This window comes from Corvus cornix, chromosome 1A, assembly GCF_000738735.6.
Source record: "Corvus cornix cornix isolate S_Up_H32 chromosome 1A, ASM73873v5, whole genome shotgun sequence".
Classification (NCBI taxonomy): Eukaryota; Metazoa; Chordata; class Aves; order Passeriformes; family Corvidae; genus Corvus; species Corvus cornix.
In genome coordinates, this window is record NC_047057.1 from 68419084 (window position 1) to 68536566 (window position 117483).

The 117483-nt window shown below is 43.8% G+C and overlaps 5 protein-coding genes across 14 annotated transcripts; 2 read left to right on the forward strand and 3 right to left on the reverse strand.

The window, feature by feature from the left end:
- Window positions 1–6895: 6895 nt before the first annotated feature.
- Window positions 6896–21107, reverse strand: GOLT1B (golgi transport 1B). 2 transcript variants are annotated; one of them, XM_039571295.1, is made up of 6 exons: window positions 20980–21107; window positions 15965–16056; window positions 14103–14281; window positions 10876–10957; window positions 9875–9908; window positions 6896–9518 (listed from the first exon to the last, which is right to left on the reverse strand). In XM_039571295.1, the coding sequence occupies exons 1-5, from the start codon at window positions 21002–21004 to the stop codon at window positions 9900–9902; spliced, it is 387 nt and encodes a 128-aa protein (XP_039427229.1). In that variant the 5' UTR covers window positions 21005–21107; the 3' UTR covers window positions 6896–9518; window positions 9875–9899. The 2 variants fall into 2 exon arrangements, with proteins under 2 accessions (XP_039427229.1, XP_039427228.1); XM_039571294.1 differs by lacking the exon at window positions 9875–9908 and having other exon boundaries at window positions 20980–21106.
- A 158-nt stretch (window positions 21108–21265) lies between these two features.
- Window positions 21266–42061, forward strand: RECQL (RecQ like helicase). 9 transcript variants are annotated; one of them, XM_010404219.4, is made up of 16 exons: window positions 21337–21734; window positions 22272–22377; window positions 22694–22766; window positions 23880–24077; window positions 25951–26130; window positions 26660–26766; window positions 27698–27896; window positions 29350–29516; window positions 29905–29986; window positions 31044–31192; window positions 31285–31402; window positions 32051–32189; window positions 32886–32977; window positions 34736–34955; window positions 36026–36155; window positions 36345–37663. In XM_010404219.4, exons 3-16 carry the CDS (start codon window positions 22751–22753, stop codon window positions 36531–36533), a joined length of 1986 nt encoding a protein of 661 aa, XP_010402521.1. In that variant the 5' UTR covers window positions 21337–21734; window positions 22272–22377; window positions 22694–22750; the 3' UTR covers window positions 36534–37663. The 9 variants fall into 9 exon arrangements, 8 of the variants coding, with proteins under 8 accessions (XP_039426713.1, XP_010402521.1, XP_020440449.1 ...); XM_020584860.2 differs by having other exon boundaries at window positions 21337–21556; XR_005604460.1 differs by lacking the exon at window positions 21337–21734 and adding an exon at window positions 41530–42061 and having other exon boundaries at window positions 36345–36593.
- On the reverse strand, window positions 37491–49505 carry PYROXD1 (pyridine nucleotide-disulphide oxidoreductase domain 1). The gene is made up of 12 exons (XM_039570781.1): window positions 49422–49505; window positions 47761–47841; window positions 46221–46340; window positions 44976–45104; window positions 44062–44135; window positions 43282–43442; window positions 42535–42635; window positions 41595–41724; window positions 40637–40749; window positions 39374–39496; window positions 38993–39130; window positions 37491–38648 (listed from the first exon to the last, which is right to left on the reverse strand). Exons 1-12 carry the CDS (start codon window positions 49503–49505, stop codon window positions 38400–38402), a joined length of 1503 nt encoding a protein of 500 aa, XP_039426715.1. The 3' UTR covers window positions 37491–38399.
- A 53-nt stretch (window positions 49506–49558) lies between these two features.
- Window positions 49559–61330, forward strand: LOC104692300 (NHP2-like protein 1). The gene is made up of 4 exons (XM_039570782.1): window positions 49559–49635; window positions 52313–52368; window positions 60117–60237; window positions 60815–61330. Exons 2-4 carry the CDS (start codon window positions 52330–52332, stop codon window positions 61075–61077), a joined length of 423 nt encoding a protein of 140 aa, XP_039426716.1. The 5' UTR covers window positions 49559–49635; window positions 52313–52329; the 3' UTR covers window positions 61078–61330.
- Window positions 61331–69349: 8019 nt separating this feature from the next.
- Window positions 69350–83985, reverse strand: LOC109145238. Its single transcript, XM_039571179.1, has 3 exons — window positions 81647–83985; window positions 79737–79850; window positions 69350–70791 (listed from the first exon to the last, which is right to left on the reverse strand). The coding sequence occupies exon 1, from the start codon at window positions 83980–83982 to the stop codon at window positions 83020–83022; it is 963 nt and encodes a 320-aa protein (XP_039427113.1). The 5' UTR covers window positions 83983–83985; the 3' UTR covers window positions 69350–70791; window positions 79737–79850; window positions 81647–83019.
- Between the last annotated feature and the right edge of the window lie 33498 nt (window positions 83986–117483).

The window sequence follows — 117483 nt, forward strand, 5'->3', positions numbered from 1 at the left end:
CCTCTGTCAGCCATCTCCTTTCTCCAGATGAGGAGTTCTAATCTTTTTTGTTTACTATAAAACAATTCAATAACCTTGATCATCCTTGATTTAGGATGGGGACATGAACTACACAACACTCTCAAAAAGCAGGTCACCATATTTACTTTTAATTTGCCTTTTTTCTGCTCCTCTATTTGTTTTCATTATAGTCCTTTTTCCTGTTTTGACTTAGTTCATGAGCACTAAAATGAACCGATTTGTGAACTACTTAATCCTAAGATTTCTCTGCTGAAAGGCAACATTTCATTCATAACCCTCTCATTTTATAAATTGAGATCTCTTTTTTTTGGCTATGTGCATAATTTTATACTCACAGACATTATTGTATGTTATTTTTACAACTGTATCTGTATATTCAGTTTCATAAGGTCCTGCTGCCGATAGCCCTAGTTTGGCTGAATTAACATCCTTACCCTGAAAACTTTACAACTCATCAGCAAACTTTGTCCTTTCTCTGTTTGCCTCAGTTTCCCCTTCTCTCAGTTACAGACTCTCTCTTCTGTTTCTTATCTCTTACCCAATTAAAGAGAGCAACCAAAAAAGCACCTTTCTTTTCGATGAGCCTTTGCTAAGAGACTTTGTCAAATGCTTTGGAAATCGAATTAGATGGTATCCATTGGACCTCTACTTCCTTTGAAGAAGTTTATAGATAGACAGGTCAGGATTTCCTTTCAGAAAAATCGTGCTGACTCTGCCTCTCAATGGCATATTTATCCCTATATCTTTTTGCATTTCTTGTTACAGGTTGTACATTTTCTCCAGACTCACTTCAGTATCCTGAATCCCTCTACCAAAAAAAAACAAACAAAAAAATCTGTTTGAGCGCAATTTTACTGTTTCCAGAGCTCAGTTTACCAGTCTGAACAATCAGCCCTTTTTAAAACTTCTCTGGAACATGCTCCACCCATACAGGCGCATTTCAAGTTATCCTTAAACTGCTGCCAACTACTGAGGTACAGAGCAGAATCCATGGCCTGGGCAAAACTAAGAAATAGGAGAAGGAAAGGAAAAGAAGAAATATTATCTGAACTACGGAGGAATTGTGGAAAGCCAAACCACTATTTATTATATATCTAGGATATGTAATAAAAAGAGATCTTTGTATTGATCTTTTGCTTTTATTCAGGGCCAAGCTGGCCCTGAACCTGCAAATAAAAGTCAGGAAAAGGAGACCAAAACTCAGAAAAGCTGCACAACTTACTTTAAAAGTTGCATCTTGCTAAAAAATCCCAAAACTTGAAGTTGCCATTAGTAAATGTGCCATACAGATGTATTTTTGCAGGGATAGCTTGCATTACCTCAGTCTAGTTACAGACCTTTATGTAACGCTGCAGAAGTTACAAGGCAAGAGACACTAGATCTTTAGTGATTCACTCAGTTGCATTGATCCTTCAGTAAGAAATTACATTTTCTACAGTCTAAATATTTAATTTTCATAAAACATTATTCATTTTAACGCTAGTTTTTCTATTAACGCCAAGAATTCTGTGAATGCTTGACAGCACTGTTAAACTTTAGAAGTTTTAATAAGTAAATTTTTCACACATATGAGAGAATAAGGTAGTTTATATGCTCTGAGTCCAAAGTGTTTCCACAAGTTCTAGGGATTCATGAGGTGAAGAATTTGAGTCACACACATTTTCCAAACCAGACCTGAATAAGCTCACCTTTAAGCCACTGAAATATGAGAAACTACTGCTGTGGAAATGAAAAGGCTGTACAATACAAAGCCAAATGGGAAGTATTGAAAGAGGAAGCTTGTAGTTCTATAATTCTATAATAATAAAGAGCAGAATCCCTTCTTGATACACTTTCCAAGGTTTCCTCTACAACCCTGGTTGTATCCTCTGAAGAGGACAGGGAGAAGGTGGGTAGAAACCAGGTTTTCCATGTAAGAGAAAGCTAGGATTCTGAGATTTTCTTCTTTCTTCTGAAATGGCATGGAAACTTCCTGTAGAATAATGTGGAGAAACAAAATTTGATTAAATCAAAAGGTATCACTTAGACAAAGACTGTGCTTCAGTTTGATCCTGATCTTTCAAAGCTCTTTGTAATATAAGCCCTGTCGAAATGTGTTCCAAAGCTATTTAAAAAAATAATTGTATCTCTTCCAGAAATACCAGAATGTTATGTTTTGATCTTTGTGAAATACTTTACTTCTACTTTAGCTTTTTTACTAAAACTTAATCTTCCATAGTTTCTATGACTGCATGTAAGTGCATTGGCACAAATATTTAAAATAAGGAAACATCAACTTTCATCTACAATATTTTTGAGGGATAACTTGTGTCTGATTTCAGCCACAAAACTAAAACTCATAAGAACTATTAAGAAAGTAATTTCTGGACATGATGTCCATATAGCTGCCTTGCAGAACTGGGAATACAGTTGTGGAAAGCTTTTAAAGTGAGGGGAAGACAAATCTTTAGTTAAGAATCAGGTTGGTACTGTAGAAATCTCTAAAAAGAAAATAAAAAGTATTATGTAATTATTATACATATATGTGAAGTATTGTGTAATTATATACATATATGTGTTCAGATATGTACAAAATAGTAGGGTGGGGTGTTTTTAAAATGTTTTTATTTTGGGGAAGGAGAGGTCCTTTAAAGACTGGTCGTTTGGGACTACAACAATGATGGGCGAAGCGGATGGTTGCAATTACTAGTCTTCCTTTTGGAAAAGGAGAAGAAAGTTAGGATTGTTTGCAGAGACAGAAAGAGGAAAGCACCATGGGCTGTCTCCTTCTGGAAGGGCTCGAGTGGGATGCAAGGTTTCAGGGGATGTGATTTGCAGATCAGCGAGATCTTTTTGCGGCAGCACCTTCTCCCAGTACTCATTTCCTCACTTCCATCCTCTCGCTGTTTCCCCACCTCCTTGGCCATGCCAGCCCCGCTGTGTGCGGGCTCTGCTGTAAAACCCATTAGCAGAGTGATCTGGGTGTAAAAAGCCCAGATAAAAAGCCCGGGAGTAGGAAGCGATTGTCGGAGATGCTGAAGGGAGGAAAGCGCCTCCGCTGGCGCCCTCACAAAGAGCACGGGCTGCACGATTACCCTCACAAGAAAGAAACATTAAAAACCAAGAGCCGGGAGAGAAGATAAAAGGGAAAGCAGCCACACAACATCTGACAACCAGGGAAATGCTGAGAAAAAGACTGAAAGGAAAAGGCCTGCATGCGTGAGAGTAATTGGAACCAAATAAACACATCTCCCCCCTTTCATTCCCACCCTCTGAGGGAAAGAGCATTTTACGCATTCCTCCTAAACAAGCACTTTGTGAATGTGTCGCTTACTTCTGCCCGGAGAGGCAAGAAAAACATCGCGCTCCGGGAATTAACCAAGAACAGAGTTTGTTTTCAACATTTCTTCCAGCCTTCTGTTTTCCAGCTACTCACCTCACCTCTGCCTCCTCAGGGGCTCTTCCAGAAGGTTCTGGGTGGCTGCACCTGCCTCACCCCAGTGTTGCCGGCCCCCAGCCCTGTTGGAATGGGACAGGCTTCCTACAGGTCACATCTTCATCAGAGCAAAGCCTTCAAAAGGCTTTTAAAGGAGTTTAGGTGTTCCAGAGCTAGGAGCAGAGGAGACATAGGGTGAGCAGCAGGGGCCAAGCCCACCCCAGCTGGCTCTATTTGAGGCTTTAGCACCGGGGTCATGTGAACCCTGAGCTCATCAAAATCAACCCCCTCATTCACCTTTTAAAGGGAGTACCAGGATTCTTTGCTCATCTGTTTTCCCCATCCAATGTTGCTCCCAAAGTTGTTTCTGTCTCCCACTCAGCCCTGCTTAAAAGCTGGTAGAAAAGTGAGAGGGGAAACACTTGATGTTTTGTGCAGTTGAGGGTTTTTTTTGAGGGGGGAAGAAGCAAGTGGAGGACAATTCTCCACACAAGTTCATAGAACGATAGAACTATTTAGGTGGGAAAAGACTTTTAAGATCACTGAGTCCAATCATTACCCAACACTTTAAAGCCCACCACTAAACTATGTCCCTGAGTACCACATCCACACTTGTTTTAAATATCTCCAGGGATGGTGACTCCACCACCTCCCTTGGCAGCCCATTCCAATGTCTAATCACTCTTTCTGTGAAGAAATTTTGCCTAATGTTGAACTTAAACTGCTCTGGGGCAGCTTGAGGCCATTTCCTCTTGTCCTGTTGCTGGTTGCCTGAGAGCAGACCCCGACCCCCATCTGGCTATATCCTCCTGTTGGGGAGTTGTAGAGAGTGATAAGGTCTCCCCCAAGCCTCCTTTTTTCCTCAGGTTCCTCAGCTGCTCCTCACAGGACTTGTGCTCCAGACCCTTCACCAGCTTTGTTACCCTTCTTTGGATCACAAAGTTTGACAGTTAATGATAAAAGCCACTCAGCTGGAGCATCTGGAAGATTCACTGTAGAACTGCTTGGTTTCATTACAAAAACAAAATCAATATTCAAAGACTGACCTAATGGGTGTGTGGGTTTGGTGGAGTAAAACATCTGGATCCAAAAAAGCCTTGTATTTCAAAGCAGTAGAATTAACTTGTAGAAATCAATGTGAAATCTTGATTTCTCTAATGTTACTGGAAGAGCTTTGGAGTGCCTGGAGAAAAGGAGGCAGCGAGGCAGCTAGGCTGTGCCAAAGTGGAAAGCCTGCTTTCCAGACGTCCCAAGTACAACCCGGCTGCTTCAGATCCTGCCAGCCCAGAGAGGGGCTGACGTGCAACATTTCAGCTCTGACGGTGCTCTATAAAAAGCTCAACATCCTCTTTTGTGCTCTAAAGCCACGCTGTGGTTCCCCAGCCTAAATTAAATCAAGCCTAAAAAGACTTCAGAAAGAAGTGCACAAAAAAACCCGTCAGGAAATTTCAAGCTGTTTTCCAGGTCCCGCTTACCAGCAATAGGACTCGGAGCTGTTAGCGTGCGCTGGGGCTGATTGAAAAGAAGACAAGAAAAGGTACGTTTTGCCCTTGAGCACATCATCACTTGACCTCCTGCCCAGGTTTTGCAGGGACAGGGGCTCCATGCTGGTGCTCCCAGGGAGCCGGTGATCCCCCAAGCCCCCAGGCTCCTCCTGCCGTCCTTGACCCCGGGGCCTGTGAATTTCGCTTCCTCGTGGCTCCTCCTGGTGGCCGCGGGGGAACCCCTGACCGCGGGACCACCATGTCCTGTGATGCTCAGCTATGAGCTCAGTGCTTCTGTGAGCAGTAAGATACCCCAAACATATATTTTTAGAGGAGATCCACCACACTCCCCGGAAAAGCAGTACTCAATGTTAAATGGTGTCTGCTAGAAAGCATACAGCAGCACAGATGCTTTTTGGCAAGCACATTTCTGGGTATGCACTACCTCAGCAGGTAAACTGTTAATTAAACTACCATTAATGACTGGTAACCAACACATAAATGCATTCCTATAAATAGATATTGCTCCATATATCAAGTTATCAGTCATAATACTTCGTCTGAGATAATGAATTCCACACCAAATTACCCCACAGTAGCCATGTCATTTTTCTGTAAATTGTTATATGTTTGAGGAAGATGCTATAGCATATAATTGTGGTGAAATTAGGCTTGGTGATGGATTACAGCAGCTGCAGAATCTCTTTGTTGGGCTGAACATGAGATCCAAGTCTTCTAAGAGATGCTTTAATGTGCCAAGATCAATACTAGAGGGGCAGAGCTTAGAACAAATGGGCCACAAGGGCCAAGTTCTGCTGGTAAATCAGTCTGGTAATGACATGCCAGTGATGTCACAGCTGGTACTGAAGGGTAGAACAGCCAAAGCGAGCCAGGATGTGGCAGCCAGAGAAGCAGAGATGGGAGTCCAAGGGCTAGCAGTGACCTCTGAAGAGACAGCTGGGAGATAGATGTTTGGTTTAGGGATGTGGACTCTACTCTCCAGCCTGACTGATAATCAATGATCCAGAAAGGCAACAAGGAGATGAATCTGTGCCTTGAAATCTGGTGAGTAAACAATTTAAAGTAATCCCATAAAACGTTGATTTTGACATCTGCCACAGGGACAGGATTCCTTTCTTTACACTGCTTTTGACAGACTCTAAACTGCATATGGTACCACATTGTGAGCAGTAACAAAGCCAAAGTATTCCTGGTTAATGAATGGCAACTAGTCACTGAAAGTAACTGGCCAGGAGCTAGATACAGATTTAAAATTATACCTCTTATAGTTTAACAAATGGAACCAGACATTGCTGTGGGGTTTTTTCCTCTTGAATTAGGAAGTGCCAGTTCTTTGGAATCCTTACTATACAAGCAACTTTGGTCAAAGTTAGTTGAGAGGCTGGAACTTTGGTCAAATTAAGTTTTTAGGGTACTAACTGGTACATAGCACCAACACCAACACCTCAACAACCAGTTAAAAGCTTTGCTTTGCTGCTCTACTCCCTCTGTGAAAATCCTCAACAATGGGCTACAAGCTTGCAGAGCACCACTGAATGGTAAACCTGCTTATCAGGCCACTCTCTAGGACACAGGGAACTCATGGTCATATACTTGAACTAGACTAAAAACCTGCTCCAAGATCTAGACACATGCTCTTTCTCTCCTGAAGTTTCACAGTTATTTCCTCAGAAAAAAAAAAGGAGGTAGTTTCCCAAGTAACTGAAATTTCATGTTTTGTTGTGCTGTGCTCAAAACTGGAACTTGAAAAACTAGGGGGATGCTTATGTAAAAGATTTGTTGTAAAAAAGGGAGGAAACCTTTCCATTTAACATTAATCCAAGCCCCTACTTAGTGTAAAAGCCACAACAGTGTAAGACAGCCAAGCAGTAACAGCTTGTACTCCCGACCCTCTGGAAAGGAAAACTTGTCAATAGACTTTCTTAAAATGTGCAGACAAAGACACAAAGACAAATTATAAAAAAGGTACCCATTTATTCAAGGTATGACAAGGATATTTACAGTATTCATTTTCTCAGAGTAAGATCCATCCTTACGAGTTTTAAAGCAGCAATTATAAATTACATTTAAAAGGGGAAACATTCCAAGCATGTTTCTGTTAGAGATATTTTTACAAGGACAGAAACACTTTAAGGCTAAGTTGTTTTGACCTTTGCTGCCACCCACATTTATCTTGGCAAAACCATCTCAAAGACAAGATTACCTTGAGGGGTAGACTATGCTAAATTCAACATACAATTCTGTTCCCTCTGATGCTTTTCACAACAGTTCACATGTGACAAAAAATTGACTTTTGATTAAAAACAATGAATTAAATATAAATGAGATGACCTGCCTATACCCCAACTTTTCAGAGGCAAAAGATCATCCACAGCAATACATTAACCACCTCCAAAAGACATCATCAGCTTTCTTGTTGATGAAGGTACTTCAGCTTACCAAGTAAGTTGCTGCAGCCAGAAATCACAGTCATGTGGTACAATCCACCTTTCCTATCGCATTATTTTTCAAGAGAGAAGAATGAAAACCTTCAGGTAGCTGATTTCTAAGGTAAGTGATGAACACTGTCTACTTTAGACAGCACTTGGTTCCCACAGCACAGACTAGTGCCCTACCACAGAAAACAGGACGAGTTGGCTAAGCTGCTGTAGTGTTATTCTCTAGTCACTGTAACACTCAACAGAGCTATAGGAGCAGTTAAAATTGGGTTATCTAAAATGGTTTATCTCTTGAGGTAGAGCCCACAAGTCATATTTACTCCTGTCTGTAAACTGTAATGCACATACCATCAAGCAAATATAGCCATTTTTGGTCATTTTTATAATAAACCCACTTATTTTTCAGATGTTATTAATTATAAAATAACAGCTTTTTTTTCTGAATAATTTTGTGCCTCTTGTAGAAGAAAGCAAATTAAGTATTTATGATAGCAGATTGTGGCTTACATTTGCAATGAAAAAACTCCATGTTTTATACAAATAAACTTCAAAGCAACTTTCAAAAGGGTTGATACATAAGGATTCTTTTAACTTAAACTTATTTTGAAAAATTCCAATTTTAACTGCATAATAAGGAAAAAAACAAAACGAAACAACCCACCCCCCCCAGTCATTAGACCTTTAGGCTGGATAGCTACTTTTAATACTACATTGGGTAATTGGTTCAGGATTACATGAAAGGGAAAAGAAAGTGAAATACAACAGAACCACCCTCCCCCCCCCGGCCTGCACAAACACAATTCACTGAATGAGCCCGGTTTGTTAGGTGAGGACACTGTAACTAGGACTATTGAAAGTGCACAATGTTTAACATTCCATGAGAAGCAGAAACGTGACCCATGCTTTAGGGGGGGACATTTATTCCAGGTTAGCCAAGAATCCTCTGTAACAACAAAGCTGTTTCTGTAACCAAGAAAAATTGTTTGAAGATAACCAGATAACCCAGCAACAAGTTACAAACACATGGAGATTGGCACTTGATCTTTAGTCAGCTCCAGACACTCAGTTTTCTCCCCAGAGACTCACGTACACAGAACTTTAAGTTTCCATTTTATTACCGTAAAAAATAAAAGTCAATTTGTAGTTCCAGAGTAAACAAAGAAAGCTTAGTTTCAAACTGTTTAAAAACAAAGCTCAAAATTCTGATAAGTTACATTTCACAGGGTTCACATCAGCACCTCAACCTAATGCATTTTTTTGTGAACTAAGCATATTTCACAAAGTTTTCATGTTAGTGACAAGGGGCTACATTCTCATCTGGATGCACATGTAACATGGCTCAAGGAGAACAACCTGGAAGGACTGCCAGTCAGCTTCCAGAGTTCCCCATTGAGCTCTACATGTTCAGAACCAACATTTAAGACCAAAGTTATTAAAGATTGACCTTTTGCATATTCCAAAATGGAAGGCAAATACAATCAACTAACATTTGGCTTTGAAACACTAAGATAACAATGCTGTATTTCAGCCAGATATTTACAAAAATGTTTACAACAGAACTGTGTAGGGTTTCCTTTTTATTGACACTTATAGATGAATAGTCATCTTAACCTTCATGCAAAGATGCATCTCTTGTTACACAAGAAGTTTCCTGTTTGATTTTTTGCACTCTGAGGATAGCAAGCAGAGGATTGGGTAAATTTGGGTCACCCTTAAAAATGTAGGCCTGTTCGCTCTACTGCACCTTCAAAATAAGGAGGTAAAGGACAGGCACTGTTAATTCCACAAGGGTTCATTGCCTCTAGCATGTTTTCCAAAACCAACAAAAATAGTCTTGAACAGTTGTAACATGGGTTATTCCATGACTTTCCCCTCTTCAGTTTGCTTCCTGAACTCTGGAGTTACTTTCCTAGAAGCATACTTGCCGAGCTTCTTTTCTAATGTATATTGTTGACTATACATTTTAAATTAAACTGTTATGTAAAGAATGCAACAAGCTTTTTCCTTTGTACACAACTTAATCTTTGTGCTGAGTATTCTTCAAAGGGATTTTATAAATAATACAGTAAAAGTTTAGATCAGTCTTCCACCCTCTCATCATTATACCATGTTGTTGCTTTCTCCAACTTTATCTACAAGCTGTGGAAAAGGAGACAAAAAGGTTTTAAGCTGATGATATTTATATACAGTGAAGCTACTCTCAAATACTGCTTGCTACTTACACAGTTAGTATGTGACTGGAAATGAGAGTCAAGTAGTACTCACCAAGGTCTCATGGTTTAGGTTTGTGAAAACCAAAATTCTTACAATTGCAATTGTGTTTCTGCATGACATGTTTTTCTCATATAGACATTAACAGTGCAACATGAAGATGCAACAGAATGAGAAAGGAAATAGAAGAATGCAGATAACACTGCCAGCTTAATGGTTAAAACAAAACAATACGATCTCAGCCACACATGCATTAGTAGACCAAGGAAGATATTTCAACTGACCATTACTGTGGATTCTCTTCTGAGCCTACGTAGGCTTTGAACAAAACATTAACAATTATCTTTTAAAAATAAGATTTAACCCCATTATGATCAAACTAAATATGATTAAGATCAATTGACAAATGAAACATTCAATTGATCATGAATTATGAGCCACAACTTGGCCTAACTGTGAGATTGGAAGAGATGATCTGGAACACTCATTTTTAAAAAACAGCCTGTATGTATCTAAGTTATTCACACTATTAATTTTTAGTAGTAGCTATTTAAACTGTTACTTTCAAAACGAGTATTACAAATGCTTGTGTTAAAAATACATACCAAAATTAGCACAGTAAAAGTAGTTGACTGAAACACCCTGGATTAGCATGTTACTGGTACCTGTTAATTGTCTTCAAATCCCTGGCCATTTGGTTAAAAAAATTGAAGACTCCATTTGAAAAAATACAAATCTTAGTAATAAAAAGATGTACCCTGGTGCAGTGGACCTTAATAAATATGTCTGATGAATGACTATGCATCATGAGAGTTTCTGGGTTCACCATACAAGCTGCAACTTAATATTGAATTCCACTGTTTGCTTTTACAGGCCACTTTTCATAAGTCCACCCAAATACTGCACCACGAATGGCATCCTCCTCATTGTACAGACAGGAGAAGAGGCCCAGGGCAGTGGCAGAATTTACCTATCTGGTCACCCAGGGCCAACAGCGAAGCAGGAAGAAACCCAGCATTTCCAGTCACAATGCAGGGCTCTTCCCACTTCACTACCCGTGAGCAGGGGCAGCTTCTGCAAACGTGTCCTTTTGTTCCTTTTACACCTACAAGTCTCTCCCTGGGAATGAATGTGATGTGTATGGTGCAAGAACTGTACAGGAATGCGCTTGAAGTCATTGCTCCAAAGTAATATTTGCTTTATTTTTGATGCATTTCAACTAGTGCTAATCAGTGGAATAAAAACCAGAACAAGCTTCAATTGTTGCATGAAATACCAAACTTACCGAGCTTATACCAGGTAAATTCAAGAGATATCCAAGAACTGGAACTCTTCTAATAAAGCCAACCACCACAGGAAAGAACCCCCTTTAGGTAAGATATCAGAAGATTGCATTAGTTTTTATAATTAATTTTTTCTCATATTGCCATAGCATGAAAAAAATAGCAGGTAATTTTTAAACCAAGATTACATAAAATCTTGCAACTTGTTAGCAGCACTCTTGTTTACCAAATATATCAACACACATTCAGCAGAGAAAGGAAAAAACCAGGAAAGAAATGATGTATTTTTAAATGGATTTAATTTTCTTTGTAGCTGGCAACTCTCAGTCAGCTCATCAAAAAGTAACTCAGGTGAGAATACCCAACTTAGTCAGCAAAACTGATTTCTCAAAACTAGCATATATATTTTGAGATAATTATATTATAGAAAATATATTCAAGACCCACTGTAGAAACAGGTGAAGTTAGTTCTGAGTAATTAAAACCATGTATGGTACTCTTTACATTAACTAAAGAAAATGGAGCATGACAGAATTGTGTATTCATTTATTTCCCAAATTTAAGTCAGCAGTTTTGATGCCTTTTCCTGGTCTTAAAATCAAGAGTCAAACACGGTTAGAAGGGGAAAAGGGATTTTACCTTGGTATTTATTTTAAGGATCCTTAGGTGCACACATCCAGGTCGAATGCACTGAAATGCACCCCGCAAAATGCCCACCCCAAAAGATCGGGTATAACATTATAGGTCTTACTAATTAGCAGATCTATCAAAGATTGCCCAATGAGAGGCTCGAGTGAGCTCCCCTCCCCAAGGAACCTTCTCCTGGATGGTTCTATCTTAGTTTACAAAATGTGTTCTGGAGAGGACCTTGGGGTCTGGGGCACACTGATCCCTAACTACGAAGCTTCTAAAACGTTTAGTCTCTCAGCTTGACAAACAAGCCCAAGAATGTAGGCCAAAAACCACCAAGAATACAGAAGTTGCAAAGAGGTATAAAAGGGGTATAAAAGAAAAGGCAAAAAATCATCATGGCATCAGTTTGAATCATGACCCTAGGGATGTTGCCTGGCATAGCTGCTATGGTATAGACCTTGCACTGCCCACTTAATCTCTGCAGCAGAAAAACAAATTTTCTGTGGCAGTATCTCAGCTGTTTGCAGCCAGTTGGTGGCATTCCCAGCGATCTCGTGTTGAACATTCCCTGCATGGAATAAGGATTAACATTCAATGAGGCCTCAGCCACAGCGAAACAGTGAAGTTTCACAAGTTATCATCCTCTTCACCACACTGCTAAGAACTATTTGCTGGGTAATATCCATACCAATAAGGGTTTTTTTTGAGATTTCTTTTTTCAGAAACCGGATCATTTCAGTAGTCCAGTAAATTGTGATGCAGGGCAAACCACTTGTAACAGATTAAAACAACTGCTGTATGCAAGAATAAAGAACAGTTAGTACAGCAGGGATAATATCGTCAGCCATAACTCTGCACACCTATAATCTGAACAAGGCTCCAAAAGCACCTTAGATTACAACAACTGTCCCACAAGAGCCAGGTCAGTTTTCTGCTATGCAACCAAGCAGAAGATCCTGAGGAACAGTATAAAATGATGCTTGAGGAAAGACTTCATTTCTAACTTCTGCAGAAAAGAGCAAGTTGCTGACAACACGATGATGGTTGAAGTCGACAAGACTGAAGCAAAACAAAAAGCTTTGCTTGAAGTAGTCACTAGCCAACCTTGAAGCAAGGGATTTAGATTCTATCAACTATTAAGCACTGGAAAAGATGGTCACAGAATCACGGAATCATCAAGGATGGAAAAGACATTTAAGATCATTCAGTCCAAACCACTGGTCTCCAGATGCTTTAAATTAAAACAGATCATCAGATGGAATTATCTGTCCCTTGTTGATACCCTTCAGGCTAAGGGATTGTCCTAGGGGTAACTATTGATCTTTTATAAACCTCTCAACATTATTTTACCTTGCTAGCACCACTAGATAATCCATAAGCATACCTGCTTAGACATTATAACTCTTCTGAGATCTTTTAAAAGGAGAGTGTTTTGTTGGAAACACATTCTACTTGCTCTGTACTGGCTGATTAAACCAAGCACTACATCCAAGAAGTGACAATGTATTCAGTGAAATACTGTGATTATCAAAGCACTTGCAGTGACAGAATTCAAAGTAACACAGAGTAGAACAATAAGAAATACATTAAACCCACAAAATACATTTTCTGAAATTTCACTGTCTTCAGCAGGAGCCAAGTTCAGATTTGTTTTTAAAAATAAACATTTTATCTGAACTAAATACCAGATTAACATATGATTTTACTGAGTACAAAAAGAGCTCCAGGAGAACAGTGGTTTCACTTTGATTAACAGGACAGTATTATTTAGCCATTCGCTGAACACTTCAGGGTCTGAAATTTGATCAATAAGCATTAGTGAAACAGTCTGCATGGGGACAGAAGTCCAAGAACAACTAGAAGCCTCCCTTTCTACTTTTGTGCGTACTTTTTGCTTTTTTCTGTAGGGAAGCATGGAAACTTCAACCATGGAAATAAAGATAAAAATACAGATATCTGTGCAGGTTGTAACAAGTCAAATTCTTTCACTATTACAGTTGCATTTATAAAGAACTTAAGTGACACACTGTGAGAGTTATACATGTTTCAAGATGGCTGTTAAAAAAGTTAGAATTTCCATTTTTCTTTAACTCAGTCAAGATACTGCTAACCCAAACAAGCAGTTCTGACTCTAAGGCACAATTGTAACGAAACATGACAGAAAACATCTTTTCCCTGGGCTGCCATAATGATGAAATGGTAAGGTTACAAACCTAGGATGGTTAGGATGGTAGTAACTAAATATTTTGCCCTGTTTGTTAAAGAAAGGAACAAACTCCCCACCAAAAAAAGTACCAAGTATCCCTTTTCTGTGAGGAAATATTTAAACTTCACACTGCTAACAATTTGGGCTCCCACATATTTTGAAGCTTTACAATTCTTTGGTTAGACATCAATATTATCAAAGTCACTTTGGTAAATGCCTCACAAACATTAGCAGATTTGAGTCTTGGAAAAATACTTACCAACTTGTAAATAAACAATTTCACAAAAAATCTAAGGATGCTGCTTTGTCAACTCTAACACAGAAACACTACATGAACACATTTATTCCTAGATACACCAACACAGAAAGTTATTTTCAAACAAGACTTACCTGAACAATAGGAAGAACCCATAAATTTCAAGGATCATTCCTATTAAAGGCCAACCAATGAGAACTATGAGCACACCACCCAGGAAGAAGCCCGTTGCTTTCATTTTGTGTTTTTGAAAGAAGAATCTGAATGTTCTTTCTAAACCAATAACAAAAGACAAGCCAGCCACAAATAAAACCTAGAAAAGACAAAAACAAACCAAAGAAAGAAAATAGGTAATTATGTTCCCAAGTACAGCATGTAAACATATACATATATATTTTAAAAAATTAGACTGCTTTTCTTGCACAACTTCTAATACCAAAAGACAGATGGTGAGAATGAATTTACTATTGATTTTCTTTTGTAAGGTCCATCTTAAAGCAGTTGTAGCTCTCAACTGCTTGAAAGTAAAGAGTCTATCCTTTGTGGTCACTGCCAAACACACTCAAGACAAAAGACCTGCTGACAACAGTTGTATCTGCCTTGTCACATACATACAGTCTTAACCACAAGTGGTGCTGAAGCTTCGTACTACTGACAGCAAAGGTTCCTGAAAACTAAGAGCACACATAAAAGCACCTGTTCTGTGCCACTGACATCTTCAACAGCTTGTACTGATCTACTCATAGTGCAAAACCAGAGAAGGAAAACAGCTGAACAGTTGTTTTTTACTGTGTAGAGCCTTTTTACTGTTTAATTGTTCCAGTATAGATTGAAAGCTATCACACTAGTCTCAACTAGTTACAACTACTTCTAGTGTCCTGCAGCAACAGTACTCATACTTATTTCAGCTTGTAAGCACAGAAAGCGATGGCATCTCAGATTTTACTCAAGATTATTTTACTCAAGTTTAAGTTTGTACAGTATTTAATTAATCACTGTCTTAGAACCTCCTGCCCTTTCTAATAAAACTATTTTTAATAAAAACAACTCTCTGCAAGGATACAGTACCTTTTCTTGCATTATCTTTGGTTACCACATAGCCTGTCATTGTCTCTTCCTACCTATGTTTTCATCATTTTCCCTAAACAGGGGCTCATATTTCCACCTTACATTAGGAAAAGAAAAAATAAGCATTATTTAATTTTTCCCTCTTCCACTGCACACTTGATTTGATGGTTCATAACAATGCTTCAACTAATGCACCCAAATTCAGATACACTATTTTGTATTTTTCTTCAGTGAATCTCAGTATTTGAAAATGAAACTGATCTGTTTTGACCGCAAACTTTTAGGCATCAGCATGAGGGGGTGAACCTCTACCAACCAGGCTGTGCTTTGGCTGGCTGGCAAAGCTGAGAACAGCAGAGACACAGAGATTATCACATGCAGAAAACACCCTGTCATTTTATATTTGGATTGGAAATTTCGTGTACCAGGACGAGGATTTATTTTCTGTGCTGCTTTGACCAACAACTTCGATTTGGTAAAAGCTGAAGATACTGAATCTCTCCTTATGAAGGGGGTCTGGCTCTTCTAAAGCCAGAACTGTCAGCAATTCATACTTCTTTCTTTCCTCATGCAGCACTGCAAAGCTACATTCGCTAGCAATCCAAATATATACTTAAATTGACAGTTATCTTAGAGGATCACAAAAAATCACATTTGCAGCAGCACAACAACTGTGGAACAAGCTGCTTCTTGTCTACCAACATCCCACAGGCCTGACCCAAGGTGATATTCACATCAGTGTGAGCTGTTCTAACCTCAGTCAGGAAAAATGAATCACTCCTATCACTGAGCACAACTCCTCCTTTATACCAAATCACCACAGTAATCTTTGTCATGCAGCTTCAAACTGACAACATACTCTTCTATTTTTAGTTTATCTTTAATAGATCACATACTTGATTCTAAGCAGTGCAGAAAAGGCACTTACATTTCCAATAGCCAAAAGAGCTTTGTCAAAGAAGAGTATCATTCCAAAGAAGAGGAAAAACACTCCAAAGCCTGTTAGTCCCATTCCAATCTCTGGAAAAAAAGCAAATTTAGGCATGTAACAAAACATGGTACCAAGATAAAGTCATACATAAAAATCGGGAAAAAAATTAGAACATCCAATCTAAAGACATTTTAAATTTAGAAACTTCCCTGAGTGTACCAATATTGTAAATCTTGTAGATACCAATTACTTCAACAGACAGATCTTTGGAAGCTGTTTATCAAAAAAGTCCGTATTTGGAACTAGACACTGAAATTGAATGCAACCAAAAGCAATGCATACATACGGCAAAGACATACGTCCCTTTTGATTAATTGCTAGTATGGAGAAAAGGATTGTTTTGTAAAGAGAAAATCAAACTTTGTTTTCCAGATTAGATCAGTTGGTCAGTACACGGTGCAAATAACACCAAGGTCATGGGTTTGATTCCCGTATGGGTCATTCACAGAAGAACTGGACTCAATGATCTTTGTGATCCTTCCCTTTCAACTCAGAATATTCTGGAACTTGCAGATCTTATCCCATTATCTTTAGCACAGTAATGTAAGTACCCTGGTTCTCTCCATCCTCCTGAGACCCCATGTTCAATTGCCCAAAACCTTGCATAGCAGTCCAACTCTCCCCAGTTTCCAGATGGAACACAACTTGAATGAATCCTGAAAGAGTTTTCCAAGTTACACATGTGCTGACAGCTATCAGACACTAGCCTGGGTCTCCAGACAACTGCCGGTTTTCACAAAACTATTAGATAGTAAATATTGAGGGATTAATGTTCAATTATATTTTTCATGCTTAATATTTCATTTTTCATAATTAAATGATAGATTTACATTACACAGATACAATATCTCTAGACTGCCAGTGTTGTATAGCAGTTTCATTTTATGAAATTTTTCATTTTATGATCTTAATTTGTAGATTTTTTTAAAAATATCTTTTGTACTTTATATATTTGCTTATATTGTAGACTGGGTAGTGCTGGGTTAACAGTTGGACTCAATGCTCTTAAAGGTTTTTCTCCAATCTAAGTAATTCTATAAACTTCGAGTTCTGCAAAGGATGCTCAAGAAATACTGGGAAGCCAAGAGTAGGATGGAAGGTTTGTATGAGAAACCGGGCTAAAAATGTCAAGCTATGATTAAAACTACCATTTGATAACAGCCTCTAAAGTATCTTGAAGACTGCTCTTAGAAATAATACATCCAGCTTTTAATTTTAAATCTCTAAAGCCTTCCTTTGACTCTCACACAGACTGAATGAGAGAGAAAAACCAGGAACAGCAGCAACACGTCTGCAAAAACACAGGCATTTATTATTGCTTTCCCTGTGACCAGACAATTTAGAAACCTATAGAACACAAAAACAGCTTAGCAAAACCAGCCCTAATACTACAGACAGGCTGGCAGCCCAGTATGTGCCCATATATATGTGTATTTTGAAATTCCAAATAGTTTTGCATAGCCTGTCCTGAAACAAACAAAAAACCACACCCACAATCACAGCTTTCAGTGCTACTGTTGGCAGATCTACCTCAATATATTTTAATTGCACTTAGTAGGTGTAGTTGGTCATTTGTTGTCACTTGATGAGCTTGGGAGTAAAGGAGGATAACTACGCCTGTTTCAGGCCTGTTTCCAAGTAGTTATTGGAAATAAATTTCAAAACGGCTCAAAGAGATTTGTTCCAGCAACATGCCACTCCCCAAACTTCTGTAAGGGCTTGGCTTTCAGCATGGCTGCAGAGTACATGCTGTTAGAGCTGTAGTTCTGTAGTATTGCCTGCCACTTTAAACTGTTACTATGAGCATTTTAACACCCCACAATTAAAACCACTAAGTAACTCAGTACAATCAATTTACTACAGGCACTCTCTGTACTTGCTCACAATGAAAAATGGAACTGCAAATTGTATTCTCAATCGATCTGCTGACTGAAGGCAATATACCAATTGCAACTGCCCTTTTCTCTAGTACTCTTTACTTCAGAAGAGCAGAAACAATCTGTATTCTAGAGGGAAAAAACTTGGGAGGCAGGACTCCAGAGGAATTACCAGCTGCCAGCAAGATAAATATGCAGTCATGGGAAGTGAGTATTCACTCCTCCCGCAGACACAGCACAAGGTATGGATCTGGCAAGGAGGCAGAGGCCAACTCCCAACAGCTGCTGCAATCACCACTCTGACACTTCTCTAATCACCCGAAACGTGTTTGTAATCACTTCTGCCACAATGGATTCTGATTCACTTCAGAAGTCACCCATATTCTCTGGTTAGTGGAGGGAAAGGGAAAAAAGAGAAAGGAACATTATTCTCATTATCCCAAAATAACTGCTGGAAGAAGATGAATGGTCCACGACTATTATCCTCTGGTGCTGATATCTCAGCAGAGGGTGTTACTGACTTGATTTATATCAGAATTTGGAAATATATTTAACTACTGTTCTTAGAGGAAGGAAAAGAAAAAGTGCTGGCATTTTGTATAAAATCTTTTCAACAACAAACTATGAATATTTATAGAGGGAGCAGACTATTTTTAAATGCTTTCTCCTTTGCCAGAAGAGCTTTCCCACATTAGTCAAATACAACATATCAATGCCTAGAAATGCAGAAACACACACTAGCCAGCTTGCATTTATTCTGATTATGATTTCCTGAGACAAGGGATCAAACCTTGATCAATGTTTCTCCAGAAATTCCATAAGCTGTGCACGAGTGCTGCAGCACTGTGTCAAAACATCTTAGTAGGTATTAAGATTAAAAATTAAGATACATTGCTTGTGAAAGATTAGGGCAGACAATGCACATCCCCAGTCTTTTATAGTGCACTATATAGTGCAACATAAAAAGGAATTGTGTGCTATAGGCTCCCAGAAGACAAAAACTAATACAGTTTATATTCAATGTATAACTATTATTTTGCTAGCAGTATTTTTCAGTATTGAAAATTTAATTTGGGAAAAGCCAAGTGCATTCTTTTGCAATTACTGGTGGTTTATAACACCATTCAATGCACCACTTAAAACTATTTTCTAGACTACAGATGCAAAATTAACTTTCCAAACATCAACCAATGCAGTGGTTCTCTCCAGGTATTTATCACACTACTCCACCAGTGACTCTCTGGCTAACTCTGTATTTTTCCAGACAGCCGTGAGTTTTAAAATATCTGATGAACTATCTTCAGAATTTCAGAAAAACTGAAAAAAACCCCAAATCCTTAAAATCCCTAAATGTCACAGTATTTCATTTACTACTCTTGTCTCTGACATTTAAAACCAACAGTTTTAGCAGTGGAAATAGCTGAAGGTCCCAAATGAGGAACTAAGGAAAAGAAAAACAGTGAGTCTCTCTCTGAAGAGATCTTTCTTTTTCTGCTTAACAAATACTCCAGACAGGAAGTTAAAGGCAAAAACAATGCCCATAAGGGTTTAAACATTCCGAAATCTAAAAATTAACCCCAAGGGTTAGTACTCATTCCAGAAGCAGCACAATATCTGAATATCTCAAGAAATCATTGACCCTGAATGCTGCTAGACTCTGCTGCCTGTCTTCATCCTTGGCCTTAACTGGCTCTCCAATACCTCAATTTCCAGTATCCTGCTATCAAACTTGGTTATTTTAACTTTTTTTTTTCTAAATTTTTCATACCATCCTCCATAACTGATGCTGTGGTGCTTATCAGGCAGACTCATATCCTTCTGTGGCAGTCATAAGATAAATGCATCATACATGAGATGGTAATTTAAATCAAAGGCCCAACGTTGTCTTTTACCTTGCAGCTTAAGCTGTTATGACAGAATCACAATTGTTAGGGCTGGAAGGGACCTCTGGAGATCACCCAGTCCAACCCCCGTGCCAAGGCAGGGTCACCTACAGCAGGTGACGCAGGAATGTGTCCAGGTGGGTTTGGAACGTCTCCAGAAAGAGAGACCCCACGCCCACCCCGGGCAGCTCTTCCAGGGCTCTGCCACCCTCAATGGGAAGAAGCTCTTCCTCATCTTGAGGTGAAGCTCTGTCTTTTAGTTTACTGCCATTCCGCCTCATCTTGTTGCTGGGCACCACTGAAAAAAGTCTGGCACCAATTTCTTTCATCTCTATTTCCAAGTACTTCAGTGGAAACAAAACTATGGCCACATACAAGTATTTTTAAAGCCATTTACAGAAAATTAAGTGGTTCCAGACCACTGACGTCCACAGGGAGGCACACGGGAGGATACGAGCTAAGCGTTACTTTGTTTACCGCTCAGCTTTCATTCATTCATTCATAGTGATCAGTCAAGGTGCGATGGGTACAAACCCACAGAGGGGCTAGGTTAGATATCAGAAATTTTTTCCCGTAAGGGTGGCCAGGCACTGGAACAGGTTGTCCAGAGAAGCTGTGGATGCCCCCCGATTCCTGGAAGTGTTCAAGACCAGGTTGGACGGGGCTGTGAGCAACCTGGTCTGGTGGAAGGTGTCCCTGCTCATGGCACGGGGTTGGAACTCGATAACCTTTAAGGTCTCTTCCAACCCAAACCATTCTGTGATCCCACCACACCACGGCACACTGAGCACTCCAAGCCCCAGACAAAAGCCGGCCGCGCTGGTGACAGAGCTCTCCTAAGGGCGAGGGACCCTGCCGAGCGCTCCCCTATCGCTCTCCATCCCATTTCCCTTTCCGTGCTCCCCGCCAGCTCATGGTACCGCCGCACCGGGCCGCCGCAGCTTCCACTGCGGGGATGCGGCCGTGAGAGCTGCCCCCCCGCCCCTGTCCGCTCCTACCCCGCCGCTGGCTCCGGCCGGTCCGCAGGGGCCCAGCCGGGCGCTGCTCGGCCGCTCCCGGGAGGCCCCGCCGCGGACAAAGGGTGCGGGCCCAGCGAGCCCGGCCACCCTGGGACCCCCTGCCCCCGACGCCCCCAGCCCCGCAGCGGGCGGCCCCTCCCCGCTTCCCCCCCAGGAGCGACGCCAGAGCTTACTCTGTGTGTCGGACAGGGAGATCATGGTGGCGGCGGGCCCGGGAGCAGGACCGGGATCAGGACGAGCGGGAGCGGGACCAGCGGGAGCGGCGGCGGCCACGTCTTCCGGAAACACGCACCCCGCCGGATGAGAGACGCCCGCCGATTGGTCACGCCAGCCGCCAATCAGCAGCCGCCTTGTATCGCCGCTCGGGCGCGCTCCCCCGCCCACGGCCCGCGGCCGGCGCTGATTGGCGGAGAGGCGGCGCTCGCGGCGGGCCTCGCACGCCAGTGGCTGAGGGAGGGCGGCGGAAGGGGCGGGGCCGGCGCGCGCGGCACAGGTGGGAGCGGGGGCGCGGGGCGGGTGAGGGTGAGGGATAAGGGATAAAAGGCGCGGGAGCGCGGCTGGTACTAACCCTTGGGGTAGCTGTGGGAGCTATCAGTCCGAGCCAGGCCTGAGCCCGCCGCACGGGAGGACACAGCAGCGAGGCGCGGTGGCGTCCCCTGCCTGGCCCTGGCAGTCTCTATCTCTTCATCCGTCCCGCTCCGCCCTGCATCCACCGAGGAAGTGCCTCCCTTCCCTGCACTCCCTGAGCAGGTGCTTCTTTGCCTCCCCCAGCAATCTCCTTCCCTTGCTCCATCCTGCATCGCCGAGCAGGGGCTTCCTTGCCTGCCGTCCGCAGCCTCCGTCCGTCCGTCCATCTATCCCCGCCCTGCAGCCCTACCGAGTAGGTGCTTCCGGCCTGAAAAGCACCGTGCCCGCGGCTGGCGTGTGGGTGAGGAGTGCGGAGGATATTCCAATGTATATGTTCACTATATATCTTCGTGTCTCTGTTCCATATAATAGTCACACTATATGCGTATGAATATTCCCACACTGGAGTAGGTTGCCCAGGGATGTGGTGGAGTCACCATCCCTGGAGGGGATTAAGAGGCGTCTGGATCTGGCCCTGGGTGATGCTGAAGTGTTTTATTCACACATCATTTTTAATATATATTTCCTCCTCCATTTATAGGAGCGGGGAAGATCTTTGTTATGGTGGAATCAGCTGATAGTGAGGATCTGCTGAATTTATTCCCTTTTACCTTCCATTAGACTCTGCTTCTATCTATGTAATAAATAGTTCAAAATTCAATAACAGAGAGAAAACATCAAGTTTCTTGACTTTGGTATTGTTAACGTATAATATGACGAAGATTGTTGCTCAAAAAATGAGCCAATAGATAGAATTCTATGTTCATTTCACTGATGATCTATTCAAAATCAATCCCCCTTCTCTGAACCAAACCACATTTTCACTTCCTCCTAACAGGTCCTCTAGGTCTTATGGTGGCTCCCTTTCTAAGGGGCACAACATAATGTGTTCAGACTTCTGTAAAATGGTCTTTGAAGAGATCAAAAAAGATAATGGACACTTGGTGAGTGACTGGTCTACGTTAGAGCATTCTTCTTGCAGGAAATTTATGACTTGGTCAAAATTCACTTGGATTCATTTAGAAGCCTGGTGAGTTGTGGAATTGGTTGTGAGTTTGTGTTCATCCATTTTGCAGAAGGGAGAAAGCAGTTGTCATCTAGTGGAGCTTCTTTACATAAGCAAATTAAATTAACCAGTTCTTAAACTGTTACATTAACAGCTCTGGTAATGAAGAATCTCCTGCAGTAAATTTGTTCTAAGTTGAGAAGGTTGCCTTATAAAATATATTTTAAGATATATTTATTTCATTTTCTTTTTAGTGACAGTTGCTTGGTTAAATAAGATCTCCTAAGGATAACATTCTTTAATCTCTAAAGATGACAGCTGTTGCAGGTAATCCACAATTAATATTCCATATGTTCATTTTGCTGTTGTTTAACAGACACAATCACCTGATGTTACTTATTGTTATTTATATGAATTTATGGTATGTAGAAAAGAGTTTGTGAGGTCTGTGCTATTGTACTTAAGATTTGAAGGAAAAAAATTCTTTTACTGGAAAACTTTTTATTTCTTAGGTAAAACTAACCCAAAATGCCCCATCCCTGGAAGTGTTCAAGGCCAGTTTGGATGGGGCTCTGGGCAACCTGTTCTAGTGGCAGAGGGGTTGGAACAAGATGAGCTTTAAGGTCCCTTCCAACCCAAGCTATTGTATGATGAAAATCAAGTTTGTCAAGGAAATTACTTGGTTTTCAATATTTTGAAAATGTGCTTCGTATTTTAAGATATTTGTAACTCTTTTCTGCTGAGTAGCAGTGGGCATTTAGGAAGACAACTTGTCACCATTTTGTGCCACTTGAAATGAGGATATTTTTTCCATATCACACATTTTTGTTTCCATAACCATATTACCATATCTCCTCTGGTTGGACCAAAATCTCTTGGGTTTTCTGGGTGTGGGGGAGGAAGTAATTTCTTCTTATGCTTTTCTGACCTGGCTCTGAAATAGTGATACATGCTTGGCATGCAGGCGTATGTGTTAATTATTCTTTTAAACTCTGGGGATTGGCTTCTAGAACACAATCTGCAATTCACACACATGCCTATTGGGATGGAAAGAGGCAAATTCCTGCTAAAGATTCACGTGTGTAACCTAAGCTTTTGAGGAGTGTTTCCTTCATTTTTTTCAGGTGAACGATGGCTTGTGTTTGTAAAAGCATTTTCTGCTATATCCAAACCTTGTTGTTCATCAGATCCTCTTGTTCTGTGCAGGAGGGAGATCTTGGTGCATGAAACATTAGCTTTTTGCTAATGGCCCTGTTTTCAGCTCCAGAAGAATTTGACTTGCTGAGGTTAATGTTGCTTCTCACATGTAAATAAATGCTTTCTATTAACAACTTCTTTGTGTTATGCTTACGTTGGGATTGGAGTACAATTAATATAATTAAAACTGGCATCAGCACATGACTAGTCTCTACTGTGCCTTCTTCTTGCTTTTCCTTGCAGTGCTAGAGGAGGTGCTGGTGTCCATTGAGAATGAGCTGCAAGCAGTGGAGATGCAGATACAGGAGCTTGTGGATAAGCAGCAGGAACTCCTTCAAAAGAAGATGAGAGTAAAGAATCTGATAAAACAGTCCTCAGGAGACTTGGAGGCAGGTGGAAGTAAAGACACTGAAACCTCAGCTGAGGAATGGAACAAAAAAGGTTTGCAGATTCAAATTCTAATATTTTAGCAGAAAGGTGATCTAATTCAGTAGAGGAAATTGCACTTTATACAGAGTTTTGTTTGGATAATGGTATTGTCCTATTCAATTTTCATCAGCTGGCTGACATGCCAAGGTAATGGGGTAATGTTTGTACTTGTCTCACTGGATATTCCTAAATACTAATCTTGAGTTGTTCTGGGCAGAATTATCTGTTCTGTCAGAATGGCCTGTTATAACTACTTTAATTCTTTGCTTGTTGCAAAGTCATGATTTGATTTGCTCTTAGAATCCCAGAGTAAATTTTTATTACAATACTTGTATACTAAATACTTTAATTATATTGCAATACTTATCCTTGTTTGTGTAGTAAAACAAATTGCTCTGGATTTTCTCAGGATTTGAAACTGACAATTTTGCACTTAGAGTTGTTTCTTGCTGGTTTTGTGTTTCCTCTTGCTTGAGTGGGTAGGACATTGGTGGCATTTGTGATGGGTTATGTAGCCTCATTGTCTTACCAAATTAATGCGAATTAGATGGATGCCGACTGCCAAAAATAACCTAGAATACATTATTGTGGTAGAATTAGTGCAAGTGGCAAGTGCCTCGTGGTGGTGTGAGGGCTGCTGTCTTTCAAGTTAAACATTAACTGAAGTCCTGGATAGTTGGTGGTTCTTGGCCATGTTATGCCTTGCCAAATTTTACTCAGATATTTTTTTTTCTCCATTTTAATTTAATTTTCAATTTGGAAATGCCTATATCTATTGTATATATAAGCTTTTTTGTCTTTTTAAAAAATGAAATTAATGTTGTAGTTGAATCCATATTTATCTATGTGTTTGAGGAGTATTATGCAAATGTAAGAATACTGATACTTTATCATTGCAAATTATGCTATTGAAAAAATCACTTGGTTTGTGTAGTTCTATGCCTAATTCTGCCTTCCTGTGCTTTGAAAATTAGTATCTTTGCAATCAGATGCTGTGTATGCGTTGAACAAGAGCAGCAGCTAAATTTGTTCCCAGTAGAAAGCTCATGGAAGTTAGTGGGAGGCTTTTCTTGGTTTCAGAGAGCCTTGGATTTTGACTGTGCTCTTTGTAAATTTCTTTGCAATGTCACCTCAGGCCCCAGAGTTAATTCTTGCATTGCATGTGGTGTAACCCGGAGCTCCCACGGTTTTTCTGCATTTTAATTTTAATAGTACCAAAAAGATGCATCAGGAAGCATAATTTAAGTTTTTACAGTATTTCATCTTTAAAAAATGCAGTCTTTAGCTCTTTATTGAAGAAAAGAAAAACCTATTACAAGCATGTTGGGGTGGTGATTTTGGGGAAGATTAAACAACTTTTCCGCCTCCTTTTTTTTTGTTGTTTTTACAAATGCTTATTACTGATGGAATATATGGAAAAATTGTATCCCTACTCAATTATACTATTTGTAATTGCTGCATTTGTATGAGGGAAGCATTTGAGTAACTCTTGTAGGGCTCAGTGTCTGGTTTTATTTATTTTCAGGGGGGTTTCTAATTTCTAGTTAATTTTGGACTAATGAGTTAACACGATCATTAGCACTCTGAAGTTCATCTGTTTTGAGTATTTCACATTAGTTCACATCCATGTGCAATGAGAGCTTTGGTCTGGAGGTGGACTGTGTTTACAATTTGAGTTTTCAAAGGTCCACCCTAGAAAATGGTGTATCCAGACTCAGGTTGTGTGGAGCTTTTTCTGTGCCATTATTGAATCTTTAAACACTTTTCCAGATCTAAAATTGTGTTGCTGCCAGATTTAGTTATTGAATATGTAAATTACTCCTCCTTCTTACATTTTAATTTGCTTATGAAATGTGTTTGTTGAGTTGGTTTTTTCCCTTAACAGATTTTCCATGGTATGAGAAGATAAAGACTGCACTGCAGAGCAAATTTAAACTCCAGAAGTTTAGATCCCTGCAACTTGAAACAGTAAATGCTGCAATGGCAGGAAAGGATATATTTCTTGTCATGCCTACGGGTGGTGGAAAGAGCCTTTGTTACCAGTTACCAGCTGTCTGTTCTGATGGTATGGAAGGGGGAAAAAAAAGGACATAATATAAAGAATTAGATTTATTTTCTCCCTTTTATAGTTGTTTGGAGAATGAACATTACTTGGTGTGGTTTTTGTTTGGTTGATTTGGTTTTGTTAGGTTTTTTTAATAACTCATTCAATTGCACTGGAAGTTTACTTGTTTACAAAAGCCAAATTTACCACTACCTGTCACTGCTTAGTTCTATGGTAAATCAGCACCTCATGACACAGATATCCAACTTGTTTTGTTTTGTATATCTTTATACTCTGTCTGTTGCAGCTCAGTTGTTTGTGGTCTAGACCCTGTGGGGAGGTGCATGCCATGGGCCTTTAATAAGAATTATCCCTATGGGATCTGGCACTCACGTGCCAGCTATCTAGGAGGGGAATTTGCTGCTGTATATGAAGCTTAAGCTTACATCTGGAAGTGTCTTCAGAGCAGGGCTGACACATCAGTAAAAAGAATTAGAGGAGATTTGTGACATCTGAACTGCTCAGTTTGCACAACAATTGGTTGTTACAGGTTTCACACTGGTGATATGTCCTTTGATATCTCTCATGGAAGATCAGCTCATGGTTTTGGAACAGCTTGGTATTTCTGCAGCTTTATTAAATGCCTCAAGCAGCAAGGTATGTTTAACTTCACGTGTTTTGTGGTGTATGTGCTGATGTCTCCCCTCTGTGTAGTTACTTGTGAATGTTGAATGGATGAGAGATTTATCAGCTAATGCTGTTCTATCAACAGCCAGGAGGGTGCTGTGATATGGGCAAGGTGGTTAAGTATCTTGTGTTCATGTTTTACTGACAACAACACATGGGAACCAACACCTTCTGTGGAATAAATAGATTTCTTGGAGCTATTTAGAGGATGTGAAGTACCTTTGGCTGGTGTGTGTTGTACATTTTTACTCAGTTTCTAGACTTGAAGTAGGTGATTTTTGTCCACTACTACCATGTTGAGCAGTGTAGGCTTTTACATATAATTATTTCTCTCTTACTATAGGGTGGTGAGCTGTTTGATCCAGAGGCCAAGAAGCAACTTATTTCCCAGTCTCTTACTAGACAATTGCTTCTTTTACAGTTATTTCCTGACTAGCAGGAGGCCGTGATCATTAACTTGCATGTGACACTGGATTCGATAAGTCAAATGTGCTTGTGCCAAACTTGAAGCCTGCTTTGATGCAGAGCACTCTGAAAACTCAGTAATAAAAACCACTGTTGTGTGCAAGGAGTTATTTTACACTTGCAGTATCACAGGCATGTTTGGTACATCATAGTTTATTGGGAAAATATTGATACCACACGATGGAGCAAAGACACATATTCAACATTTTGCTTCTTCAAAGTTCCATCACAGATTTTCTAAGTATTAAAATGACCATTTTATATATCGTGATCTTCTACAAAGGCTTGTAGTGGTCAATACCGTGGAACAGTTTATCAGTCTCTGTTAATTACACCTTATGAATTGCTAATCACCTCTTAAGAGCCTTAACACTAGGCAACCTCAGTGTGTTGTCCCAGCTTGTTACCCCCTGCTCTCTCGTTTTGTTTTGAACAGGAACATGTGAAGTGGGTCCACACAGAAATGCTGAACAGGAATTCAAAACTGAAGCTCATTTATGTGACCCCTGAGAAGATTGCAAAGAGCAAAATGTTCATGTCCAAGCTGGAGAAGGCTTATCAGGCTGGGTGCCTGGCTCGCATCGCTGTGGATGAGGTGCATTGCTGCAGTCAGTGGGGCCATGACTTCAGGCCTGGTATGCTCCTCACAAATGCCTTTTGCACGGTTCTTCAGGCATCAGTGCATAATGACTTGGGCCTGAAATAAGGCCAGCTGCTTTCTTCATGTGTTAAGTAAATTCTTAATGTGTGACAAGTACCTGTGTTAGCTCAAGGATTTTAATTTGCAAATTGTCCAGGAGCTAAGTCCCTACCAGTGATGATTTCAACATAGATTTTGCTGTCAGTATTCTGAAAAATGCCTTATTCAGCTTACTTTAATTGGAGCTTTACAAAATCAAAGGTTTTAGCTGGCATCTTTAATATGGACAATAGTTACCTTTAATCTACTGCTACATGAAAGTGTCATTCTGTACACTACTCCCTGGCACCTACGGTGAAAGAGGTAGAGCATTTTGTAAATTCATGAGGCATATTTTAATCATCTCTAAAGCAAGTGGAAACAAATGTCCTTTGCTTACAGGAAAAGAAGGTGTGCTTCAGTCTTTTTCCTCTCTTGGAGATTATAGAATATTGTTGGTTACTGTTTCTTTGTCTTTGAAAGAAAACCTGATTTGAAGCAATATTAATTGTAAAGTCACTCTTAGCGGTTTTGCTAGAAAGTGGCGCCTGAGCCAAGAGCCAGGCTAGTTCAACAGGCAGTGTGGAATTTGGATATGTACCTCTGGCTGCATTTCTGTTCTAAGGCAGCAGGTGATTGGCAGTACTGAGCCTTTAACATCTTTTATTATTACAGTCTGAGCTATGTATCCAAATTCCACATTGCTTGTTTATTAGAAAAGTTCTGTTTACTCAAAAGCCGTAAAAACAGACCTGCAAAATAACCTGAGTGTTGTTTAATACAGTGCCACACATATTTTTCTAACTTCTTAAAAATTTATATTTCCATATATTTTTGCCGTCTGAATTGTGGCTGATAATTGCAGCCTTACAGTACCTGGAGGGAGCCTAAGAGAAAACTGGGGAGGGACTTTTTAGAAGAGCCTGGAGTGACAGGCCAAGGGGGAATAGCTTCAAACTGAGAGTACATTTAGACTGGATATTAGGAAGAAATCCTTTTCTGTGAGGTGGTGAGGCATGGGAACAGTTGCCCAGAGAAGTTATGGATGCCCCATCCCTGGAGGTGTTCAAGGCCAGGTTGGATGGGGCTGTGAGCAACCTGGTGTAGTGGAAGGGAAGGTGTCCCTGCCCATGGCAGGGGGGTTGGAACGAGATGGTCTTTAAGGTGTTTTCCAACCCAAATGATTCTGTGATTGCTTCTTTAAAATTCAATTAGAAGGCATCTCTTTTGACAAGTGCAATCTTCTTGTTACTTCCTTTGGATGTGTAAACTAGTTCTGTAGTAGTTTAGCAGTAATAACATTTATTGCAGTATTACCCCATTAAATACTATCTACATGAATGTCTTTTTAAGTTTGCATTTGTGGTATGAAAAATCTTTTTCTTTCCCCTTTTTGTTTTCTTGCTTAGACTACAAGTCTCTTGGCATCTTGAAAAGACAGTTTCCCAATACTCCCTTGATTGGATTGACAGCAACAGCTACCAATCACGTTTTAAAGGATGCTCAGAACATTTTGCATGTTCAGAAGTGCATTACCTTTACTGCTTCCTTCAACCGACCCAACCTTTACTATGAGGTAGGTCTTGTTACCTGTTTTTTTGGCTGCAGTGCTGTTGTGCTGTCTCTGGGAAGGAGAGAGGCAGGCAGCAGGTTCAGACTGCTTCAACCTGTTGGAAAATATGTCCCATGATGGCAAAAAGGTTGTGAATTATTGTGTTGTGCTGTATTTTCACTCTGGCCACAGGTTTGTTTATTGTTCTTTGTGGGGAAAGCTTGCAGGTTTGTTTTGGGGTTTATTTTTCTGTGGACTTTCGAGTTGTAATCTGATTGTTCATAAAGAGAATATAGTAATTTTTTTTAAATGGCAGAAGAGTTGTGTTTATTATACTGGAAAAAGTGAAAAAAGGTTTTTGGCAGACTGTTTGCCCACTTGAACTCTGACTTGTGCATAATATATTTTTGAGGTTCGGCATAAGCCTTCAAATAACGAAGATTTCATTGAGGACATAGTTAAGACCATTAATGGAAGATACAAAGGACTGTCAGGTAAAAAGTGTCAAAAAGACACATGTTATTTTTCATAACCTTCAGCATTACAAGGATATTGGGATGTTTTCAAGTGATCTTGAAGCATGTAGAGAAATTCTGCCTTTACCATACATTAAACATCCAGCATTAGAATAAATTAAATTTATAAGATCCATACCTTGAATAATTTCTCTCTTCGTTCATTGGTGTTTAAATGTCTTTACTGCTTACTCGTATCTTCTGAAGTATTGAACTGGAATGTTGACGTCTGTAGAACAATGTTTACATAGGTAAGAATAATAGGAAGTTTTAAGATTGGAAAAGCAAAGCTCAGAAAAGGTTGTCTCTGTGTTCTTAAATCACACGTTATTTAGTATCTATGTGTCAGGATACTTGTTATCTTTAACATGTTTTTTCATATTTGATCATAAGGGTCATCTGTTACTCAGTGCCCAGAATGGGTGTTATGGGGTTAATTGTAGATAAAAGCAGAACTGTAAAGGTTGGACTTGTGTAATCAATAAATTACGTAGTGGAAATAAAGAGGAGAGACATCTTTCCAAGGCAGCAGAACCCAGGTTTCTGGAGCAGCAGTCTGTCCCTGTCTCTGCTTGGAGCTCTGTGGCTGTGAGGAGCAGCTCCCTGAGCACAAACTGTGCTAAGATGATCACAAATCACATGGCTTTGTGTATAATCCCTGATTTAGCCCAGCCTGGCTAATGACAAAAAGCAGATTTAACTGAAACCTCAGGTGAGATGCCATAGATGTCATAAGGAATAGCAGCACCTCTTTATAGTAGCTTTAATAAGCATTGTCCTCCTTGAGCATTAATAGGATACTTCCATGATTCTATGGATTGGCACCTGTATTTCCTCTTTAGCCATCAGGTCCAAGCTGATAATTGAAGTTTCCTTCATGAATACCAATACCATGGACTAAACAAGCTCAAAGACTGTATAGTGTTTTTAAATTATTTCTTTTATAAGCTAATAAAACTTTCACAATTGTTTTTTAAGTATTGGGGATTGTTTGGCCTTTTTAAGGCATTACAAGACCTCTTTCACTTTTGTGCAGGAATTGTGTACTGTTTTTCTCAGAAGGATTCTGAGCAAGTTACTGTGAGTTTGCAGAAACTGGGAATCAAGGCAGGGACTTACCATGCAAACATGGATGCTAAATATAAAACCAAAGTTCATAAAGGATGGGCAACAAATCAAATCCAGGTTAAGTAAATACTGTTCATGTACTTACGTCTCATTTAAACAAATTGTGGTTTGGTACCTTGATGATTTCTTAATCTTTTTCTTTTTTCCAGGTTGTAGTGGCAACAGTTGCTTTTGGCATGGGAATTGATAAACCTGATGTGAGGTTTGTAATCCATCACTCTATGAGCAAGTCCATGGAAAACTACTACCAAGAGAGTGGACGTGCAGGTATTCTAGGAAGTGGCTTTTGTGAAGTTGCCATTTACATCCATTAAACCAGTAAAACTGTCCTTCAGTTTTCCAGGCATTTGTGCAAAGTCTCCTGGCTTTGAGATAGTTTTCAAAGGGTAAAATGACACTGCCTCTGTAAAGAGGCTGTAAATATAAACTGCATTCATGACCTGGCCTCTACTGCAGTATAACAAAGAATGTCTGGGTACCTAGACCTCCACTCTGCATTTTTTTAATTACTTGATTTTTATCACGTCTGTGGCTTACCAGAATAAGATGACATGGATTTGACATACAATTTTTCATTTTTTTATTTTGTATAGTGACTGGGATGTATGATTTGCTCAGATTGTCTCTAGATGGTGTTTAATCACTGTATGAATTTCAGAAATACAAGTAGGATGGGGAGTCTGGAGCAGGGAATTTTAAGAATTGATCAATGTTCAGCAGCACTAAATGCCTGTTCTGGCCAATCTCCTCCTCCCCCCCCCAAAAAACATTTTGTGGTGTTTTGGTTTTTTTGATCTTGTTCGTTTCAGTACTTTTTTAAAGGCAGATTTGAGTCTATGCGGAGAAAAGCTTTTCAACTTTTTGAGGGGCAATTGGTTGAGGTTTTAATTTTCTGTTCATTTTAATGCATTGCAGGTAGAGATGACCAAAAAGCTGACTGCATTTTGTATTACGGGTTCGGAGATATATTCAGAATCAGCTCAATGGTAGTGATGGAAAATGTTGGCCAAGAGAAGCTGTATGATATGGTATCTTATTGCCAAAATATGAACAAGTAAGTTACTGTGGTGGCTTGGTTGCTTAGTTTTTAAATAGGCCAGCTTTGTTGGGGTTTTTAGAGGGCATTTAAAAAAAAAAAAAACCAAAAGAAAAAACAGGAAACAAAACCAAAATGAACCCATCACCAAACAAAACTACCCACAAAAACAGGAATGGGCTTGCCAGCTTCAGGATTCAATTCTGGAAGTGGTTATGTTGAGGTGAAATATCTGTCAACAAACACTGTTTGGATTTCAGTCAGAGGAAATACTGGAATGCTTTGGTTTTGACTCTAAGCTAGACTGTTTAATGCTTCACCTGCTCCACTGAGCTATCTGGAATACTTCATGGAAAACAGGTATACCTGTGCTGTGGACAACTGGTGCATCCAGTAAAGCCTTTGGTGGTCTCAGTGTAACAATGAGTTCATATTCTTACCATTTTTCATTCTCTTGAAATTGCAGATTATACTTTTCCGCTTCAACCAAACTGTTCCTACACCAGTGTTAAATCATTATTCCTATTGGCACAGCTGATAGGGAATACTGGTGTTGCAGTATTTGTTCTCTGATTTTTCCTGTGATAATTCTTCATGCTTGTTTTGAGATCTGAGCTGTCCCTAGGGACCTTTTTTGCCATTTTCATGACGTATAACAGAGGTGTTATAAATTCACTTGTGTTCTATAGCCTCCCTCTGCTCTCTGCTCTTTAGGTGTCGCCGGGTGCTCATAGCCCACCACTTTGATGAAGTGTGGGATTCTGCAAACTGCAACAGAATGTGTGATAACTGCTGTAGAGAGAATGGTAGGTAAAGGACAGAGAACATAGGAAAAGTTGATTTAAAGAAACACCTTGTGTAGAAAAACTATAAGCAAATTTTGGGATCTGTGCTTGTATTACTGACTGTTTTCAAGGTGCAGATTTGTTATGGACATCAGTTTTTGGTGGCCTGCTGTTGCCAAGTTCAGGGTGTTTAGCAGGATACTTCCTTGTTTGGCTTTTTGCCTGAGGTTGGACACTTTGGTATTTTTCAGGCTCAGCTGTTCACCTGTTCCCAAAAGAAAAGCTGGGGCAAGGGGGAGATTGGCTTACCTGTTTTAAAAGGATTCTGGTTGTGTCAGGTTTTGTTTCAGGATTTTTTTGGGTGTGAAAGCTTTATTGAGAAGGAGCCCCTGCATGTCATACTGTCACACTCAGGCTCTGAGGAAGGTACAGTTTGCACGGCCTCTCACAACTTGCCTGGAAAAATCCCTGAGGATTTCAGGGCTGCACGCTCATGAGATGTTCCTGTGTCAGGACTGCACATGACAGGTGTGCAGAACAACTGAGCACTCTAATTCAAGGTTTTGCTTGTGATTTCAGAAAGCTGAAAGACTCAGAAGATGAACAAAGCATCTATTGTTGCACTTAAAAAGTGAGTGCTGTGACTTGAACATGGGAAACCCCATGGAAAGCAAGAAAGCTCTGAAAGGGCTGAGAGAAAGTTGGTCTTGGGCATCTCTAAAGGTTGCACAAAATCACCTTAAATCTTACTGAGGACCAACTAGGTGAATTCTTGTAATATGTGGAAAATACTGTCTCCTCATAACACATATCTGTTGCAAAAAGCATTTGGATAATACAGTGATCAACACTTGAAAAAACTTAGGAACAATTCTGTATTCAAAGCTGTTCTCATAACGATTTTATTTCCCTCTATGTTTCTGGGGTGTAAAGCAGACAAACCAAAATTTAACTTTTTTTCATTATACAGTTTTATTGTATAATAAAAGTCTTTTTGCAAAATCTTGCAAGTAACAATGTCTTGTTATCTCCTAATTAGAAATGGGGCTTAGCTGAAATGTACTCTGGGATCAGAGTTTGGGAAGAGTATGGAGCTGGCTTGTCCCCAAGGCTTGCAGGAGCCCTGTGATGAAATGAAGTTGAAATATATCCTGTTTACTTCTTCACCTCTAGGGCCTTTTGATACTTAAGCAAGCTCTAAGGAAACTTAGCAGTAGTACTTGTTTTACAGTACTTAATCCTTAGTGTCAGTCAGTTGAGGTAATTCTGTGCCATGATCTGATCATTATGTACTACGTTGATGAGTTGGTGCTCAGAATTGTTATTGATCATGAAGCTAATTATTATAATGTAATTATTGCTTTTTATGTCTGTCTCATTTTGTCCATATCTGTCTTGAGAGAAGAAATGTCTCACAGTCTTCACCTCTTCTGTGCTCTCTAATCTTTTCATAATAAACACTGTGGGTGAGGAAAAGGAATCCAGTTCTAGAGTGACATAGTAGCTACATTGCAAATTTTATGCTTTGAAATAATTTCTGGTTTTTAACATTAAATACAAGTATAAATGTTTGTCAGATGGGAGTTTCAATAATGGAGAAAAATATGTGAGTATACATATATCCTGATTTGACAGAAGAAAAGTTACCACTTTATTTGTTAAGTTAGTATAAAAGCAAAACAAAAAAAGTATTGCTATTATACAGCACAAAGATATGTATTAATAGCTATATATAACTACAAAGAACTTTCTATTTAGTTCCTTTACTTTTACTTGCAGCATGTGAGAAGATGGATGTAACAGGATACTGCAGGGATCTAATCAAGATCATTGAGCAAGCTGACAGCATGAGTGAGAAACTCACCCCACTGAAATTAATTGATGCCTGGTCTGGGAAAGGTGTGTCCAAATTCAGGGTGCCTGAACTTACTCCACCCAAGCACCCTCGAGAGGAGCTGGAGAGAATTATTGCCCATTTATTGCTGCAGCAGTATCTGAAGTATGTAAGACAACTATTTTGTTTTCTTTGTTTTGGTTTTTTAACATTCAGTAGTCATTTTTCTTTGCTCTCTTGTAACTTCTGTATAACACTAATGGATGCATTCTGTATTCTTGTTTTTATTTCAGATGCATTTAATGTATTCTTAAAAATGCTTCAAATATTGCTCTATTTCTATTTCAAAAGTTGGAGGAACATTTGACATGCTGCATCTTGTGCAATTTTAAAAAGCTAGGGTCTTCTATATTCAGATAGAATGTTTAAATCTGCAGCAGGATTCATTTTGGAGAAGCCTGCAGTTTATACAGATCTCACTCACATTCCATGCATAAGGAAGGCAAAAGCCCATATAATGTCTAAGTCAGGAAAGACTGGCTAATGTGTAAAATGCTACTCAAAAATTTTAAGAAAGTATAGTAAAATAACAGTGCTGCCTCTGTAAGCTGTCTGTGTGCTATGTGTTTTGTCTTCTCATACAATTTTATAAATTCAAGAATATCTACAAATGACCTAATCCCTTTATTTTGTCTTAATTTTTCTTTGCATCTCTCCATACAGCTGACTTTTTTTTTATATTACTAAGAGGGTGAGCAGATGACTTATTAGATCTTTTTTCCTTTTCCTCCACGTGTTTCAAGAGATTGACCAAGTGCATGTCTGAGCGTTTTTGTGTGTTTAAAGGTCCACAAACTGAATTGTGATAAGTGTTGGCCAGAGTAGCTCTAAATCAACCGAGTGCCTGCTTGGATAGGTAAAGCAGAATGAAGCTGCTGTTTGGAACATCCATCAGAATGGATTATGTGAAGGGTTATGTGTCCCTTTCAATATGGGAAGAGTTGTTGAGATCAAAGCAGGCTGCCCAGGGAAGTGGTGAAGTCACCATCCCTGGGAGTGTTCACAAAACATGTGGATATGGCACTTGAGGACATGTTTAGTGGCGGTGCTGGCTTGATGGTTGGACTTGATCTTGGAGGTCTTTTCTAACCTTAATGATTCTATGATTTTTTCCCCCTGCATAGTCTGGCCTCTGTCTCCAGCCTTCCCTTGTAACACTGATTTAATTCATGCAGGGAGGATTTCAGCTTCACAGCCTTTGCTACAATATCCTACCTGAAGGTGGGACCGAAAGCCCGGCTGCTGAAAAATGACGGACACGTGATCACCATAGAAGGGATAACAAACGGGAAAAGTGTTTTCAAGGTATTTAGATCTGTACTGGTTTGCTATATAGATATCTTCTCCATTAGAGCTTAATTTAATTATTTGGTATCTGCTCAAAATATGTTTTGTAGTAATGCAGTCAACCTCATATCTTCTCTCTTATGTGGGAACATGGAAAAAGAAGGAAAACAATGTTAGAATTTTAATTGAAGTCTTTATATCTTACAGGTCAAACCATCCCAGTCTTCAAATTTGAAAGGAAGCAGAGAAAATGCCCAGACTGTATCAAAGACTGTCCAAGATTCAGTGGTGAAGAAATCACAGGAACATAAACGGCCCAGCTGTGGTCCTAACTTAAAAGCAAAGAAGCCTAAGCTTCAGGCAGGTGGAAATGACCAACCAGTAGTTATTGACTGAGTGTCACAGACTACAATTTAGGATCTAATCATGGTTGCTGCTCCATGGACAATGCAGTGTGTAAGTTCAGTTTGTGCTTTAGTAATGGTATTTTTATTTAATAAACACTGAACAGGGAACAAATATTCTTAAAAACTGTCAAATCTAGAAGGAGGCTAGTAGTAAAGGAAAAAGTGTTTCCTATCAAAATAATTGGTGCATATCTTAGGATACATCAATGATTACAAAACCTGTATTAAACCATGTTGCTTTTTTAACTCTTTTGGAAGTGTACTATATAGTAACACTATGGCAGGATCATGCCTTCTGGGATGGACTTCCAGAGGTTTCCAGACTTCCTTCCTGTGGGAGTCTCCACCCACTACTCCTGTGAGAGTCATCTTGAAGTTTCCCTCCTTTGCAGCCCAGGACTGTGGTGGTCCTTAGCTCTGCAGTGTCTCTGGAGACCCTGTCACCTCCTGTTCCTTCTGCCTGCTGTGCAGGTGACTCTCCTCCTTCACCAGTGACTCCACTGCAGCCACAGCACAGCTTCCCCAGGGTGGCTGCTGTCACCAGTCCCAGGGAGTGACATCGGACAGCCAGAGACTGGGATGCTGCTGCATCCTTCCTCTGGAGCCCTGGCTGGGTCAAAGCTGCTGCTCTGCCAGGGCTGGTTGGCCCAGCCCATGTGGGCATTGCCACCTCTGCAGTTCTGAGCAAGGACATGTGTCCCTACACCCACTGTGGTATATTTGAGTGAAATACTGTATTTATGAGTGAAATATTATGTGTATTTGTCCCTTTGAAATGTCTGTTGCTTTTAGAATTAGATTTCTCTAGCTTGTTATTCAGATAGAAATTTATAACTTCCGTGCTTTGCAAAAGTACCTAAATTTAGGTTTACAAACAAGACAACCTGCCAGCCTGGGAAAAACTCAACAGCTACTGCTGCTTGCAAGCATTCTCAGGTACACATGCTGAGTGCTATATTCAATTTTATTTACTTACTTTTAACATCTTTGCAGCCAAAGATCAAAAAGGCAAGTTCAGTTTCACTAACAAACACAAGTTCTGGCTGGTTGCATTTTGGTTCTTCTCCCTTCCTCCCCCAACACTTACGTGTATAACAAATAAAAAACAAGTATCATTAAGAACATGCTCTTCATCTTTATTTTTCTGATAAAATTGTGACAGTGACTAAAGCCTATAGTCTTTCACCCATCCTTGAGCTAAAGACCTTTGCCAAAAATTGAATTAATTTAGTTAAAAACAGTCATTCTCAAAAAAATGTAAGTGATTTGTCTGGGAGAAGTCTCAATCTGTACTGCCAACTCTGCATTGAGTGGAGTACAATAAATTCTTCCCAATTTGACCCTAAATAAATAGCAACTCCCATGTAGCAACGGTAGAACAAAATCAAAGCCAGGATGAAACAGCTGCTGTCCAAGGCTGGCACTGTGCAAAATAGTGCAGCTCTACCCCAACACCTGGACAGCTGAAGGGACAAGCAGTTAAAAAGCTGCTCTCAACTGCCATCTCATCCTGGCTTTCATTGTGCAAAGCTTGTGTTCTGTACTTAACTGAGTAGAAAATACATTTATTTCAGAAGTAAACTTATGGGGGGGGAAAAAAAAAGGCATAAGGCCTTATATTTGTAACCCGCATTCCAGGTACTAAGAGCTCTGAGCACCCTCTGCCCTAAAACTGTTCTCTGTTCATCTGAGCCAGCTCAACAGAGATTAGCTGGTACCTGTGTCAGTATTTTGGCAAGATCAACCCAAAATCTTGCCAGAGAATTGCATTTATCCCTCATTTCTGGTAATCCTGAGAAAACAGTTTTCTAAGATGTATTACTTGGTATCTTTCAAAATGGGAATGGGGTATTGTTCAATCAAAATAATCTTCTATATCAATATCTGGATTTAGAAGATCTTCACCATAGGCTGAAAGATCCATTCGATTTAAAATTAAGTTTTCAAAGGTTTCTTCCAAGTCTGTTTCACCAATCAGCACAGCTCCCATCATTCGGCCATTCTGCATCACCACTTTCACATACTCGTGTCCCTTGGTACATCTCAGCATCAGCTCATGGTCTGAGCCTAAGCCCTGGGCATTGTACTTTCCCAAAACCACCACCTAACAGAAGGAAAGGGGAAAAGAAAAAGCTCTCATAACAGCATTGCAGTGGCTTTTAGCATTTCTGTTGCTAACACTTCTAGGCCTCAAAAGTGATGCAAACAGGGAAATACTTGTCTCTACGGTCCCTCCCCCACCACTGGCTTGCAAACACACAGCGGACTCAAAAATCTTCCCCTTGAAATACCATACATATTAGTACAAAAGGAGAAAATCTAAGATGGGATTAATTATATAAAGAAATGTGTTTTGTCAATATTAAAGCATCTGCTCAGTCTCAGCAAGTGAAGATAAGCAAGCAGTGTATGTTACTCAGTGGTTTACAACACTCAGACTGTACTGACCTTGTAATTGAAAAATTTTGTAATGTGAGCAAATAGTTCAAAGCTGAAATCCATATCAATAGATTCCCCTAAAGCATCTGCTGCCATGCACTTTGCTGCATACCATCCCATCTGCCGAGCTTGGGTCCACAGCCTCATCTGAAGGAGATTGGAAAGATTTAAGTCACAAGACCATCACTGTGCCACAACCACACTCACTGCTGTCCTCAGTGCAGACTTTGTGGTTTTAATACTCAGAAGGGCTGGCCAGCTCAGTTTCCAGCCACCTCCATAAAACTCTGTCGTCAACACACTGAGGATTAGCCACTTGCTTAACCCTTCACTCCTCGGTGTGTGCACTGATGTGTGATTCCCTGTGGATCACAGCATCCGAGGATGTACCTGGTGCCACACAGGGCTCGGCTCCCACGCCGCCGTGCAGATATCTCCAGCTGCGTACACATCTGGCAGCGACGTGTGCATGTGCTTGTCTACTTTCAGTCCTCCATCTTCACCCACAGCAAACTGAAGGGTTTGCACACATCAGCAATAAAACAAGTCATCAACTCATTCAACTTCCTCTGCCTTAAGCAATCATCTGTTACGTTACTATTTAACATGAGACCATCCTGAGTGGCAAGACCTCCATGGAAAGTACAAAGCATTATTGTTACTATTTCTAGACCACAGCACAGGTTTTTAAAGGACTGTTACTGATACCTAGGTCGGGAAGTAACAGGGCTTGCCAAATTCTAAATCACACTGTGAGTTACAGGGACACCCAGTCTAAAGAGATCACTTTGTATTTTTGCCAAGCAAGAAAATACCATTGCAGAAACTTAATTCCTGATCTAAGATTATAGCATAGGCCTGGAAATATCTCATGGCTCAACATCAGATCTATGTTTTCATCATTTGCTTTAACCAGAGCACAGACTTGTTACTTCCTAATCAGATGGCACCACTAAATCCCAAACACCCTAACATCCTGGTTTTGTCTGGGATCATTTTTTAGTAGTAGCTTGTATGGGGCTATTTGTTGGATTTGTGATGAAAACAATATTAATAACCCAGGTGTTAATAACCCAGGGATGTTTTAGTTGTTGCTGAGCAGACACTGAACACAGAAACGGAATGATCTTGAGGCCTGGAAATTCATGCTGCATTTAAGAACTCCGGGATCCCCGTCCATGTTAGGGTGCTGACTCAGGGTGACTTCCCTCAATAAACACAAGCACCCTGACAGCTCAGTGTCCCACATCAAAAATATTGGAAATAGTTGCTTCCTTTCCAGGAGCAAATGTCATGATTTAAAAGGTAAGAATATGGTACAGCATTAACACGAAAATTATTCTACATTTTTGCCACATTAGCCAATTATACAGATGCTCTTCTCTCTTTGCATAGGCTTAATTTAACAGTTTATACTGCATATATATGGTGTATATACACCTGGGGAACAACATCGTAAACCAAGACCACAAATCAAATACATTTGTATCACATTGGATGTCTCAGTATCAACACAACCTGCCTTATTTTGAGTTGCTGCACAATATTTACTCTTTAGCAATCCATGTTTCATGTCGAAACAGAAACATAAACCAGCTGAAAAAGTTTTTTTCACCTTACTTGAAAAGCTCCAAAAGAAATCAGTATACTTACGTTATTGCCATCAAGAAACAGCTCAACATTAGGCACAACTCCAGTTGCACTGACAATGAAATTGCATCCATAAATTTTTCCATTAGTTAATTCCACATATACAGGCCACAACACTGAAAAAGGGGAAAATTTTGCCCTTAGAATGTAACCAACAAATTATTTTATTAATTATGTCTTATGATAAGATATAAAAGAAAAAAACCCACAAAACCTTTGAAGTAACTGAATAGGTAAAGAAAGATTAAAATTTTAAAAGAAAAAGGAAAAAATTATCAGAGGTTACCTATAACATTCCTTACCATTGCTCAGAACTAGAGAAAAAAAATTATTTTGGATGTCCAACTCCTACTAATAACTTTTTTCAGAATTTTCCTCAATTAAAGTCCTCATTTGTAGGGGGAAAATACTGTATCCTGAGGGGTGTTCTCTCAAGTATGCAATTGCCAAATATTCTTTTGCGTAGAAATTTACAGATGCACAGGAAGTGCCTCAAAAGCAAAAAGAACGTCACAGATTTGACTTATGCTGAAAGTAACTGATTACTAAAATAGTATTTTAAATATTCATTTTAATTAGGTGGAAATTATAGGCATAATTAAAATGAAAAAGGGGTATTTTCCTCTACTTTGAAGGTTTACTTCAGTTTTGATATAAAATGTTGGTGTTTTTTTTCTCCTGTTTTAACTTCACTATTAAAATATTATTTTAATGGATTGTGTTAAGGATGGAATATTCTGCATACAGGATTTTGGTTACTTTGTGGAAAAAAGGGTCTGACCCGTAAGATTTTGTAATTTAATTGTAGCCCATAAATTTAATTACTGTAAACTGCTAGACCTCAATTTATAGAGATAAAAGATTTATTTTTCAAATCTGTATTTGCTTTAAAACAGCAAACAAGATCAAACATGCTCCAGCACAGATTTATGTTCAACATCTTATCGGCACTGGCACTCACCCTCATCTGGTTCTACATCTTTTTCTCCTTTAGGAAAAGTCAAGGAAGTCTGCTGCAGCTGGATAAATTCTTGCTGTAAGTGTATTTTCTTTACTTCACACAGTATTTCAATATGTACTTTATGAGAAAACTAAAGAAAGATTGACAAAATTATAATGATTAGCAATCACAAGATTGTTAATGGCAAGTATTATCTTCACCTAAATTGACATTACTAAACTAGAAAACCCCCCAGCATATATCCCAGCCCGCTAACTGAATTCCCACACTTCTTCCTCTTTTGGCACAGATCTAGCCATAGCCAATGGCAATTTACCTGCTTTTTCAGCATGTATCTGATGTTCCTTGAAAGTCTGTAACAATTAGATTTTTCTGGCATGCCAGAAAATGTATTCAAGTTCCCCTGAGCTTACAGTAAGGAAGCGTGTTCAAAACTTAACAGAATAAAGTAAACTATCTTTTCTGTCTTTCAGGATTGCAAGTCCTTTGTTTTTCTATCATGAATGAAATTCTGATAACAATAATAAGTTTTTGTTCTAAAGACTGTAAAAAGAAAAAATATTCTGTACATCAACCCACATTTCAACCATATTCCGAGATCAAACCAGAAGTTGGAAAGTTACCTGTTTCTCTAAATTATTTTGTGAATTTGGGCCTTGTTTTATTCTCCACGACACAAATACAGTTCCACCACCTTCAACAGACAAATCACCACTGATTAAGCTGCAAAATATCCTAACCATCCTTTAGCTGGTCTACAACTGATCAGCCCTGCATTTTTTAAATGTGAAACAGATGCAAACATCTAACAGCTAAGGAATTCATAAATGAAGAAAAATATTGTATGTGAGGATTTCTGCTTTATTGCAAACAGGAAACTCTACACAATGCTCATGCCCACAACATTTAAACAAATATGAAAGCCAGGTTACACCCATACCTCTTTAGTCCCTTTAAGGTGTAAGCCCTCGTGCCAGTCAGGGCCTAAGGCACTGCCCAGCTTGTCACATGCTGCTGTAGGTCTTCCTTTTTCCTCGATTCCTTAAGGAAAGAGATGGAGTATATCAGATTTAGTGTGCATACTTCCTTGTCCACAAAATTCAGAACAAGGATTCTCAATTAATAGAAGAATACCATCTGGCTGCCAAAGGGGAAGATGGAAGTGTAATATCTTTCTTCTTCCTGCCTGATGTCTAGAACCATGCTCTTCTTTTTGTGATGATTTTGGTCCTACATATGTTTGTGTGATGTTTGTTCATGCAGTCCTAGTTAACTGTTGTTTCTGAGACTGCAGTTTCACTCCATCTGTAATAATGTTCTGTGAGGTTTCATCTGCTCCTCCAGTATCTTAGTAGGTGACAGCTCCTTCCTATATAATGGTGAGATAGTTCACTTCAAAACATTACAGAAAATAGAACAAGTTCTTCAGCAGAGGGAATACAGGGAATATAAATTTGGCACAAAGGTAAGCACTTTTTTACAGTTTGCAAGTAACTGTATTCAATTCCGTCTACAGAAATTCAGGATGGGTTTTCATGTTGCTTTTTCACTCTCAGTTTTTGGAAGAATGAAATGTCATTTAAGATAACAGCAAGCCTTATTCCAAGCTGCTAAACTGACTGATTTTCAGACTATCTTTAATACAAAATGCTGCTGCTGCAGTGTCAGAAAACTAAACCCCCCATACCTTCCACTGTGTACTTGGTTCTTTTACACTCGATTGGAGTCTCCCGGCTTTCAGCAGTGAGCTTTGGAATGAGAAATTCAGCTGCTCCTGCATCAAAGAAAGTGTTCCCAATGGCTTTGTCTTTGATAGCCCAGATTACTTCACAGCCTTGAATTTCATACCTGTGGACATTTAAACAAGGGATAAAGTGACAGACTGCCTGAAAAGGATCTGACTGTTAGCAACATAAGCAGAAGTGTGTCAAATTTCCTTCCAGAAGCCAGAACTAGGGGATCCAAGACTTTCCAACCTATCAAATCCACTTCTAAATATTTACATAAAGAACCCATTAAAAAATATCCCTTCAAATTGACAAGTCATACTCTCACCAACACAACCTCGACTGAACTGGGGCAGGGAGTGGCGGGGGGGGTGCAGATCAAATTTGTAATAGTAATAATTAGTATTTCCTGCTCCCCATAATGAAAAAGGAGTGCATTTCTGCTGGACTCCCACTGCTAAAACCAGGCATTTGGATCTTGTTTACACCATGTGGAACATGAACTGTATATTCTTGACATCTCTGTGTCAAAGCTTCTTCTGGAGCTTTCCTAATTTTATGTGTCAGTAAGAGCCACTACGTTGCAAAAAAAAACCAAAACACAACTGTAATCAGTTTTGCTACTAAATGCTTTAAGAGATACAATTTTATAAGTCAACCTTCTCCCAAACTCATGTACACTAGATTTAGCATTGCATCGTTAAAGATTTTATTTGAATATGTATTTTTTGTTTACTTACACTAATTCAAGGGCAATCCCACCATTTCCTACCACCACTATTCTCTCAGCTTGAGCTAAATTCTTCTGAAAAGCCTGCATTAAGAAAGGAAAAATGTCAGTTAGAACTTAGAGCATGTTCCCTCACACCGGTTAACTATATCCTTTTCAGTATTTTCTTGCTCTTGTTTTGATTTTCTCAGACTATTGATACACATACAGTTAGGCTGAGATCTGTAAAAGAAGTTGCTGTAACAAACAATTTCAGTTTCACTTCAGATTATTTGAAAATGTTAACTCCTTTTTTTATCCTTGAGGTCCAACTTCATTTGATGAATGGCAGTTCCCTGTTACGGAGAAGCAGTGCTCCCCCTGCCTCCTGTGATTCTGAAGACCTATAGCAGTGAAACTTCACCTTTGGCTTCCAAGCTTCATTTTTAGTCCATTAAGTCATTTCTCAGGTGAAAATTTTTCCACGACTTTGACTATAACTAACTCTTTTCTATACTAAGAGGAGAAGCTACAGTAGAACTAAAAGGAAATAAAAAGTCATTCCTTCAGTAGCTTTCCACTGTAAGAAGCAGCCCACTGTACCATGTACCACACACACCTTCCTAGGGAAGTTTCTACTGGTGCCTACTTCCTGTTTATATTTTCCAATTGGATTCTGCCTGGAGGGTGAAAGAATATCATTTATTCCATATTATGTTAGAAATACTGTGTATGAGCTATCTATAAAATTAACCAATGTAGTGGCTAATTTATTTATTTACTGACATTTAAAGGCTGTTTTTCTTCTAGTGAAAATGTTCCTATTTAAGAATATATCATAACAAACATTATTTTCTGTTTCTCCATTTCACTCCACGATAATTTTGGTATTTGGCACCAGAAGCAGGAATATATGACACGTTTTTAAGTCCAAAACACATTTACCTGTGCACTGTCAGTATCCCGGATTCCTAATACATACGGGTTCCCTTCAACAATTAATTTCGGTTTGGCTCCAGCACACAGGCAAAGTTTTTCATATATGTATTCTTTCCCATCCTCAGTGCAAATTTTCTGTTAACAATGAAGAGAAAAGAAAAATCAATTCATCTAAGAGAATTCATCTAAATCAAGACATCTAAGAGAACATCAGAACATTCTTCCTTAATGTCATAGTAATTTGCAGAGATTAAAAGCTGTAAGGGGCTTCTTAAGGAACAAGCCTTCATACCCTCACTGACTGTGTGTCATTTATTCCCATCACACTCACCACAAGTATGTCACCAATAAAATGGGAGGTGTACACAGCACACTCCAAGCAAGATCCAGTTTACCACTTGGTGGCACTTTGTACTCACTGGCTGTGCCAGAAGAGAACTGTGTTTTCTATGTGACAAATGTCCCTCTGGCCCCAGTAACAGAACTATGCACTAGTGTACGTTAGCACTTGAGAATCTCCCTCAAAACATTTCAACAGCAGTAACTCTGTGTTAATCAGGCACAGGATAGGACACAGTTTAGAACGACTGCAGATCTGTTCTTTGCTGAAGAAAAAGTGGAGGCACTAAACAAGCTACATCATTCTGAGAAAGAAGACCTTAAATTTTAACATTTTATGACATTATTTGTTGTTCTACAAACTAGAAGCTGCATAGTTTAAAGTGATTTTGGGCAAAAGATCCTCCAAATCCACATGCATTAATTATTTGTGTCCACCAAGACCTAAACTAAAACACTATCCTAGTAATGATGTAAGAAAACCACTGGATTCAGAATGTTAGCAGAATCTACCCAAAATTACATCTCCAAAACTTAAAAGTGAGCAAAGTGAGTTTTGGATGTGCTGAAGTGAAGAATAACATGTTGACACAGAGCTAACACGGGTGTGTACATGCTATCCATTGCTCATACTTGCAACGTATTTCCTGCTAAATAGAAGGAAGAAAATGTGGAAATGTTGGTTCTTTCAAGATTTTGTCCCCTGTATATATTTCTACTTGAGAAACAGTGTTAAGCAGTAAGTGAAATTAGAATCAGGAAGTATTTTCTTGTAATTTCGGTAACTTATCAGTTCAATAACCAGAATGTTCTTGAACAAAATTTCTCACCCAAAAACATTCAACTACTTCTTAAATTATTTTTTATATACATAACTTGAAAAATCAAATAAAAAAGAAAACATTATCTTACATGTTCATCACTTTTCAGCTGCTTTACTCCAGACTGTATGACTCTAATATTGGGATATCGTTTTTCTAATAAGGAACTTGGTTGCTCTTCGACATCAAATTCCTCAAGTGTTTTGGAGACCTGTAAGAGAAAGAGAGGTATTTAAAAGTATGGATCATTTATCCCTATCTTCTTCCACAGCTTTTGACAGAAGGTGCTCATTTCCAGTAAAAAACTCACAACATAAAGCCCATATTGTCTGAAGATCTGTTATCACGTAACTGATAAAAGTTCCTTTTTTAATACAGAATCTTTCCATGCCTGTTCCTGGTTAAAGAGTCAAAGCACTACAGAGAATTTTAATCCTAAAGATAGAGATTAAGCAAAAATGGAGAACCCTGACAGTTGCTCTAACTGCTACGATGTTTTATTCCATAAATAAGTCTATTATCAGAGTTGTTAACAGTGCTTTTTAACTTATCTGACATAGTGTTAAAATCCTGCTTTTCTCTTAGTTGTAACTTTGATAAAATAACTCATCCAGAGCCACTATCTGATATTTCAGAGACCTGGGGGGCAACACCAAACAGAAAACAAACAAAAAAAAATAAAAACCCCAAAGAGGCAAACCAGAACCTGAAAAACATTCAAATAAGTTATGACAATTTGGGTTTTTTTCCAAAAGAGAGTGGCTGCATGGAAACCTCCAGGCCTGCTACTTTATTGAATATCCAGAGTTTGGAACACATCTAAGGAACCAGAAGCCACATCATGCTTGCAATTCAGAGAGAAATGAAGATGCTCATGTCCAAAACATAAATGCTGCTGCCTTCAAATAATGCTTAGCTATTCCCTTATTCTTCAGATGTGTAAAGTTTTGCTGGTGTGAATGACAGACTTTACATCTCTGCACTGTGCAAATGTCTTTACTGGACACTCGTGGCACTGCTGCCAGCACTTTCAGAAAGCATTCTGGGTTGGGTGCTACTCCAACAATCTCACAGAGAGCTCTAAGACTCAGCTTAATGACCCTACTAGCCACAAACCTGAATTCATGCATGGATTTGATTTTCTTTTTCAAACCAGCAGTAAAGATGTCACTGAATCAGCAGCTGCTGGAGTAGATAAAGCTCAAAGCAATTTCCCAGAAGGCTGTCCCTTCTTTCACTGCTTGTCAGAAGGCTGTTTCAGCCCCAAATTCAAACATGAGCAAGACCACGATACCATTTCAGTGCTTAAAAGAGGGCACTCACTAATAAAGCAGTGAAATAGAGCTTCAGTAATTCCAAACACACTTCAACCATGTAAGTACCTAGTTTAACCTTTCGTTGAATGGTGTTAATATATTCACTAATTACTAGTAATGGATCATTATAAAATAGCTCATCAGTCTTACTAACACCACTATAAAACAGCTCATCAGTCCTACTAACACCACTGCAGTCACACTAATAGGAAAACAAGCACAATGTCATGAGCATTTTCACCACTGGGTTCTAAATTATCTGCACATAAAAACTTTGAAGATGTCTTGCTGTAAGAAAAATTAAGTGTCTCTTACCTGCTTGAAATTAGTTACAGCTTTTATAACTGGGGAAGCTGTTATTAAAAAAATGTCTTCTGATGGGAATTCTGCAGCCAGCTTGTAAAGAAACAGAAACTATGGTGAGAGCCATCATCAGAGTTTAACACAATAAAACTACTGGTGAAAAGTAGCATGTATTAATACATTACTTTGATTTTGCAGAATCTTCTTGAATAAACACTACTTCAGGGTAACAGAAGGATAATGACTGAAGAGAATCTGGAGACATATTTATTTCATTCACACATAAATATACCTTCATTCATACATAAATATACCTTCAAGAACTGCAGCCATAGTGTAAAGGACTACTTTATTGTAACAATATTCCAAAGACTGTCTGATAGATCAGACTATGATCCTGTGATTTCTGGAAACACCCAGTTGCTGGATACACATTTTTTTACTGCACAGCAGTGACTAATTGGTTACAGGTTTCATTTTCACAGAGGAAATGCTGATTTTTACTGGATATTTTAAACCCTACATAGTAAACTGATAAATAGATTATCATCTTCAGGGTGCTGTTAAGCAATTCAAGACTTTTAAAGCCCCAAGCCAAAGGGAAGAATTTCCATTTTAAATGCACCTTGCTCAGCAAGGTGACAGGTACACCAAGGCAAGTGGTGCTGTTGTAGGGAAAGGATGCCATCCAGAGAGACCCTGACATCACCAGAGAACACATGCATCCAAGACACAGCCTTTATCCTGCTCTGCAGTTCTAACAGATAAAATACTCCTCACCAAACTAATACCCGCATGATTTCATTCTACAGGTACAAAATTATCTCCAGTTACTGTTACTTTAAAAACATCAAAAACCTTGAAACCAAGAAACAGGTTAATTTATTTTTAGAACTTGGGCTCTCAGAGAGCTGGATGAGGTATACAGCTCTAGAACATGGATCCTATAAAAACTGAGCAGTATTAATAAAAGGAAGCACATCACGGCAGCCTTCAGCTCAGCTGCAGCACAGTCCTTTATGGCTATGAGGAGTAATTCCTGCAGGAATACTGAAGTCCCTGACCTCTGGACCAGGGCACAGAGTGCCGGCTTTCTGCAGTTATGAAGTTGTAACTCTCCTTTTATGAAATGTCCGTAAATTGCTTCAAAATAACCTTAGAGGTTTGAACCTCTTGAGACGTATTTCTACACAGATAAATATCGTTACATTACAGTATTGCTGTCCTAGAGCTGCCTTTGGTTTTTGTTTTCCCAAGCGAGACAAATGATTTTTAAGAAGTGGGGATTAGGGGGGTGCAGGACAGCGTATGGAACTACAGTATACATGCGAATATTTACGCATTTACTGTGTAGATCTGCTTCTATGACCGTGCACAGGATGCCCCTGAGAGCGTTTATGCCTCTAAGCAAGCGCGGGCACCGGGGCGGTCCCGCCAGCCGCGCAGCCCGGTTCCACCGGCTCACGGCCGGTCCAGGCGGCTGCACAAGGCCGCCAAGGGCCCTGACAGACTAAGGCTCCGCCGTGGGGTCGGGGAGCCTCCCGGATCCCGGGGACAATTCCCGGCTGGCGCCGAGCGGGCTCCGCACCCCGCGCGGGGGAAGGCGGGAGGAGCGGGGGAGAGCACCGTGCGCACGCGCGCGGCGACGCGGCCGCGGCCCCGGCCCCTTTTACCTTCTCGGCGCAGGTGACCCCCGCGATGCCGCCGCCCACCACCGCGAACCGGCCCCGCGCCGCGCCGCCGCCGGCCCCCGACATCGCCCCGCCCGCCCCGGGCACAGCCACCGCGGCGACCTCCCCCGCCTGCCACCTCGCTGCTGCGCGGCCGCGGCGGCTCCACCTACGGCGAGCAGTAGCACCAAAACTTCCTCTCCTCCCGCGGGCCGAGGTGGGCATGAGTCGTCCCGTGCGCGCCCGCCCCGAAAGGGTTCTTCCCGCCCATTTGGTATTTATGTAACGTGTGTGTAGTATCTGCTGTACATCTCTGTACAAAAAACTGGGATCAAACCCCAGCTTTTGCACCAATCCCGGGATCGAGCCGTAATCCAGTCCGAGGTTCCCCCATTCCGTATTCCTGGGAAATCCAGTCCGGGTTTTCCCCGATGCCATACGCGATCCAGGCAAACTTTATAGCAATGACCACTGTAATCCGCCTCGATTCTATTTTTTCTTCATATTTTTCCATATTAGTCAGCTTCATATTTGATATGAACAGCAGCAAGGTTTTCTCAGCTTATTGAGTGAGACTCAGAGTAGGATTTAGTGAAATTCCTGTGTAAATCAATGCCTAGGGCAGCTCCGGGTGTGGTCAGTGAGGGTGGAGGGGTGGGGCAGTCCCAGCTGTGGTCAGTGAGGGTGAGGAGGGGTAGCCTTTGTTGAGGGTTGCTTGCAGGAGGGTTACTGGAGTGTCTGGAGTGGGCCATCTCCGGGGATCTCTCTAAGGACAACAATGAGAGCATCCTGCAGGAGCAGGGGAACACCTGGGTGCTCTTGGAGCCTTGCTCAGGATGTGCAAAGGGACAAGCCGCCTGCCACAGGACAGCGCAGGAGAGGGAAGCAGCGCACCTGAGCAGGTGGAGCAGTGTGTGGAGATGAAGGGAAGATCTTTTTTCTCTTTTCCATTTCATCTTGCCAGTCCCATCCCTGTGCCTTCAGTCCCTCCCAAGTGCTCTCAATCCCATCCCAGTCCCTCCCCAGTCCATCCCAGTAAAAAAATGCAGTCAGTCACCCGGGCAGGTTAACTGATTTATTAACAAAACAAAACAAACAACTGGAGATGGGAACCCCAGATATGCCCAAGACCCCAACAACAAAGCAGAGGAAAAACAGCACTCACAAGACGCTAGATGCTCCCCAGGCTACGTGTCACGAGGGGAGGACCTGGTGCAGAACACCAGAAGAGTTCTTATAGTCCTTTGTGGGTCAGGATTGGGCCGATTTTCAATCCGCTCTTCCATTGGCTCATGTAGGGGACTCCAGATTGGCTCATTCCAGGGTGCATTCCTGACCAGTCATTCTCTCATAAAGTCATCTCATTGGCTCTCTCTGTTAACCAATCCACTTGGGATGATGTCACTTTACCTGTTGAATCCTTCTAGAAAATTCCCACCTAACCTACCCATATACTGTTGCCATCTCTTGAGTTTCCGGAGGCATTACACCCGTACATCACGCATGCACCTATCCCAATTAACTTCTGCTAACAACTAATCAACCTTAAAACTCAGCCCCGATATAACCCAACCAACTCTTAATATTATAACAATTATAACTTCATTTAACTGTATAACCATAACCGGTCCACGAATTATTCACGTTTATAACACCAGTGACCCCAGAAAAAGAGGGGTTTGAGGGGAAAAGGGTTAAAATTGAGGGGGGAAAGCCCCCTTTTCCATTATTGTCTGTGTTTAAATTCCCATTCACCACGATTTTAAGGGTATCAATTGAAGGAAAACCTGTATTTTCCATGATTTAGGGGTATCAGTTGATGGGGAATTGTTCTTTTCTGGTTTAAAGAGAAGGGGAAAACCTTTATAATGCCATTTTATGGGTTGAGGGCAAGCTCCCCATTTTCACCATCTTAAGGTTTAAATACCAAGGGAATCCCTTTTTCCCTTGGTTTTAAGGGTTTAAATTGAGGGAAAATCCCCCCTTTTCTAACAATTTAAGTATTTCAATAGAGGGGGAAAGGGCAGGAAATGCAAGGTGATAAAGGTGGGGAAGGTCAGAGGAAAAAGGGTGGAAAACATGAGGTGGAAAAGGGCAGGAAATGTGAGGGGGAAGTGGATGAGAAACATAAGTGGAAAGCTGAAATTGTTGTTTACACTGCCTGTCAGTAGGGATAAAGGTAAAGCCTTGGAAGCGTGCTTTACTATTCAAATTCTTTACAGCATGTAATTGCACTGCTGGCCAGTTATGGGGAGTGTGAGAGGGGAGCTGTGCATGCATCTTTTCTCTTAATAAGGCACTGATCCCATTGGACCAGCTCCTCTGAGGTGATTGGTATTTGACGTACTCTGTGTTCTCCATGCTTGACTGTGTGTATATATATATGTAGAGAGTAATATATATATATGAGTGTAAAAACAGGTCTGTATTTTTTATTTATACCTAGATACACTTTATATATGTATGTATAAAGATATATAACATATATTCAATATCTGTGTCCACAGAAGTGTTGGTATAAAACATGCTTTAATAAGAGCTAATGAAATTAATAGTGGAGATTTACATGCCGATAGAAAGGAATTAAAGAAAGTAAAAAGTGGGCATGGGACCCCACTTCACGAAACTGCTGAAGGGGCTTTAGCATGGCTGGGGAGGGGATGATCAAGAGGGCAGTGGGTGTCACAAGGGTGGGGTGTTGATGCATGTGTTGTACAGGAACAACAGAGATTTATTTGGGAAAGTAATACCATTATGGCCCAAGACACTTGTCTTGACACTGAACAAAATGTTTGTCATTTTGAAACATCCTGATTAAACTGCTGAAGCTGTATTAGTGTATGTTGGAAAAGGATGCATTTGTATACAAACCCTTTGTGATTTTGTATTTGCAGACAACACCACTGGGGAGATGTCACGATCTGGTTTAAACCCAGAAAAGCAAAGAAAGGTAAGTCTCTGTGCATAAACCAGAAAGAACTTAGAAGGTTCAAAATATTCCCAGAAACGAGATTAAAACCAATCGAGATTAAATATTGATGCCAAAAAAATTGATATGTTTTATTTAATAGTAAAAAGAGGCAAAGAGAAAGAAAGAGAAAAGAAAGGAAGAAAGAAATAGAAAAAGAAGTGTGCGTGGGGGGTGGGGGAACAGGGAGAGAGTGATGGGGGTTAGGTGGAAGCATCTCACCCGTCCAAGGGTCCCAATTACATCTCGTTGCTCCCCTCCATCTGGTCTGCTGGTGGTGAGGGTCCCCCGTTGCCGCCGTGGCCGTGATGCCACACGCCAAAGAGTACAGAATCCCGTGGATTAATATACGCTTTGGGCCAGGTGGGAACACCCACGTGCCTCCCTTGCAGGGGCTAGCTTGACACTGTCCCTTGCAACACTGAGGGTCTGTTGCATCATCTCTGGTGCTCTTGTGATAAATGAGTGAATGGTAAATGTTGTCCTTCGCATCTAGGATTTTAACATTTATAAGTAATAATGTACTATGTAGAAATAGTGTTAAGGTAAAATGTAGTTAAGTAGAAACGAGATTAAGGTAAATTGTAACTTCAAAATAGTTGTAATATGTTAAGAAATGTATTAACAAACACATGGTAATAAATGGATTTTGAGCTGAGAAACTACAGAGCCAGGAACCTAGATATCTTAGAGGAACAAAGAAGATAAACCACATGCATCCCAGGAAGACTGTTCTCTCATCAGAACTCACACCGCCCAAGGGAACTGGCAGCTACAAATTAGGCTGGAGACTGGGGAGGCACCAGAGGGGGGTGCTTGCCTTCAATTCTGAAGCTATCCAGAGGACTGACACGGCATCATACTGGCGGAAGGGGGCAGAGACCAGAGAGGGGGGAAAGTAGAGTGAAGCGTAAATTACTTCCTGGGCTTAATGAATATGTAACAGTTTAAGAGAGTACTTAAGTCCACAGTAAAATGAATGGAGCACACCTTTGGCAATATTGCCAAGTGCCCCAGCCCTGTGATATGCCTTTGTTCTACTAATAAATATTCAATAATATATTGCTAAAAAATGTAGCTCTTCTATTAATCTTTTTCACTCTGGTGCAGGGTCTGAGGACCCCTTTGAGGGGGGCCCCTTTGATGGGCCATGTCACCCCCTTCTGCTGTGGATAAGCTTTCCCCTCCCCGGGTGAGGGCCCCACAGCTGGGCTCCTCTGCACAGTGGAGGATGGGCAGTCACTGCGCCTCTGACCAGAGGCTTTTCCAAGACACCCAAAGCCTCTCCTCCCCCACTCTTTGGTGGAGGGTCTGTGTGAGCCTGGCAGCTGACAGCCCTGGGGCTGTGATCTCCACCTTGGAGATGTTAAGCCTATGCTCAGTGAATGTCCCCAGCCCTGAGTTGTTACTTTATCTTACCTACATCAGCAAGCAGTGTAAGGCCTCAGTCAGGGTCCCCATTCAGGGTGCAGTAGTCCTCTCTGCAGCTTTTGTAATACAGTTTTAAAAGTCCTTTAAGAAAATGTTTAAGTCATAAACTATAATATTTCAGTCTCTGACACCTTTTCAACCCCATTTCAAGCATGTGTCTGAAAACTAAAATCCCTCTGGAATAAGTTTGTCATAGCTCCTTTTAGTTTTCATTGTTGGACATGAAATGCATCATTGCACTGCTAATATCTCTAGACCCAGCAGAGGCGCCCAAGGTTAACTGGACTGCAGAGATTCCTTTGTCAGCCCTGCAGATGTTTCCTTCAGTTTTTTAATGAGGAACTGCTCACAAAGAGGACTCTACAGCCTATACAGCTAAATCACAAACACCCTCTACTCCTGAGAAGAAAGCAGTAGATCCCATAGATTTCCACTTGCTTTAACAATTTGGTCAGGTCCAACAATGCCAAAGTTGAAGCACTGTGTACTAGCTTGACAACAAACCAGTGGGAGGCACCAAGTCAGAATAACAATTTAATGGAGAAATTAAAGAAAAGGGAAAAAAAAAAAAGAAAACACTGGTTCAAACTGACAGAGTCAGGATACAACCTGACACCCTGTTAGTCAGGGTGGTGGTAGCAGTCTGGTAGAATGGTGGCTGCAGTCCTCCTGAAGTGGTGATCCTGTAGTAAAAGAGTCTGCTCTTCCTCAGAAGGTCCAGTGGTGGCTATGTAGCTCCTGTCCTCTGGAAATCCAGTGGAAAGGTTGTTTCTGGTGTTCAGCATCTCAGATTATATCCAGGATGAAATGCTTGGTTCCTCCCTCTGGGTGGAGCATCTCACAATAGGATAATGAGTCATGAGGCCAAGTGTTGATTAGGCTCATTAACAGAAGATAGTCCGGAGGGAGTTATCTCTGAGTCATGAGGCAGGGCATTGATGGGCCATTAACAGAAAGATAGTCTGGGAGGAGGAGGCAAGGAAACACTGCCCCACCTGATTTCAACAGCTCGTGAGGATGGTAATAGAATACCCTGCAACCCAGGACATAGTTATGCATCTGATACTAAATTCATGACACACACAGAACCTGTGAAAGAAACGTTAAATATTTAAATGTGCAGGCACTCCCCTGCCCCCAAATATTGGAGCAGACCGCTCATTTTCGTTGCATGGATAGAAAATAGATGATCTTCCCCACTTAAGCTGTGTCAAAGCTGAGCATCCCACTATAGGTATCAGACAAGACAGATTCTCCCCTTCACAAACTGCTAGTAATTGAGATGTGGCATTTGTCTGTCACCTTCAACGAATAGGTTCAGGGCACCGCTGTCTTCCACAAAATGCAACATCCCTAGAAGATAAACCACAATAGTCATGAAACTCATTCCTGCTTCTCATCACCAGTGCTGTAATTCCTTGTTAAAAAGAACTGGAATTTTTTTTCAGAACTGTTTTCTTTTCCCCACTTCACATACACCAGCCTGACTTTGTCAGATGAGGTGGATATTCTCTGGGAGTATTGCAAAAGTTGCTTCCATAAGCAGGACACAGGGACTTGAGATACTTGGTTCTCTTGCCAATTTTTTATGTGCTCTATAGCTGAAGTCAGTGGCTCCACCTATCTCAGGGAATACGTAACTGCTGTCACCACCATATCTCACTGTGTGTATCCAGTTATACATCTGAAACAACACCCCAGAATGACAGAAGTCAAAACCCAGCTGTGAGTTTTGTCCTTTGTGTCCTCCATTCTTATCAGTTACTATGAACAGTCTTCTCCCTCCACAGCACTGAAAATGCTGAAACCAAATCTGAACACCAGCTTTAAATCAAATGGAAACTATTCCAACATTAAATTGAACCTGAAGGCATCACTTCACATGTTAATTTTACAATGAGAGCATAAGATTGGATATATTAAAATAAACCACTGTCTCGTTATAGGAGTTATTCCAGTTTAGGGGGTTTGATGCGTCCTAATTCGGGTTGTATGGGTGTTAGGTAGGACGGTTGAAGGTTATGATTTGGGTTGTATGAAGTTATGCTGTTTAAACTGTTGAATGGAGTTGGAAGCCCTTTGTTTAAAAATACTGCAGTTAATATAAAGAGGCCAGGAGGTGGTGATATAGAGTATTGAAGGTCCCTAAGCCCCATCGGGATGACATCAGCCTTGAGAGAGGCAGCTGCACCCACCAATCACCAGCCTCCCTCCAACCTGGACCTTGCACCAATCACTCGATGCACCGTGAGGGGAGAGGGAGAGACCTAGCAACGAGCCAATCATCACCTCAGAAGAGGGAAACTAAGCCAATGAACTGAGTTGCTAAGCAGCAACCCTGTGGACTGACCAATAGAAGGACTGAAAGAGAGCATAAAAGGCAGTGTTCACCTGCAAACACATCCTCCTGTGGCTTCAAGACTCTCACAGTGAAGTCCTTCTGTGATTGAAACCTGCCACAGTGAGGTCCTCCTGCCTCTGGGTTAAGAGGAGAGGGCTACTCCCCCTCCTGGTTCTTCCACCTGGTCTTTTTGTTTTGTTCTCTTTTCTTTTAGTTACCAGTTAATCACTTTTGCGGACAACTGGCCCTCATTTATTACAGTCTCACTATACTACACCCCAGCAGACAAGAAACTCTACCTCCCAGCTCCTTCCAAACTATAGCGTCAGGCATATGGTTTGGATCTCTCCCCCTGTTGGCACACTAAATCACTTGTTTCAATGCATCCAATCAAACTACCTCCCCTCTGAGGACTCCACGATGTCTCAGAATTTTGACCAACCAAAGCAATGTTATGACAGGTGAAGAAATTACTTATTTTCTGCCTCATCTGCCTAAGCCTTAGTAACTCTAGAAAAGATTTGTACACAGCATTAGTGAACATTTCAATATTAGCTGCATGAAATTCAGGCTTATCTGAAATACACCTCCTCATACATAACACTCCACACTCCACCTCTCTTAACCCTCTTCTGCCTTTGCTTATTCCAATATTCTCTTTCCAAATATATTTTCTTGAATTCACTATTAATACTTCCTCCACAGCGCTGCTCAAACTTTTGAGGGGTGCCTTTTACACTCTTGCACCAAATGATCCTTGGTTCATCCAAACTCTATTGAAAATGAACATGCCCTTGTTTGTAGCCCCAAGCTTAGACTGAGATTCCAACTGCTCTAGGAGTTACACCAAGTACAGTAAAACCCAAAGCTGTCCTCAAACCACCCAATCATAAAGATAATTCTCAGAGAATTATTAAAGCAGACAAGAGCATTGAAATGCAAGCACAGCCTCCCTGTCCTCTGGGGTATTTTGTGTTAGGGTCATACAATGTAGGGTTGAATTGGCCATAAGCACCACTCTTTCCACTTCTCTGAAGGATTATGTGGGCATACAACATTAAAAAATATTTGTGCAATTAGAAGAACTAAACCTGCATAAAGTTCTAACAAAGCTGCTTTCAAAACATGCACAACACAATTTATGGGCAATCAACTGTTTGAACTACGCAGTGTTTCAAGGCAGGGAAAGGGTCTTGTAAGTTAGTTTTCCCCAAAGAACAAGAAATATCTCTGATGTGCAAATGAGATGGTGGAATTAAAGGAATCTGGGATATTTGCGTTTTGAGAGCAGTCTTATTCCTACCCTCCACCTTGCCCTTCCTGCCTTACTATTTCCTCATTTAGACCATTATTTCTTCTCAATCGAGATTTTTAAAGTTTCAAAGACATTTCCCATAGCACCGCTATGCAAACAGAAACCAGTAAAGATGTTCAGGATCACCAAGACTTACTGGAAAGACACTTTCTGACATCCTGCTGAACACTATTTTGCTATGAGGCTGACCCACCAGAAAGCAAAAGGTTCTAGTTGTACAGCAACAAGGATTTCTACAAATGTACAGTGATGGTGTGGAAAAACCCCACGGCGTAGATTTGTGTTTTGAGCATTTGATATTAAATCCTGCAACAGCTTTTTAAGCTCACACCTCGATTTCTGTATGAATCTTCATGTAACTCGAGAGGCATGAGACCAGAATGGAGGGCATTCAGGGAAAAGTCATACGCCAGACATTCCTTATTCTCCAGAAGGACTTCACAGATACATCGAGACACTTTGGAAAACTTGCAAGAGCTTTATGAACATGCCAGTCCTGCTCCTTGGGGAACGAGGAAATTAATTAACCTATTCTAAATCAGTGACAGGCAGTTTTCCGCCGGGAGTAACTACACACCTAACGTAATGGTGGAAGTATGGGGACAGGCACCTCAATATTTTTGCTGGGTTTTTTTGGCTTCAAATGTGGGGAAGCATCATATGTATTCAACAAAAGGTAACTGCCTTCCCCGTGCTGCTCCACCAGGCCTCATCAGAGTTCTTACTAAAGAGAGTTCCTATCAAATGCATGCACACCCTCTCGTCTGGTGCCAGCAGCTGGACTGGCACCTCCTGCCAGGCTAGGGCACCTTGGAGACGGGACAGGACGTCCTTCTTGAGCACCAGATACGGATCAAACGCAGCAGCCCGTTAGGCCTTGCGCCCGAGCCCCGCGCTGCTCCCACCACCCTGAGGGGAACAGGGCCACCAGGGCCCGGGTGCCGAGGCGACAGGGCTGGCCAAGGGCCACACTGGCCGAGCCCTGGCCCCAAACTGAGCGCAGGAGAGCGGCAGCCCAGCCGGCAGGGCGGGGCCCGCTGGGGGGTGCTCCGCGGCCCAGCCGCACACGTGAAGGGGCGACGGGGCAGGCGCTGCCCACCGAGGTGCTGCCGTCGCCCAGGTTCTCCACAGCGCAGACGAGGCAGAGCGGCGGGCGAAGTGGCAGCGCCCAGCATGGCCCGTGATAGCCGCACAGCCCCGCCGCCCCCGCTGCCATCAGCCACTGCCGGGGCTGCCGTGTGGCTCCGCCCCGCGCAGGGAGGGCGCCTCCGCCCCGGGGCCGCCCTCGGGGCCGCCTCCCTTCCAGCGGCCGCAGCAGCGCTCCAGCCTTTTCCCGCACAGCACGCGCTGTGGCCATGTTGAGTGGCTTTGGGTGCCAGCCTCCTCTTCCTCCTCCTCCTTCTCATTTTTCCTCCTCCTCTTCTTCCTTCTTCTCCTATTTCTCCTCCTCTTCCTACCCCTCTTCCTCCAGAGGGCCTTGGGGTAGAGGGAGGCCACCTGCGCGGCAGGAAGCACGTGGAGGCCGGGCGGGCGGGCGAGGGTGCGGCTGGCTGCGGGGAAGGAGGCCCGGGGGGTTGGCGGTCCTGGGGACACCCGGTAGAGGGGGACTCAGCGTCTGGGGTCACCCCTGCACAGTGCCGGGAGCCGGACAGGCTGTGGCTCTGCCAGCACCGGTCGCTAACACTTCTTGTGACCTCGCTGCTGTGCCACCCCGCTGCTGATGTTAATGTTTACACACTATTTGTGGTTTGCAGAAATAATCCTGATGTGGAAAACGAGGTTCACTCTTTATAAGACTTAAAAAAAAAGTTTAATAAAAGGGACAATTAGGAGACAATAGCAAAAAGGGTATTATGGCTGGGTGCTTTGGCAGAGATCCAAAGGCACCCCTCTACATCCAAAAGATCATCTTTAAAAGTACATCTCTTACTGCATATTCATCACAATCATGCATGATTCATAAATTCTTTGGAGTTTCTATGTATCATCCCATCAGCCTTATCTTCCTTCTTGGCTCCATTCTGTCTCCGCTCCCTCCATAAATTCTTCTCTCTGGTTTCTGGTTTTCCTTCTTCTCTGATAAGATACTCCAGGAATGTGAAGACTTTCTCTGCCTATGTTTTCTAAATTGACTACATAAACAATAGACATTCTATATCTTGTATTACATTACAGAACCTAGGTAAAGTTTTTCTAACATTATGTAACATGCAAAAAGCCAACATCACAATACATTCGTAACACTGATACATTCCCTTCCGGGGATTTCTTCAAGTTTTTTGTAAGTGTTTTAATATGTACACTGAAGTGCTTCATTTTGTGTAGTCTTTGTGGTATAAAACACCTGAAGACTGCCCAATAAGTGCACTGCTGCTGGTTTGTAGGATGTAGATGTGTGAGTAGATACACTGTTGAATTTGATGTGAAGCATATCTTTCTTACTTTTCCCTTTCACTTTGATAGAAGAAGAATCCTTACTCTTTTAGGAATAAAATGCAGTGGTGTTTTTTCTGTATGTGCAGAGCAGATGAGAATAATGACATGACTCCAGTAATCAATGTATGTGGTGGACATGATGCCTGTGCAGTGTTGATTGGAACAAAGCCTCCTTTGCTCCTATTGTAATATTTATTTTTCCTTTAGAGTGAGTCAGAAGTGAATCCAAAAGCTTACCCACTGGCTGATGCACAGCTCACCAAAACACTGCTGGATCTTGTGCAGCAATCCTGCAACTATAAGCAGCTACAAGAGGGAGCCAGTGAAGGTGAGACTAGTGTGTTGCAAAGTGTGTTACAACTCATAACAAGGATTTTTTGAGATGCCATGGGTAGAGATTGTCTTTTCTCTGTAGCTGTGAATCACTCATTTTATATAGATCTGGCTATTGCTGGTGGTGTGTCTCCTTTCTCCTCCTTCAAGCCTGCTTAAACTATATTCAGGGACAGAACTAAGATGTAATCTTTTGAACATTTTTATGCAGATCTTGTAGATTGCCAAATTGTGTTCTTGGTACATGGTTTGTAATCATGCATACTTCAGTGGTGTGGCGCTGGGATTACCAATTGCCTAGCCAGTTCAGAACCATAAAAGATTTGGCTTTGAGGGTATCTTTAGTGCAACCTGCTCAGAGAGTGGCTCCCTTCACATTTGCTTGGGGCTTCACATAGTCAAACTTGTAAAAAACCCACAATACCCAAGGATAGAAACTCTGTAATCTCTTAGAACCCATGTCCCATGCACTAGATCTCCTTCCCACTGAGGCCACTTTCCACATCTCCTGAAACTGTTACACATTAGATGTTCTTTCCAGAAAGACCTAGATTCTCCAGTTTCTTTTACAGCCACCAAAACACTGAACAGAGGCACAGCAGAGTTCATTGTGGTGGCAGCAGATGTGGAGCCCTTGGGAATCATCCTGCACCTCTCTCTTCTCTGTGAGGACAAGAATGTTCCTTACATGTTTGTGTGCTCCAAGCAAGCCCTGGGCCGGGCATGTGGTGTTTCCTGGCCTGTCATCGCCTGCTCCATCACCATCAAGGAGGGATCACAGCTAAAGCCTCAGGTCCAGTCTGTACAGCAAGCTACAGAAAGACTCTTGGTCTAAGTGTCCATGAGTGTGTGTGTGAAATAGAAAAGTGCAAATTAGGGGAAATTCATGTTTAGCTTCATCTGAGATGATAGTTTTGGTATCAGTGTTTAATTTCAAAATGCCGCATTTTTGTTTAATAATGGCTTAATTCTTAGTTTTTCCATCTCCTATACCCCTGCTTTTCTATTATTCCACTCCAACACGTTCTTTCTCATTGTATTACTTCTTGAAAACTGATTGTACAACTGTATTTCCTGTTTTATGTTTATGTTTTATGTTTAAAAGAATAAAACCCTCCCACCCTTGTCTTCCTGTCTGCCTGCTCAGGGCTTTTTTAACCCACCCGTCAGCTTTCTCTGTGTTCTAGTATTTCTGCTAAGTTTCAGCCTCCAGCAGGTGTGAGTAACTCTGTGTTTCTGAACAATTTAGGCTACTCAGGAAAAGGTTCCCCATGTTTAAGTTGCTGGAGTCATTAATGGAGCATTACAGGCCGGGTATAAGGCAGGCAGCAGCTACTGTGTAGCAGCAGGTGGAGCCATGATCAGCAGGTGTAGCACAGCCCTTGTTGAAACCAAGCAAGAGACTTCTGTAAGAGATCCATGGGGAGCAGAAATCTTATGGCAGTACACAACGGGAACTCTCTTAACTTGGTTATTTTTAAATACTGACTTAAAGAAAAAACACTGCAAAGCTAAATAGAACTGTCATTCCCTTGGTGAAGCATTTGCAACTAACTGGATTGTTTCTGCTTATAAAACTAAAGTGCTCAGAAGTTACCTAAAGGCTATTGCAGTGCAGTAATTCATACTCCTTCATTTTTCTTTGCAGATACTGTAACCACTGAGGTTGGGCTTCCTAGGGAAGTGTGGAGACTGAAGAGGCACAGACTCTGCTGGGTGTTGCAAGCAAAGCCAGTTTATTGTACAAGTTACCAGCATTTTATAGTTTACTACTTCTGGGTAGATCCATACGCTCAAGCCCTGTCGCAGTGACCGCTACTGACCACAGCCCAGGCTAGCTCCAGCGGTGTGCGGCCGGAGTGGGGAGCAGCTGGAGGCACAGAGCTTTAAAGCTGCTCCTATGAAGCCTCTGCTCTACCCTGGGGAGTGAAGGCTCCAGGCACTGTAGCAGTCAGCAGCCCTCGAGGAAGGGAAAGATAAAAAGCAGCAGGGAGGCTTGCCACTGGATATAATCCAACATTTATTGAAAGAGATCCACGGTGAAGAAGCAACAGTTGCAGGGTGATCACGCCTTATAAAGGGGGATTCAACAGGGGGAGTAACCCGACTAGGGACCAATAGGAGGATTAGGAGGGACGGGCACCAGAGGGGAGGACCTACACCTGGTCCAATGGTCTTGGTGGGAGGAGGGAGAGGGGTCACATGCCGCAGTGGGACATTGAGGTTTAGGGGATTTCGAGGAGGGGAGGTATCCGAGGGGACAGGGTCTCGGGGGATTGATGGGAACCATATAAGGGTAATTAAGGAGGGCTTGGGTGACGGGCACAGAACAATCCAGAACTCTGAGAGGGGTTTGGGCGATTGGCAGGGAAGGTGCCAGAACAAAGGGGGGGATAACCATTGGGAACACCGGGGGGAGCGACTTGCATCTGGGGCAAACCAACTGGGAGTGGAAGTGGGGGAGATAGGGATGAACCATTGGGGTACAAAGAACATACAAAAATACAATAAAACATTGCACCACAACAAAGCTGTTGGATACAATATTGCTGCTAGCAAGAATTTTCTTGCTTCTTTCTAAGCCCATGGGATACTTTTCTCTCTCATGAAGAGATTAGCAGAAGTTCTGTAAGCCATAAACACCTGCGACCTTGTAGAACTATGTTTATGGTACAGTAGAAAAATATTTTGACAATGGATGTTTAGGATTTCTAACCAATCCACCCAGGGGGTGGCTGATCCTTTGTCCAATTAGATTATGAAGAAAAAAGTCCATAAAAGAGTTTGTAAAATAATTAAATAGATCAATCTTGCTGCACAATTCCTGCCTGTTGGATCTTCTCTCCTCCCTACGGCTGCGGGATACAGTAATAAAGCCCCCCTGCCCCATTCCCATAGCAACACTATCAAGTCCTTGCAGATTCCCTCTTGTGACAGCGGTGTCCTGGCTAATCATCCTTTTGCACCAGAGGCTCAGGTCATGGTGTCCTGTTTGTCCCATGGTTTGCCTCTTGTTCTTGCCTTGGGTTTTGTTTCATCTCTGCTTCTTTTTCTTGCCTTGAGTTTTTATCTGTCTCATGGCTTTCATGGCACCAGGGCTAGAAGGTCTGCACAACTATCAGCTTTCATCGCTCTCTGGCTCCTATCAATTCCCCTTCTCTATTCAACAGTCATTATTTACTTTATTTATTAATCAATCTCTGAATACATTCAGTCAAGCAAGGCAAGCATATCACTATGATTAACAGCACTCCTAATATAAACATTCCCATCTTAACTAAATTTTTGATCCATCCAGTGACCCCCACAGTCTCCAAAAAGGCTATTAAACCTATCAGCACTATCTTCTACTCTTAATTTGGCTACACTATCTTGTAAAGCTTTAATACTTGCGCAAATAGATTGTGAGTGATCAGAAGGGTTCATACAGCACGTTCCATCAAAATCTTAACATCCATGTCTGTGCGCTAGAAGCAAGAAATCAATAGCAGCTCTATTTTGCAATGTAGTATGCCTAATTGAATCAACATCGGTTAACAATCCTGTTAAAGCAAGCAAAGTAGCATTAGTTTGTCGAGTTAGTCAGCAGCCTAGCTTGTTTAACAATCCCAGTGCATTTCCAGCCACTATTCCTGGAGCAAAAAAGGAGGCTTCCCAACGTCTTTGTAGTGACCAAAAGTTGAGATTATAATCACAATCGGGGCAAATGCATGAGTACTGTGCTTTTCTATGTTGCAAAATCATGGATGTGTTAGGTGTTAACGGCGAGAATCGCCCCAAACTACAGGGTCCTTCCTTAATATGAGATGGAATAGCAGCCTAAGCTCTGTCTCCACAAATAAAAAACACTCCTGCTGGTAGTGATAATGGAGCATTAGTAGAGCAAGAGATAATATTAGTAGTGCAATTACAGCAAGCGCTTGCATTTCTAAATACAGGCTGGATCGGAGAAACATCCTATGCTTTAGATTGGTTGCTCCTGGAATAATTAACACAGAGGTCCATTTTTGTGGACCCCAAAGGCTCAAGAGTTGCATGAGGGAGATATGGGATCCATTTGTCGCAAGCATGATTCTCTGAATCAAGAATGTGAGGTTGAGAGGGATGTGGCCACTCATCTAAAGGTAAAACAACAAGGCAAGTAGAAAATGGATTTTCAGGAGAGACCGTGGCCAAGCATAAAGTATCCTGCCCTGTTAGATTGGCTAAAGTTATCCATACATTTGTTTTTGGCTGATTAACAGGCCAAGCAAAAGTAACAGAAAGAAGTATTAGTACTAAAAAAGCTTTTGCTAGCATAAAGCAAAAAGCATAAAGCAAGCTTTACTTTTTAACAAGAGTACTACTGGAATATTTGGCCACTGTAGTGGGCCATTTTTCAGCGAAGACTTCCAAGTGTTCAGGCAAGCAATAGCTGTGCCGGCACACTAGAATCTTTATCTGTATAGCACGATTCAAGGATATTAATCCTTTTGTGTATTCTGATCAGCTGGTTGTTTGATGAAGGGTCTGATGTTCTTGACTGGAACCCAGTGAGGACCGGTGTCTGTGGAAATACAAGCATAACCCATTCCTCATGTAATGAGGGGAAGTGGACCTATGATTTGCTCTCTTTCTGGGTCTTTTACAAGGACTTGTGCTTTCTGCCCTGTGTTTAATAAAGTTTCCTTAGAAATAGAAAAGTGTTTATTATAGGGGGAACCTTGGTATCATAGCGATTAAAAAAATTAAAAACATACAATGCCTTGTGTAGCCTTTCCATTGGTGTATATCCCTGCATTCCCCCCTTCTGTTGTGCTAAAAGATGCGTAAGTGTTGAATGAGCACATTCAATAATTGCTTGTCCTGTGGGAGAGTGAGGGATGCCCGTAATACGAGATTTTCCCCATAAGGTGAAAAAGGAGGAAAGTCGTTGAGAAGTGTAAGCAGAACCATTATCAGTTTTAATCTGCTGGGGAATCCTCAAAGCTGCAAAAGCTGCCAAAAATGGCGACAAACATCTTTGTCAGTTTCTCTTGTATGACATGATGCAAACAATGCACCTGAAAAGGTGTCAACAGATGAGTGAATATGTTTGAGGCGGACAAATTCAGGATAGTAAGTGACATCCGTTTGCCATACCTGTAGGCTTTGTAGGCCACGTGGGTTAATTCCTGGTGAGCCTGTAACAAAATTATGATGCTGACAATCAGGGTAAGCAGCAATGATGTCTTTTGCTTGTTGGTGCTTTAAAGCAAATGTGCGACAGAGGGCTGAAGCATTCTGGTGAAAAAGGAATGGCTAAGTTTGGCTTGGGCAAAATGATCGGGAAGTATCTGAACAGGAAAGGTAAGCAAATCAGCTTGTTGGTTTCCTTCTGCTATAAAACCAGGTAATGTTGTGTGAGAGTGAACATGCATAACAAAATGAGGATGTTTTCTGGTGTCTAAAAAGGAAATTATTGTTGCAACCACTGAAAAAGATCAACATTAGAAACTTTTCTCAAAACAGCAGCTTCAGGTCTTTCAACAATACCTGCAACATAAGCAGAATCTGTTATCAAATTTAAAGGCGCGGGCCATTTTTGAAAAGTACGAACAACTGCAGCTAATTCCACAATTTGTGAAGACCTAGAAACTACAGTCACATCGGAGGCCCATGTACCAGTCTTATCATCCCTCCAAAGTAAAACAGATTTGTGGGATTGTCCAGAGCCATCAGTTTGCTTTCACCTGAAGAGGTGTACAGTACACCTGGAACTGGCTGCCCCAGGTGGAAGCACAGTCCCATCATATGCCATGGACTGATCCAGACTGCACTGGAAAAGAGTGAGGCTTTGGAACATCTACAGTATAGAGATGACATCATCATATGGGGAAACAACAGCACGGGAAGTTTTCAAGAAAGGAGAGAAGATTATTCAGATTCTTATGAAAGCTGGTTTTGCCATTAAGCAAAGTGAGGTTAAGGGATGTGCTCAAGAAATTCAGTTTCTAGGAGTCCAGTGGCAAGATGGACGTCAACAGATCCTGACAGAGTTAATCAACACGATTAGCACTATGTCCCCACCTACCAACAGGAAGGAAACCCAGGACTTTTGGAGGATGCATATCCCAGAGTACAGCACGATTGTAAGCCCTCTTAATCTTATGACACAAAAGAGAAACAATTTCCAGGGGGGCCCTGAACAACAACAAGCATTTGAACAAATTAAGCAGGAGATTGCCCATGCAGTAGCCCTTGGGCTAGTCAGAATGGGGCAGGATGTGAAGAATGTGCTGTGTCTGTGGCAAAAGGGATCTGGAGAGACTTGAGGACGACTGCTCGGGTTCTGGAGTCGGGGATACAAAGGGTCTGAGGCCAGCTACACCCCAACTGAGAGATTCTTGCAGCTTGCGAAGGGCTTCGAGCTGCCTCAGAAGTAATTGGAACCAAAGCACAGCTGCTTCTGGCACCCCGACTGCCAGTGCTGGATTGGATGTTCAAGGGAAAGGTTCCTTCCGCGCATCATGCCACCAACACCACATGGAGCAAGTGGGTTTCTCTGATCACACAGAGAGCCTGGATAGGACATCCTAATCGCCCTGGGATTTTGGAAATATAACAAACTGGCCTGAAGGTGAGAGTTTTAGATTATCCTCTGAAGAAGAGGAGGAACAAGTTACATGTGCTGAGGAAGCCCCACCATATGACGAGCTACTGGAGAGTGAAAGAACATATGCCCTCTTCACTGATGGTTCCTGCTGAATTGTAGGTGCTAATCAGAAATGGAAAGCTGCAGTATGGAGCCCCATATGACGAGTTGCACAAGCTACCGAGGGACAAGGTGGATCGAGTCAGGTTGCAGAGCTTAAAGACGTGCAGCTGGCTTTGGATATTGCTGAACAAGAGAGGTGGCCAAGGCTCTATCTCTACACCGACTCGTGGATGGTAGCTAATGCTCTGTGGGGATGGCCGGATCGCTGGAGAAAGGCCAACTGGCAGCGCAGAGGGAAGCCTATCTGGGCCGCTGAGATTTGGCAGGACATCGCCGCCCGAGTAGAGAAGCTGACCGTGAAGGTTCAACATGTGGATGCGCACGTACCCAAGAGTCGGGCTAATGAAGAGCATCGCAACAACGAGCAGGTGGATCGAGCTGCCAAGGTGAAAGTATCAAAGGTGGGTCTGGACTGGCAGCACAAGGGAGAATTATTTCTAGCTCGTTGGGCCCATGATGCTTCTGGTCATCAGGGGAGAGATGCAACATACCGATGGGCTTGTGACTGAGGGGTGGACCTAACTATGGACAGCATCTCACAGGTCATCCACAGCTGCAAGATCTGCACTGCAATCAAACAGGCCAAGGGGGTGAAGCCTCTGTGGTACGGTGGACAATGGTCAAAGTACAGGTATGGGGAAGCCTGGCAAACTGACTACATCACCTGTCCTAGGTTACAATGTAAGATGTAACCAATAGTAAGTATTCTATTACCATCTTCACAAGGTGTTAAAGCAGGCAGGGCTGTGTTCATTATCTCCTACCATGATTCACCCCTGATAACTCCCTCCTGGAATATCTCTGTTAATGGGCCATCAAGCACCCACTGTATGACTCATAGAATTACATCAGCCCATTGTGAGGTGCTCCTCCCAGGGAGGAGGAGCCAAGCATTCCAACCTGGATATAGTCTGGGGTTTGGAACAGCACAAGCAGCCCTTGTCTACTGGATTCCCAGAGGACAAGAGCTACCACTGGACTTTCAGATGAAGAAGTAATTGGAACCAAAGTACAGCACAGGTGATCTACAGGATCACCACTTCAACAGGACCACTGCATCTGGACTGCTACCACCACCCTGACTAACAGGGTGTCAGGTTGTATCCTGATTCTGTCAATGTTCTTGTACTATTGCATTGATTTTAATTTTCCTATTAAATTATGATTTTGACTTGTGATCTCCCACTGGTTTGTTTTCAAACTAGTGCATATTTTGGCACCCAATGTGAGGCTCGCCCTGAGACAGAGTCAGAATTACAATTTTGTTTTAACAGAAACCTATTCACCATGGTGCTCAGCTTGTTTATATGTGTACTGTACCTTGTTCTCTATATTTTTCCTCACATGGGGAGCTACCTGCCTGTTGTATTGCTCCTGTGGCAACCAGGGAATGGTATGAGAATTGCTTTATTGCTTTATTATGTTTATTGCATAATAACCTCAGGCAATGAATGCTATTTGGAATATATACTCAATTTTGTTTTCCTGCCCTAGTCTGGGCTGCTATCTCTGGGACATCCACAACAATCACACCCAGTCCCTGGTGGGAAGAGTAGAGAGTGGTTTCTTCCAGCCTTTTAGGCCAGGCACAGCACTTTTTGAAAATATTCATTTTCCCCTGGATGTCAAGGATAGCACAATCTTGGTGTTAGTTTTGCTTTGTCTTCTCTTTGTGGTCTGCACTGTGTACACCATGCTCGGTGTCACTACAGTGCTTGGTATGGTACAGCGTCTTCAGGAGAAGGAGAAAAGAAGCAAAGCAACAGGCACCATGTCTATGCGAACCACCACTAAGCCAGAAGGACAACCCAAGCCTGTAGCAGTTGACCCCGTTCAGAAAAAGAGATCCAAGAGCAAATCAGTCTGCTTAGTGACCGATGAGGTGGTGGCTGGACCCTCGCACCCAGCAGAAGAGGCAGAGCCGGAGATCATCACTCGCTCTCTATCCCGGGTGAGCTGCGAGACCTGCGGAGGGAATTCACCTGCCAGGCGAACGAGTCTATCCTGACCTGGCTGCTCCGCATCTGAGATGCTGCAGCCAATGACACCATTCTGGACGGAAGTGAGGCCAGGCAACTGGGATTGCTGTCCCAAGATGTTGTCATTGACCAGGGGATCAGGAGAAGCCAGGAAACTCTCAGCCTCTGGCGGCAACTGCTGGCAAGTGTAAGGGACAGGTACCTTTGTAAAGAAGATCTCCAGGTGCACCAAGGAAAATGGAGAACAATGGAACAAGGTATTGGATGCTTAAGGAGATTGGGGCTGTGCTGGAGATCATTTTCTCAGAAGACGAGAGATTTTGTAAGAGCCCAGATAGTGTCCAGTGCACATCACAGATGTGGTTGGGATTCGCACAGCTTGTGATGCCTTATGGCACTACCTAAAAACAGAGGCCAGACAAAATTAAGAGAATAAAAGTGGTTTTATTTATTGAAGGGCCTTCAGGTACATTTAGGGCAGATGAAGCTCCCCCAGGGGCTACACCCAAAAATGGGCAATGGGTCATGGGTGTAGGAGAAAAAGAATGGGCTGCAGGCAGCCTCGACCTTGAAGAGTTACAGCTATGCTGAACCACGTGTTTCTACTAAAGACCAGACACTGGCTGACCCTCTGGCAGGTAACTTATAAGAAATAGGAGAGCACCCCAGAGGAGGACTACTAAGAAAGCAAGCAGGACTGAAGCAGCTTTAGGTGATAGCAGTCTTCTTTGTAGCTCTGGACCGAGAGTCGGTTTTTTGTTTACCGTCAATTTAGGGCAGACGAAGCTCCCACCCAGGGGCTACACCCAAAAATGGACAACAGGTCACAGGTTTTCATACTTTTATAAGTTTTGTCCATTTGCATATTGGGGGTTATCTTCCAATTACAGCTTCAGGTAATGAAGTCATTCATCCCAAGTTTGCTCCCCCCCAACTCACTTTTGTTTACATTTCTTGGGGTCTGAGACAGTAAGGTGTCCTTGATTCCCAGGCCTAGAGAGGAATTGTTTTGTCTGACCAAAACAGGAGAACAGCAGCTAACAGGCTATGTGGAGTTTAGAGTTATACACTAAAGAATTGCAGGATTACAAATACATGAAAAATATAAAAACTAAAATCCTAAGGTTTAATTCCCCCCTTTTAGAGACCTGACAAGACCTCTACCTTGTCAAGTCCCTATTTTAAATATCTACCAACGGGATATATCTAACAACAGTATATATCTAACAATGGTAATGTTTTGCACAGCTGGCTATCATGCAAAAAAGAGTTGTGATTACAACTATTATGATCAGTTCTTTAATCCAGGGCCAGTTTGGTACCCATGAAGTGAGGGTGTGGAAGATACAATCGAAGTTCAATGTGTTATCTTTGAATGCTATCTAATGTAGGATCTGAGTTTGTTCCCAAATTGTAGACAAATCTTTGCTGATCCTTCCACTTTGATCTACATGTCAATTGTTGGCATTTGAATACAAATCCATCAGTTTTCTTATGAAGAGCTTTGGATAAACTTTGGACTGGAATAATTTGTAAATTTTGGTTCCAAACCTGAGTCATGGTTACCAACTGTATAGATAACAAGGACAGAAGAAGAACCATTTATGCCACATCATCCTCATTTGTATCAGTCTCTGTTTTCCCAGTTGTTTCAGGAGCAGAGACGTTCTTAACTCTGGAGTAGTGGATCCAGGGTCCTTTGCCAGCGACTTTGACTGCGGTGAGGGCAGTCAGCAGAATGGTCCTCTCCACTTGGCCTGTAGAGGATCACTGTCCCACCACTTCACATAGACCCAATCTCCAGGTTGGAAGGGATGTGCAGGTGTGTCCAGTCCTATGGGTATGGATAACACAATGTAATTCTGGAGTTACTGCAAAGTGGAACCTAAAGCCATTAGATGTGGGTGAGGGTCCGTAGTGATGTAGAGTCCCCAGGCAGGTGCAAAGGAGAGCTGCTTTATTGCAAAAACCTGGCCTTTTAAAGAAGTTAGCCGGTTATCAGTTACACAGTTTTAAAGCATAACAAACATAATTCAACCAACCACCATACACCACGATGTGTACACATGATGATTATATAACATGTTTTTCTACCCCTAATTCAGCTGTGGTTCTTTCCCACGGTTCTTTTCTACTTAGCCGAAGTAACAGGCCTGAGCCATGACTTTACAAAGCCTTCCCTTTATAAAAGCTTTACTTATCAGTAACATTTCCCCCTTCTTTGTTTATGTGTTGCACAGCTAAAACTGCACCGGTAAAGCCATTATCTTATTAAGGCTACTATTGAACATTTGTTGCACACAAGATAAAATACATGGGATACCTATCACAATCATTAAGAACATACCAAGGATAACTATGCCATACATTACTAAATGTTTAAGCCATGCCCCAAAGCCAAGGTTGTCGAGCCATGAAGACACCCCCAACCAATCACCCTCATCATGTTGCTGTAGCTGTTTAGTGAGCTGCTTAAGATTACTGATACTCTTGTGAATGGAATCTGAATGATGAATTAAGTTCATGCAACACATGCTGTCAAAATCTTTGCACCCACGGCCTTGAGCCGACAGCAAGACGTCAACGGCTGCCCTGTTTTGCAGTGTTGCATGTCACACTGATTTAACATCAATTAGCATTGCTGAAAGAGCGGCACTAGTGGCATTAGCTTCCTTTGCAAGCCATCCTTTGAGCTTGTTTAAAGAAGCCAAAGCATGAGCAGTACCAATTGCTGGTATTAAACTGGCAGAGATGCGGTCTGCAGTGTTCCAGGAGGTTACTGTTGGATCGCACTTCTCGTTAAGAACCTGAGTGCTGTGTCTAACATGACGCTGTGCTGCAACAATTAGAGCAGTCTGATTTGGATGAAACAAGGTTAGTTGGCCAATCGTGCAAGGTCCACCAACAGCTTTGCCTGGTATACTTTTCCAGACATGCTCCCCACATATTAAGAACAAGTCTGAGGGGAGAGCAATAGTGCTGATGCTGGATGTCCGTTGACTTTCCAAGGTCCAATTACACCACAAGGAAGTGTTACTGAAAATACCTTTAGGAGACACATCAAAATTAACACTGTTCACATAACCGTCAAACGTATCATCAATGTAAGCATAGCGAAGCGCGCCAGGTCCCTAGCATTATCTAGTTCCTGTGGCTGCGAGGGCAAAGCTGGAAAGTCATGCATCCTTCTTAGATCTTTGTACCATGTCTCATCCCATCCTACGTTCTTTCTCCAGGTGTCCTGCCACCACCACCTGGGCTGCAATATACCTGGGGCCATGCAGTTTTACTGCATGCTTTCATTGTACAGCTTACCAAAATGCTTCTTGCCAATGGGTACCCCTTTGCCAAGCACGTGTCAAAGGGATCACTAGGGGTTGTCGTAGAGATGCACATAGTATCGGTGTGCATAGCATTAGCAAGAGTGATCCATACATTTGCGCTGTCCAGTGTCAGGGGTAAGACACTTGCAGGGTCTTCACTAATCAGGATGATGCAACAAATGGTCGCACACCCCATGAAGGAACCCATTTCTCGTGGTGACCTGTGGAGACACAAGCATAACCCCTTCCCCACGCCAGCAAGTCTAAAGGTCCTGCCCACGGCTGTGTTACTGGTCCTTTACCATCGCCTGGGATGAGCATTTGTATGTAAAGAATATTGCCTTTCACATGCTGTTTGGCCAGCTTCAACTCGATTCAGGAAATTGAGAACATATAGGGCTTTTGCTAATCTATCATGTGGGCACTCCAACTCCCCCTTCTTTTGTTTTTCAAGCATATTTTTCAGTGTTCTGTGAGTACGTTCAACAATTGCCTGACCAGTGGGAGAGTGAGGGATACCGGTGTTGTGGGAGATACCCCATTGCTGTAAGAACTGGCGAGTCCATTCAGAAGCATAAGCAGGGCCACTGTCTGTCTTTATAGTGTCTGGGAGGCCCAAAGTAGCAAAGCATGTGAACCAGTGCCGAGTAACATCACAAGCCTTTTCTCCTGAGTGTGCAGTTGCCATTAAAAAATGTGAGAAAGTGTCAACAGTTACATGAACATATTTTAAACGACTGAATTCTGGAACAAACATCAGTTTGCCAGACAGAATTGGCAGTCAGGCCTTGAGGATTGACACCCTCTGCCAAAGGAGCAGGAGCAATTCCACGGCAAGAGGGACACAAAAGCAGAATGTCATGAGCTTGCAAGGAGGTTAATTGAAATTGCTTTCATAAAGAGTGTGCACTCTGATGAAAGAAGTCATGAAATAGCTTAGCCTGAGCAAACTTATTAGGCACAACATTTGGCATGACAGTGAGGTCCACACGATTATTACCTTCCATGATAGGTCCAGGTAAACCTGTGTGAGAACGGACATGTAGCATATAAAAGCTGTTGTTAATTGTTGTTAAGCATATGAAAGTCAGTTGTTAATTAAAAGCCACAGTGTACTCAACTATGTAAATAAATGTGGGTTATGAACATATTGCAAATACGAAGATTCCAGATGAAAAACTACATTAGCAGCATATGCAGAATCAGTTACAGTATTGAGCGGTTCCTGTGAAAACAATTGAAAAGCGTAGCGGATAGTGGCTAACTCTTAAGATTTGCACTGAAGCATTGTGCACTGTCAGAACCCTTTTATGCCATTGGACAGAGTCACCCTTACACCATACTACTGCAGCTTTGCTGGTTCTGCTGGATGCATCTGTAAAAACAGTCATTCTGTCAATGGGAGTTATACTGCAATGGCGTTTTGCATGTAAAGGGAGGCTACCCACCTCCATCCACAGGCGATGTGAAGGGTAGTGGATAGACAATTGTCCTGAGAAGTCTGCAAGTGCAATCTGAAAGTTAGTGTCCTCTGACAACGACCATGACAAGTCATCTTTGTTCTCAGGCACATAGATTACAGGTGGATCCTGGTCATTGAGTGTCGCTTGAGACAGACACGACATACACACACACACACCAACAGCTCCAAGCAAAAAGCCCACTTTAATACTATACAGCTTCTTTTATACAGTTTCTTAGCATTTGTGTTACATGTTCATTGGCAATTAGCTTACTACAATACAATATTATTGGTTGCCTATAGCGTGCACACACTCTTGCTACATATCAGCCAGTATCCCCCCTTCTGCAGCTGCCACATCCTCTTTCTGTTGTTTTTGCTTCTTGCTTCTGTTGATGTTGCTGTTCTAAGGGGTACAAACTGATTGTGTCAAGGTCGATGCCTGTGAGGCCTTCAGGCCAGCTGTTGGTTCCCACAATTGAGCATCTGCAGCTATCGTGGCCTTTCATGATTAGCTGCACAAACATGTCATTGATAGTCCATACAGTCTTTGTCGCTGTATGAGGTAAAAATAGCTACTCTAGTACATGCAAGGAATCACTGTCATCAGCAAACCACTGATAAAAGACTGTACAGAAATCACAAAGGTTGAAATTTACTAGCCACTATAGCAAGAGAATTGGGTTTATCTGGGTCCCATCTCCAGCCCTGACACTTCTCCAGTGCCTGAGCACAATGGTGAAGGGCCTTCTTAGCCTCTGGAGTTAGCTGTTGGGAAGAGTTGAGATCAGGGTTACCTTTGAGCAAAGCAAACAGGGCGTGCAAAAACTCTGTGGATAAACCTAGAATAGGACATAATCAGTTCAAGGAACCTAACAATTTCTGCAAATCCTTTAAGGTCAAGTTGTCCTTGAGTTTTACAGGCTGAGGGCAGATAGTCTGCTGAGTAATTTTCCACCCTAGGTAATGCCATGGGGCCTGCTACTGTACTTTCTCAGGTGCAACGACTAATCCAGCTGCTTGAACTGCCTGAATGACAGCCACCTGTATGGAACACAAAACAGAATGGTTTTTGGCTGCAAGTAAAATATCCATGTAGTGATATACGGTTGCCTCAGGAAATTGGTGGTACGCAGGTTGCAGAGTAAGGTCCACCACTCTGGCATATAGTTGGGCTGTTGCACATGCCTTGTGGCAAAACTGTCCAGTGATACCTTTTCATTGGCTCTGCATGGTTTAGGGTGGGCACTGAAAAGGCAAAACAAGGTGAATCATCAGGGTGCAAGGGAATTGTAAAAAAGCAGTCTTTTAAGTCTATGGCTATGAGGGGCCAATCGAGAGGTATCATCTCTGGAGAGGGAAGTCCAGGTTGGCTCAATGACCACATTCACCGCCCGCAAGTCATGCAACAGTCTCCATTTACCACTTTGCTTGGGTATGCAGAATACAGGAGTGTTCCAAGGGCTGGAAGATGGCTGTATGTGCCCAAGAGATAGCTGTTCATCTACGAGTCACTGTAGGTTTTGTAGCTGTTCCTGATGTAGGGGCCATTGAGAGACCCAGACGGGTCATCTGTCCTCCACGTGAGCTTACATATGTTCAGTATTTGTGTTTAGAATGGCTGTTCAATGGCCCCTATGAAAAAGAGTGTGACGTGAATCAGGGTCTATGCTCACAGTGGTTCCAAACTGTCCGCGAACATCCTGTCCCCATAATGTACATAGTACTGGAGCAATGAATGATGTGATGCCGGCAGTTTTCCCATTGGGACTGAGAACAAGGCAAAGGTGGGCACTTTGCCGAGGGCATTGAAGCCCTCCTACCCCAGCCAGAGTCAAGGCGGGGTCAACCACAGGCGAGTCATTGGGTCAGTCACTGCTCTTGATAATGGAAACATCAGCCCCGGTATCAACAAGGCCTTTGAATTCCTTACCATTTATAGTGCAGACCATGGTCAGCTGAGCTGCTGTGATAGTGCTTGCCCAAAAAATTTGAGGCTGGCCAGTGCTGCCGAATCCAGCAGTGCCACGCTTACCTTTTCTGCCTAGGGTTGTGCTGCAAAATGGAACAAGCTGTTCCAGATGCTGGCCAGCAGGCATAAAGGAAGGTGCACGGGTGTCCAGAGCATAATCCATATTTCACCCTCAAAGTTGGAGTCGATGACACCAGGTAACACAAAAAGTCCTAGTTTAGTGGTGGAAGAACATCTGATCAGCAAAGCATGCATATTATTGCCAATAGGTCCCCATACCCCCGTAGGGACTAAATGAACCGAGGTGGTCTCCAGAGGCACTGGCTGGCTGATGGCCAGGTCCAATCCAGCACTTCTGGAGGTTGTGGGGACGAGCTGGCTTGCCAGATGCTGTGCTTCACATTTGTTTGATTCTGTGGGGGCCGTGAGCATGCCCCCATGGTCAGTTTCCCAAAATTGCGGGCTTACTTTTGTGGTACTGTAAGGTGATTGATTGCATACAAAGCTTTTGCTAGTCGGCTTCAGTAACCAAATTCAAAGGTTCCTGTGAGAATTGTTGAAAGCCATGGTAACAGCTCTTAATTCAACTAACTTAGCAGAGTCTGACTTGGATTGGTGTGTTAGTCAACCACCACAAAGGCAGTGTAGGATACTGTGCGCCCTTACGCACAGTGACCCCTGCTAAAAATTTGTCCCAATCTGTACGCCCCAAGCTGCCAACATGTCCTCTCCCCAAAGGTTAAGGGAAGTGGTACTAACATAAGGCCTAATCGTAGCTGTGTGCCCCTCTGAGTCCTTCACCACCACAGGCCGTTCGCTTAAATAGCTCTGTGTGGTTCCTCCTACTCCTGCGATGGCCGATCCCACTGGGGGTAAAGGCCATGAGGGAGGCCATGCAGAGAAGGAGATGATAGTTACATCAGCACCAGTATCAATCAAACCTCGAAGCTGAATCCAGGGTGGACGGGCGTTCGGCAGGATCAGGGTACATGTCATCTCTGGCCTTTGGTCAGAGATGTCTGCAGTCCAGAAGGCCTGCGAAAGTCCTGTAGATCCACTGCTGTTATCTTTGTTTGTTCTATCCTGGGGACACAAGACTTAAAACGCACTAATTTAGCAAGGCAGGTCTTTTCAGGAATAGTTACAGGGGGTTTTTGCGTGGAGACCATAGCGCAAATCTGACCTTTAAAGTCAGCATCAATAACTCCTGAGTGCACTAAGATTCCTTGATGGGCAACGTCAGGTTTTCCCACCAGCATTGCACTGGATCCCTGGGCTAAGGGTCCATATGCATCCAAGGGAACCTTATAAATACCGCTAGAGTCTAAGATGACTGCAGCTGCGGTGTGGACGTCAAACCCGTCTGATCCCTGGGTGCTGTCTGATCCCTGGGTGGCTGGGTAGGCCTGTGCCTGTACCTGTGCCACTCTCTGGGGGAGCGACTGCATCGGAGAGCAATTCCCGCTCCTTTCACCCCGGCGGAAGTATCCCGACAACGGCTGACCATCAGCATGAGTCAGGGATCTACAATAGTCTGAGCAATGCCCTGGCCTGCCACACCTCTTGCACTGGGGGATCGGTGTGTTCTCTTTTTGGCTTGGCTTAGGCCGCTTCCGTTTCTTCACCTGTTTTGGTTGCTTTGGTTCACGACCAGAAGATGCGCGAACAGGCTGCAGGAACCCAGCCAAAGCAGACCTTTTCTGGCTCCCAGATCCCACCTTAGCGCAGGCTTCAACCATGTCTGTTACCTCAGGATCCCCTGGTAAGGCATCTATGATTTTTCTGCACTCCTCGTTTGCATTATCTCTCACTAACTGCCTTAACAACAACTGTCTTAACCCATCATCCTCAACCTGCTTCTCGAGAGAGGCAGCAACTTTCTCTACAAAAGAAAGGAATGACTCTGATTTCCCTTGAACTATTTCAGTATATCGCTTTCTGGGTGCTGACAACTCTATGGTTTTCAACAGGGCAGCCATGCCGACCTGTTGAGCTTGCTGCAGGATGCTAGAGGACAAGGTACCCTGTAGACTGGGATCAGAGAAGGGACCAGTCCCCATCAAAGCATCCATTCCTGCTGTCCGTCTAGGATCGGCAGCAGGGAGCTGCATATTCCCTAATGCAGCCTTGTTGGCCAGCTTTCTCCAGGTTTTCTCAAAAACTGTAAATTGTACAGGTTGAAATAGAATTTTACCTAAGTGTCTGATATCAAATGGAGAAAGCAAATCTGTATTTATCACCCTTATTATCTGCATAACCTCAGCAGAACCTAGCCCATATTGTGCCACCTTGGATTGCAGGTCCTGGGCAACTTTCCAAGCAATCACCTCATACTTATCACGCTTGCCTGAATTTGGGAGAGCCTTATACACTGAGGAAGCTTGGATCTCCCCTTTTGGGGAATCCTTACCATCCTGAACTTCTGGCACAGCCTGCGGATGAAGTGTAACAGCTTCCCGGTTACCCCCAGAATCCTCAAATCTATTTGGCATTCGAAGTGTTTCCAGTAACCTCCAGTCACCCTCCTCCAACGCTCTCATCTTAACTGACTCTAAGAAGCGACTGTGGTGGGTCGGACGCACTGTTACCGTGCAGTCCTGAAAAGTCCAGGGGCGAGACCGGCACAGCCTTTTACTTTGCCGCCCGGGTACAGTCGCCTGACGACCTGGGGCCAGAACCTCATCTGCCTCACTGCCTGATGATGAGTCATCAGGCAAAGGCAACTCTGAGGTGCTGGGAGTGAACAAAAATGGATGAGGAGGGGCACTTTGGCTAAGTTCGCTAGAGGCAAAACAGACAGTACCGACTACAGGTGGCTGCGCTGCAGTTTGGACAGCAGCTTCTTTACAGGAGGCCATCTCGGCCGGTCCCGACCGAACTGGTACTGGAGCTGCTGCCGCTGTCTCTGGGGCTGCAGCCGCGCCCGGCGCCGCCGCTGGCCCTTGCTCTGTGGCCGCGTTCAGCGCCACCGCCGCTTCCAGGTTTTCCTGCGGCAGCGCTACTTCCGGGTTTGGCACTGGCCGCACCGCTTCCTGGTTTGGAGCCGCGTCTCCTGTGGGCGGCGCGGGCAGTGCTGGCGGCGCGGGCTTGGCGCGCCCCGCACGGCAGGGTGGCTCTGGCATCCACAGCAGCCGCTCTAGCAAGCTGAGCAGGTCCTCCAGCCTTCGGGATATGTTCGGTAACTCTGTCAGCAAAGGCAGATGCTGTATTAAAAGGTTGATGGCTTGGTTCTGCAGCAGTGCAGAACAGTCCAGCGCCAAGGAGGGCAGCGGACCACACCCAGGCAGTCTCGGTGCAGTCTCGCCCAGCGCTACGCTGGCTAACAAGGGACATCCGGGCGATTTTGGCTCTGTTGGTGCATACACAACTGGGCTAGGAGCTGCTCTGGGGGTCCAATTTGCTAAGCCGCTAATTTGTGGCCCTGGATAAGCCGTGGCTGCCGCCGAGCTGAGCGGTAAGGCAGGCTGTACGCCCTCCCGCTGCCCTGACCCACCCACCTCTGCTGGCGCGGGGTCCCTGGGGGCCGCAGAGTCCTGCAACTGTGCAGGGCGAGGCGGCGCAGGCTCTGCCTGTGGAGCGGGGGGGGTTTTCCAGTTCCACCATCATTTGCCCCAGAAGCCCAGTCAGCGGGGTCCCCCTCGGACATTCCTCTGTCACTCATCACTGAAATAGACAATCCAGCTCTGCTGCTACAGTCAAGGTCTGTCAGCAGAAAAAATAACGAACGCCAGGTTTTGTATAATTCTAACGTTGCTGGGTCCCCAGTCGGGAGCTCATGTCGGACAGCACGGCCAAGTTCCTGCCATAAGGCAAAATCCAGGGCAGTGTCTCTGTCCATGGAAATCCCTTTTAAGGTAGCCCAATCTAATAACTCCCGAACTGAGTTTTCAGGAATGGAGGTGTGCAATATGCTAAACACACATTTCCAGACCAGTACCACAGCGTCGGTTTGTGAGCCGCTGTTCGCCATTTCTCAGTCCTGTTGGACTTCCTGGTCCCGGGGGGGAAGGGGAACAGCGTACCTCTGGAGGAATTCGGCTTGGCTGGCAGCAGCAGGACACGTCAGAGAGTGCAGATCACGTCGGGCAGCACCAAATATTACCGCAGGCCTGGTTCCTACGGTATATCACCGTGTCCTGCAGCCATAGGGAGGAGGAGGAGAGAAGATCCAGCAGGCAGGAATTGTGCAGCAAGATTGATTTATTTAATTATTTTACAAACTCTTTTATAGACTTTTTTCTTCATAGTCTAATTGGACAAAGGATCAGCCACCCCTTGGGGGTGGTTGGCTAAAATCCTAAAACATCCATTGTCAAAATATTTTTCTACTATACCATAAACAAGACTTTTCAAGGTTGCAGGTGGCTTTTTGTTTTTGCAGGTGGTGGTTGTTTACATAACTCTGCTACCTCTTCTGTGAGAGAGAAAAGTCTCTCACGGACTTAGAAAATAGCAAGAAAATCCTTGCTAGCAGCATTTTTGTATCTACACCTTTTTACAGTCATCATTGGCATTCTCATATGTGAGTTGTCACAACAGATTTTTCCGTGTGTCCTCATCATCAACCTGTCAGGGTAACGCAGCCTGCAGCCTGTCCATAAATGTCGTGTGTGATTCCGTGGGACCCTGTTGATTTCTAGTATAAGAAATGTTAGCGTTCTTGTCTGTCACTGGAATCCGCTGCCACGCCACAATAGAAAAGTGGATAATGAGGTCATAAGTGTCATGCAGATAGTCTGTCTGTGATCTGGCATGTGCAAACGCACCGTCACTGGTTAACTGAACAACAAGTACAGGAGGATTCCTTTGCTGCAGATGCCCTGCCTGAGCCATGCAGGACTCTCGGTAATCCGAGAACCAAACCATATACTGTGTCATAGTTAAGATCATTTTCATTATGTTCTTCCAATTAGCAGGAGTAAGAACATAGGCGGCACTTATGGTCTCTAAGAAAGCAATGAGATGTTCAGGACATACACCACTCTCCTGTGCTAGCCTCTGTAGTTCTCTCACAACAGAGTAATCTATGTCTTTGTAAGCTGCTGGTCAACCTTGTTCATAGACAACTCAGTATGCAGTAATAAATGAGGGGTCCCGGTCCTGGTTCCCTGTCGGTATAGTTGTACCACTTGAGCATTTAAGGGTGCCGGGTCTGCAGGACAGGGTGATTCAGGATAGCTATCCAAAGTAATTATCTCCCCAGGGCGTGCCATAGCCACGAAGCTGGCCAGCGGCTCCTGGCAAGTGCTAGGTGGGGGAGTCCTATCGCCTGGGGGCCCAAGAGGGAACAGGGGAGATGCAGCATTCCAGGAGCCCAGCAAGGGTGGAGGGCTACAAAGAGCCAGGGGGGGTATCCGTGCCCAAGGGGCCAGTACTGGCCAAGGGGGCTGCCATAAGTGAAGCAGCTGTGGGCAGACTTGTGTTGGGGGGGCAGGCAGTGAAGAAAGTACTGTGGGTGGAGTAGGCAGTGCAGAAGCAGCGGTTGTGGGAGCAGACCGTGGAGGAGCTGTAGCACTCAGGAGAGCCTCCGATGTGGGGGAGGCAGCATGCAAAGAGGCCTCACTGCAGGAAGGGCTGCCGGTAGAGCCGGAGGTCTGGGGGAGGCATCCTCCAAGGGCAGCTGAGAATGCGAATCTACGTATCTGTAAGAGTTGCTATAATAATTCCCCAGGTTGTGAAATGCCTGGACGCAGATGCATTGCCAGCACTTACAATTTCAAAAAGTTTGTGTCCTAGTGCCTGCCAGGCATCTAGCTGAAAAATACTGGCTGAGGGGAAGTCTTTTACATGCGTGGAAGTCCAATGCAGCAAAGCAAGTAATTTAGCATCAGGAATGTCTCTGTTCTGCTGTTGTAAAAGCTGCTGTAAATTGTCTAGGGTCTGCTTTTGCTTAACTGACAGCTTTGCCCCCATGATCTACCCCGCTGCTCACCTTAAAGTGATGAATGCGTGTGCTGAGATGTAGTAAGGTGAAGGTGAGGGTCACTTGGGGTGGCTGGGTCTGCTGCCTGAGTCCGCTGTCGGAATGTGCTGCCTTGGGCCGCTCCTGGGGTCCACGGGCTTCGGTCTCGGTCGTGGTATGCTCTTTGCTGTAGGTGGATCTTCTGTGTTTGGGCACCAGCTGTGGGTGAGGGTCCGTAGTGATGTAGAGTCCACAGGCAGGTGCAAAGGAGAGCTGCTTTATTGCAAAAACCCGTCCTTTTGAAGCTGTTAGCTGGTTATCAGTTACACAGTTTTAAAGCATAACAAACATAATTCAACCAACCACCATACACCATGATGTGTACACACGATGATTATATAACATGTTTTTCTACCCCTAATTCAGCTGTGGCTCTTTCCCACAGTTCTCTTCTACTTAGCCGAAGTAACAGGCCTGAGCCATGACTTTACAAAGCCTTCCCTTTATAAAAGCTTTACTTATGGGTACCAATTAGATATCTCTGTAAATCAAGTTTCCCCCTCATATGAATTTCTCCTGGAACATGCAGTATTTGATATGGCCTGCCATACAATATTTCATAGGGACTGATGTTATCCCTATGCCTCGGTTGCATGCGGATCCTCAGTAAAGCTATAGGCGAGGCCTGAACCCATGTCATGGATGTCTCTTGACAAATTTTGCTAATTTGTGTTTTAAGGGTTCTATTCATAAATTCAACTTTTCCACTTGCTTGGGGTCTGTAAGGTGTATGAAGATCCCAAGTAATTCCCAAATTCTGACTAACTTCTTTAATCACTGTTGCGACAAAATGTGGTCCTGTGTCTGATGAAAGGAACCCTGAAACTTGGAATTATATGATTGAGCAAAGCTTTCACCACCTCCTTGGCTCTGTTAATGCGACAGGGGTAAGCTTCAGGCCATCCACTGAAAGTGTCAACTAATACCAGTATGTATCTGTATCCCTCTTTGGATGGTAACTCGGCAAAATCTATTTGCCAGTAATGTCCAGGAAGATCCCCTGCCTTTGTTACTGCTAACACAACTCTTTTCCTTGTATCAGGATTGATTGTTTTTACAGCAGATTTCACATTTGCTTACTACAGATTGTACAGTATTAGTCACTCCCTTTCCTATGACTACCTTTTTGAGATGTTTCAAAAAATTTTCAACCCCAAAATGTGAGCTTTCATGGTCTCTTTGAGCTAGCTCCCAGAGGATCAGGGGTGGGACTACAACCTGGTTCGCTGCTGTAACAGCCCATCCATTTTCTATGATCTTAGCTTTAAGTAACTTAATTAACTTGTAGTCTGCCTGATCATACTTTGGAGTGAACCCTGACAGATCAATCTCTTTTAGTGGTATCACTGTGAGAATACCTTTTTCTGCGATTCCTCTTGCTGCTTCATTAGCAAAGTGATTTCCCAATTCTGGAGTGGTTTTCCCTTTTTGGTGACCCTACTGATGATAGCTACTTCTGTTGGTTTTCTGATGCTCTCCAAGAGGGCAAGGATCTGTTCAGCATGTTTGATTTCATTACCTTGAGTGTTCAACAGTCCTCTCTGCTTCCAGATGGCTCCATGAATGTGGACAACACTAAATGCATATTTAGAGTCAGTCCATGTATTTACCTTCTTTCCTTTGCTTGGGTCTAGGGCCCTGGCCAGTGCAATCAGTTCAGCTTTCTGCAATGACACATCTTCTGGCAGGGCCTTGGCCTCGATCATCTTGTCCTGGGTTGTTACTGCATAACCTGCCATTTGCTTACCTTTTCTAATGAAGCTGCTCTCATCCGTAAATAGCTCCCAATCTGGATTTTCTAAGAGCACGTCCTTCAGGTCTGGTCTGCTGGAATAGACCTCCTCGATTGTCTGCAAACAGTCATGCTCAGGCACATCGTCAGTTAAGGTGGAAGACAGAAACATGGCAGGGTTAACAACAGAAGTTGTTTTCAGGGTAACATCTTGTTCCAACAACAGTGATTGATATTCAAGCATCCGGTTGCTGGATAGCCAATGTCCTCCTTTTTGTTCAAGTACATCTGCTATGGTATGGGGTACATACACTACAATGTGTTGCCCAAGGGTGAGTTTTCGGGCCCCTTGAATCAAGATGACAGTAGCCGCCATGGCCTTCAAACACCCAGGCCACCCTTGGCTAACATTGTCTAGCTGTTTGGAAAAGTAGGCCACAGCCTTCCGTTGGTTTCCAAGGCGCTGCGCTAGTAGCCCCAAAGCAACATTTAGTCTCTCATATGTAAAGAGTTCAAAAGGTTCAGTTAAGTCTGGCAATCCCAATACTGGAGCTGACATTAGAGTGTGTTTCATCTATTTAAATGCAGTCTTTGTGCTCTCAGTCCACGTAATGATTCCCTTTTCGGCTGCTTTTAGTGCTCCATACAGGGGTTTTACCAGTACTCCATAATTTGCTATCCACAAATGACACCAACCTACCATTCCCAGGAAAGCTTGCATCTCTCTCATGGTGTGGGACTCTGGATGTCGGCAGATGGTGTCTTTCCATTCTTTGCTGAGCTGTCGATGTTCACAAAAGCTCTCAAGCCCCAGATAAACTACTGCTTCCTTGGTAATCTGTGCCTTATCTTTAGAAATTCTGTACCCACTTAGTCCCAAAAAGTTTAACAAGCTTACAGTGAGTTGGATGCAGTCACCTCGTGTTTTAGCTGCAATCAAGATAACATATGTTCTTCAACATATTGAAGAATAATTCCTCATGGCTCTTGTCTCCTCCAATCTTCCAATTCCTTTGCCAGCTGGTTTCCAAATATTGTTGGGCTATTCTTGAAACCCTGGGGTAGGACCGTCCAAGTAAGCTGGATTTTTCTTCCCTTTTCAGGATTTTCCCACTCAAAAGCAAAAAGCTCTTGGCTGTTTTTATGCACAGGAATGCAGAAAAAGGCATCCTTCAGGTCTGCGACAGTAAACCACCCTAATTCGTCTGTCAGTATGGTCAAAAGACTGTAGGGATTTGCTACCACTGGGTGTATGTCCTCTCTAATTCTGTTAATTGCTCTTAAATCTTGCACTAATTGATAACTCTTACCATCAGCTTTCTTTACGGAAAGGAAGGGCATGTTATACCTAGACTCACATTGCACTAATAACCCATGTTGGAGGAATCTTTCAATTACAGATGCCAATCCCCTACGACTTTCTAATTTCAAAGGGTATTGGTTTTGCCTTACCAGTATGGCTCCTGGTTTGAGTGTACTACTCACTGTTCTGACTGTTTGGATCTTCCTGGAACATCACTGGCTCACACTATTGGGTTGACAGCATTTTCAACTTCAATGGGGATTTCACCACATTTTTCCTGTATTAAAAGTGCAGCAACTTCGACAAATTTAGTCTCAGGAATTACCATTTGTACACCCCTTCCTTTTTAAATTTTAATTTCTGCTTCCAATTTCTCCAGTAAATCCCTCCCCAGCAATGGCTTGGGGGAGTTAGGCATATAGAGCAATTGGTGAGTTACCCAGTGCTTCCCCTGTTCAAATTTTTAAGGTTGGAAGAAAGGCCGTGTTTCACTTACCCCTGTAGCCCCAATGACACTTACAGCATCTTGACTCAGTTTCCCTTCTAAAGTATTTAACACTGAATATGCTGCTCCGGTATCTACCACAAATTCAATGTCATCTTTCCCCAGTTTAGCTATAACCAAAGGCTCTGCTGGGGGAGAGGCCTTTGGTCCCTGGCACTCTGAGTCTTGTCCCACAGTCAGTTGGGGAACTGGGGGTTTCTTCTTCAACATTGGACAGTCATTTTTCCAATGTCCCTTTTTCTTACAATAGGCACACTGATCTTTGTCCAGAGGGAAAGAAGTTCTCTTGGGTGACTTCTCCTGATTAACACTCTTACTAGGATGGTGTCCAGCTTTGTCACTTGAGTCTCTGTTTCAATACACCTTCCAGACTACCTCTAACAATTTACTCATGTCTTGAATCCTGTCTATCTTTTGCAGCTTTTTTCTTATATCATTTGTAGCTTGACCTATAAACAGGAGGGTTAGGTGAGACTTCCCTTCAGTTGAATCAGGATCTAGGGTTGAATATTTGATTGCAGCTTCTCTTAGCCTACTTAAAAAATCAGTGGGAGATTCATCTTGATTTTGCTTTATTATAACTTAGCCCAGTTTAGAGCTTTAGGAATTCCATATCTTAACCCATATACTATGAGATTCTGGTATCATTTTAGCCTTGCCATTTGGTCTGGCACATTAGGATCCCACCCTGGATTACCCAGTGGGAAGACTTCAGCAGCTGTGCCCTGAATGGATCCGCAGGCTATTTGTGCCTCTACAGAAGTTATAATAGCCTTATTAACCATCTCTGTTTCAGTGTGATCAAGCAATGTGTCCATCATAGACTTCAACTCACTCCAGTCAGGGTTCTGTGTGTCAATTGCCCTCTTTAACAAGTTAGCTACTTTGTCTGGGTTTTCTTTATATTTTCCAACGGTGGTCTTCCACTGTTCTAACTCTACAAGAGAGTACGGGACTTTCACATATATAGGCCTTTGGTTACCAACTGCCTGTCTTACAGGGGCTTGTGAAACCAGTTCTTCTTTTTTAGATCTGGTATGTTAGGTACCGGACTACATGCCTCAATGGCTTTCTTTGCTATTTTCCCCCTTTTCCATCTGATCAAAACAGCTGTCTCCTCATCCTCCTCTCCAGAGGAGTGATCTGAGTTAATACTACTGTCCATTTCCATTGAATGTGCCTTGCTGGAGCTGTCTGTGCCAGTATTGGTACTAGGAATTACCAAGCAGGACTTACAACAGTGTGGAGGCCGAGCAGCCCTGGCCCAATAGCTCTGAGGTGGAGCAGCTCTGGCCTTGCTGGGTTCTCTGGCGCCGAGTGTGATGTCATCTCCTGCATCTGTCTCTAGGAGAACGGTGCTCCCATGGAAACTTAGGCACAAGTTGTTACCTCTGAGAGTGACAGACATGCCACCCCCTTGCTGGGAAATCCGCTCCCTGCTCTCTCGATCAGAGGTTCTGTGCCCACCCTCTTGATGGGAGGCTCTGCCCTCCATCTCTGCCTTTACGGGTGGTGTTGTTGGCTGCAGGGGCTGCCCCTCTGCCCCTCCGGACCCGGGAGGGGCTGGAGGATGAGGGGAAGGTGGAAGTGGAGGCCAGAGCGAAGCCGGTGAGTCAGCTTTTGCTAGTGTCTCTGTCTCCCGAGAGGGGGGCGGTGGTCTACAAAAATCCCCTTTTTGCTCCCCTTCCTTTTTTATCAGTGGGGGTATCGTCAAAGCCACACCCCCACTCCTGGCCACTTCCAGGGGAGATTGTGGTGGAGGGGGTGGCGGCGGCAGTGGTGGTAGAGGAGGACCTACCACGGCAGGCAGCCCTGCCCTCAGAGAGGGTGCTACTAAATCCATTTCCACCTCCTTCTTGTCACTCACACATGGTAGACTAAGAACAGGCTCCTCCTTCTCATCTTTCTTCCCCTTCCTGCTCAGAAGTATTACGTGCTGTTCCTTCTTAGATCTCTGTAGCTTTTCATCACAAAATAAGAGCACAAAAAGCTTAGCATTCTTAAGTTCCTCCAAATACTGAACTTGGTCTATGCAAGACATCAGATTTAATATTAATGCCTCATCTAAGCTGCCAAATTTAGGCCATGTCTTGTTTTTTCTCTAATTTATACGTTGGCCAGGTCTGTCCTGATAGTCTAATAAATTCAATTTTTGAAAGAAATGCTTCTTTTCCCGTTCATCTCTGCCAGTTCTTCAGTATTAAACCTAAAGGGGAATCTTTATGTATTTGAGCTGTATCTTCATGTGAGAAGACACACCCCATGTCTACACTTATAAACAGGAAAAATCAAAGTAATAAAACAAAGCAACCTAAGGACAAACACTAATAAGCAGGGAGAGAGAAAGAACAAGAATGAGGAATGTGCAAGATTCAAACTCCCAACCTTCTGACTAGCAGCGTAGGGCTTAACCCACCACACTCCCGCTGGCCTCAGGCTGAAACTTGCCCCTGCAGTGCTAACTCTGTTAGGAGGGCATCTCCTTTCTGGTCATTGGACTAAACCACTGTGAGGAACGGGGAAAGCAACAATTGAACAAAAACTGCCTTGGACCCTCTCGGATCCCTTCCATGCACCAAACAAAACTGTAAGAGATCTCTTGACACCAAACCCAAGTTCTAACAACAAAACACCACTTTTTTGCTTGCTTGCTTGTGTTTTCTGCCTCTGCTGGATTCTTGGGCTCTGATGCTGCCTGGACTGTAGCCACTGACCCTGAAAGTGCTGGCAGGGGAGGAAGGAGGTGGGGGGGGGGGTAGCTGGGTCTTACTTGGTCCAGAGGATTCTCTGGAGGCCTCCTGTCCCTTTGTGGTCGCCAGAAACTGATGCCTTATGAGACTACCTAAAAACAGCGGTCAGACAAAATAAAGAGAATAAAAGCGGTTATATTTATTGAAGGGCGTTACGGTACATTTAGGGCAGATGAAGCCCCCCCAGGGGCTACACCAAAAAATGGACAACAGGTCACAGGTTTTTATACTTTTATAAGTTTGGTCCATTTGCATATTGGGGGTTATCTTCCAATTACAGCCTCCTTACAGACAGATAATAAAAACATTCATCCCAAGTTTGCTCCCCCCCAACTCACTTTTGTTTACATTTCTTGGGGTCTGAGACAGTGAGGTGTCCTTGATTCCCAGGCCTAGAGAGGAATTGTTTTGTCTGACCAAAATAGAAGAACAGCAGCTAACAGGCTATGTGGAGTTTAGAGTCATGCACTAAAGAATTGCAGGATGAAAAATATAAAAGCTAAAATCCTAAGGCATCACTTGGACCAGAGATATACTCCTGTTACATAGTGACACTGCAATGGAAGGAAGGAGAGAACAAGGTGGGTGTGTTGGTCAACAAACTAAGAATTTACGAGGTGTTGGGGTTTTAGGAGTTCTCCTTCTGTTTTCTTTTTCTCTTAAAGAATTTTCCCTATACATGTTGCCAGGGGAACAAATTACTGGGTGATTAAGAAAAACAAAAGACCTGGCCATAGTGGGAGGGGTCCATCTGGCTAGTCTCTTTCACCTGGGCTTGTGGGCTGTCAGTTTCCAGCGTTTGGATGGAGAGAGAGGCTGGAAGGAATTCGTCAGCATGGCAGGCTTCTGCTTTTTTGGCTGCCTTCCTTCTACTGGAGAAAACCCTGGGAATCCCAAGCCCTCCTTTCCCTGCCCCACTGGGAGCTGGGCTGTCGCTGCCCTGCCCCTGTCGCTGCCTCGAGCCTTCGCTACTTTGTAGCCCTGCACACCCTGCTTCCTGAGACCCCCGGGGTTCCCACTGCAGCTCCAGAGTTTGATACATCTCGTCTGCCACCTGGGATTTGTGCTTGTCCCTAGTGTTCCAGCCTGCTGTTCCCGAGGGTCCAGCTGGACACCGGGGATTGGCTGCCTGGGGGGTTTGTGAAGCCTTTGTTCCATCCCTTCCCGGGATCCCAAGTCACCATTGCCGCGTGCTCCCCGAGCTCGCTCCGGAGCGCCCCCTGCAGCCGCGGGGGAACCATCGCACCTGCCCTGCTCACCGGGAGCCGCCAGCGCCCCTGCCGGCTGCAACTGGAACTGCACCCAAAGGGAAAGGGCCTGACAGCCGAGAAGGCTGGCACTGGGTTTGTGGTTCTGTTTGCTGTTACTGCCATAGTTATTGTTGTTTGTTTGCCTTGTTATACACATATATAATAGTAAAGAACTGTTATTCCTATTTCCCTCATACCTTTGCCTGAAAGCCCCTTAATTTTGAAATTATAATAATTTGGAGTGAAGGGGGTTGCATTTTTTTTTTCATTTCAAGGGAGACTCCTGCCTTCCTTGGCAAATACCTGTCTTTCAAACAAACACAGAGGACACTGTCACCGCCCCATTACACACCCATGTCTCGTCCATGGAAACAAAGCTGGATGAGCAAGTCCGGAGCTTGAAAGAGAAACTGAGAAAGGAGCTTAAGGAAGAAATTTACCACATCTCGCCGGAACCAACAAGAGTCTCTGCCATTAGGAGCAAATGTTCCCCAGCCAAAGAGAGAGGATACACTCTGTGAGGTAACCTCTCGTTTTTCCTTCGGGTACGTGGAGAAGAAATGAGGAGCTGGGGTGGAAAATCCACCTCCTCCTTAGCAGCCCGGGTATGTGAATTGGAAAGAGGAACATCTACCACAAGGACCTCATCTAGGGTCAACGCTGCTCAGGTCTCCTGTGGACAGAACCCCAGACAGTATAGGAACGATAATATGACCGATTCTCTTGAAGGGACCTCAGGAATATATTTACAGGATGAGACCAATGTGTACCGTGACCAGGGTTAGAGGGGCCCTGCCTCTAGCCAGGTAGAGGAAAGGGACAATCGGATCTATTGGACTGTGTAGATCTGATGGCCTGGCACGTCTGACCCACAAAGATACACGGCTTTGGTTGATAAGGAGAATTGTAAGAGAGAATTAGGTTGTGAGCTGTAAAACCTGCCTGCAGAGGCAGATGGCAGCACAAAGGAGCACATGGCAGCACAGAGAGGCTTGTCTCCATGGGGCCCTGGAGGGAGGAGGTGTCATGTGGTAGACCCCTACAAAGTGTGTTGCACATGTGGCAACACAGGATAGGTCACACCATATAAGTGTTATAAATGAAGTCTGTCATTCATGCTGTTATATATAAAAATGAACTGTAATAAAACTATACAGAGCCAGAGTTTTCAACCCCCCCCCACCAGCCTCGCTGAGAGGAACATTTTACAACACTGGAGCAGTTGAAAAAGGAAGTCCTTTCAGCACAGAAGTAATCAATAGGTGAGGATTCCACCCCAGGTGGGGTTGGATCTTACCACCAGGACATTAACACTATGATGACTTGATCACTATCTTCTGATATCTACATCCTAGCCGATAAGGAATTGGACATTCCAGGAACTCCATTGAGGGTTCCAGGAATCGAAGACAGACAAATTCATCACCAAAGATGGGCAATTCATCACATCTAGAAGACCCTTTGTCCAGCCTTGCACTGTGAAAGAAGAACTTCATGAATATGTTAAAGAACAAGAAGAATAGACTGGACTTGAACGCTCCCCAAAAATCGTATAAAAATAACCCGGACAAGGCAGCTGGTGTGAACTTGGGAGGTCTGATGCGATAGAGGTCAGATCTATGCGTGTTCACCCAGCTCCGATCCCGGGCTTGGCGCTGCTTTACTCGATCTTGGCTTTTGAGACCGATATTTCGGCTGCATAATAAATTTTATTTCTTTATTAATTTTGATTGGGCTATCTCGTTTATCACATAAGGAAATACTGTGCCTTAGAAAAGTGTATAAAACCAACTCACTCCTTTGAATAAACTATTCAGATTCCCTGCCGGTTTGGGTCCAAGATTCAATTGCCAACAGGTTGACACCGGTGCTCAACGTACCCTGATGATATCAAGGTATGTGAGAGCAGAATCCATTTCTATTTCTGGGGTGACAGGAGGATCCCAGCAGCTGACTGTACTGGAAGCTGAAGTGAGTTTAATTGGGAACTAGTGGCAGAAACACCCCATCATAACTGGCCAAGAGGCCCCATGCATCCTTGGCATAGACTATCTCAGAAGTGGGTATTTCAAAGACCCAAAAGGACATCGTTGGGCTTTTGGGATAGCTGCTTGCCTTAGGTTACAATGTAAGAAGTAACCAAAAGCATGTATTCTATCACCACCTGTTAAAACCAGGTGGGGCAGTGTTCTTTGACTCTTCCATGACACATCCCTGATAACTCCCTCCAGGGGATATCTTCTGTTAATGGGTCATCTAGCCTCACTGCATGACTCATAAAATTACATCATCCCATTGTGAGATGTTCTGCGGGGGGAGGAACCAAGATCCCTACCTGGATGTAATCTGAGGTTTGGAACACCACAGTCAGCCCTTACCTACTGGATTCCCAGAGGAGAAAAGCTGCATAACCACCATGGCCCTTCAGAGGAAGACCAGACCCTTCTACAGGATCACCGCTTCAACAGAACCATATCTATCACCTCAAGAGGACTGCAGCCGCCATTTGATCGGACTGCTGCCACTACCCTGACCAACACCGTGTCAGGTCGTATCCTGACTCCGTCAGTTGAAGCCAGTGTTTCTGTATTATTGCCTTGTTATATATACTAGTAAAGAACTGTTATTCCTATTTCTCATATCTTTGCCTAAAAGCCCCTTAATTTCAAAATTATAATAATTTGAAGGGAAGGGGGTTACATTTTCCATTTTAAGGGAGGCTCCTGCCTTCCTTAGCAGACATCTGTCTTTCAAACCGAGAGAGATCTTGGTGCCCAATGTGAGGCTTGAGGGCATTGAGGGAAAAGGGTGAAAAAGGAATAACAGTTCCCAGGTTACCTAATTTTTTATGTGCTGAATATAGAAACCTTGTTAGGCAGCATCATGTGGTCTAGTTTACCCTGGTTTGGGTGGCACATGGTCACGGCTATACTTAGCCCATTTGGAGCTCCTTATCTAAGCATGGGTCTTGTGACTAAGGCTACTGTGGCTGTTACCAGTTTGCACTATGGATCGGTAAGGTGAGGAATTCATTGATTTTTAAATTCCTCTGGAAGGCGGGCACGAGGATAAAAGGCTATCACATACTAACTGTATGTTTTTGGTGTTATGTTATTAATGGTACCATCTGTGAGGAAATAACACTGGGGGAAATTTTCTCCCAAGCTTTCAACCAATTCTTTGGGCCTATCCCTCCAGCTTTCGAAGGGTTTAAATTTCCTCTAGATACTAACCAAGTGTTGCTGATAGGCCTATTCTATTTAGCATTCAGAGATAAGGTGAGATTGACTTGGATAACCACCCAGACACCAGGCTCAGAGACTAGGGATGCTGCCCCAGAACCTGACATGGCCCCCAGAGACTAGGGATGCTACCCCAGAGCCTGACCCTGCCCCACAGCCCAACTCAGAAATGAATCACCTGGATTGGATGGGGGTAATGGAGAAGAAGATCTGAGGGAATACACCTCCCCAGCTGGTGGAAAACCGTCTCCCTGCCCCGAAGGGGGAGAATCTGATGGTGCAGCAGTGGAATCTCTGGATGTTACAAACATCCAGGTTCCAGCTGAACCACAAGGGCAGTCACAGCCAGCAGCAGTCATCCGTGAGCAGAGGAGGAAGTGTAAGACCAAATCAGTACGACCAGTTAATGATGATGGGGAACCAGGCCCCTCACAGCCAGTAGGGGAGCCAGAGCCTGAAATCATCACCGAGTCCCTGTCGTACGACAGTCTCTGTAATCTGCAAAAAGACGTTGTGCGACGGGGGATGTGAGGCTTATGCAATCTGGTTACTTCGTGTTTTGGACCTTATGGGCACAGGTGTGCAACTGGATAGTGGTGAGACAAGGTATCTGAGATCCTTGACCCAGGACCTGGGTGTGGATCAGATATTCATGAGGGAGCCAGTGCCCCTTTCTGGGAGTGGCTTTTAATGAGTGTGAGAGAAAGGTTTGTTCACAAAGAGAGAATGCAGGACTACCATCATAGAATGCAGTGGAAGACACTTGAGGAAGGGATCCAACAGCTGAGAGAAGTGGTAGACTGCATGGCAATGACCCTGACAAGGTCAGGCACACAGAGCAAATTGTGGAACCTGGCAAAGTTAGGGCCATCCCAATACACCACCATCATTGCAATGATTAATGCTGAGGAAAACTGAGAGACAGTGGGTTCCGTCACCAACAGGCTCAGGAATTATGACAGTATGGTCAATGGCCCAATGCAGGCTCGTGTCTCAGCTGTGGTTAGAGACCTCAAAGAGGAGATTAGGGAAAAGGTTATGGAGGAGGTGAGGAAGAGCAGTTCCCATGTGGCACCAGTGTGAGTCACAGGCCCCCAAGTCAGAGTCTGTCATCCCCCAGCTAGAGAGAGAGGGTACACCCCACAAGCTGAGCTGTGGTATTTTCTCTGTGACCATGGGGAAAACATGAGAAGATGGGATGGGAAACCCACTTCTGTCCTGGCAGCGCGGGTGCGTGAACTCAAGGAGGGAAACACTAACCAAGGGCGTTCCACTAAGGTGAAAGTAGCCTCAGCCTCCCGTGACCGAGCTGCCAGGTATTACAGAAGGGAGGATGATATGTTGGATCCCCTTGAAGGGACCTCAAGCATGTATGCCCAGGGAGGGAATGATAACCAGGGCGAGAGAGTTCTTGACTCTAGCCAGGAAGAGGCACATGAGAATTGGGTCTTTTAGATGATGGCCTGGCACATCAGAAGCACAAAAATACAAAGCATTGGTTGATACTGGGGCACAGTGCACGCTAATCCCATTGAGACATGTGGGGTAGAACCTGCTTCTATTGCTGGGGTGAGAGGGGGATCATAGAAGTTGACCCTGTTGGAAGCTGAGGTGAGCCTGACTAGGATGGAGTGGCAAAAGCATCCGATTGTGACTGGCCCAGAGGCCCCGTGTATTCTGGGCATAGACTTCCTCCAGAACGGGTATTGCAAAGACCAAAAAGGACTCAAGTGGGCTTTTGGAATAGCTGCTGTGGAGACAGAGGACATTAGGCAATTGAACACCCTGCCTGGACTATCAGAGAATCTTTCTGCAGCTTGGCACCTGAAGGTGGAAGAGCAACAAGTGCCAAGTGCCACCTCGATGGCGTGGATGCTGAAAAGCTTGATGCAGAGAAATTTTCCAGCTTTCTGTCAGCATCCTGTGAAAATTTTGCTTTCACACACAGGCTAGCTAAAAACAGTGAAGCGGTTTTTGTAAACCAAGATTTTATCTGCACCTGCAAGATTGTTTTGCACCTTGTTATGATACTGACTGGAGAAATATTTTGAAATGGGTGTTGTAGAGTTTTAACCAGTCATTCTGAGAGGTGGATGGTCAAAGGACCAATAACTTTATGCCATTCAAGCAAACCAGGTGTTGGGGTTTTAGGAGTTCTCCTGGTTTCTTTTCTGTTAAAGGAATTTTCCCCATACCTGTTGCTAGGGGGACAAATTGCTGGGTACTTCAGAAAAACAAAAGACCTAGCCATTGAGGGAGGGGTGCATCTGCTACTCTTTTGTTTCACCTGGTTGTGCGGACAGTCGGTCCCTGGTGTTTGGACAGAGAGGGAGGCTGCTTTCTTCGTCTGCTTTTTTTCCTTCTGCCAGAGAAACCCTGGGATCCCAAGCCTGCCTTCCCTGCCTTGCTGGGAGCCGGGCCATGGCCGCCCTGCCCCTGCTGTTGCTTCAAGCCTTCGCTATGCTACGTTGTAGCCATGCTCGCCCTGCCTGCCCAGACGTCCGGGGGGTTCCCACTGCAGCTTCGCAGTTTGATACATCTCGTCTGCCACCCGGGATTTGTGCTCATCCCTGCCGTTCCAGCCTGCTGTTCCAGCCTGCTGTTCCCGAGGGTCCAGCTGGACACCGGGATTGGCTTCCCAGGGGTTGTGAAGCCTTTGTTCCATCCCTTCCCGGGATTCCAGGGCACCAGTGCTGCGTGCTCCCCGAGCTCGCTCCGGAGCGCCCCCTGCAGCCGCGGGGGACCATCGCACCTGCCCTGCTCACCGGGAGCCGCCAGCGCCCCTGCCAGCAGAAACCAGAACTGCACCCAAGGGGAAAGAGCCTGATAGCTGAGAGGCCTGGAACTGGGTTAGTGGTTCTGTTTGCTGTTACTGCCATAGTTATTGTTGTTTGTTTGCCTTGTTATAGACATATAGATATATAGTAGTAAAGAACTGCTATTCCTATTTCCCATATCTTTGCCTAAAAGCCCCTTGGTTTCAAAATTTCATAACTCAGGGAAGGGGGGTTGCATCTGCCATTCCAAGGGAGATTCCTGCCTTCCTTAGCAGACACCTTTCAAACCAAGACAGATCTTGGTGCCCAAGGTGGGGCCTGAGGGCATTAAGAGAAAGGGGTGAAAAAGGAATAACAGTTCCTGGATAACTTAATTTTCTGTGCTGAATATAGGTACCTTGTTAGGCAGCACTGTGTGGTCTAGTTTACCCTGGTTCGGGTTGCAGGTGGTCGTGGCTATATTCTTCCCCTTTGCATCTCTTTACCTAAACATGGGTCCTCTGACTAAGGCTACTGTTGCTGTTATCCAGCTCGCGCTATGGGTCAAGAAGGTGAGGAATTCATGGGCTTTTAACTTCCTCCGGAATGTGGGCACATGGATAAATGGCTATCACACACTAACTGTATGTTTTTGGGGTTATGTTAAAAATGGTACCTTCTGTGAGGAAATGACACCAGGGGAAATTTTCTCCCAACCCCTCAACCAGTTCTTTTGGCCCACCCCACCAATTTTCAAAGGGTTTAGATTTCCTCTGGTTACTAACCAACTGGTGCTGATAGGCCTACTCTATTTAGCACTCAGGGATAAGTTGAGATTGACTTGGATAACTACTCTGACACCAGGCTCAGAGACTAGAGATCCTACCCCAGAGCCTGATCCAGCTCCAGAGCCTGACACAGCCCCAGACCCTAGAGACCCTCACCCTGCCCCAGACCCTGATACTGCCCAACAGTCCACCTCAGAAATGGACTACCTGAACTGGGTAGGGGTACTGGTGAAGGGGATGCAGGAGATGTGCCAGGAGATATACCAGGTGCTAAGGGAATACACCTCCTCAGCTAGTGAAAAACCCTCTCCCTGCCCAAGGAGGGTGAGTCGATGGTGCAGCAGTGGAACCCACGGATGTTACAACTGTCCAGGTTTCAGCTGAACCACAAGGACAATCACAGCCAGCAGCAGTTGCCCCTGTGCAAAGGAGGAAGTATAAGACCAAATCAGTACGACCAGTTAACAATGATGGGGAACCAGGGCCCTCACAACCAGCAGGAGAGCCAGAGCTAGAAATCATCACTGAGTCCCTGCTGTATGACAGTCTCCGTAGTATGCGAAAAGACATTGTGCGACGGGGGCGCGAGTCTTATACAACCTGGCTGCTCTGGGTTTGGGACCTTATGGGCACAGGTGTGCAACTAGATAGTGGTGAGGCAAGGTATCTGGGATCATTGACCCAGGACCCGGGTGTGGACCAGATATTTGTGAGGGAGCCAGGGCCCCTTTCTCTCTGGGAGCAGCTCTTAATGAGTGTGAGAGAAAGGCTCATTCACAAAGAAAAAATGCAGGAGTACCATCACAGAATGCAGTGGAAGACACTTGAGGAAGGGATCCAGCAGCTAAGAGAGGTGGCAGTATTAGAGGTACTCTTTGGAAGGGATGGACAGCATGATAATGACCCTGATAAGGTCAGGTGCACAGGACAGATGATGTGGAACCTGGCAAGGCTAGGGCCATCGCAATACACCACCTTCATTGCAACGACTGATGCTGACAATACCCGAGAAACAGTGGGCTCTGTTGCCAACAAGCTCAGGAATTATGACAGTATGGTCAATGGTCCACTGAAAGCTCATGTCTCTGCTGTGGTCCAGGACCTCAAAGAGGAGATGAAGGAGATGAGGAAGGAAATGAGGGAGGAGATGAGGGAGGAGATGAGGAAGATCAGTGTGGCACCAGTGTGCGTCACAGGCCCCCAAGTCAGAGCCCGTCATCCCCCAGCTACAGAAAGAGGGTACACCCCACATGCTGAGCTGTGTTTTTTCCTGTGTGACCACGGGGAAGATATGAGAAGGTGGGATGGGAAACCCACTTCTGTCCTGGCAGCGCGGGTGTGTGAACTCAAAGGGGCAGAACCACAGGGGTTCTGCTAAGGTGAAAGTAGCCTCAGCCTCCTGTGACCAAGCTGCCAGGTATTACAGAGGGGAAGATGATATGTAAAATCCCCTCAAAGGGACCTCTACCATGTATGCCGAGGGAGGGAATAACCAGGACTAGAGGGGCCGTGCCTCTAGCCAGGGAGAGGAATGGGAGAATCGGATTTTTTGGGCAGTGTGGATCCGATGGCCTGGCACATCAGTCACAGAAATATGAAGCATTGGGTGATACCGGTGGGCAGTTTAATCTAATCCCATCGAGACATGTGGGGGCAGAACATGTTTCTATTGCTGTTGCTGCCTGTTCTGAGCTTCCCTTCCCCTTCCCCAAGACAAGCCAGGACTTGCCTCTGCCATGTGATCTGAACTCCTTTGTTCCAAGCACAGGCAAAACCGAATGTAACTCAAACTCTTCAGCAGTGTCTGATTGGCTGGTCACCCCGGGTCCACCCCCAGTCCTCCCCTTTCCTCTTCTCCGAATAAAAGAAGGGCCTGAGAGGGGGCCCGCCCTCTTTGGCTTTGCACCCCTTCTGCGAACATCTGTGTGTTTCTGTCTCTGAAAGCTTCTGATTGCAGGAATTAGGCAAACTGAAGGCTATATTTCTCCCTCTTTGCTTCTACTGGTGGTATCAGCTTTGCAGCTACTATTTGCCGCTTTTAGAGCTACTGAAATGTTAGATTGCCCATGTGTCCTGGGTTGCAGGGTATTCTATTACCATCCTCATGAGCTGTTGAAATCAGGTGAGGCAGTGTTTCCTTGCCTCCTGCCCCCCAGACTATCTTTCTGTTAATGGCCCATCATTGTCCTGCTGCATGACTCAGAGATAACTCCCTCCGGACTATCTTCTGTTAATGAGCCTAATCATCACTTGGCCTCATGACTCATTATCCCATTGTGAGATGCTCCACCCAGAGGGAGGAACCAAGCATTCCATCCTGGATATAATCTGAGATGCTGAACACCAGAGACAACCTTTCCACTGGATTTCCAGAGGACAGGAGCTACATAGCCACCACTCAACTTTCTGAGGAAGAGCAGACCTTCTTTCTACAGGATCACCACTTCAGGAGGACTGCAGCCACCATTCTACCAGACTGCTACCACTACCCTGATTAACAGGGTGACAGGTTGTATCCTGACTCTGTCAGTTTAACCCAGTGTTATCTGCCTTTATATTTTTTTCCCCTCTTTTTATTTCCCTATTAAATTTTTATTCTGACTTGGTGTCTCTGTCCTGGGTTGCAGTGTATTCTATTACCATCCTCATGAGCTGTTGAAATCAGGTGGGGCAGTGTTTCCTTGCCTCCTCCTCCCAGACTATCTTTCTGTTAATGGCCCATCATTGTCCTGCCATGCTGCATGACTCAGAGATAACTCCCTCCGGACTATCTTCTGTTAATGAGCCTAATCAACACTTGGCCTCATGACTCATTATCCCATTGTGAGATGCTCCACCCAGAGGGAGGAACCAAGCATTTCATCCTGGATATAATCTGAGATGCTGAACACCAGAGGCAACACTTCCGCTGGATTTCCAGAGGACAGGAGCTACATAGCCACCACTGGACCTTCTGAGGAAGAGCAGACCCTTTTCTACAGGATCACCAATTCAGAGGACTGCAGCCAACATTTTACCAGATTGCTACAACAGGGTGTCAGGTTGTATCTTGACTCTGTCAGTTTGAGCCAGTGTTCTCTTCTTTTTTTTTTTGTCCTTTTCTTTAATTTCCCCATTAAATTGTCATTCTGACTTGGTGCCTCCCACTGGTCTGTTTTCAAACTAGTACACCGTGCTACCTCTCTAGGCTGCCCGAGGCTTTCTAAGGCATCGAACTACAAGCCTAGCCAGTAAAAAGCTGTAAGTATTTTCCACATTTGGCACCCAGCGTGCTCTCTCTGAACCTCAGTTCTGAGAGACTTTTAGGGTGTCCCAGCAGCTGCGTGTCTGCTGGAGGTAGCTCTGCATGTCCTGCCATGCCAGCTCTTTGTAGCGGGCTGTTACTTTTTGTGTAACAGCGAGCCCAGAGCCTCAGCCTGTACCCTCCCCCACACCACATAGCGAGGGAACGGCTGAAAGTGGAAGACCCATTTCACTTATTTCTTTCTCTGGACCTGCCTTCCTTTGATAAATCCAGAATTCTGGTGAGTATTTCCCTGCTGGTTTAGGGGCTCCTGTCTTAAGCTGGTTCCAGTGCAAATTTTCTCTTTTTTTTCCTCCTTTTGTGATGGGGTTGAGGTTTCGTGTGCATTCATAATGGGATCTGAAGTTTCTGCACACCATAGAGAAATATACCACCAAGTTCAAAGTTACCTTTCTTTAACTGGGCATAAATACCCTAAAAATCTAGTTCAATCTTTTGTACAATGGCTTTTTCAGTACTTTCCTAATCTGACCTCCGAAGATAAGATCTGCTGAATTTTGGGATAAGGTGGGGAGAAAACTCTCCTCTCTAGGCTGCAGGAGATGAAACAGTTTCAAAATTTTTCCTCTCCTGTTACTAAGTTATACTTTGCCGGAGAAAAAGCAGTACATGAAAAGCCACTGCAAAACCCCCTGTTAATTCCCTTACACCCTCTTCCAACCCCTGTGTCCCGGACCCCTCTTCCCCTACGCTGGAAAACACAGCTAGAGCAGACTGCTTCTCAGCACAGGAGAGCTATCGTCCTCCTGGCTCACCCGTGTTTCCTCAGCACCCTACCTTGGATGGGAATCCGGAGCCCATCCCAGGACCTTCCCAACCCCTTTTCTCCACTCCCTTTTCCCCAGTTTCTAGCCCTCATGTTTCAAGCGCGCGTAAAAACCCCTTCTCCCCTGATCTCTTTGTTCCCAGGGTCGGCCATTGCCACGTGCTCGCAGCCCGGGAAAAACCCCTCCCCCAACCCCTTTCTCCAGTTTGTTTGTCTCCAGTAATGGCGGACGCAATGTTCCTTCCTCTCCAAACTACACCTCCCACAATCCCTTTCTCCCCCATCCCACAAATCCCTTCTTGTCCCCATCCCCTCCCACTCCTGTGTCACAACCTGCCCGCCCCCCCGCCCCCACAGCGTCGTGTTTCACCCCTCCCTCTGTTCCCGCCCACGGCTCAAGTGCCGCCCCTGCCTCCCACAACCCCGCCCCAACCCCTCCCCTCCTCCCCGTCCCCGCCTCCACTCCCCGCCCCTGCCCCTCCACTCCCCGCCCCTGCTTCCCATTGTCCCGCCCCAGGTTCCCACAGTCCTGTGACTGCCCCTCTCAATCCGGGAACCCATTGCTACCCGGAAGTAACTCCAACTGCTTCTACTACACTCTCTTGTACTAGCAATGGAGCTAACCCTGACTGGAAACCCCTTTCTTATTCTGATATTAAGGATTTGTGCAAGGCAATTAAGGAGTTTGGAATGCATAGTAATTATTTTAAGAGCCTTTTAAGCTACTTTTGCAACTCACTTACTTGTACCTCATGATTTACTTACATTAATGCAAACTCTTCTCACACCTGGTGATTTTGTGTGTGGAAAAAGCAATGGAAAATAATTTTATCTGATTTATTAAAAATTTTGTGGCAAACTCCAGATAATTACCTGGATTTTGAAAACAATTATATCACATTAGACCTTTTATCTGGTGACAATAATATGGCAAATCCTCAAAAACAAGCAATGCTTATCCCTCGTCCAGTTCTTACTGAAATCACACGTGCTGCTGAAAAGGCCTTAACCATCTCAAACTCCTAATTCTCATTATACCACCATCAAGCAATTGTCAAATGAAAATATTATTCACTTTTATAACCGTTTGTACGAAGCTGTCTCTTCCCAGGTCCCTAATCCTGACCTCCAACAAGCGCTCCTACTCGAACTTCTCCAAGTTAATACGAATGATGCTTGCAAACAAGTCATTCTCACTCTCCCGCTTTGCCTCCTCCTACTGTTGAATCCATCCTGAAGTCTGTACGAAGAAGGTGCAGCTGAACACAGCTGCTCCCTTTTTGAAAAAAGTGGGGATGGTTGGGGAGGTTGTGGAGAATGTTACAGGTACAGGAGAAACTCAATCGCGGTAACTTTGTATGCTATCGTTGTCAGAAAAAGGGACATGTAGCTCGCAATTGCAGAGCAATTATAACTGCTGATAAAAACTCTCCAAAGACTGTTTCCCCAGGTCAACAGCAGGGAAACTAGCGACTCAACGCGTCCTAACAGCTCCGCGTTCAGACATAAATAGGGCTGCAGACAAAGCAACTTGGACTTCTGGACTCAGGTTTAAGGTAACCTGTGATAAAGCACACCATTTCAACAACAACAAACAGACTGTAATACCCATTTCATTCCAGAATGTGGACCACATGCCAGAATTTACATACCTTTTTGTTATTGGGGACACTCGGGAAACACCTGCTGGGATAGAGGTTACACCCACACTCATGAAAATGGATCAGAACGGGTGTTCTAACCTAATGGTACAATGTATATATCCACCGTACTTTATGCCTAAAGGTCAAGTCATTGCACAGGCCTTTCCACTGCCCAAATACCTGCCCACAGATGGTCATATCCCAGCCATCTGTTGGACTGAGGTTTTGGGAAACAACAAACCTGTAATAGAATGTAAGCTCCGTTACAAATCACATAAAATCAGTATAATGGGAATGTTAGACACAGGTGCTGATGTGTCTGTCATTCCATTTGATAAGTGGCCTACGCAATGGGAATTGCAATCTCAGGGCATCATACAAGGGATTGGAGGTACCCAAATTGCAAAGCAGTCCAAACACACCATCCAAATTGAAGGTCCTGAAGGACAAATAGCGACACTTCGTCCGTATGTCCTAGACACCAAATTCACCCTGTGGGGAAGGGATGCCATGTCTCAGTGGGGAACAAAAATTGATATCACCCCTAGACATCAATATTTTCCCTTGCGGCTGCTGGAGACGAGTGCCAACCACAAAAGCTAACTTGGAGAATGGATGAACCAGTGTGGGTTAACCAGTGGTTGCTGAAAGAAGAAAACTTAGAGGCACTCAAAACATTAGTAGCTGAACAATTGGCTAAAGGAAATATTGTACCAACTAATAGCCCCTGGAATACTCCTGTGTTTGTAATACAAAAACCAGGAAAGAACAAATATAGGCTCCTCCAAGATCTTAGAAAAATCAATAAGGTTATTGAGGACATGGGACCCCTTCAACCAGGTATGCCATCACCTTCAATGCTTCCACAACATTGGCATTTAGCTGTTCTTGATATTAAAGATTGCTTCTTTCATATTCCACTCCACTGCCTGCGATTTGCATTTTCTGTACCATCTCTTAATCGTGAAACTCCCATGGAACGTTATCATTGGCTTGTGCTTCCCCAAGGTATGAAAAATTCCCCAACTCTCTGCCAAGAGTATATTGCTAAAATTCTATCTCCCATCCGTGCCAAAGCAGAGAAAGCCATCATCCTGCATTACATGGATGATGTGCTGGTGTGTGCTCCCAATAATCAGTATCTCGAGCAGACACTTAACATGGTGGTTGAGGCCCTAGAGGCCAAGGGCTTTGAATTACAACCTGAAAAAATGCAGAGAACAAGCCCTTGGAAATACCTCGGACTCAAAATCACAGAAACCTCCATCACCCCAACACCTGTCACCATTAATAATAACCCCAAAACACTAGAGGAAGTGCAACAGATCTGTGGGACACTGACTTATATAAGACCCTGGTTAGGACTCACCACAGAAGATGTAGCTCCTATTGCAAACCTAGTAAAAGGGGAAGGCGGTCCAGCATCCCCTAGATCCCTGACAGAAGAGGCAAGGCAGTCTCTCAAAAAGGTGCAAGAGCTCATTTCCACCAGACAAGCACACAGGTATCAGCCCTCCCTACCCTTTAAGCTTGTCATTCTAGGGAAGGTACCACGCTTTCATGGCCTCATATTTCAGTGGGACAAAGAGCAGAAGGAACCCCTCATCATAATTGAATGGGTATTCCTTCCACTCCAACCTCCTAAAACCATCACACAGCCACAAGAACTAATGGCAAAAATTATCATGAAGGGTAGAGCAAGGCTCCGCACCCTGGCAGGATGTGACTTTGCATGCATCTATTTACCTGTAACAACTGACGCATTAGATCACCTGCTCCAAAATAATATAAATTTACAATTTGCATTAGATAGTTACTCAGGCCAAATCTCAAATCATTACCCAAAACATGACTTGTTTAATCTGCCATTCTTTTCATCCCTCGAGAGATTCAAAGTAGAAAACCCCTCGATGCGATTACCGTTTTTACTGATGCCTCAGGAAAAAGTAAAAAGTCTGTGGTCACATGGAAAAATCCAAAGACGCAAAAGTGGGAATCTGACATCGAGGTAATCCAGGGATCACCACAAGTAGCTGAATTAGCAGCTGTTGTTAGAGCATTTGAGAGGTTCAAAGAACCCTTTAATTTGGTCACAGACTCAGCATATGTAGCTGGAGTAACTGTTAGAGCAGAACATGCTCTCCTAAAAGAAATCTCAAAAAAAAAATTTATGATTTGCTCTCAAAGCTAATTTATCTGGTTTCCCACAGAGAGCATCCCTATTTTGTCATGCATGTGAGGTCACATACAAACCTGCCAGGATTTATTGCAGTGGGTAATCGTAGAGCTGATGCTCTGGCTATGCCAGCAGACATAGTTCTATCAGCCGACTTACCAAAGCTCCCCCAAGTTTTTGAACAAGCAAAATTGAGCCATGCCATGTACCATCAAAATATTCCTGCTCTTATCCGCATGTTCCATCTGTCGCGGACACAGCAAAAGCAATAGTGGCAACATGTCCCAACTGCCAGAAGCTACAGCTTCCATCACTGGGCATGGGGGTCAATCCCAGAGGCATTAATAGCGGTGAAGTGTGGCAAATGGACGTCACACATTTCCCTGAATTTGGGAGATTAAAATACGTTCATGTTTCTATTGATACCTTCTCTGGTGCTATGTATGCCTCCGCACATGCAGGTGAAAAGGCTAAGGATGTTGAAAAACATCTTGTCAAAGCTTTTGCTGTGCTCGGTATACCTGAGGAGATAAAAACTGATAATGGACCTGCCTACACCTCCCAGGAGTTTAAAAACTTTCGTCAGCAGTGGGGATTTCGACATGTTACAGGTATTCCTCACTCCCCAACTGGACAAGGCATTGTTGAACATGCCCATCAAACCCTCAAGCGAATGCTGCTACAACAGTCAGGGACCACCAAACTCAAGTCACCTGTCCTCAGACTCAGCAAAGCGTTGTTTACCATAAACTTCCTGAATGGCACCTTTGAGGATCCAAACCCTCCCATCTATCGTCATTTCCAGAACACCAGGAGACAGAAACTGCAGGAAAATCCAGAAGTCCTGATCCGGGACCCAGAGACTCAAAAAATCCAAGGACCGTACAAACTTGTAACTTGGGGACGTGGGTATGCCAGTGTATCTACCCCTCAAGGACTGAGATGGATCCCAGGGAAGTGGGTAAAACCTTATGTCACTTCCTCAAAAGTTAAGGAGGTTAAAACTGCCTCCTGGAAGGACGCCGTAAAAAAGAATCCTGATTTTGCACCTTCATGTAAACCCCCTACTGCAGATCTTTATGTTAATCCCTTAAGTTAAGTTGCACTGTTTTGCACTCAGGTTTTTGCACTGTATTTTGTAAATCTTCGTCCTGATACTCCATACCATAGATGTCCTGACTAAACCCCTGAGTTTTGACTGGGGAACTAGTTTAAAGGCATCCTAGGTACTGTCGAGTTGTAGGGACGATAGATTACAATTATATTTTGCACTGTTGTTTTGTTACTGTTCTATGCACTTTTAAGTTACTAAGAGTTACAACCCAGCTTTAAAGAAAAAAAATAGGGAATTGTTGCTGCCTGTTCCGAGCTTCCCCTCCCTCCCAAAGACATTGCTCCTGGACTGCTCTGAGCTCCTTTGTTCAAGCGCAGGGCAAAGCCAAATGTAACTAACTCTTCAGCAGTGTCTGATTGGCCGGTCACCCCGGTCCGCCCCCAGTCCTCCCCTTTCCCCTTCTCCTAATAAAGAGCGTCGAGGGAGGCCCCGCCCTCTCTTGGCTCAGCTGACTTCCTGTGAACATCTCTGGTTGTCTGTCTTATTTGAGAGCTTCTAACTGCAGGAAATTGAGCGAGCAGGGAGCTATATTTCTCCCTCTTTGCTTCTGCTGATGGTATTTGCTTTGCAGCTGATACAGGTACCGATTTTAGAGCTACTAAAGTGCTAGATCGCCTGTGCTACCTCTCTAGGCTGCTTGAGGCTTTCTAAGGCATTAAAGTACTAGCCTAGCTGGTATAAAGCTGAAAAGATACCTTCCACACCTGTGGTACACCTGAGAGGTATTTTAGGAAAGACTGTTTGGATTAATCCCACCTCAGGCAAAGGCAAACCCATCCGTGGGATTGTCTTTGCTCAAGGACCTGGTTACACTTGGTGGGTAATGCAGAAAGATGGGGAAACCCGTTGTGTACCACAAGGAGACCTAATCTTAGGTGAGAACTGTGTACAGGGTTTCACTGTATGTATATATGTGTATGTGTAGAATTTAGGGAAGGTATTGATTTGGGATAATGTAGATGGTAATAGAATAAGGGATGGATAATGTCCTGGGTTGCAGTGTATTCTATCACCATCCTCATGAGCTGTTGAAATCAGGTGGGGCAGTGTTTTCCTTGCCTCCTCCCCCCAGACTATCTTTCTGTTAATGGCCCATCATTGTCCTACTGCATGACTCAGAGATAACTCCCTCTGGATTATCTTCTGTTAATGAGCCTAATCAACACTTGGTGCCTCCCACTGGTTTGTTTTCAAACTAGTACAGATGTGAATCATTTTTCCCCCAAAGACTGGTAGGCTGGGGATGAGCAAGAGGTTGATAGGGAACACATCCAGGACAGCTGACCCTAACAGACCAAAGGGATATTCACAGTCACAGAATGGTTGAGGTTGGAAGGGACCTCCAGAGGTCTGTAAGGACTTAAAAAGCACAGTTGCCTGTCTCAAACACTATCAAGACTACAGTGGAAGGAACTTGCGGGATCTTAAGATAAGCACAGAAGAGAGACATTTGTGACAGAAAGGTGCTCATTCCAGGCCTGGCAGAGCTGAGATCTGGTTAGCACAGGCAAACAAGTCTGAATATATATTCCAAATGAAATTCATTGCCTCTGATGTTATCATGCAATAAACATATTAACAAAGCAATTTTGATTCCTCTCCCTGGCCTTAAAATGAGCATCATGATGAGCAAGTAGTTTTCCATGTGTGGAAATATGTTGGGGTCACTGAGCCAGCGGCTGTGATAGCTGATGAGCCAGAGAGCCCCGAAATAGCAAAGGCCTGCTGGTGGAAAAACTCAGATGTTTGAAATATCTTTTTTACCTCTGTAAAAAAAGGAAAAGCCTCTCCCACAATGCCTTGGGAACGAATTGTAACCCTACACACCCCTCAGACCCTGGTTAAAAGAAAACTACATCTCCCAGCGGCCTGTGCGGCTGCATGCTTGACCTGGTCCCCAACTCCACCTCTTCCCTCCCCTCACTGGTTCCCTTCCCTAGTCCCACCTTTGTGCCGCCCTCGTGCCCTCAGATTATTGGCTCTGTAACACTATGTAAGTTGGTTTATGAGGAGGCCATGCCTCTTCATCTCTGGCTGCCCTCTGCGGATGATGGAATAAACCTCTACCATGGAATTTGCCATGCAGCGAGCCCTCCGACTCTTTGTTTCTGGGAATATTAAGCTATCTGGCTTGAGAGTATGTGTGATATCAGCACCTAAACAGCTGCGTAGGGAGAAGGGAGAAGCTTGCTAGTGGCTATAAGGCCACACCCAAGCAAACTCTTGCCTGAGACCCTAACACCACCACCACTACAGAAATATATATAGCGTAATGTACAACATCCATGTGAGTACATCGAGCATCATGATGATCAGGGACTTTCTGTACCCCAAACACAAATGCTTTAGAACCGAACTGTAATTCCAACTTCTGTCTCTTGCCCTACACTGGGCACCAAAAGATGTGCTGGTTTCGAAGTAAACTGGTGGGAGAATGAGCCTGACTCAATTACGTTAAGAGAGATTTCAGGTTGGAGTTACCTGTGTCAGAGACTGGTAAAGGTGATCTGTGGTAAATCCAGAGCTTTGGTGAGTATTTCCCTGCTGGTTTGGGGGCTCGTGTCTTAAGCTGGTTTCGGTGCAAATTTTTTCTCTTTTTTTCCTCTTTTTTCACAATTTGGGGCTGAGGGAGTGGTGTTGCTTTTATAATGGGATCTGAAGTCTCTGCACATCACAGAGAAATATATTACCAAATTCAGGGTTACCTTTCTTGTACTGGGCATACATTTCCTAAAAGTTAATTCAATCTTTTGTGCACTGGGTTTTCCAGTAATTTCTTCAGCTAACCTCCAAAGACATAAGGTCTTCTGAGCTTTGGGATGGTGTTGGGAGAAAGCTTTCCTCTCTCAGGTGCTCAGGACATGAAACAGTTTCAAAATTTTTTCCTCTTCTGCTACTAACTTACACTTTGCCAAAGAACAACACAGTACAGGAAAAGCCACTGCAAAAACCCCCAGATGACTCCCTCACACCTTCTCCTAACCCAACCCCATGCCCCTGATCCTGCTTCCCCTACGCTGGAAAACACAGCTGGAGCAGCCTGCTCTTTAGCACAGGAGAGCTATCGACCTCCTGGCCCACCCGCGTCTCCTCAGCACCCTGCCTTGTACCGGAATCTGGAGCCCGTCCCAGGAACTTTCCAACCCCTTTTCTCCACTCCCTTGTCCCCAGGTTTTAATCCACATGTTGTAAGCGAGCGAAAAATCCCCTGTTCCCTCAATCTCTTTGTTCCCAGGAACAGCCATAGCCATGTGCTCATAGCACGGGAAACACCCCCTGCCCACCCCCTTTTCTCCAAGTCTATCTGTTCCCAACAATGGCAGAGGCCATGTGGCCTCATCTCCAAACTACGCCTCCTACAATCCCTTTCGCCTCCATCCCACAAATCCCTGCTTGTCTCCATCCCCTCCCAAGCCTGCCTCGAAACCTATCCCTGCCCTCAACTCCACCCCTACAGCGTCGTGTTCACTCCTCCCTCTGTTCCCACCTAGGAGGCGGGCACTGCTCCCGCCCCTGAGGGTAGCACTGCCCCCTCTGTCCACAACCCCGTCCCAACCCCCTGCTCCTGCTGCCTCCACCCCTCCACTCCCCACCCCTGGCCCTCCCCCCTGCCCCTGCTTCCCACTGTCCAGCCCCATGTTCCCATGGTCATGTGACTACCCCTTTACATCCGGGAACCCATGGCTACCAGCAAGTGCCTCCGGCTGCTACTACTCTCCCTCGTACTAGCACAGGAGCAAACCCTGGATAGACTCCTTTCCCATATTCCAATATCAAAGATTTGTGCAAGGCAATTAAGGAGTTTAGAATGCATAATCACTGTTTTAAAAGCCTGTTATGTGCTACCTTTTCAATGCATCTGTTGGTGCCTCATGATTTGATTACACTAATGCAATCTCTTCTCACCCCTGGTGAATTTGTGTTGTGGAAACAACAGTGGAAGTTAATTTTATCCGATTTATTGCAAGTTCTGTGGCAAACTCTGGATAATTATCTGGATTTTGGCAACAATTATCTGACATTAGACCATTTATCTGGTGCCAATAATATGGCAATTGCTCAGGAACAAGCAATGCTTATTCCATGCCCAGTCCTCATTGAAATAACACGTGCTGCTGAAAAGGCCTTAACATTAATACCATCTCAAACTCCTGAATCTCATTATACCAATGTTAAACAATTGCCAACTGAATAATACCAATGTTAAACAATATGCCAACTTATAATCGTTTGCATGAAGCAATCTTTTCCCAGGTCCCGAATCCAGACCTGCAAGAAGCATTCCTGCTTGAACTGCTCCAGGCCAATACAAATGAAGCTTGCAAGCAAGATTCTGAATCTCCCCTTGCGTCTACCCCCAATGTTTGAAACCATCCTCAAAGTTTGTACAAAGAAGGTGCAGCTGAACACAACTGTTCCCTTTTCGAAAAAAGTGGGGATGGTGGGGGAGGTCATGGAGGACACGGTGGGTACAGGGGAAACTCAATCTTGAGGTAACCTCATGTGCTACCGTTGTCAGAAAAAGGGACATGTGGCTTGGAATTGCAGAGCAACTATAACTGCTGCTAAAAACTCTTCGAAGACTGTTTCCCCAGGTCAACAGCAGGGAAACTAACGACCCAGCACGTCACAGCTCCGTATTCAGACATAAATGGAGCTGCAGATAAAGTAACATGGACTCCTGGACTAAGGTTTAAGGTAACCTGTGATGTAGCACATCACTTCAACAGCAACAGACGGACTGCGATACCAATCTCATTCCAAAATGTGGACCACATACCAGACTTTACATACCTTTTTGTTACTGGGGACACTCGAGAAACACCTGCTGGGATAGAGGTTATACCTGCACTCATGAAAGTGGATCAGAATGGGAGTTCTATCCTAATGGCACACTGTATATATCCACCATACTTTGCGCCAAAGGGTCAAGTCATTGCAGAAGCCATTCCACTGCCCAAATACCTGCCCACAGATGGTCATATCCCAGCCATCTGTTGAACTGAGGTTCTGGGAAACGATAAACCTATAGTGGAATGTAAGCTCTGTCACGGATCACATAAAATCAGTATCATGGGAATAATAGACACAGGTGCTGATATGTCTGTCATTCCATTTGATAAGTGGCCTGTGCAATGGAAATTGCCATTTCAGGGTATCATACATGGGATTGGAGGTACCCAAATTGTGAAGCAATCCAAAAACACCATTCAAATTGAAGGTCCTGAAGGACAAATAGCGACACTTCATCCATATGTCCTGGACACCAAATTCACCCTGTGGAGAAGGGATGCCATGTCTCAGTCGGGAACAAAAATTGGTATCACCCCTAGACATCAATATTTTCCTTGCGGCCACTGGAGCTGAGTGCCTTCCACAAAAATTGACTTTGAAAACTGATAAACCAGTGTGGATTGGCCAGTGGTCGCTAAAAAAGGAAAAGTTAAGTGTTAGGATTCGTCCCCCCTGCCATGTAGCCCTGGGAGAGGGGCATGGGGTTTCCCTAGCCCCTGGTCAGCCTCGTTCCCCATTGGTTGTTTTGTGTTCCCCTGCGTGGGCAAGGACCCTCGAGTCCCGTGACAGTGACATTTCCTCGGCAGACCTCCGGCCATGCGGCTGGAGAAATAAACATCTCTCTGAAACATCTCTCAAGAATCGGTCCATATATATTTCTTTCCCACGGGCCTCCTTGTTTGATACATTGTGTTACAGTTTCTGCACTGTAACAAATGGTGGAGATTTGCGAGCAGAACGATCTCTGATCCCTAAGCGACTGATGTGTGAGTAAAGAAACTTTGGATTCCTCTTGTTGTTTTTGTTTTGCTATTACATATCTAAGCTATGGAGGAACCGTGGAAAGACTCTTGGCTTTCAGAGCCGCATACGGACATTTATCTTAAACTTGAAAAGATTCTTGAACAACGATTTGTAAATTTTAGCTTAATTCAAGCTCAAAAGGAACTGAAATACTTCCTGGCATGGTTGTTTAAGAACTTTTTCTATGTTTCTTGGGATTTAATTCTTACCAAAGACTTTTGGAACACTGTTTGGACTCAGTTAATTTCTGAGTCAAAATATATGCCGATGGAAGAATATTTCTGGAATATTATTTAATCACTGAGACTGTTAAGCAATGTCAGCTGTGTCCTGGCGAAGGGAAGCCTGCCTCAGAGTCCATGCAACCCAGGCCACGTGGACCGAGCCCTCTCCGAGCAGCAGTGAGGCAATTCCCGTGCGTGGGTGGAGTGATGCGAGCTGCAGTGTCGGCGGCGGAGCGAGACGCGGTGGGAGCGGTGCGACCCAACGGTGCCTGTCCGGCCCCGTGCAGCACGTGGTGGAGTGAGCCCGTGAACGCCCACTGAGAGGGGTGGCGCGTGGGCGGCGGCTGGCGGCAGTGGTGGCAGAGTAGAGCATGCCCAGCTGAAACACGTGCTGGAGCAGGGCGCGGGGGGGTCATCACTCGGGGGCCCAGCCGAGATGTGGGTGCAGCGCCTGGCATCGGCAGCGCAGCTGAGAGCAGAAGTGGTGACGCACAGAGAACTGAGCGGCGTGGCCTGGCCCGGCCTGCACGGCCCTGAATGTGACAGTGGGAAGAGCACGCAGGCATGAGCAGCCCCGAAAATTCCAACACGGGAGTGACCGAAAACGAAAGAGAAAGCAAAAACGCAGCGAGACAGAAAACAGCAGACACTCGGAAAAAGGGAAAGCTAAGGTTTTAGGAATAGTAAAATGGTATAATGTTAAGGAAAATAATGGTTTTATAACGAGATGTGACAACCAGCAAGACATATTCGTTCATAGAACTGCTATTAAAAAGAATAACCCTGAAAAATACATCCCAAGCTTGGGAGATGGAGAGGTGGTGGAGTTCAAAGTTGTGCAAGGTAGAAAAGGGTTACAAGCATCAGAGGTCACTGGGCCTGATGGTGTTTCTGTAAAAGGCAGTATATATGCTAAAAATTGTAGTCATGTTAGACAATATCTCCATTATAAGTCCCCCCTACAGTCTCCCTTTCCTAATCCCACCTTTCCCTTTTACCCTATATCCTATTACCCCCAGTGTATTCCCAATCGTTTTTTCACCCATGGTTTCCCTCACAAAACCATGCCTTTGCCAACTGTGTCCCCAAAAATTCCTTTCCAATGCTGAGTGGGGGATGAAAAGGGGGGGGGAGAAATTAAACCCTCTCTTGCCTCAGTTTCCCCACAAAGCATGCTCACAGAGTTCTGTCTCACTTCTGTCAGCCTTAAGATGTTCCAGAGAATCTGTCTGGACATTCAAAGACTCAGAAGGGTAGCTTGTTTAGTTTTGAAACTGTCGTTGTTGTTTTCAATATTAAATTTTAAATCTCTTTTTGTTAAAAATAAACGGGTGAAGTGTTGGGGTTTGTCCCCCCTGCCATGTAGCCCTGGGAGAGGGGCACGGGGTTTCCCTAGCCCCTGGTCAGCCTCATTCCCCATTGGTTGTTTTGTATTCCCCTGCGCGGGCAAAGACCCTCGGGTCCCGTGACTGACAGTTCCTCGGCAGACCATGTGGCTGGAGAAATAAACATCTCTGAAACATCTATCAAGAATCGGTCCATATATATTTCTTTCCCACGGGCCTCCTTGTTTGATTCATTGTGTTACACTGTCCCCACTGTAACAGTTAAAGGCACTCCACACATTAGAAAATAAACAATTAGCTAAGGGAACATTGCACCCACTAATAGCCCCTGGAACTCGCCCGTGTTTGTGATACAAAAACTGGGAAAGAATAGGTGGCGGCTTCTCCAAGATCTCAGAAAAATCAATGAAGTTATTGAAGACATGAGACCCCTTCAACCAGGTATGCCATCACTTTCAATGCTCCCACAACATTGGCATTTGGCTGTCCTTGATATTAAGGATTGTTTCCTCCATATTCCACTCCACCCTGCAGATGGCCCTCGATTTGCATTTTCCGTGCCCTCTGTTAGTCGTGAGACCCCCAAGAAATGTTACCATTGGCTTGTACTTCCCCAAGGTATGAAAAATTCACCAAGTCTCTGTCAAGAGTATATTGCTAAAATTCTATCTCCCATCCGTGCCAAAGCAGAGAAAGCCATCATCCTACATTACATGGATGATGTGCTGATATGTGCTCCCAATAACCAATACCTTAAGTACTTAACATGGAGATTGAGGCCCTAGAGGCCAAGGGCTTTGAATTACAACCAGAAAAAATGCAGAGAACAAGCCCTTGGAAATACCTCGGACTCAAAATCACAGAGACTTCCATCACCCCAACACCCATCACTGTTAATAACAATCCAGAAACATTAGAAGAAATGCAACAGCTCTGTGGGTCACTGACTTATATAAGACCCTGGTTGGGACTCACCACAGAGGATATAGCTCCTATTACGAACCTACTGTCAGGGGGAGGCAGTCCAGCATCTCCTAGATCCCTGACAGAAGAGCCAAGGCAGTCTCTCAATAGGGTGCAAGAGGCAATTTCCACCAGGCAAGCACACAGGTATCAGCCCTTCCTACCCTTTAAGCTTGTAATTCTGGGGAAGGTACCACACTTTCATGGCCTCATTTTCCAGTGGGACAAGGAGCAGAAGGAAGCACCTCATCATAATTGCATGAGTGTTCCTCCCACTCCAACCGTCCAAGAGCATCACCAAGCCACAATACGTGATGGCTAAAATTATCATGAAGGGTAGAGCAAGGCTCCGCCCCTGGCAGGATGTGACTTTGCAAGCATCTACATAGCTGTAACAGCAGACTCATTAGAACACCTGCTCCAAACTAATATGAACTTAAAATTTGCATTAGACAGTTACTGAGGCCAAACATCAAGTCATTACCCACAACATCAATTGTTTAATCTGGCATTCTCTTTTATTCCTCGAGAAATTCAAAGTAGAAAACCCCTTGATGCTCTAACCATTTTTACTGAAGCCTCAGGGAAATCTAAAAAGTCAGTTATGACTTGGAAAGACCCCAAGATGAAAAAGTGGGAATCTGACGTCAAGGTAATCCAGGGGTCACCACAAGTAGCTGAACTGGCAGCCGTTGTCAGAGCATTTGAGAGATTCAAAGAACCCTTTAATTTGGTTACTGATTCAGCATACGTAGCTGGCGTGACTGTGAGAGCAGAACATGCTCTCCTAAAAGAAGTGTTTCAAACAAGAAAATTTATGATCTGCTCTTGAACCTGATTTATCTGGTTTCCCACAGAGAGCATCCCTATTTTGTCATGCATGTGAGGTCACATACAAACCTGCCAGGATTTATTGCAGTGGGTAATCGTAGAGCTGATGCCCTGGCTATGCCAGCAGATATAGTTCTATCAGCTGACTTACCAAAGCTCCCTCAAGTTTTTGAACAGGCAAAATTGAGCCATGCCATGTATCACCAGAATATTCCTGCTCTTATCCACATGTTCCATCTATCGCAGACACAGGCAAAAGCAATAGCGGCGACATGTCCCAACTGCCAGAAGCTACAGCTTCCATCACTGGGCATGGGGGTTAATGCCAGAGGCATTAATAGCGGTGAAGTGTGGCAGATGGATGTTACACATTTCCCTGAATTTGGGGGATTAAAATACGTTCATGTTTCTATTGATACCTTCTCTGGTGCCATGTATGCCTCGGCATATGCTGGTGAAAAGGCTAAGGACGTTGAAAAACATGTTGTCCAAGCCTTCGTTGTGCTTGGTGTATCTGAGGAGATAAAAACTGATCATGGGCCTGCCTGCATCTCTCGAGTTCAAAAACTTTCATCAGCAGTGGGGATTTTGACATGTCACAGGTATTCCTCACTCCCCAACTGGACAGGGCATTGTTGAACGTGCCCACCAAACTCTTAAACAAATGTTGCTGCAACAATCAGGAACCACCAAACTCAAGTCACCTGTCCTCAGACTCAGCAAAGCGTTGTTTACCATAAACTTCCTGAATGGCACCTTTGAAGATCCAGACCCTCCCATCTATCGTCATTTCCAGAACACCAGGAGACAGAAGCTGAAAGAAAATCCAGAGGTCCTAATCTGGGACCCCGAGACTCAAAAGATCCAGGGACCAACTTATAACTTGGGGAAGTGGATACGCCAGTGTATTCACCCCTCAGGGATTGAGGTGGACCCCCAGAAAATGGGTAAAACCCTGTGTTACTTCCACAAAGGTCAAGGAGTTCGAAACTACCTCCTGGAAGAGACACAGTAAAGAAGATCCTGATTTTACACCTCCATTTGAGCCCTTTGCACTGGATTTAGATGTTGATCCCCTAAGTTAAGTTATGCTGTTTGCACTCACATTTTGTACTTTATTTTGTAGCTCCTTGTCCTGATACCCCATACCATAGATGTCCTGACTAACCGCCTGAGTTTTCTCCCCTACCTGATGTCCTAGAAAGCCGTATCAATGGCAGCGTGGACTATCCCACAGCCCTAAAACAAGCTTGAGGGGTTACACCTCATGAACTTTACATCTCGCAGTCAAATCATTCCACGTCTCCATAAGGAGATCCAGGACTAAATCAACCATCTGAAAAAAGAACTGGGTGACTGGTTTAGGGACATCCTGGGTAGTGTTGGGTTATAGGGACGGTGGATTTCAATTATGTTTTGCACTGTTGTTTTATTACTGTTTTGTACACTTTAAGTTACTCAGGGTCACAGCCCAGCTTTAAAGAAAAAAAAAATCTGGAATTGTTGCTGCCTGCTCGAAGGGCTGCCCGGCCCCGGGACCTGCCCAGGCATGTTCGGAGTTGTCTCTGCCTTGTGCTCTGTATCCCCTTTGTTCCAAGAGCGGGTAGAATTTGAAAGTAGCATGGACTCCCCCGAAACAGAGTCTGATTGGCTGGTTACCATGGGTCCACCCCCTGCTCTCCCCATTCCCCTCCCCCAAATAAAGGCAGGTAATCGCAGTTGGCCAACCCTTTTTCTCTCCTGCTTCTCCCTTCTGTGAAGAGATTCTTTCATCCCTCCCAGGATGGGAAGAATAAAGAAAACAGGAATACAGGCATGGAGTCAGGGCTATATTTCTACCTCTTTGCTTCTGCTTATGATGATAGCCTAACAGCTACCACCTGCCGCATTTCGGAGCCACCGAGCTGCTGGATTGCCTGTGCTGTCTCTCCAGGCAACTCAAGGCATTCCAGGGCATAGAACAGTGAGTCTGCCGACTGAGAGAGCAGTGAATTCTCGTCAGGGGACACTGCAGAGAGCCCCACCCAGAAGTTAAATTGGATCACTGACAAACCTACTTGGGTGGATCAGTGGCCTTTGAGAAAACACAAATTAAAAGTGCTCACCGCACTCGTAGAGGAGCAATTTAAAAAGGGAAACATTGAACCCTCCAATAGCCCTTGGAACTCCCTGGTATTTGTAATCAAAAAGCCAGGGAAAGACAAGTGGCGCTTCTTCCACGACCTGCGGAAAATAAATGCAGTCATTGAGGACATGGGACCCCTGCAGCCCAGAAGGCCTTCACCCTCCATGCTCCCTTGGCAGTGGAAGTTAGTGGTCATTGATATCAAAGACTGCTTCTTCCAGATCCCACTACACCCAGACAATGCGCCCCAGTTTGCCTTCTCAGTACCTTCCATCAACCAAGAGGCCCCCTTGCAGCACTACCAGTGGTGAGTTCTGCCACAAGGCATGAAGAACTCACCCACCATCTGCCAGTGGTACGTAGCTCTCATTCTGTCCCCCATCCGAAACTTGGCAGCAAAGGCTGTGGTGCTCCACTACATGGATGATGTTTTGGCGTGCACTCCCAATCAAACCTATCTAGACTGGACATTGGGGAAAGTAATCAGGCCTTAGAGGCAAATAGATTTGAAATCCAGGCTGAAAAGGTGCAGAAGACCTCCTTATTTAAATACCTTGGACTAAAAATCCACGAACAGACTGTGGTTCCCAATAAATCAAAATTAATGATGACCCTAAGACCTTGCAGGAACTCCATCAGCCATGTGGGTCCATTAATTGGATGAGGCCACTCCTAGGGCTGAAGACAGAAGATCTTGTTCCTCTGTTCAACCTCCTGCGAGGGAAAGATGACCTCACGTCACCTAGGCATCTAACAGAGGAGGCGAGAATCCATCTGCAAGGTACAAGAAGCGCTGTTGTCCTGGCAGGCACACCACTGTGCCCCAGGTCTGTCTTTGTATTAGGGGAAATGCCATACCTCCACAGGCTGATATTTCAATGGGATGAGGTGCAGAGAAATCCCCTGTTGATCATCGAGTGGGTTTTCCTCTCACACCAGCTGTCAAAAAGTATCACAGCGCCACAAGAGCTCATGGCTCAGTTAGTGATGAAGGCTAGATCCCGCCTCTGCATCCTTTCAGGGTGTGACTTTACATGCATCTACTTACTGCTGACAACCAATTCACTTGACCACCTAATACAAAACAATGTGCACCTCCAATTTGCCCTAGACAGCTACCCAGACCAAATTTCTATACACCATCCAAAACACAAACTGTTTAATTCAGTCTT

Bases quoted from the DNA above. Each gene is read 5' to 3' on its own strand.
- GOLT1B (XM_039571294.1), bottom strand. From the start codon at position 21,004: ATGATCTCCCTGTCCGACACACAGA. The intron at 14,282-15,964 runs GTAAGTGCCTTT...TGTCTTTTCTAG, and splicing joins CTCTTTTGGCTATTGGAAAT to GTTTTATTTGTGGCTGGCTT. The intron at 9,519-10,875 runs GTAAGTTTGGTA...CCTTTTCCACAG, and splicing joins ATTTACCTGGTATAAGCTCG to CTTGTAGATAAAGTTGGAGA.
- RECQL (XM_039570779.1), top strand. The intron at 26,131-26,659 runs GTATGGAAGGGG...TGGTTGTTACAG, and splicing joins ACCAGCTGTCTGTTCTGATG to GTTTCACACTGGTGATATGT. The intron at 32,190-32,885 runs GTAAGTTACTGT...TCTGCTCTTTAG, and splicing joins TATTGCCAAAATATGAACAA to GTGTCGCCGGGTGCTCATAG.
- PYROXD1 (XM_039570781.1), bottom strand. From the start codon at position 49,505: ATGTCGGGGGCCGGCGGCGGCGCGGCGCGGGGCCGGTTCGCGGTGGTG. The intron at 47,842-49,421 runs GTAAAAGGGGCC...TTTCTTTACAAG, and splicing joins GGGTCACCTGCGCCGAGAAG to CTGGCTGCAGAATTCCCATC. The intron at 45,105-46,220 runs GTAAGATAATGT...CATTGTTAACAG, and splicing joins AGCTGAAAAGTGATGAACAT to AAAATTTGCACTGAGGATGG.
- LOC104692300 (XM_039570782.1), top strand. From the start codon at position 52,330: ATGTCACGATCTGGTTTAAACCCAGAAAAGCAAAGAAAG. The intron at 52,369-60,116 runs GTAAGTCTCTGT...TTTTTCCTTTAG, and splicing joins ACCCAGAAAAGCAAAGAAAG to AGTGAGTCAGAAGTGAATCC. The intron at 60,238-60,814 runs GTGAGACTAGTG...TTTCTTTTACAG, and splicing joins ACAAGAGGGAGCCAGTGAAG to CCACCAAAACACTGAACAGA.
- LOC109145238 (XM_039571179.1), bottom strand. From the start codon at position 83,982: ATGAAACACACTCTAATGTCAGCTCCAGTATTGGGATTGCCAGACTTA.